Source organism: Quercus robur, chromosome 12 (assembly GCF_932294415.1).
Source record: "Quercus robur chromosome 12, dhQueRobu3.1, whole genome shotgun sequence".
NCBI lineage: Eukaryota > Viridiplantae > Streptophyta > Magnoliopsida > Fagales > Fagaceae > Quercus > Quercus robur.
In genome coordinates, this window is record NC_065545.1 from 13,196,468 (window position 1) to 13,338,090 (window position 141,623).

Genomic DNA, 141,623 nt, shown 5'->3' on the forward strand with positions numbered 1-141,623 from the left:
CTGACCGACACCTCTCCTTCCTCGGTAAATTGGAACTGGTCTATTTGTTCCTCTAAGGATGAATGTGAAGAACCAGCCTCCTCCTCCGGGATAATCACTGGGGGAAAGGCACGTTGGGGAGGCAGCTGAATAGGGGGTAAGTCTGTTGCAGCGAGGAACCCTGGTATGGATACGTCAATGCGTGCCAATCTTGGACTGCCAGCCCTTATAGCTTGGCCGGCGTCTACCAAGGATCGAGTGAGGGGAACGTAGTCCAAAATCAAAGGAGCCGACCGTAGTTGTCCGTCCTCGCTTACGAAAATCTCAGACCTCAGGAGGTAATTTAGAGCCGGGACGTTGACCAAGCTCAGCCGAGGGGATGTTCGCTCCTTGTCTGCAAAGGCCGTTAAAGGGTTTACGTTAGTCCGAGGAGGCATGCAACCAAACCAACAAGTTTAAAATAAAAAGAAAAAAGGGGGGAGGGGAGCTCAAAACTAAGGTCCTCCCCACGGAATCTAGTTCTATGACACCCCACCTGGCGTTCCCGCCCTAGTCGGACAGTGAAGGCCGTCATGCCATGGTCTGGAGACGATCAAATGGTCGTCCTTTAAGCCTTTGCTGGACTTGGGAAGGCAGGATATCAACCTCACTTCGTCAGTCCTGGACTTTAGGTAGTATGAGTCGCCGAGCTTATGGCATTCATAAAGATGAACCACGTCGTGCCATGAAAGGCCGAGGTTCATCTAGTCATTTAAGGCGTCGGCACACCCCAGGATCTGGAACAGGTTCGCGGTGCATTGGTGGGGGGCCAATCTATGACCACGTAGGTAGTCCCTAGTTATTCTCCCCATTGGAATCGTCATTCCTCCTTCCACGAAGGCTATCATCGGAATTACGACTTCCCATGTTCTCCTCTTGAACAAAATTTCCTCCTGATGGCAATACTCTAAACCTACCTCTGGTGGAATACGATACTTCGCCCTGAAGCCCGCTATACCGACCGGAGAGTCTACCATTTTTTCAAGCCTACCCATCCCCTCTAATCCTAGACAACGTGAAGGCAGTTTTTCTAATGAAGAATAACGAAGAAGAAGCGCGCACTTACGGGTAAGAAACTCGGCGGAGTCTTCAAGAGAATGGCGGCGAAGGTAAGAACGGGCTGAAGGAGAAGGCTCTGAGACGTTCTGGATACTGGAGTGTTCGTCAAAAGTGAGGAATGAACGCCTTCAAAACCTTATATACTCAAAGGGAGTTGGACAGACATACTCCCGTCTAGAGCAAATGAAACGTTGTCCACCGTTGATCCGGTCTCCAACCGTTGGATTGAAAGAGCGTAAAACCCCAAAAAGCTGCAATTACTTTCCCCTGGGTCATTAAACGCCTTCAGCATTAATGAGGCGCGTGAGAGCGCGCCCCCACACGTGTGAAGTAGGAATCCATAACGAACTGTCCAGTAGGCATCAAAATCCCATCTTTCCTCCTCGGACCAAGAACAAAAAGCCGGAATTTTGAGGGGCTATTGTGGGGGTAAAATTCACCAGTCAACGTTGGGCCATGGTACTCGTACTAAGCCCAACCATAATAGGAAGCGAAGACACGGGCAGAAGACCCCCCAGCCCAATCATGTTGGGCCGGGCTTGCTTAAGGGGCGTCCGAGGAGGAGTACCTCCTCAAACGCACCAAATGGGAGTCCGATTCACACCCTTTACATGGTGAAAGGTCTTCCAAAATCAAGGAAAAATGCAGGACGTTCAGGGGGCAACCACAACTGCCGCATTAAATGCAAGGAAGCTACTTTTTCAGCCGCATTAATGTGGAAAGGACAGGAGAACAGAATTATCTTGGCCAGTGCAACTCACAGAAAAGAAGGAAGATGTCCTATGGGACAGGCACTCAAGTAGAGGCCCAGATGATTAACAAGTGTAGGGTCATTATCGTTCGAAGGATGCTATATAAGAGAAGAAAATCCCCATGGCCAGGGGATCAGAGAAAGAGGAGGGAAAAAGGAGAAGAAAGAGAGAAAGAGAAAGGAATTCTGTAAACAAAGCATAAGATACCGCCCCACGAACTGTTATCCCAGGAAGCTTAATGGAATATCCCCACATTCAAATGGTTGCATGGCTTGCTTATAACTACGTTCACTCTGTCAAGATCTAGTTCTGTGACCTACTCTCTATAAATTCATTGTTAAGGGTCTTTTGGGCCAGAATCGCTTGCCTGCTGGGCCTGGGCCCCAAAAACCGCCCTTACACCTTGAATAATACTTTTTTTTTTAAAAAAGTTTACAAACTTACATCTTCTTCATTTTAAATAAAACTTTAAACTTGATAATCTCTTTTTTTGGTAAACCATGGAAATTTCATTAAACTTAGGAATTAACAAGTCTGTTACAGCACATATTCGCTTTATCATAGGCTAATAACCTATCCACCACAGGCAATGGGCACAAAAACACAGTAAAGGAAGACAAAGAAGTCGCTCCCAACTTTGCCAATGCATCAGCGCATTGATTAGCTTCTCGGTAGGCATGAACAATCTGTTTATTGGGTATTTCCCTCAGCAGGTTCCCGGATAATAGCATGAATCTCCTGCTCAGTTGTTGCCAGAATGTCCACATGCACCGCATTCGAACATTAATTTGCGGTGCATGTGGACATTCTACATTCAGGAGTAGAAATTATGGTTTCTAAAAATTAGAATAATTCTGAAAAAATTAGATGCTGAACCAGTCAGTGATTTACCAAAAAATAAATTTAGGGGGAATTTATATAAATAATATATTTAAAAAAAAATGTTTTGTAAAGTAATATTATATAAAATTTATTTATAAAATAGCTTTTTTGTAAATTGGTTTCTTGGCAAATGAGTTTAGAGGTTGATCTTGTTGGAAATTTTGTATGTCCAAGTAGATTGTAATACAAGTTTGATTTCACTTTGGTAGTGGAAAAATGATGTTTAATTCTAATTTTTTATGTGGAAAGTGTTACTACCCCTTTAAGTGAGGTAGAGTGAAATAAACAATAGAAAACAAGTGAAAAAAAGGGAGTTTTTTGGCTGAATATTGCAAAAAGTCATGTTTATTTTGTGATATGGGTACTGTTCAAAATTATTTGGGAAATTGAGGAAAGATAGTGAATTTCGGCAATGATGTTGCCGAAATTCTAACAAAAGTATGAAAGGGAAAAGATAAGTGATGTGATGGGAGGAGGGAGAAAAAAATTGAATTTCGGTAATCTCATTACTGAAATTTTTGCTACCCGATACTCTGCCGGCTAGGTGAAGTGCTCGAAGTGCTAGGTGGAGTGCTCGAAAGGGAAACCAATTATGGCAACCAAGTTCCTGAAATTGCAGGGGAGTGAGGAGAGAGAATATAAGAATTGTGGCAACCAAGTTGTCGAAAACTTGGGGAGAAATTTAATAGTAATTTAGGCAAAGAAGTTGCTGAAAATGAGGGGGAAAAAAAAGAAGATTTAGGCCGAAAATTGAAGGAAAAAAAATAAATAAAATTATGGCAATTGATTTATGGCAATGGAATTGCCGAAATAGGAGGAAAAAAAATATTAGCAATTGATTTGTGGCAATGTTGTTGCCGAAATGGAAGGAAAAAAAAATTTGTGGCAATGGAATTGCCAAAATGGGAGGAAAATAAAAAGAATTATGGCAATGGAGTTGCCGAAAATTGGAAGAGAGAGAGAGAATTGTCCGGATAAAAAAAAATATTTGGAGGAGTCAATCACCTCACCTCTTCCTCCTGATTCTTATTCTCCAAGTACTTCGGAATATATTCTTTAATCATTCCCAATAAAACCTAAGCTACTGATATGAATCTATGTCATGGATTCTTTTTTGTCTTTTCATTTCTCTCCTCGTTATAAAAGGCAGGCACCATCACTAAAGCATTGCATCTCATACATTTTTCATATTGCTTCACTTACCTCCGATTGTTCAGTACTATATTACTCTTCTGCTTTACTTCAGTGTGCACAACTAAGGATTGTAAGTTTTGGGTTAATATGAGTTTTTTTGCTTTGCTTATAAACTTACAGTTCTAGAAATTAACAGATTTATTATTATTGTATAAATATATGCTTTGTAAATATTAGAAGCTAATACATTGTAAAATATTATGTATTGTTGTAGTTAATAATGTTTGTATGACTATGACTATGATTATGATTATGATTATTGTTGTTGTTGTTGTTTTTATTCGAATTTTAAATTAATGAATTTTTTATGGTTAGGACTACAAGCATTCTTAGTTATATTTGAAATTTACCACAATAAATTGTAATAGTCACCATGCATGAATTTGATTATTTTGTAGTTGATAACTTATAATCAGCCTATGACTTAGGTGCTTCTCAAAAAAAAAAAAAAAAAAAATATATATATTGTGCTTTTATGCTAGGAATACTTTATTTTCACTCATTGCAAAATATTGCCTTGTATAGCAAATCTCAAGTAACTTGTTGATATCATTATAAATACAATATTTTGAACTTTTTTAAGGGTCAAACTGATTCACATAAACTTTTCATTACCGAAATTCTTGCTGCCCAATACTCTGCCCGCTAGGTGAAGTGCCTGAAGTGATAGGTGGAGTGCTTGAAAGGGAAACCAATTGTGGCAACCAAGTTGTCGAAATTGCAGGAGAGTGAGGAGAGAGAAAATAAGAATTGTGGCAACCAAGTTGCCAAAAATGGGAGGGAAAAAAAAAAGAAAAAAAAGAGAATTGTGGCAATGGCTATATTTTGCTAATTAGATACACACACTGATCTCACAATGGCTAGACCATTTCTCTTCTGCGCCTTTCTCTCTATTCTTACACTAGAAGTTAGCCTGGTCATGGGTGCTCCCACCAACTGCGGACCAATTCAAGCCATTGATACTGATTGGATTGAATTTGCTCAGAACCTTGAATTCCTAGAAGCTGATTTTTTCTTGTATGGTGCACTTGGTCGAGGACTTGACAGTTTCGCTCCATCTTTTGCTAAGGGTGGTCCGCCTCCCATTGGTGCCAGGAAGGCCATTCTTGACCCTCTTGCTGCTCCGATCATCGAGGAATTTGGTTATCAAGAAATTGGCCATCTTAGGTACTAAAAAATAATAATACACTCATGTTTATAATTGGAATTTCTTCACTCCCTCTTGTTGTAATTGTTCCATAGTAAAGAAATTGCTCCATATATTGCCTAATCTCATTGATGCTCTCTAAACATAACTTTTCTGGGCTATTATTAGCACAACAGGTGGAATTCCAAGGCCTCAGTTGGATCTCAGCACTCAGAATTTCGCAAATTTTATCGACCAAGCTCTTGATTTTTCTTCACTTTTGAGATGTATAATTCATTATGAAATTTTTGTATTCAAGTTTTGTTAGCATCTCATTTTCAATTGACAATATGAATAATTACTTAATCTTTCATGCAACATAGTCAATCTTAGGTCGGATCGAATTTTGGAGGGGGAGACGAAGCACTCAACCCGTTGTTGCCAGGTTTTAGAAGGGAATACCTATTGGCAACCATTGTAGGCATAGGATTAGTTGTGGGTTGGCTTGAGTTCGGTCAGTTGTGTGGGTCCTTAGACAACCCTAGTTAGGCTGGAGAGATTTAAACCCAAAATGTTTTCATTATAAACATCTAGAGGTACCAACCATTTGAATCACAAAACCCTTAGTAAGAAATTTTGAGATTTGATATAATAATTGATGAGATAAAAAAGTTAAAAAGATAATAAAAAATATTTATCCAATCAAGTTTTCATCTCACATTGTGGTAATTGCATGGTGCAATACCTCCACCAAATCCAAGTCACTACTTGGCAAGAGATTTACCACAAATGATAAAATTTAGGCACATTACTTTAGGTCTTATTCATTAGGTTCTCTTCTTAAAATTTAGTCATATAACTAATTAATTAAAAAATAAACTTTCATTTAAAGAGAAAAAATCAACATAACAGAATCTTAATAGGTAAACTTAAGGAACAACACCTAAATATTGTACCTAACTCTTATCCTACCACAAAAATTGAAGTGTCAAGGATGAATGGTGAATTCCAATTATATGAAAAATTGAAAATTTTATTTCTAAATTAATTATAAAATTTATTAATTTACTAAATATGTTTTAAACAATGGACACGGATTTCCTCCAAACCTGTTTGGAGGAAATCCTACATACAGGGGCAGGTGTCACTTAAAAAAGGAGACACCTCAGCTTGGAGTCATGTGCAACGCACATGACCCATTTAGCTATGGAATGGCTGTTAACCCTAACAGTGTTAGCCTCTTTCTTCTCAAACACACGTTCAGCCTCTTTCTTCTTCTCAAACACACCCACACAACCTCACGCCTCTCTCTCACAGCCTCAACCTTTGTTTTCTGAGCAAACTCAGACTGGCAAGAGAATCCGGTACAGCTATCCAGTACAGCCCTTCTCTCTCTCTCCTCAAACTCCTCAAACCCGTGTCTCAACCTGAGGTTTTGAGGTTCTGACCGGCGAGAGCTTGTGAGGCGGAATGGACGGCGGCTATATGCAGCAACAGCCGCCGATCTCACCGGACCAACTGGACAGCCCTCCTCTTCACCTGCTTCCCCCTTCGCTGATTCCAACCCATTTAGTTTCTCACTCATCTAATGCCGCTCCCATAAATTTGCCGCCAAGGACCACCGCTCCCACTGCTCCTACCACTCCATCGTGTCTCAGCATTCTCCCTGACAATGAGAAATGCAGTTATTCTCAATTTGTTCAGGTCTGATTTTCTTTTTTTTTTTTAAAACATTGTTTTTTTAAAGATTATTATTTCCTCAAATTGGTTTCTCAAATTACATTATATTTGAATTTTGAATATTTATCCTTATGACTATGGACATAGCTGAGTTCTATAGTTTAATAGCTTATGAATTTGTTGGTTTTGAATGGATATTTATTGTTGGTGGCAAGGATTTATATACTACTTATTTTTTGGAAATTTTTTTAGTATAATTTCTGTTGAATAGGATGTTTAGGTATTTTGAGTTTTGAATATTGTTGTTGTTGTTGATCTTGACTGTTTATAAGACTATAAGCAACTATGGTAGGTTTATTAAAAAAATTGAATATTATTTTTCATATTGAATATTCTTAACACTATTGCTTTTTTTTGGTTTTTGAATTTAGGAAGAAGCACAAGTAAAACCTATTGATGGTAGTCCAAACACTCCCAGTAAACACAATATGGAAATTAAGGCACCGATGATTGGAATGAAATTTGATTGTGATGATAGTGCATATGAGTTTTACAAACAATATGCTCATAGAATGGGCTTCAGTGTAAGGAAACAGTATGTTAGGCGAGGAAGTGCTGGACATGTTAAGAGGAGAACATTTTGTTGTTCAAAAGAAGGTGAACGAGCTATTGACAAACGTCGTGAACAGGTATCTTTTCATCACCCAATTTCACAAATTGGTTGTTTAGCACAAATGACTTGTCAACTTCAAAAGGATGGTATGTTAGAAGTTGTTTCTTTTCATGAACAACATAATCATGAGTTTGCTCCTTCTCCAATGAAACACATGTTAAGATCAAATAGGAAAATTACACTTGCCCAACAAGCTTTTGCGGATGATGCAGAAAAATCTGGGGTATCAATAAAACAAACCATAGATTTGTTGAGCATGCAAGTTGGTGGTTATGAAAATCTTGGGTTTTTGAATGTTGACTATAAAAATCATGTAAATTCCAAGAGGAGAGAGGCTTTAAAGAGAGGAGATGGTCGTGCTGTAATGGATCACTTTAGAAAGATGCAATTAGAAGATCCATCTTATTTTTATTCTATACAACTTGATGATGATAATCAAATTTTGAATATTTTTTGGGCTGATTCTAGATCTATAGTTGATTATGGATACTTTGGGGATGTTGTATGTTTTGACACCACTTATCGAACAAATTCATATGGTCGACCCTTTGCTCCATTTATTGGGGTTAATCATCATAAACAATCAATTGTTTTTGGTGCAGCTTTACTTTATGATGAAACTATAATGTCATTCAAGTGGTTGTTTGAAACTTTTTTGAGTGCAATGTCAGGAAAACAACCAAAAACTATATTTACAGATCAATCTGCTGCAATGGCTAATGCAATAGAAGATGTGTTTCCTGAATCAAATCACCGTCTATGTGTGTGGCATATTTATCAGAATGCTGCTAAGCGTCTACATCATATATTTAATTCATCAAACCAATTTCGAAATGATTTTAGTAATTGTGTGTATGATTTTGAAGATGAAAATGAATGGATGGTTGCTTGGAATGACATGCTTGAGACATATGATCTAACTGATAATCCATGGTTGCGTGAAATGTTTGATGTGAAAGAGAAATGGTGTATGGTATACGGTAGACATATGTTCACTGCTGATATGAAAAGCACTCAACGCAGTGAGTCAATGAATAGTGTGCTAAAGAAATACTTGAAACGAAAACATGGTCTTTTGCAATTTTTTGGACATTACTCTAGAGTATTGTTTGATAAGCGAAGTCAAGAACTACAAGCAAAGTCCAAAATGAGACAAACAACACCAGTTTTACTATTTGATTTTGAGATGTTGAGACATGCTGCAAAGTTGTACACTCCAGAAATATTTAAAATGTTTCAAGATGAATATGTGAAGATTGTGGATTGTACTATTTACAAGGCTAGTAAATCTGATTCTATCACAGAATACAGAGTGAAATATCGAAACAAAACTCAAGAGCATTTAGTCAAATATGAAGCCTCAACAACGACAGTCCAATGCAGTTGCATGAAGTTTAGTTTTTTGGGAATTCTATGTTCCCATGCTTTGAAAGTTCTTGACAAGAAAAATGTTAAGAGAATTCCACCTCATTATGTATTGAAAAGATGGACACAAGATGCAAAGGCTGGTTCTATCAAGGACTATCGTGGCATTGATGTTAAAGGTAGTGCTCGAGAGTCAGTGGGAAAGCGTCTTTCTCACTTGAGTCACAAATGCCTTCAAATTAACACATTTGCAGCAGAGAGAGAGATGATGTATGAACATGTTGATAAATGTTTTGACAAATTATTGCAGGATTTGCAAGAAATGAGAATTAAATGTTGTTTGTCCTCTATGGAGGGTGAGATCCATGGTGAAGTTGCTCCCAAGAATGTTTCACAAGATGACGGTGGATTTGAGTCACATGTGGACATTTCTCAAGGCATATGTGGGATCAAAACAAAACCTACTGTAGGTCGTCCAAGAGGAAGGTTGAAAAGTTCATTAGAAAGGACAAAAAAAAATCTCAAAGTAAGAAGGATCAATCCAAAAAGACTTGTGGAGCAAGACAATTTCAATCATGTGGTGGCCTAAATAGAGTAAGTTCATTTACATTCCATTATAGAACATGAATTTGTAGGTTCATAAATTTGTTTTATGTAACAATTATTTTTTCTTCCCACATAGGTTGATTCCTCAGTTAATATTAATTCTTACAAAGAACATAGTAATGTTGAACAACCATCACAATTAGTAGATAACATAACTCAGGTATGATGCTACTACTTACATATTTTTTCTAATATCCTATTAAACAATTACTAATATTAAAAAGTGACACATAAATTTATTTAAATGTCATATACAGGAATCTTTCAGTTGTAGTAATTTGGTTGGACAAGACAATGTTGTTGGGTTCAATGGTTTGAATCAGGTATACTTATAAATTTTGTCTAATATCCTACTACCCAGTTACTTTCATTAGTATAGAAAATGAAATATTGATTTGTTTAAATGCTATATGTAGGAATTTTTTGATTGTGAATTTTTGGTCGGACAAGATCATATTGGGTTATATGGCTTGAATCAGGTGTGTATACTCGTTATGAATTTTGCTACAACTTAAACTTATATTTTCCTTTTAATTATTTTTTCCATACACTTATTTTATCTTCGGTTGTATATTTGGCAGGCTTCAGTAGATCCTGATATTGACAACCTTTGAAAAACACCATATTGGCTATTTTCGTTGTGTTTTGCACAGTTTTTGGACAATATATTGGCTGTTATATAACATCTAGTGGACAGAACTTTGACAGTATTTTTTGGACAGCACATTTGACTTCGACAGATTTTTGGAAAGCATATCTGACAATTTGGATAGATTTTTTGGACAGCACAATTTAGACAGATTTTTTGGACATCACAATTTGGACGTATGCAATGGGAAAGCTCATTTTTATATTTTTGTATCTATGTATTTGCATATTTGAACAAGACAGCTTTAAATGAATGCAATAGAATGATATGGATGGAAATTTAAATTCAAGAACTTTAAATTTAGCAATAGATTTGTTGAGCTTTTCTTTTTATTTAGCTCTCTTTAAGATTGGTTGGCTGGATGAAACATGCAAAAGTTTGCAACATGGTTGGCTGGATGAAACAAATATCTCCAAGTATCTTTATAATTGACTTATGCAGAAGTTTGCAATGAAACATGCAGGTTCAGTCTTGAAAGAATAAGAACTTATAGTGTGTTCTCTTTTTTTTTTTTTTTTTTTTTTTTTTTTTTCTTTGTCCTCTTTTGTATATACCATTTGATGGCTGGATGCAATTGAAATCATTTTAGAGTCTGAGCCAAAAAAGGATCTTTGGTAACGTTGGGTCTTGGATGCTCATATATCTGTAAGGCAGGACACATCACACATTGATTGATATGGTACCCATTAGTGCTATTAGTACTGTATGTTAAAAGCAATGTGTAGTAATGGCCAAATTGACAGCCTCTATATAAAACTCAGGGCCTGAGATTCCCTTCTATTTGGATAATCTTGCAATTACATGACACCAATTGGTTCAATTTTCATAAAAGAAAATAAAAAAATGGAGGATGTGGTTACGTGGGACATCACCTACAAATTCAATAAGAGGGCTGATTTGATTCTCTTTTGCTGGAGTACTTTAAGAGAAAAAAAAAAAATAGAGTAAGTTTGGGTCCAAAAAGGCTCATTGTTTGTTTAAAAAGGCTCATTTGCCTCACAATAATAACATAACATAGCTTGAAAAATACATGATCAATAACACTTTCCATTCATTACATCACCAAAGAAAATTTGCTGAAAAACATCAATGCTACCATGCACTTGTACACAAATCACCAACTAAGTGCCACTGGTTACGCAAAAGAGGAAAAAAAAGCCAATTTTTACAAAATAATAATAATAATAATAATAATAACAATAACTGAGGGAAGCCAAGGCTACAATTTCCAATCAATTTTCTGCACTTAAGCTTTTAGTTTCACCTCATCTGCAAGTCATGGTATACTTTACAAATTTTTCTGCTTCACTCTCAAAGTGCGGCTCATTGGCTGCTCCAACTACTACCATCACATAAATTTTGTCAAATGCAGGACCCAATGAAAAGACGGGAGCATATTCCAGCCACTCATCAATCTGAGAAGAAGCAACAGCAGGATTAGAATGAAGTAAAACATTAACAGAAAACAACTTAAAAAAAAATTCCAAAGAAAATAACCTGGCCAGATTCATATGCATTCTGTCCATAGAAATTGGGAAGGCTAGCAACACGAGCAATATAGCGAAGAAGCAAATATGTTCCATGTAATTTATGCCTACAATGCAGAGGTTGAGTTTGAGTACTGTAGAATCTCTAAAATCTCTCACAGTGATTACATTACATATGGATAAAAGACAGCATCTTTGGGTTTTAACTTGAGAACCCATAAAAGGGGTACACTGATTGAATAAAGAACATAGATAGATGGAAGTGGAATCCCTATAAGTCGTGGAAGCAGCAGAAATATATAATTACATCAAAGACAAAAGAGAGAAACAAAACCCAATACATCAATTCAATTTAAGACCCATATAAGTAAAAATAAAAACAGATACACAAAATCTAAGCTTTAGGAAGAAAAAACAAATCTTTATCAAAAAAGAAGAAGAATGAATACCCATTAGAGAAGAGAAGCGTGGGAGCAGAGTTAGGAGGTAGGGAAGTGAAGCATCACAAGATCGGCGGCTGCTGCTGTCCGGTGAGATCAGTGAGGAGGTAGGGGCTGTCCAGTTGTCCGGTGAGATCGGCGGCTGCTACACGTGGCCGCCGTCGATTTCGCATCACAAGATCTCGCCGGCCTGAGTTTCTCAGAAAACAAAGGTGGAGGAGATGAGAGAGAGGCGTGAGGCTGGGCTCTGTGTGTTTAAGAAGAGAAGTTGAGACGTGGGTTTGAGGAGTTCGAGGAGAGAGAGAGAGAGAGAGAAGGGCTGTACCGGATTCTCTTGCCAATCTGAGTTTGCTCAGAAAACGAAGGTTGAGGTTGTGAGAGAGAGGCGTGAGGCTGTGTGGGTGTGTTTGAGAAGAAGAAAGAGGTTGAACGTGTGTTTGAGAAGAAAGAGGCTAACGCTGTTAGGGTTAACAGCCATTCCACAACTAAATGGGTCATGTGCGTTGCACATGACTCCAAGCTGAGGTGTCTCCTTTTTTAAGTGACACCTGCCCCTGTATGTAGGATTTCCTCCAAACATGTTTGGAGGAAATCCGTGTCCTTAAACAATTATATATATATATATAAACCAAACAATTATATTATTTATTAAAACTCAAAAGTCCCCCATAAATAAAAAATCAGTGGCACAAAATTTTGTCCCCGTTTCCCTTTCTCTTCACTTTCTCCCCTCTCTTTTCTCTTCAGTCTTTCGCGGCTTCTGCGTCTTCGTGAGCCTCTCTCTCTCTCTCTGACTTAAAATTTAATTTTCAACAATTTTTTTTAAAGCTCTTTTTTCTTTTATGGGTTTGAAAAGCAAGATAGCTCATCACTCTGTTTTGCTTTAAGTGCAAGTACTTTTCTTTAATGGTGAACAGAATTTGTTGACTAAAGCCTCTGTTTGGTTCGTGAGAAAATTTGGCACAAGAAAGCTGAGTTGGTGGCTGAGTTCCCAACTCCAATTTAAAGTCCAAGCTATCTAATCAGTTGGACAAAGATGTCGGATCACAAGGCCAATATTATCGACGGCAAAGCCATCGCTCAAACCATCCGCAATGAAATCGCTTCTGAAGTCCCCTATCTCTCAAACAAACACGGCAAGGTATGTATCTAATTTTGAATACAAGCCCATATCCAATTCATATATATGTGTTCAACTGGGCTTTGAAATTTCTCATTTTTGTCTATCAAATTAGGATGTGTGAAATGCCTTATTTCCTTATGGGGGCTAGTTGGATTCGTGGGACAAGCAAACAGGTCCTAAAGGTTCTGATTTGCAAAACCCAGATTGACATTTCTTTTATAAATCATGTATTGAGAGAGTTGAGGGTGTTTGAGGAACCAGTTCAATCTGGTTCTAAACCAATCTTAAACTAGCTTTAATTTGCATGTTAATCTGCTTATGGAAACATGTGTACTTGGAAACAACGATGACAAATTAAGAACTGAGTTATATTTTTTATTTTACAAAATTTGACCCAAAAAAAAAAAAAAAAAAGATTAAACCTTTTGTACTATTCATGGTTGGCCCAGTTCTATGGTTTGTTAGATACTCCTTAATGTTGTACTAGGATGAGGTTCTGTTGTTGTGGTGTAGTGTTTAACGAGAAATTGTAAACTGGGATTTTTGTGCCCTTCTTACTTGGACCGGTTAGGTCCCGGGGCTGGCTGTAGTGATCGTGGGCAACAGGAAGGATTCTCAAAGCTATGTGAGTATGAAGAGAAAGGCATGTGCCGAAGTTGGGATCAAGTCTTTTGACATAGACCTTCCAGAGCAAGTTTCTGAAGCTGATTTGGTTGCTAAGGTTCATGAGTTAAATGCAAATCCTGATGTACATGGTTGGTCAGTTTTTTAATGTATGTATACATGATTTGATGTATGATGATGTTGTGCTTTATGAAATAGTTTCATTGATTTATGATTTGTTTTGTTCAAGTTAAAATTATGAATCATTGAATTAGAGTCTATTGTATTTGACTGAATTTTTTATTTATTTGGACACCCTTTGTGATGATAACATACTAATACACAAACCAAGCAGAGAAAACCCATGTGATCTTCTCTGCCATAGATTTTTTTTTTTTTTTTTAATTGCTTCCAAAAAAAAATTGCAGTAAATCATAAAAATAAGTTTCTGTATTTGAAACTAAAAATATTGTAAAAATGAAATTTATCTGTGTTTCAATATGGTATTGAAGCATACTAAAAATGATTGAGTTTTAAGTTATTAGTTGGTTAGTTCTTAGTTTCCTACAACCCAAGACTGCAATAGGTGTTTCAACCAAACAACTATAAAACCAATTATGGATTGAATATTATGTATGCGTGCCTCTTGATTTGTTAAATCTGCATGTTTATCCTAGAACCCTGGTTTGTTACATTGACAGGCATATTGGTTCAACTTCCATTGCCGAAGCATATAAATGAAGAGAGAGTTCTGACTGAAATCAGCATTGAGAAGGATGTGGATGGCTTTCATCCACTAAACATTGGCAAGCTTGCAATGAAAGGCTGAGAACCCTTGTTCCATCCTTGCACCCCCAAGGCAATGTACTGAATCTTGAAAATAATACATATGTATATTTCAAAACTTAACTTTTTTCAGTATCTTCTATGAAATAAGCAACTCTTGTTTTTCAGGAATTATTCATATGAATATTAACTGAGAAAATCCTCAATGTAGTAAGTTTGGCTTTAATTTTTATGCAGGGGTGTCTTGAACTTCTGTCACGAAGTGGTATAACTATAAAGGGGAAAAGGTAGTCGTGGTGGGTCGAAGTAACATTGTTGGATTGCCAGTTTCACTACTGCTTCTGAAAGCAGATGCTACAGTTACCATAGTCCATTCACATTCTCAAGATCCCGAAAGAATAATTCGTGATGCAGACATCATTATTGCAGCGGCAGGGCAGGCAATGATGGTAACTAGAGAAAGTTTATAGATCTGTTTTTCTTGATATATAATAAATTCATCCCATTTATGTGCTTGCATCATATATGACTCTTTTCTGGCTTCCTTTGAAATGAGATCAATATCATAAAATTGAATATCCAATTTTCCAAATTTAAGCTTGTTTATCTACTCTAACCATCATTTAATCTACTATTTTAAAGAAACATGAAGGGAATTTGAACTGGAGGTTCTATGGATAAGAGATTGTCAAAATGAATAAATCAGGATCAGCTTTTAGAAAAATGAAAATATAAATTACAAATTCTTTTTGTAGAATCAGCCTCTTCAAGAAAAATGGAGTTAAGACTCTACCAATCACCTCTTTGCTCTCCCAAGCCCTGCAAAAGTGGAAGCTTTATGCACTAGATACAATTTTTCCAAACAACCCCACCCCCCCCCCCCCCCCCCCCCCCAAAAAGACCCCCACCCCTCTTGTGGGGACATTGCTTTGTACATTAGTTGTAAGTTGTAACACTATGGCTTTGTCTCATCTATATCTTAAAGAATTAACAAAGATGCCATATGAGTACATCATAATGGCTTAAATCAATTTGCCTGTGGAACACAGTTTTTGATTTGTAGCAGTTCCTTGTATAGACTCTGACTGATTGTTTAATCAAACCTGGTGGGAGATGTTCTTTGATTTTATTTATTTACTTAATTTTCAGGTCAAAGGCAGTTGGATCAAACCAGGTGCTGCAGTTATTGATGTTGGCACAAATGCAATCGATGACCCAAGTAAGAAGTCAGGCTATAGGCTAGTTGGAGATGTTGATTTCCAGGAAGCATGTAAGGTAGCCGGATGGATAACTCCTGTTCCAGGTGGTGTGGGTCCAATGACTGTTGCAATGCTATTGAAGAATACTTTGGAAGGTGCTAAGCGTGTAATTGAACATTAAATTCATGTCTTTGTTCACTTTCATAATAAGATGTTTATGTCACAATCCATCATCGAATGTTGCTTCTTTGCTTGTATGAATTGTATATGATGACAATGTTTTGTAAGTGCCAATGAAGCAATGAGTACGGCTAAGAAGACAAATTTATTTTAATTTTGTTTTATTTGATCTTCAAAGCAAATGTATTTTTACTATTGGTTTATTGGAATTTAGTTTAATTTTTTGTTGAGTCCATAGTCTTTAGGACAAAACATGTGTCATGTAAATGTTTTGGTGTCTAGTTGATGTCCAAGACTTGTGCCCATAACTACTCAAGAAGAATTGGACTGGGATTCTCAACACATAGTCGATCATTCGAGAGCTCAACACATATTATCTCAACACATATATTGCTTAAGTCGATTGATTATCGTGACCCAATTCTAGGGTTTCATGACCCCAAAGCCAAGGTATAAAGAAAATTGACTTTAGGATGGCTGTGTTTTGTACACCTAGGATTAGGATGATTGAGTTCTCTCATAGCATCATTTTTTAATCTTCAATAAGTAGTTTTTTACATAAAATTTTACGTAACTTAAATAGATTGATAACAACCATCATTAACACTACTTTTGACATAGAATTTGCCAATCTAAATCTGAATAGTAATTTGTTTTCTATTATGCTCATGGGAGGGGAAAAAAATTACACTCAGTTAATGCTCTTTTTATCTTATTACTTACTGGTGGGCAATTCACATCAATACATCATGACTTGTGTCATGTCATGAATCGCATACAAGGATGCATGTATATGCATGAAAGTTTGATGGAGTCTAATATTGATTAGTGATGAATGAGTAATTATTAGATACTTCCGAAATATAGTTACATGATGCTCCATTCTTTCACATTCATGATAAATTCTGCTAATTAAATTTATGGTAGCGTTCACCATAAATGTAAAAAAATGAAACACCATGTCACTATACTCCGAGAGTACCTAATAATTTTCCGTGACAAAAATGTTGCAAATCTATCACTCCTAAACACATTTTTCCCATTAAGTTGGTCTTTTGGGTTTGAGAAATTTATAACTTCTATTAATATCCAACAACCTTGATGTGAACTTCCATCGACCATGAAGTGAACTTAAGAATTTGTTCTATTAATTTCATGCTACACCTATGTAGGCTCTCTCTCTCTCTCTCAACTTTATGCATATATAAAAGCTGGTGGCAATTGCTAATGCATGTACTCAAAATCAGCTATTTTGCTAAAGTGCAAATACATGACTTATCCATCTTTCTTCTATGTCTTTCTCCTTTTTCTTACTTTTGAACTCAGACTACTCATGGGTGAGCCTGACTGTGAATCAATTCAAGCTTATGAGGCTGATCGGATTCAATTTTCACTAAACCTAGAACTGTTGAAAGCTGAGTTTTTCTTGAATGGTGCAGTTGGTCAAGGGCTCAACACCATTGATCCATCTTTAGCCCAACGTGGTCCACCTCGCATTGGCATTAAGAAGGCCAATCTTGACCCTGTTATTGATCATATAATTAAGGAATTCAGTTTCCAAGTATTCGATAATATCAGGTCCTAAAAAAGATACTAGAGTTGAAAAAAGAAATAGAATTTGAATCCCATCATAGATCGTCTTTTACAAAAACTATGACAGATAATTGGTATATAAATAATAATTCAAAAGACGTTGTAGATAAGAATTTATAGATGTTAAAAGCAACTGACAAAAGAGTTGACGAAGAAACTGACCCAATTAAAGAAAGAGTAACACGTATAGAAGATAAGATAAAAGATCTCATAAAAGAAAGAAGTACTATAGAAAATGACAGACTAAAAGAAATGGTGGAAAAGCAAAACAATAAAGAAGTTTTTAGTTCAGTACAAATTATATGTAAAAATCTAAACATAGAAAGACAAAAGAGCCTAATAGAGACAAGTAAGAAAGAATCTCTACATGGGAAGTTAATAGATAATAATAGTTTAACAAGTTCAAAAGTAACTGACAGAGATATAACTATAACTTATAAAGATAAAGAAAAAGGAATAATAAGGAAAGGTAGACATAGTAAAAGGAATAATAAGAAAATCAACAAACCAATTCAAAAGATGGAACTCTACGTAAAGGATGGGATATAGGAAATGACATAGTAAAACAAAGAAACATGACAAAGAAAGAGAAAAAAAGATGATAGTCTAGAAAAGACAAATAATAGTCTTAGAAATAATGATGATAGCTCAAAAGAAAGACAATATAATGAAATAATACGTAGGAAGTTAGATACAAAAGAGATAGAAAGAGATAGTCCCAGAATTAACTAAAAAAATTAGAATTTTAAATACACCAACACTACAAAAAAAATGCCTATTAGAGACCAAGAATTTTTTATGGACCCAAAAAGCCCTCTCAAAAAATCTTATTTGTGATGGCAAAATAAAGCCCTCGCAAATACTTGGTAAAATGTGAAATATTTGTGACCAACAAAAAAAGCTGTCGCAATTATGTGTTATAACCGTCACAAATACTAATATTTTGGAGGGAAATTTTCCCTCCATATTATTTGCGAGGGACAATTAAAAATCTACCGCAAAAAGTGTATTATTTGTGACGGTTAAAAGAAACCGTCACTAATACTAAATTATTTGCGAGGGCTAGGATTGACCTTCACAAATAATCATTAAAATGTCAAAATTTTTGGAGGGAGATGTTCCCGCCAAATTATTTCCAAGGGACAATAAAAATCCCTTGCAAAAAGTTTATTTTTTATGTGGGTTAAAAATATGCCCTTACTAATACTAAATTATTTGCGAAGGCCACGATTGACTTTCGCAAAAAATCATTAAAATATTTATTTTTTTTGGAGATAAAAGTTATTCTAAAATTCAAAGAAAAATAAAAAGAAAAGCATAAACATATAGCACTTTGTATTCTTTAGATGAACCTTTTGTTTACAGTCTAAAAAAAAATCTTTTATATACATCCTATATAAGGAAGGTCTGTCCTTATTTTTTAAACAATTGTACCCATAAAAAAAATGATAGCACTTTCAACTTCAAAATGGTAGCCTAAAATTCAAGAATTTTAGCCTTTTGTACTCTCTCTCTCTCTCTCAAAAGTGAATAAAAGTGACTTACCATTAAAATAATGCATAAAAGATGAGTTCATAGATCAAATGGTAAATTACATCCGATTGGCATGAAAATTAGCATGTATGTTAAGAACATATAGAGCATGTAATCTAACGGTTGAATTTCAAAATATGAATTCAATAATAAGTTATTGGGTAGTGTAACATTTTTTAGAATTACGTCAGATGTAACTTGAACCTAAACCTATATTTCTCAATTCGATGTGAATTTTGAAAAATCTACCGTTAGATTACATTATCTTCGTATATTTTTCATGCTTACAAAATTTCAAGATGATCAAAGATCAATAGTCATGTCATCAATCAATTATCTATATACAAGTTTTAGTAGTTTAAAATAATACATAAAGATCAGTCTATAGATTAAATGGTAAATTATATCCAATTGACATGAAAATTGACATGCATGTTAAGAACATATAGAGCATGTAATCCAACGGTTGGATTTTCAAAATATAAATTCAATAATAAACTATTGGGTAGTGTAACATTTTTTAGAATTATGTCAAGTGTAACTTGAACTCAAACCTATATTCTTAATTCGATGTGAATTTTGACAAATCTACTGTTAGATTACATTATCTTCATATATTTTTCATGCTTACAAAATTTCAAAACTGATCAAAGATTAATAGTCATGTCAATAATCAATTGTCTAGATTCAAGTTTTAGTAGTTTAAAATAATGCATAAAATATGAGTTCTATATCAAATGGTAAATTACATCTGATTGGAATGAATATTGACATGCATGTTAAGAACATATAAAACATGTAAACGAATGGTTGGATTTTCAAAATATGAATTCAATAATAAGTTATTGGGTAATGTAACAATTTTTAGAGTTACAACATGTGTAACTCGAACCCAGCTCTGTATTTCTTAATTCGATGTGAATTTTGACAAATCTACCATTAGATTACATTATCTTCATATATTTTTCATGCTTATAAAATTTCAAGGTGATCAAATATTAATTGTCATGTTATCAATCAATTTTTTAAATTTAAGTATTTGTAATTTAAAATAATGCATAAAAGATAAGTTTATAAATCAAATGGTACATTCGATTAGCATGAAAATTGGCATACATGTTAGGAACATATAGAGCGTGTAACCCAATGGTTGGATTTTCAAAATATGAATTCAATAATAAGTTATTGGATGGTGTAACATTTTTTAGAATTACGTTAGGTGTAATTTGAACCAAAACTTATATTTTTTAATTCGATGTGAATTTTGAAAAATCTATCGTTAGATTACATTATCTTAGTACATTTTACATGCTTACAAAATTTCAAGATGATCAAAGATTAATAGTCATGTCATCAATTAATTTTCTAGATTCAAGTTTTAGTAATTTAAAATAATGCATAAAGTATGAGTTTATAGATCAAATGGAAAATTACATCCGATTGGCATGAAAATTGGCATGCACGTTAGGACCATAAAGAACATGTAATCCAATGGTTGGATTTTCAAAATATGAATTCAATAATAAGTTATTGAATGATGTAACATTTTTTAGAATTACATCAGGTGTAATTTGAACTCAACCCTATATTTCTTAATTTGATGTAAATTTTGACAAATTTACAGTTAGATTACATTATCTTCTTATATTTTTCATGCTTACAAAATTTCATGGTGATCAAATATCAATAGTGATGTTATCAATCTATTGTCTAGATTCAAGTTTTAATAGTTCAAAATAATGCATAAAGATGAGTTTATAGATCAAATGTTAAATTACATCCGATTGGCATGAAAATTGACATGCATGTTAAGAACTTATAAAACATGTAATCCAATGGTTGGATTTTCAAAATATGAATTCAATAATAAGTTATTGGGTGGTGTAGCATTTTTTTAGAATTATGTCAAGTGTAACTTGAACTCAAACTTATATTTTTTAATTCGATGTGAATTTTGACAAATCTACCGTTAGATTACATTATCTTCGTATATTTTTCTTGCTTATAAAATTTCAAAGGTGATCAAAGATTAATAGTCATGTCAATAATCAATTGTCTAGATTCAAGTTTTAGCAGTTTAAAATAATATATAAAAGATGAGTTTATAGATTAAATGGTAAATTACATCCGATTGGAATGAAAATTGGCATGCATGTTAAGAACATATAGAACATGTAATCGAATAGTTGGATTTTCAAAATATGAATTCAATAATAAGTTATTGGGTAATGTAACAATTTTTAGAGTTACAACACATGTAACTTGAACCCAGCTCTGTATTTCTTAATTCAATGTGAATTTTGACAAATCTACCATTAGATTACATTATCTTCATATATTTTTCATACTTATAAAATTTCAAGGTGATCAAATATTAATTGTCATGTCATCAATCAATTGTTTAAATTTAAGTATTTGTAATTTAAAATAATGCATAAAAGATAAGTTTATAAATCAAATGGTAAATTACATTCGATTGACATGAAAATTGGCCTGCATATTAGGAACATATAGAGCATGTAATCCAGCGGTTAGATTTTCAAAATATGAATTCAATAATAAATTATTGGATGGTATAACATTTTTTAGAATTACGTTAGGTATAACTTGAACCCAAACTTATATTTCTTAATTCGATGTGAATTTTGAAAAATCTATCGTTAGATTACATTATCTTAGTATATTTTTCATGTTTACAAAATTTTAAGGTGATCAAAGATCAATAGTGATGTCATCAATCTATTGTCTAGATTCAAGTTTTAGTAGTTTAAAATAATGCATAAAAGATGAGTTCATAGATCAAATGGTAAATTACATCCGATTGGTATAAAAATTGGCATGCATGTTAAGAACTTATAGAACATGTAATCCAACGGTTGGATTTTCAAAATATGAATTCAATAATAAGTTATTGGGTGGTGTAACATTTTTTAGAATTACGTCAGGTGTAACTTAAATCCAAACCTATATTTCTTAATTTGATGTGAATTTTGACAAATTTACCGTTAGATTATATTATCTTCATATATTTTTCATGCTTACAAAATTTTCAGGTGATCAAAGATTTATAACCATGTCATCAATCAATTGTCTAGATTTCAATTTTAGTAGTTTAAAATAATGCATAAAAAATGAGTTCATAAATCAAATGGTAAATTATATCTGATTGGCATGCATGTTAAGAACATATAGAATATATAATCCAATAGTAGGATTTTCAAAATATAAATTCAATAATAAATTATTGGGTGATCAGTGATGTAACATTTTTTAGAGTTGCAAAACGTGTAACTTGACATGTTTATTTTATTAATTAATCTATGTGTTGCATAGACATGTTTCATAAAACGTCGCTAGATGCTTCCCTCCAAATTTTTTATTGCCGCACAAAATTTCGCTCTATTCTTCATTTCCCACCTTTTTTTTCCCGCCAAAGCTTTTTTCTCTAATTTTTTGGGTAAATTGCAAATTACACCCCTGAAGTTTGGGGTTGACTTGATTTTACACCCCAAAGTTTCAAAAACTTGATTTTACACCCTGAAGTTTGGTTCCATTAGTAATTCACCTCCCACGGTTAAGTTTTGCTGTTAAGTGACACATCATCGTGCTGATGTGTTCTATTTTTGCCAAATAAGCATCAAAACTACGTGTTTCAGCTATGATCAAGAGAAGAGCTGGCAGTGGCACAAATCAAAACTATACGTCGTTTTAGCCTAAAGTTAAAACAGAACCACAAACCCAGCTCTTCTGCTCTGCAACTTCTATCGTGAGTCAGTCCGTCGAAGGCTTCTCTTTAGCTCAGTAAGCCCACACGGCCAGGCCTCCCCTAACCACGAACCCAGCTCCTCCACTGGTGAGCCCATCAACCCAACCAGATGAGGTCGAATGCGGTTGCCACGGCTCCAGCCACAGTGACGGCCAAAGCAATGGTTATTAGTTATCTTCGACTGGAAGGATTTTTATTTTTATTTTCGAAGCCATATTTGTGAATTGATTGTTAAATTAGTTGCATTATATCATTTTATTATTTATGTATGTTGATTGGATGAATTCTATCGAATTTCCACCATAAACACATAATTTCAATAGAGAAGCAAGTTGCACAGTGAATTTAAATCATACACATATAGACAGTTCCAGCAACAAATCAATCACCCAAACCAAAACTTCTGCGGGGCTGGCTCCAAAGCTTAAAGTCAAGAACTAAAGACAGAATTACATCATTGGCTAAGTGTGTAGACAAAAAATACATCATAATGGCTCAAATCATTTGCCTGTGGATAAAACAAAGTTTTTGATTTGTAACAGTTCCTTGTATAGATTCTGCTTGCTTGTTGGCCCTGCTGCGAGAAATGTTTTAATTTTAGTTATAAAATTATTCAACTAATTTTTAGGTCAAAGGCAGTTGGATCAAATTATCAAAACCTAGTGGTGCAATTATTGATGATTGATGTTGGCACAAATGGTATCAATGAGCTAAGTAGCTGGATGGATATATAGCTCCTGTTGTGGGTGGTGTGGACTCAATGACTGTTGCTATATATGCTACTGAGGAAAGGAATACTTTGGATGGTGCAAATTGAGCATTAAATCCGTGTCTTTATTCACTTGTATAATAAGATGCGTGCCGTTTTGAAATGCATTTTATTCAATGAATATTTTTCGTTCCTGCTACAATCATTCATTGTATTTGCTTTTACTTGTATGCATTATATGCTTTTAAAAAGACAATTGCTTCTAAATTAATCAAATCACCAGGAAGGATATGGGCCAATTAATATTGATTGAGAAGGCTGAGCCTTATCGTGAGGTACATTTCATAGACACGTATAGTAACTTCTACATATTTAGCAATGACGTTGGCGAAATATTATACACTCATCAGATCTCTTTACATGACCCAGCATCTGTCTATATAAGCAGCTGGTAGTAATATATTGCTTCACTCATGCAAGGATAGAGATCACGTAAAAATGGCTAGTGCTTTCTTTTTCATTGCCTTTGTCTTTCTTATTACTTTGAAACTCAGCCCTGTCAATGGTGCTCCCAATTGTGGACCAATTGTAGCCGATGATACTGATCGGATTCAGTTTGCTCTTAACCTTGAATTCCTTGAAGCAGAGTTTTTCTTAAATGGTGCACTTGGTCATGGACTTGACAGCATAGAGCCATCTTATGCTCAGGGCGGTCCACCTCCAATTGGTGCTACCAAGGCCAATCTTGACCCTCTAGTTCGTCAGATCTTTGAGGAATTTGGTTATCAAGAAGTTGGTCATCTCAGGTCCTAAAAGAAATATTATAATTCAATTACACTTATACTTCCAAGTTTTCAATTATTATGTTTTGTATGTGTATATTATGCTATGTATAAGCATTGCATTTTTTTAGTTCATTGCTTTAGTCCAACTTAATTTTCTGAAAAATAAAAATTTTCCTACAATAAAAGGCTATCCCCACCTGTAATTGTGGAGTATTTTTGTTCACTAATATGATTGTCATTCTTCTTGTTGTTATTTGATTTGGTGACTATTATTAGTAGAGTGTATATGCACGGAAGATTATTAATGTTTAATAAATGGTCTTTAACAATGATTTTTCAGGGCTATTATTACAAGAGTAGGTGGAATTCCCAGGCCGCTGTTGGATCTCAGCCCTCAGAATTTTGCTAAAATATTTGATGAAGCAGCTGGTTTCAAATTGAGCCCTCCATTTGACCCTTACTTGAACACAGTGAACTATCTCTTAGCAACCTATGTTATCCCTTATGTAGGACTAGTGGGTTATGTTGGCACCATTCCAAACCTTTCCAAAAAAAGTTCTCTAAGTGTAAGAATCTCATCACTCCCTCCATGGATCCATTTTCTTCAAATATATATATATATATATATCAACTATAGGTATTTAAAATATTGTTAGAATATTTACATTATTAGGATATTCTCATAAATAAGTAGATCATGATTTAGTAGAATCAAGGTCAACTCAATACAATTTGATTCATAATGCGATAATTTTAAATTGAATTTATTCAATAATTAAATATCAATTAATAATATTTATTTAACTTTCTATGTTTTAATTTTTTTTTTCTTTTAAATCTTCTTACTTTTTGAGATGTAAAATTATTAATTAAGTTTCTATATTCAAGTTTTATTAGCATCCCTTTTACAATTCATAATAGTTAATTCACTTCATCAATACACTCGTATCAATTTTCTTTTGGTGAAACAAATTGGAAGTTGCAGTTGAGTAGGATTTCTATTTGCCCAATATTTTGAGAGCCTTTTTAGAGGTAAGAAAAAGAATACAAGACCCACATTTTTTTTAATTTAATTATCATCCTAATTCCTACAGCTTACTTTTTGTACAATTGTGAAACCTTCTTTTTCCAATATCAGACCATCGGAACCTTTTATAATTCTTTGAGGAATAGTGAGCCTTAGGTGTAGCCCTAAAGCTGGCACTAAGTAGAACACTATGAACAACTGTAGTTTTATATTTTTCATGGATTATTGTGGTGCTAAACTTGGGCATGTATTGAATTTTTCATAATACACAATTCATAACAATAAATATGTAGCTATTTGGGATTTTCCATCATGGATCAAGGTTGTCAAACTGAATCATATTAATTTTAGTTTAATTTATTGATTCCACACTTTCTTTCTTTAATTATGTATTTTATTTTCTTCTATATTATTATTTTTAGTTGGTTGCATCGCTTTTAGGCGTGGAGGCTGGACAAGATGCAGTGATACGAACATTACTCTATGAGAGAGCCGAAGAAAAGGTGTTGCCATATGACATAACTGTGGCACAGTTCACAGACTATATCTCTCGTCTTAGGAACAATTTGGCCATGTGTGGTATCAAAGATGAAGGCATTATAGTACCTCCATACCTTGGTGCAGAGAATCGTACGGACAGCAACATACTCTCAGCTAATACAGATTCTGTTTCATATGCTAGGACACCACCTGAGATCTTAAGGATAGTGTATGGAACTGGAAATGAACACGTACCAGGTGGGTTTTATCCTCATGGTGGAGGTGGTAACATTGCAAGGAGCTTTCTCAAGAAAGCTTGATTATTTGGAGACTTTATTTGTATTAATATATATTTTGGTGCATTGAAGTCAAACATGGTTGTTAAATTGTTACGTCTATTTATGGAGTGGATAATGACTGTTTTTTAAAATAATTCAAAGATGAATGTCAAAATTAGGTGTACATGTATTTGAATTTCAACTGTATTAAATTTCTATCAAAATCCTATAAATGAATCGTACATTCTATCAAAATCCTATAAATGAAACGTCAAAACATGTACGTACATGGGAATATGTGCCAATATGCCATGTCGAAGTTGCCTCATTGCTTGTTACCTGTCTGCTCCTTTTGATCCTAAAAACCTGTATATATTAGAGCATCTCAAAGAGAAGAGATAAACACAAAATTCTTTCTATTGTAGAGAGTAAACCTATAAAATAGGTTTTCAATGGGCTCTCTATATCCGGAATTTTTTTTGGCTCATGAATAGTAGCTCATCAAGTCTAATGGGCTACTATTCATTTTTCAAATGTTTTTTTTTTTCTATTATAATAATCAGGTATTGAATAAAAAAATGTTGGAAGATGTGTAGTTGTTAAAAAAAGAATAAATAATGCATGAAGAAATAATATTTAAATAAGATAGAGATTGGGATAGAGAATCTGTTAGAAAACGTATTTGAAAAAATGAGTAGCTAAAAGGTAAAAGTCACTGTTCATTCTCCAAACAGTACAAAAAATTGTCTAATCTGTTGGAGATGCTCTTACTAGGATAATTACTGCTGCACATGGAATGAGAGAGAGAGAGAGAGAATAGTTTTACACTTAAAGCGTTCATTTTAATGTTAAGTAACTTTTCCATATAAAACTATAAGAAAAGGTCCCAAAAAAAAAATTCTAACAAAAGGTTCTTTTTCTTCTCAAAACGCAATTAAGTTATGTGCCTAATTTTTCCTAAAAAAAAAAAAAAGTTATGTGCCTTATATCTCCTCCAAAAAAAAAAAAAAAAAAAAAATTTATGTGCCTAATAATAACATGTTCACAATTTCAATCAAAATTGAGAAAAAGGCTAGTGGAAGCTTTTTATTGAACCAAATTCTAAAATTAAGATTATAATTATTAAAAACAAATATTCAAGAACAAAATAATAATACACTCATGTTTATAATTGGAATTTCTTCACTCCCTCTTGTTGTAATTGTTCCATAGTAAAGAAAGTGCTCCATATATTGCCTAATCTCATTGATGCTCTCTAAACATAACTTTTCTGGGTTATTTTTAGCGCAACAGGTGGAATTCCAAGTCCTCAGTTGGATCTCAACGCTCAGAATTTCGCAAATTTTATCGACCAAGCTCTTAATTTTACTTCACTTTTGAGATGCATAATTCATTATGAAATTTTTGTATTCAAGTTTTGTTAGCATCTCATTTTCAATTGAGAATATGAATAATTACTTAATCTTTCATGCAACATAATCAATCTTAAGTCGGATCGAATTTTGGAGGGGGAGACTAAGCACTCAACCCGTTGTTGCTAGGTTTTAGAAGGGAATACCTATTGGCAACCATTGTAGGCATAGGATTAGTTGTGGGTTGGCTTGAGTTTGGTCAGTTGGGCAGGTCCTTAGACAACCCTAGTTAGGCTGGAGAGATTTAAACCCAACATGTTTTCATTATAAACATCTAGAGATACCAACCATTTGAATCACAAAACTCTTAGTAAGAAATTTTGACATTTGATATAATAATTGATGAGATAAAAAAGTTAAAAAGATAATAAAAAATGTTTATCCAATCAAGTTTTCATCTCACATTGTGGTAATTGCATAGTGCAATACCCCCACCAAATCCAAGTCACTACTTGACAAGAGATTTACCACAAATGGTAAAATTTAGGTACAGTACTTTAGGTCTTGTTCATCAGGTTCTCCTCTTAAAATTTAGTTATATGACTAATTAATTAAAAATTAAACTTTCATTCAATGAGAAAAAAATCCATGTAACAGAATATTAATAAGTAAACCTAAGGGACAACACCTAAGTATTGTACATAAGTAACATAACTCTTACCCTACTGCAAAAATTGAAGTGTCAATGATGAATGGTGAATTCCGATTATATGAAAAATTGAAAAATTTTATTTCTAAAAATTTTATAATTAATTTAGAAATAAAATTTATTAATTTACTAAATATGTTTTAAACAATTATATATATATATATATATAAACCAAACAATTATATTATTTATTAAAACTCAAAAGTCCCCCATAAATAAAAAATCAGTGGCACAAAATTTTGTCCCTGTTTCCCTTTCTCTTCTGTCTTTCGCGGCTTCTGCGTCTTCGTGAGCCTCTCTCTCTCTCTGACTTCAAATTTAATTTTCAACAATTTTTTTTAAAGCTCTTTTTTTTTTATAAAAAAAAAAAAAAAAAAAAAAAATTTATGGGTTTGAAAAGCAAGATAGCTCATCACTCTGTTTTGCTTTAAGTGCAAGTACTTTTCTTTAATGGTGAACAGAATTTGTTGACTAAAGCCTCTGTTTGGTTCGTGAGAAAATTTGGCACAAGAAAGCTGAGTTGGTGGCTGAGTTCCCAACTCCAATTTAAAGTCCAAGCTATCTAATCAGTTGGACAAAGATGTCGGATCACAAGGCCAATATTATCGACGGCAAAGCCATCGCTCAAACCATCCGCAATGAAATCGCCTCTGAAGTCCACTATCTCTCAAACAAACACGGCAAGGTATGTGTTCAACTCGGCTTTGAAATTTCTCATTCTTGTTATCAAATTAGGATGTGTGAAATGCCTTATTTCCTAGTGGGGGCTTAGTTGGATTCGTGGGACAAGCAAACAGGTCCTAAAGGTTCTGATTTGCAAAACCCGGATTTAAAAAAAAAAAAAAAAAAACTATAAATCCGAAACAATATTATTAGTTGGGCAACTTTCCAAACTATTTGCATTCCTAGCAATTCGAGTCTGTTAGACTCGATTTTGCCATTTGAAAGTACACTTGGTTTCCAACAGACTCGAATTGCTAGGAATTGCTAGAAACAAAAATAGTTTGAAACGTTGCCTTACTAATAAAATAGCCTTACTAATAAAATAGTTTGCAGGATTTAGTTATTTTTTAAAAAAATCCGCAAAACCCAGATTGGCATTTCTTTTATAAATCATGTATTGAGAGAGTTGAGGGTGTTTGAGGAACCAGTTCAATCTGGTTCTAAACCTATCTTAAACTAGCTTTAATTTGCATGTTAATCTGCTTATGGAAATATGTGTAGTTGGAAACAAAGATGACAAATTAAGAACTGGGTTATATTTTTTATTTTACAAAATTTGACCCAAAAAAAAAGATTAAACCTTTTGTACTATTAATTGTTGCCCCAGTTTTATGGTTTGTTAGATACTCCTTAATGTTGTACTAGGATGAGGTTCTGTTGTTGTGGTGTAGTGTTTAACGAGAAATTGTAAACTGGGATTTTTGTGCCCTTCTTACTTGAACCGGTTAGGTCCCGGGGCTGGCTGTAGTGATCGTGGGCAACAGGAAGGATTCTCAAAGCTATGTGAGTATGAAGAGAAAGGCATGTGCCGAAGTTGGGTTTAAGTCATTTGACATAGACCTTCCAGAGCAAGTTTCTGCAGCTGATTTGGTCGCTAAGGTTCATGAGTTAAATGCAAATCCTGATGTACATGGTTGGTCAGTTTTTTAATGTATATATACATGATTTGATGTATGCTGATGTTGTGCTTTATGAAATAGTTTCATTGATTTATGATTTGTTTTGTTCAAGTTAAAATTATGAATCGTTGAATTAGAGTCTATTGTATTTGGCTGAATTTTTTTTTTTTTTATTTGGACACCTTTTGTGATGATAACATACTAATACACAAACCAAGGAGAGAAAACCCATGTGATCTTCTCTGCCATAGTTTTTTTTTTTTTTTTTTTAATTGCTTCCAAAAAAAAATTGCAGTAAATCATAAAAATAAGTTTCTGTATTTGAAACTAAAAATATTGTAAAAATGAAATTTATCTATGTGTTTCAATAAGGTATTGAATTATACTAAAATGATTGAGTTTTAAGTTATTAGTTGGTAAGTTCTTAGTTTCCTACAACCCAAGACTGCAATAGGTGTTTAAACCAAACAACTATAAAACCAATTACTGATTGAATATTACGTATGTGTGCCTCTTGATTTGTTAAATCTGCATGTTTATCCTAGAACCCTGGTTTGTTAAATTGACAGGCATATTGGTTCAACTTCCATTGCCGAAGCATATAAATGAAGAGAGAGTTCTGACTGAAATCAGCATTGAGAAGGATGTAGATGGCTTTCATCCACTAAACATTGGCAAGCTTGCAATGAAAGGCAGAGAACCCTTGTTCCATCCTTGCACCCCCAAGGCAATGTACTGAATCTTGAAAATAATACATATGTATATTTCAAACTTAACTTTTTTCACTATCTTCCATGAAATAAGCAACTCTTGTTTTTCAGGAACTATTCATATGAATATTAATTGAGAAAATCCTCAATATAGTAAGTATTGGCTTTAATTTTATGCAGGGGTGTCTTGAACTTCTGTCACGAAGTGGTATAACTATAAAGGGGAAAAAGGTAGTCGTGGTGGGTCGAAGTAACATTGTTGGACTGCCAGTTTCACTGCTGCTTCTGAAAGCAGATGCTACAGTTACCATAGTCCATTCACATTCTCAAGATCCTGAAAGAATAATTCGTGAAGCAGACATCATTATTGCAGCAGCAGGGAAGGCAATGATGGTAACTAGAGAAAGTTTATAGATCTGTTTTTCTTGGTATATAATAAATTCATCCCATTTATTTGCTTGCATCATATATGACTCTTTTCTGGCTTCCTTTGAAATGAGATCAGTATCATAAAATTGAATATCCAATTTTCCAAATTTAAGCTTGTTCATGTACTCTAACCATCATTTAATCTACTATTTTAAAGAAACATGAAGGGAATTTGAACTGGAGGTTGTATGGATAAGAGATTGTCAAAATGAATAAATCAGGACCAGCTTTTAGAAAAATGAAACTATAAATTACAAATCCTTCTTGTAGAATCAGCCTCTTCTAGAAAATATGGAGTTAAGACTCTACCAATCACCTCTCTGCTCTCCCAAGCCCCGCAAAAGTGGAAGCTTTATGCACTAGATACAATTTTTCCAACCCCCCTCCTGTGGGGACATTGCTTTGTACATTAGTTGTAACACCATGGCTTTGTCTCATCTATATCTTAAAGAATTAACAAAGATGCCATATGAGTACATCATAATGGCTTAAATCAATTTGCCTGTGGAACACAGTTTTTTATTTGTAGCAGTTCCTTGTATAGACTCTGACTGATTGTTTAATCAAACCTTCTTCAATGTTCTTTGATTTTATTTTTTTATGAATTTATTTACTTAATTTTCAGGTCAAAGGCAGTTGGATCAAACCGGGTGCTGCAGTTATTGATGTTGGCACAAATGCAATCGATGACCCGAGTAAGAAGTCAGGGTATAGGCTAGTTGGAGATGTTGATTTCCAGGAAGCATGTAAGGTAGCCGGATGGATAACTCCTGTTCCAGGTGGTGTGGGTCCAATGACTGTTGCAATGCTATTGAAGAATACTTTGGAAGGTGCTAAGCGTGTAATTGAACCTTAAATCCATGTCTTTGCTCACTTTCATAATAAGATGTCTATGTCACAATCCATCATCGAATTTTGCTTCTTTGCTTGTATGAATTGTATATGATGACAATGTTTTGTAAGTGCCAATGAAGCAATGAGTACGGCTAAGATGACAAATTTATTTTAATTTTGTTTTATTTGATCTTCAAAGCAAATGTATTTTTACTATTGGTTTATTGGAATTTAGTTTAATTTTTTGTTGAGTCCATAGTCTTAGGACAAAACATGTGTCATGTAAGTGTTTTGGTGTCTAGTTGATGTCCAAGACTTGTGCCCATAACTACTCAAGAAGAATTGGACTGGGATTCTCAACACATAGTCGATCATTCGAGAGCTCAACAAATATTATCTCAACACATATATTGCTTAAGTCGATTGATTGAGAATCGTGACCCAATCAGCCGTCCAATCTTCTAGGGTTTCATGAGCCCAAAGCCAAGGTATAAAATAAACATATTGGGTGTGAAAATTGACTTTAGGATGGCTGTGTTTTGTACACCTAGGATTAGGATAATTGAGTTCTCTCATAGCATCGTTTTTTAAACTTCAATAAGTAGTTTTTTACATAAAATTTTACGTAACTTAAATAGATTGATAACAACCCTCATTAACACTAGTTTTGACATATAATTTGCCAATCTAAATCTGAATAGTAATTTGTTTTCTATCATGCTCATGGGTGGGGGAAAAAATTACACTCAATTAATGCTCTTTTTATCTTATTAATTATTAGTGGGCAACTCACATCAATACATCATGACTTGTGTCACGTCATGAATCACATACAAGGATGCATGTATATATATGCATGGAAGTTTGATGGAGTCTAATATTGATTAGTGATGGATGAGTAAATATTAGATACTTTCAAAATATAGTTACATGATGCTCCATTTTCTCACATTTATGATAAATTTTACTAATTAAATTTATGGTAGCGTCCATCATAAATGTGAAAGAATGAAACATCATGTCACTATATTCTGAGAATACCTAATAATTTTCCGTGACAAAAATGTTGCAAATCTATTACTCTTAAGCACTTTTTTCCCATTAAGTTGGTCTTTTGGGTTTGAGAAATTTATAACTTCTATTAATATCCAACAGCCTTGATGTGAACTTCCATCGACCATGAAGTGAACTTATCAATTTGCTCTATTAATTTCATGCTACACCTATGTAGGCTCTCTCTCTCTCTCTCTCTCTCAACTTTATGCATATATAAAAGCTAGTGGCAATTGCTAAAATGCATGTACTCAAAATCAGCTATTTTGCTAAAGTGCAAATACATGACTTATCCATCTTTCTTCTATGTCTTTCTCCTTTTTCTTACTTTTGAACTCAGACTACTCATGGGTGAGCCCGACTGTGAATCAATTCCAGCTCCAGCTAATGAGGCTGATCGGATTCAATTTGCACTAAACCTAGAACTGTTGAAAGCTGAGTTTTTCTTGAATGGTGCAGTTGGTCAAGGGCTCAACACCATTGATCCATCTTTAGCCCAACGTGGTCCACCTCGCATTGGCACTAAGAAGGCGAATCTTGACCCTGTTGTTGATCATATAATTAAGGAATTCAGTTTCCAAGCAGTCGATAATATCAGGTCCTAATTCCTAAAAAAGATACTAGAGTTATGATTTTATATAATTGAATTTTATAATCGTTAACTATGGTTTTATACTCAAATATGAAATATTTCATATAATATCACAATTTTATACTAGATATCCACATTTTACACATGATAAAAAATAATGTGAACATGATGTAATTTTATCTCAGATATCCACATTTTACACATAATAAAAAATAGTGTGAACATGATGTGAAATAGTATGAACATTATTGAATGAGCAACAATCAAAACCCTTTTTGAAGGGCAAATCATTTAAGTGATTGTTTATAGTTAGCCCCATGTGCTTGTTGTTTTTGTAAGTAGATGGAGGAGTTTAGCATATATAAGGCACACGAGTGGCTCATCAATTTTGTACTATACACGATACATATAGTACTTCTTTTGTAATATGCATGGTTGACTGCCACTACAGTATAGCACTTACAAGTTTAAATCATTAACAATAGAGTGGTGTTTATTATACACAAATTATTTTAAACAGTTTTATACACGTCCTTAAAAACAACTGAAATCATATCCCGGAAGTCTTAATGATAATTTGTGCGCTCTCTCTGACTATATAATTTTCCCCGCAGGGCCATCAAAGCAATAGTAGGTGGATTTCCAAAGGCCTCCAATGGATCTCAGCTCACAGAATTTTGCAAAAATATTTCGAAAAAGCAGCTAGATTCCCACTGATCCTCCGTTTGACCCGTACTTAAACTCAATCAACTATCTCCTAGCTTCTTATTTGATCCCTCATGTAGGACTATTGAATTTTGTTGGAAACAGTTCAAACGTCACAAGCTCTATGCGTGTAAGAATTACCTCAGCATCCATTCCAAAAAGTTGATAATAATCACCTATTTACTATTCACAAATGTCTTTTCGATCTCTCACTCTCTCTTCCTATTTCTATCTGTTTGTGGAGGTGGGCGCGTCACTCCTAGATGCGGAAATTACAGCTGATACCTGTAAAAACCTCTATTAGCTCACTCCCTCTCATGCATCCATTTTAAATGAAGATGAGAAGAATATATATAATTACTAATAAATATAAGATTTTATATATATATATATAATATTAAATCAACTACGGATCTGTTTGGATACCGCTTATTTTGCTGAAAACTAAAAACTTATTGCTAAAAATACTGTAGCAAAATATTTTTTATTGTTAAAAATATTGTTCATGCGTTTTTTATCACTTGACTGGTCCATGAACAGTATCATGGGACTAGCCAAAAAAAGGCAAATGCACGCAAACACAGAAATGCTGCTATGCAAACGCACACTACAAATTTTATTATAGAAAAAGATTTATAAATTGGCATGGTAATGAATATGCATGATTTTTGTCATTTTAACACAATAAATAAATGTTTTATTTACTAGGGTGATACTAAAAATACTATAAAATTTCACGTCATTATGTAATAAAATTTGTATTAGCTTTAATAATGTCACTAAGTTACAAGGTTTTTGACAATTTAAAAGGTTATACAGTAATATTTGTAGTATCTCTAACATGACTCTAAATATAACCGTAAATTTATTTATTTTGGTTGGTGTAGGTCATTGGAGGAGCAATTGATGCAATTAATGATAATTGAGCAATTAATGATAAGTGAGACGCATGGAGAGTGTGCGGTTATACAAACACAACTCTATGAGAAAGCCAATAAAAAGGTGCTACCATATAACATGACAGTGGCCGAGTTCACTGACCGTATCTCTAAGCTTAGGAACATGTTATCCAAGAGAGGTACCAATGATGAAGGCATAATTGTACCTATATTTCCTGGTGCGTACAACCAAGTAAATACAAACATCATACCAGTAAACCATACTTGGAGTCTACCTGAGATTTTAAGGATACTTTATAGGACTGGTAGTCAGCACATTCCTGCTGGCTTTTTCCCTAGAGGTGGAGGTGGAAATATTGCAAAGTGCTGTCTTAACAAAGCTTAATTAGCTAGATAGTTCTTAGCTATAAAACTGAGAAGATTTGAATAACTTAATTTGGTTCATACATGAACCTATTAGTTTGGCTGCCAGCTATAAGAGTGAGAAGCAATAAATAGCATCCGATTCACCTATTATGCAATGGATTATGCATTGAATACCAAATTATTGCATCAGTATAAATCTATTGGATGTGTTATGACTCACATGAAAGCCTCGCAGAACAGAATTGAAAACTATCTTAATTTGTCATAAAACTTACATATAGTGGCCATGCTCATTTTAATTTATAGGACCTAAATTGACCTTTGTGGGGTAAATGTCCAATCAGACACACAGCCCAAGAAGACCAAACCCAAACTTCTGTGGGGCTAGCTCCAAAGCTTAAAGACAAGAACTAAAGACAGAATTACATCATCGGCTAAGTGTGTGGACAAAAAATTTATCATAATGGCTCAAATCAATTTGCCTGTGGATAAAACACAGTTTTTGATTTGTAACAGTTCCTTCTATAGATTCTGCTTGCTTGTTGGCCCTGCTGCGAGAAATATTTTAATTTTAGTTATAAAATTATTCACCTAATTTTTTAGGTCAAAGGCAGTTGGATCTAATTATCAAAACCTAGTGGTGCAATTATTGATGATTGATGTTGGCACAAATGGTATCAATGAGCCAAGTAGCTGGATGGATATATAGCTCCTGTTCTGAGTGGTGTGGGCTCAATGACTGTTGCTATATATGCTACTGAGGAATACTTTGGATGGTGCAAATTGAGCATTAAATCCGTGTCTTTATTCACTTTTATAATAAGATGCGTGCTGTTTTGAAATGCATTTTATTCAATGAATATTTTTCTTTCCTGCTGCAATCATTCATTGTATTTGCTTTTGCTTGTATGCATTATATGCTTTTAAAAAGACAATTGCTTCTAAAATCAAATCACCAGGAAGGATATGAGCATCAATGCGCTCATTAGAGTGGGATTTAGGGGAACTCAAACCCAAAACCAAAGTTTTGTTGGCCTAAGGCCTGGTTACTAAACCACGACCCATGTTGGTGTCGATGCAATATTCAATTATTGGTTAATTACTTATATTTAATTGATAGCTTAACTTAAAATTTGAGATCTAAATTATTACCTAGGTTGTTGTTAGGTAATTTCTCAATAAATAATACTGAAGTGTATCATCAAAATAATATTTTTACTTGGACATTTTTCACTACGTTTGGCTTAACTAATCATTACAATATGCCTACACACCTAAAGATCATAACATAGTTATTCTATCGTCTTTGCTCCAAAAAAATAAAAAATAAAAAATCATAACATAGTTATGAATATCATTATCATCAAATATCTACGACTATAAGATCGATATGACCATTGCTTGTAAACGTTGAGTTTTATTTTTAACAAGTTCATTGCTATCATTTCAAACATTTATAAATTATAGCAAAGCTCCAAATCTGTTTGTTGGGTTAAATCGATAGAATTACTTGTATAGGAAGCCAATATTGATTGAGAAGGTAGCTGGGCCTTAACGTGAGGCAACTTCTACATATTTAGAAATAAAGTTGGCGAAATATTATTATTATACACTCATCAGATCTCTTACATGACCCAGTACCTGTGTCTATATAAGCAGCTGGTTAAAATATAATGATTCACTCATGCAAGTATAGGGATTACGTAAGAATATCCAGTGTTTTCTTTTTCATTGCCTTTATCTTTTTTATTACATTGAAACTCAACCATGTCAATGGTGCTCCCAACTGTGGACCAATTGTAGCCAATGATACTGATCGGATTCAATTTGCTCTTAACCTTGAATTCCTTGAAGCAGAGTTTTTCTTAAATAGTGCACTTGGTCATGGACTTGACAGCATAGATTCATCTTATGCTCAGGGCGGTCCACCTCCAATTGGTGCCAAGAAGGCCAATCTTGACCCTCTAGTTCGGCAGATCATTGAGGAATTTGGTTATCAAGAAGTTGGTCATCTCAGGTCTTAAAAGTAATATTATGATTAAATTACACTTATACTTCCAAGTTTACAATTATTATGTTTTGTATATACGTATGTTTTGCTATGTCTAAGCATTTCATTTTTTTACTCCATATATATTGCCTAATCTCATTGACAATGATGCTCTCTAAACATAACTTTTCAGGGCTATTATTACCGCAACAGGTGGAATTCCAAGGCCTCAGTTGGATCTCAGAGCTCAGACTTTCGCAAACATTTTTAACCAAGCTTTTGGTTTCAAATTGACCCCTCCATTTGACCCTTATCTTAACACAATCAATTACTTGTTAGCAAGCAATTTCATCCCTTACGTAGGGCTTGAGGGTTATGTTGGCACCATTCCAGAGCTTAAAAGCAGTTATCTTCGAAGGGTAAGAACCCGCAATTTCTTCCCACAAATCTAATTACTCTTTTACATATAAATGTATATATGTACTAATTAAGAAGCGAATGCTCTAAAATCTCTTAATCTCCGTATTAGATTAGATATCTTGAGAATTGAGATCACTCTTGCATGCATGTGATATAATTTTTTTTTTTTCAAAACTTCTTTTGATTTTAAATATATATTTAACCATCTTGATAGTCGTTATTTATTTTGAAAAGTTAAAATAGAACATAAAATACCTCTTCAAGTAAATAAAATATACTTTAAATATATATTAATATTATTGTATCCCATATCTGTTTTGGTAGTTGCTTGCTGGGCTTCTAGGAGTGGAGGCTGGACAAGATGCAGTTCTAAGAGCATTACTCTATGAGAGAGCCAACGAAAAAGTGATGCCCTATGACATAACTGTGGCCGAGTTCACTAACCGTACTGCTGAGCTTAAAAATATTAGCAATGTGTGGTATCAAAGATGAAGGCTGATGAGAATAAAATAAGTGAAGGACAAGGTTGACAGGACACGTTTTGCCGTCAGCATTTCTAAAAGAGCTGACAGCGATTTGGTGTGAAGGAACTCCACTTTGCCGTCAGCGTTTCTAAAAAGCTGACGGCGATATGGTGTGAACGAACTCCACGTAGAGTACCATAAAGCTGGACATCCTGAAGCTGACGGTGCTAAATCTGACGGAACAACATAGACTGACGGCATCAATCATTGAACGCTTGATCACCACGTTTGCGTGTATAAGTAAATAACTTGCTCCCCACGCTTCATGAAACCTAAGGACTCCTATATGGAAAGAATCCCGCAAAATACGCCCAAGGAGACTCCTATAAGGAAAAGACTTCTACTCCAAAGAAAAGGAGGCAAGCCCTATTACTATAAAAACCATGCTCCCTCACAAATCAAGGTACGCATAATTGACCCTCTCTAGCACTCTAGAGTAGTGAGAATAATTCTGACTTGACCTTCAGAGGGTGTTTGGCCGATACCACACCGGTACTCTCTGCTAGGTCCTTTCTTTTCATTGTGCAGGTGCCATTTGTAGTACGCGAGGACTGTGCGGCTTACTGATGGTATTTTCAGCATCATCAAAGGCATAATTGTACCTCTACCCCTTGGTGCAAAGAATCGTACAAACAGTAACATTCTTTCAGCTAATACAAATTCCCTTTCATACAGGACAGAACTGCCTTAGGGCTGAGGGGGGCCATGGCCCCCCGGCCTTTGAAAAAAATTCTTACAGTATATATATTTACACAAAAAATTTACATTAAGGTCTAAAATTTATATTCTTGGCCCCCCTCCCCCAAAAAATTGACAAGATGACCCATAAATCTCAAAAATAGATAACAAGAAAAATCTTTTTTAAAAAAAACACATATTCAGATAATAAGAAAAATCTTTGGACAAATCATAAATCTGGTCTAAGCAAAAACAATAACAACAAATCAATTACAGATCCTAACAAAACAAATGACAAAAACCCAATAACTTTTACATAATTTCTCCCTCTCATTTGAGAGCTCTATGCCTCTCTCAAATGATTTTACCTCATAGACACAGAGACAACTCTTATATTGTTGATCTCTCCATCCACACACCAGTTAATCACCAACAACTTGGATCAGTTGGTGTCTTTAACTCAACCAGTGGAAAAAATTTATCTATTTTTTGAATGGTAGTTTTTTTTTTTTTTTTAATGTTTTATTAACTTTGGGACACACTTAGCATGCATGCATAAGTGGTAATACATGTGTGAAACAACAACAATCTATTGTTTTGTGCCTTACATAAACTGCCACCAAAGTATGTGTGAGATTAGTCTATTGGTAATAAATTTTGTGACTTAACTAAATTAATGAAATGACGGGAAAAGCTTTATTATTTACTTAGTTAAAGACTCAAAGTTACCCATTATCATGTGATTGTTTAATAGATCTCTTTTAATTTTTTGTTTTACTATTTTTTCAAACTTGCAATTTTTGAAAGCAAAAATTCTCAACCTTACCAAGACACCAATAATTGTCTTACCCTTTTTTACGCTGAATATTAATGCATGATATTATTAACCATTATTTTAGCTGTTTTATTAATATAATGCTTGACATAGATTTGAAATTTTAACTATAGTTTTTTTTGTATTTTTTTAAGAATCTTTTAACTATATATATAGCATTATGAAGCTATTAGTTATAGAATTATGTGAAAAGAGTACATAATTTTTTTTTTAATTTATAATGTCAATAGAATAAAGAATCGGACTAATCTTGGTCAGACCTTAAAAATATTAAGACATACCAATTGACTTACAAAACTCTTGATTATAAATTGTCATTTGTGATTTTTTTTTTCAAAATAAAAAATACAAATAATTAAAAAATTAATGCTAATAATGCATTGTTGTCAACCTCTAGTATTGATATTTCAATTTTTAAAAATCTTTGAACAAAGAACTTCGACCCTTTTAAGTTTGAATCATGATTTCGTTCCTAATAAACTGCTTTTAATATTTGGTAGAAAAATGGTTCTTTTATCACACATGAGCCTCCCACTTAGTCATAACTCCATGTCATTTGATTGTGAATAGCAAATTGTGACCAAATATTTTGTGGCTAGCTAGCCCCCCAAGTTTCCTAGCAAAAGACTTTTTCTTTGTTATTGACTTACTGCCACGTTGGGTTAAGACTTATAAGCCTTATTGCTCATGGTACGGTACAATTCCTTTGACTTGCTTTTTTGTGCTCACTATTTACTTCTTGATCAGCTTTCCTCTAATTTCTATTTTCTTCTTTCTTGATCAAAGTAACATCCCCATCATTTTCATTAATAAAGATCATGAAAGTACAATATTTGAATATTGAACTACGTGATTTTGATTTTCATGAATGGTATGCTACAATGTTTGAATATTTCACTCATGACTTGGCTTGAGTCGCGAATGACTTGTGAAATCCAGCCTGTCAAATACTCTTCAAATTCCAGCATATACTTCTCGTATGACTTGTTTCGTGAGTTGGCACTTGTGAGCTAGTCGTGAAATTCTCATTTTTACAGAATCTTCACCAAACTCCCACACACAACCCTTATATTAAATTCCACAAAAATACAGGGAAATAATTGAACATAATTACAATCAAATTTGACACAGAATTAAAGCCAACAAAAAACATAGTTGTAAATCACAATTTGCGAAACTCTTGATTATAAATTGTCATTTGTGATTTTTTTTTTCAAAATAAAAAATACAAATAATTAAAAAATTAATGCTAATAATGCATTGTTCTCAACCTCTAGTATTGATATTTCAATTATTTCTAAAGTGTATCATCTAAATAATATTTTTACTTGGAGACTTTTCGCTACGTTTGGCTTATCTAATCATGACAATATGCCTACACACCTAAAAGTCATAACATAATTATGAATATCATTATCATCAACTATCTACGACTATAAGATAGATATGACCATTTGCTTGAGTTTTGCTTTTAACAACTTCATTGCTGTCAATTTCAAACATTTTATAATTTTAGCAAATTAAAGCTCCAAAGATTCCATTTGTTGGGTTAAAATTGTTGAATCGATCGAATTACTTGTATAACAAGCCAATTAGTATTGATTGAGAAGGCTGAGCCTTATCGTGAGGTACATTTCATAGACACGTATAGTAACTTCTACATATTTAGCAATGACGTTGGCGAAATATTATAAACTCATCAGATAGACATGACCCAGTATATGTCTATATAAGCAGCTGGTAGTAATATAATGCTTCACTCATGCAAGTATAGAGATCACGTAAAAATGGCCAGTGCTTTCTTTTTCATTGCCTTTGTCTTTCTTATTACATTGAAACTCAGCCCTGTCAATGGTGCTCCCAATTGTGGACCAATTGTAGCTGATGATACTGATCAGATTCAGTTTGCTCTTAACCTTGAATTCCTTGAAGCGGAGTTTTTCTTAAATGGTGCACTTGGTCATGGACTTGACAGCATAGAGCCATCTTATGCTCAGGGCGGTCCACCTCCAATTGGTGCTACCAAGGCCAATCTTGACCCTCTAGTTCGTCAGATCTTTGAGGAATTTGCTTATCAAGAAGTTGGTCATCTCAGGTCCTAAAAGGAATATTATAATTCAATTACACTTATACTTCCAAGTTTACAATTATTATGTTTTGTATGTGTATATTATGCTATGTATAAGCATTGCATTTTTTTAGTTCATTGCTTTAGTCCAACTTAATTTTCTGAAAAATAAAAATTTTCCTACAATAAAAGGGTATCCCCACCTGTAATTATGGAGTATTTTTGTTCGCTAATATGATTGTCATTCTTCTTGTTGTTATTTGATTTGGTGACTATTATTAGTTGAGTGTATATGCAGGGAAGATTATTAATGTTTAATAAATGGTCTTTAACAATGATTTTTCAGGGCTATTATTACAAGAGTAGGTGGAATTCCCAGGCCGCTGTTGGATCTCAGCCCTCAGAATTTTGCTAAAATATTTGATGAAGCAGCTGGTTTCAAATTGAACCCTCCATTTGACCCTTACTTGAACACAGTGAACTATCTCTTAGCAACCTATGTTATCCCTTATGTAGGACTAGTGGGTTATGTTGGCACCATTCCAAACCTTTCCAAAAAAAGTTCTCTAAGTGTAAGAATCTCATCACTCCCTCCATGGATCCATTTTCTTCAAATATATAAAATATATATATATATATATATATATATCAACTATAGGTATTTAAATATTGTTAGAATATTTACATTATTAGGATATTCTCATAAATAAGTAGATCATGATTTAGTAGAATCAAGGTCGACTTAATACAATTTGATTCATAATGCGATAATTTTAAATTGAATTTTTTCAATAATTAAATATCAATTAATAATATTTATTTAACTTTCTATGTTTTAATTTATTTTTTCTTTTAAATCTTCTTACTTTTTGAGATGTAAAATTACTAATTAAGTTTTTATATTCAAGTTTTATTAGCATCCCTTTTACAATTCATAATAGTTAATTCACTTCATCATTACACTCGTATCAATTTTCTTTTGGTGAAACAAATTAGAAGTTGCAGTTGAGTAGGATTTCTATTTGCCCAATATTTTGAGGGCCTCTTTAGAGGTAAGAAAAAGAATTCAAGACACATTTTTTTATAAAAAAAAAAAATTAATTATCATCCTACAACTTACTTTTTGTACAATTGTGAAACCTTCTTTTTCTAATATCAGACCATCGGAACCTTTTATAATTTTTTGAGGTATAGTGAGCCTTAGGTGTAGCCCTAAAGCTGGCACTAAGTAGAATACTATGAACTACTGTAGTTTTATATTTTTCATGGATTATTGTGGTGCTAAACTTGGGCATGTATTGAATTTTTCATAATACACAATTCATAACAATAAATATGTAGCTATTTGGGATTTTCCATCATGGATCTAGGTTGTCAAACTAAATCATATTAATTTTAGTTTATTGATTCCACACTTTCTTTCTTTAATTATGCATTTTATTTTCTTCTATATTATTATTTTTAGTTGGTTGCATCGCTTTTGGGCGTGGAGGCTGGACAAGATGCAGTGATACGAACATTACTCTATGAGAGAGCCGAAGAAAAGGTGTTGCCATATGACATAACTGTGGCACAGTTCACAGGCTATATCTCTCGTCTTAGGAACAATTTGGCCATGTGTGGTATCAAAGATGAAGGCATTATAGTACCTCTATACCTTGGTGCAGAGAATCTTACGGACAGCAACATACTCTCAGCTAATACAGATTCTGTTTCATATGCTAGGACACCACCTGAGATCTTAAGGATAGTGTATGGAACTGGAAATGAACACGTACCAGGTGGGTTTTATCCTCATGGTGGAGGTGGTAACATTGCAAGGAGCTTTCTCAAGAAAGCTTGATTATTTGGAGACTTTTATTTGTATTAATATTTATATTTTGGTGCATTGAAGTCAAACATGGTTGTTAAATTGTTACGTCTATTTATGGAGTGGTTAATGACTGTGTTTTTTAAAATAATTCAAAGATTGTCAAAATTAGGTGTACATTTGTTTGAATTTCAACTATATTTAATTTCTGTCAAAATCTTATAAATGATCCGTCAAAACATGCATGTACATGAGAATATGTGCCAATATGCCATGTCAGAGTTGTGCCAATATGCCATGTCGAAGTTGCCTCATTGCTTGTTACCTACCTACTCTTTTTGATCCTAAAAACCTGTATGTATTAGCGCATCTCCAATAGAAGAGCTAAACATAAAATCTTTTCTACTGTAGAGAGTAAACCTATAAAATAGGTTTTCAATGGACTCTCTATACTCGGAATTTTTTTTGGCTCATGAACAGTAGCCCATCAGACTTGATGGGCTACTGTTCATTTTTTTTTTTTTTCTATTATAATAATCAGATATTGAATAAAAAAATGTTGGAAGATGTGTAGTTGTTAAAAAAAGAATAAATAATGAATGAAGAAATAATATTTAAATGAGATAGAGATTGGGATAAAGAATTTGTTGGAAAGTGTATTTAAAAAAGTGGGTAGCTAAAAGGTAAAAGTCACTGTTCATTCTCCAAACAGTACAAAAATATGCCTAATCTGTTGGAGATGCTCTTACTAGGATAATTACTGCTGCACATGGAATTATAGAGAGAGGGAGAGAGAGAGAATAGTTTTACACTTAAAGCTTTCATTTTAATGTTAAGTAACTTTTCCATATAAAACTATAAGAAAAGGTCCCAAAAAAAAAATCCTAACAAAAGGTTCTTTTTCTTCTCAAAACGCAATTAAGTTATGTGCCTAATTTTTCCTCAAAAAAAAAAGAAGTTATGTGCCTAATATCTCCTCAAAAAAAAAAAAAAAATTATGTGCCTAATAATAACATGTTCACAATTTCAACCAAATTTGAGAAAAAGGCTAGTGGAAGCTTTTTATTGAACCAAATTCTAAAATTAAGATTATAATTATTAAAAACAAATATTCAAGAACAAAATAGATACTCAGTCCAAATTTTGAGGTGCAAAAATTAAAAAACATAGTATAATGTTTTTATTTTTATTTTTTTGCTAACAATAATTAACCGAAGAAAATGTATAATGTTTGCTTGTTAATGTTAACAGTATAATGCTAGATTATAAGGCAAAAATGGCCCATTACCATCAATTTTCAAAATAATTTGCCCAGAAACACTGTTTCCAAACTATATAGCAATGTACCACTTTTTTGGGTACTCGAGCTTGGTGAGCTCGAGTACCATGTTTTTTTAATCCACTGTCGCCCCATATTCAAGGAGCCCTATAGTGGCGTTTTTAAGCCCTATAGTGACGTTTTCGGACCCTATAGCGGCGTTTTCCTGCAAAAAATTTTTATAAGTCCCCATAACAGGTTCAAGGGGCCCTATAGTGGTGTTTTTAAGCCCTATAGTGACGTTTTTGGGCCCTATAGCGGCGTTTTACTGCAAAATTTTTTTATAAGTCCCCATAACAGGTTCAAGGGGCCCTATAGTGGCGTTTTTTGGCTCGAAAACGTCACTATAGGGCTTAAAAACGCCACTATAGGTCTCCTTGAATATGGGGCGATAGTGGATTAAAAAAACATGGTACTCGAGCTTGACAAGCTCGAGTACCTAAAAAAGTGGTATATTGCTATATAGTTTGGAAACAGTGTTTCTGGGCAAATTATTTTGAAAATTGATGGTAATGGGCCATTTTTGCCCGTTAGCTAACTGACCTTGGGCGAGTGACCCTGCTCAACTATCTTTGGGATCTGAATATATCCAAAGGTGCAAAACCAACCCAAGCCCAAAATTGATATTATTCTGATGGGTAATAAAGAAAACTAAAACCCATTAGCTTGATGCCAAAAGCCCAGCTGCTAAGAGTATTGCCACACTTTGCAAAAGGCTCTCGACAAGTTACAGTAAATATTTTAGGCGTTGCCATCTTGGTTAATCTGATACAGCATGGTCAGCAACCTTATCCAAAATACTTAGCCCAAAAAATAGATAAACAACCTTATCCAAAAAAAATCTTTGCTCCAAAGTATGTGACTGAGAGAAAGAGCACTCAAAACTTTTTAGCTTTTTTTTCCTAATGAAATAATGGGACTACTTTACATGCCTCTCGCCCTCCACATTCCTGTCTTCTCCATGAACTTAGGCTTTCATCATTTGCCAACAGACTTTGAAGCTCTTAATTCTCATCGAGAAATTGGCTCTCCAATGCCTTTATGTGACCAAACATAGCTAGATTCAGAGAATGGGACCTAGAGTGTTCTCTTATTTGATCTAATTTTGTTTAGCTTTAATATAATGATGACTAATACAATGATAGATTACCTACTATGCAATTCTCTTTGCAACGAATCCACCTTTATTATAATGCTATGGTACTTATGATGAAATTTCAACTTTAGAGAACAAAATATATATGTAAAAAAATGATATGACATCAAGGTCCATTTGATGATTTATTAGTGATAATGTACCCATCATGTAGAGCATGCATTTTCTATTTGAGCTGTTATTTAATAGCTTTCTGCTTTCTCCTTTTGCCTTCTCTATGGCCCATTGAACTATTTGAGAAGTGGATACTAAAGTACATTGCAATCTGTGTGGTGGGGGAAGAGAGAGCTTAAAGAGGGGGGACCCGGACCACACAGCTGAAGAGAACAAGATTCGAATCCATCCTCTTCATAGAGCTATAGTAATGAAAGATATTCAGCCTGTCTTTGCAGATTTTACTTTCTCCACATTTGATTTTTGTAAGCATGCTACTTGATATGCTATATTGCTCACAATCTAGATACATTCAAAGACAATTAATCAGGACTTAAACACATATTCATTGCAACTTTGAGAAATTAGTCATTATTATAAATAGTTTGAAAGCATACGGGAACCGATCTTTTCAACAACAAACATTGAGATAAGACTGTCTATCAATTATATTTCTCAAATTCCATAAAAGCAAAAATTGTGTACACTAGATACAATTCTTTTAATAAATTTGGAAGCATTGGGCTAGAGATTTGTAAGAAAATAGAGGATTATATATTCAGTTTTTCCACATTGCAAGTCAAACTGCCATATAACTTGAATGGTTATTGCTCATGGTAGTGCTTGCTACTAGAGCAAGTTACAAAATATTAACAGCCTAAGAACCATAGAACAAAACCCAAAAAGTAGAGAGAATGGTGGAGAGGAAGAGATATTCTATTTTTCATGAGTTTCACAAATAAAGGAAGTTACACCCTTTTGTAACCCACTTAAATATAACTTATATTAGATGGGGGAGTTAACCCCCCCCCCCCCCCCCTCCCCCCATTAAATTTGACCAGCCAAAGGTCATGCCTACTAATAGGTGACCTAATTGTCCAAAATTCCAACAAAATTCAATTCTTTACTACCACAAAATCAATATTTTAGTAAGTTCATAGGACTTTCCTTAATTTTTAAAATGTATTAGTGTGTCTTTCCCCATACCTAAAATCAACTAAATGTATCCCTTGACTATTTCAAATTAGTAATTATCTAATCATCTAGATACAGTCAAAGATAGTCAATCAGAACTTAAATACAAATTCATCGCAACTTTAAGAAATTAGTCATTATAATTAGTTTGAAAACATTTGGGAATCGATCTTTTCGACAACAAACACTAAGGTAAGATTGTCTATCAATCACATTTCTCAAATTCCATAAAAGAAAAAATGTTGTGCGCTAAATGCAATTCTTTTAATAAATTTGAATGCATTGGGCTAGAGATTTGTAAAAAAATAGAGAATCATATACTTGGTTTTTCCACGTTGTAAGTCATGCCGCCATAACCTGAACGGTTGTTGCTTATGGCGATGCTTGCTACTATAGAGCAAGTCACAAAATATCCATAGTCTAAGAACCATAGGACAAAACCCAAAAACTAGAAAAAATACTGGAGAGGAAAAGATATTCTATTTTTCATGAGTTTCACAAATGAAGGAGGTTACACCCTTTGTAACTCACTTAAATGTAAATATGTAACTTATATTACATGAGAGTTAATCCCATTAAATGTGGCTAGCCAAAGGTGATGTCCACTATTGGATGACCTAATTGTCCAAATTCTAACAAAATTCAATTCTTTACTACCACAAACCAATATTTTAGTAAGTTCATAGGATTTTCCTTAACTTTTAAAATGCATTATCGTGTCTTTTCCTATATCTAAAATCAACTAAATGTATTTCCTGACTATTTCAAATTAGTGATTGTCTAATAATTCGATAGTTGAAAATTAGAGAATTTAAATTTTAAATGTCTCTATTGAAAGCATCACAAAGAGGCAACCACTTGAGTTATAAAACCCTTGACAAATAATTAACTATTTGCTCAACCAAAATGTTACTAATTACTATCTTATAAATATGAAGTTTTGAGAACCCTTAATTTTTTAAGTTATTCTTCCTCATTCTGGGTAAATGGACAGAGCCAGCATCGACACAAAGCCTTTATAATATGACATTGTTTCTACATCATCAAGGGAACTGTCTTTTCGAGCTCACACAAAATATCGGCCATTTTTACAAGGAGGGAATTCCATGCGCATGCTGGGGCACGCTTGAACATGGTGCCGGGGGCAATAACAACCACACTTTATGATTAGGTGCATGACTGCACAAATTTCAAAACAGGTGGTGGGGCATATTTCAAGATTTCAAAGCTTGTGAAAACTAACAATAATTCAAACATATGTTTACACAGCGGCCATTGCTGATTGGACTGTCCCAAAGAAAGTGGCGTATAATTCAGAAATATCATATAATATAGTATCAAATACAAGATCAAGAAGTTGACATCCTGTTGAAAAATCTGGTGCACGTACATAAAATATTGCTACAGAATGTACTATGTACCAACCATATTGGTCATGATGCAAGCTAATTATGCAGTCAATGTTCACGTGTATGCAGTATTCAATATTATAATAACGCTGTCTCTATGAAATGGTTAAGGCGATAAGATGCAACCAAAGTCTTTCGGTAAAGTGCTGTTATTATTCGATATTCGTAAAGGTAATCATACTCATATATATACTTGAGGCATATTCGATCTAACTCTACCTTTGCATTTCTTTCTAATGACATCAACTCAAGTTAGTGCTTTCACTCATGGCTATGGAAAGAGACTCATGCTATGTGAAACAAGATCCTCTCAATTTTAAATGATGTGTTATTATATATATAATTTTGAAAGTATAATTTTTTTTCCCACTTTTGCTAACAAGGGTGTCTAGACTCCAAAGTTTTTCGAACATTATAATCATTTCTTTTCTTTCCCTGCATGTTGTATGAAGTTTCCTTCTCTCACACATACCAAGTAATTATAAGGATCAATTCCTTGAAAGTTTGGAACATAAGATCTTATGAATCTTATGAGGCCCTGAAAATCACTAAGATAAATTATAATATTTAATTTAAAACATAATTTAAAAAGAAAATATATATATATATATATGCATAATTCAATTATTGGAAAATAAAAAAAGGGGAATTTAAAATACATCTATTTGAAATAGAAAAAATAATTTCCAGGACATTGAAAGGTAACTATTTTTCCCATCCACCTTTTCCCAAATGTGATCATCTTCCAATATCTCGTTAGTATTACGAGTTTGTCAACCCTATTTGGACTTTGAGCTCATGCCTATGCTCTTATTGTGCCAAAAAAGAAGACATGATGTAATTTTTAGTGATGAGATGCTTTCTCACTATGTTACCTTTACTAATGTGACAATTATAAGTCATATGGTGCCTCTTATGATGGGAGATGAAGGCATGTCCTTTTATTTTTTTTTTTTGTCTCTTGGCCTGAAAGTCATAGTTTTTTCTTCTTTTATTTATTTATTTATTTATAAGGGCTGAAAAGTTATGGCTTTTATGGTACTGAAAGGAAAAAGTTTCTCTCCAAATTAGTTTGAATAGAACTCTTCAAACTTCATCTATTTCTTTTTATTATATGTAAATTTTGAAAATTTAACCATTGAATTGATTTTTTTTTTTTTTTATTATATCCTCTATGCTTGCAAAATTTCAAAAAGATCAATACCTATGTCATCAATCAATTGTTTAAATTTCAAATTTTTGTGTTTTAAAATTATGCATAAAAATAAGTTTGTTGATTGAATAGTAAATAACATTCGATTTGAACGAAGTTTAATATGCATTTTAAAAACATAAAAAACATATAATCTAATTGTTAGATTTTCAAAATTCACATTCAATAAAAAAAATATAAGAGTTTGAAGGATTTTTCTCTAAATTAGTTCGTATTGAGGTATGCAAAATTGTGCACCTAATTCTGATTTCTAATTTCTATTTCACACTACATTGTTTCTAATAACATAACTAGTAGTCAAAAATATTATGTTTAGTTCAATATTACGGATTATTTCTTTCCATTAAAAAAAAAATTAAAGGGTGATGACTGATAATGTTTTGCTTTAAATTGATTTAGAACTATCTCTTCTAACTTACTAAGACATAAGACTATCAACGTATATTATTGGGTAGTGTTAACGGACACTGCAAAGTGCCCGTTAAAAAACAACTTTTATGTCAATAAAGTCAAATTTTTGATCAATTTTATATGGTGTAGAGTTAATAAAGCCAACTTTCATCAATTTATATCAATTTTTTATTAAATAGACCCCATAATAAATCATCTTTAACAGACATCTGACCGTGCCTATTAACATTTCCCTATATTATTTAAATAAGCCACATAATTTTAAAAAAAAATTATCATGTAATTAAAATTTCACATAAATAATATCTTCAGTTATGGCATATTGAGTTATAGGATGATAACTCCAAACCTACATGGAGGTAAATGTTTTTCAGGAATATATACATATTAATGGCTCCATTTAGATCCAAAACCATGTGGTGAGAAAAATAGAACGAGGGAAATGTGCACCCATTTTTGGGGGGTGCTTTTGCTTTGTCTTGTCAGACTATGAGACATGTTGAGTAATGACACAGCAGGTTATCCTGTTTCCCATGTTGCATAACAGCTGGCAACTTCAACTTCAACTCCATTGCTCGACACATGCATGCATCAGTCAGCTTTTAGCTGCGGCATTTATCCACACCAAACTCTATCATTTCCCCTTCGGTCCATGTGAATATGTTCATCTATTATTCTATGCATTTAATTTTATTTTATTCCTCAAAAAATAAAAAAAAAATTCTATTATTCTATGCAATGACACAAATATCTCAAGGTTTTCTTTCCTCTACTGCGAGTTATTCATTTACCTTATTAGCAATTGTGGCGTGAAATTTTAGTTTAGAAGCAAACTAAGAATTACTATACTTACGCCTAAGAAACTCATACTAGTTGTTCCTCTCTAATTATTTTTTTATTTTCCAAGAAAACACCAATATCCAAACATTCTTTTTTTTTTTTCCCTCTTTAATATGAAATGATGAACTAATACAAGTTCTCCAAAAACGCATATTATTCATTAAAAAAGAACGCATGTTAAATCATTCTACATGCGAAGGTAGTGACACCAACAATTTTATGATGCACCCCCTTTAAACTTCAAAATACAATTAGGAGGACTACAAAGAAATAAGGGAAAATTATTAGCCAACAAAGTCATGATTCTTCTATGGCAAATCATTCTAATTAAACCCCGCACTTTGGAAGAAATTATAAGATTTATATGGTGGACAAGTGATATGGTCTACCATTCCACTAAAAAACTTCCACTTGTTTAAAATTGTTAATTAGAAATTTTTTTTAAACAGAAATTAATCACTGACTTAGCAATTTTAAACAAGCAGAAGTTTTTTAGTGGAATGGTGAACAAGTGACATGATCTACCAGAGGACTCTATAATTTCTCCCACTTTGGATCCCGAGGACTAAAAAAAGAAGCTTTCACATGAGAATTAAGCAACTCAAGAGCCGCTATAGACTTGATGCACCTTGGTGTTTTATATTGGTTGATCGAGGCCCCTTGATTGATGAACAAGTCCATCAACTCCTCAAACGTACCTAGCTCCACCACTCGAATCTCAAGGGGCCCTATAGACTTATCAAACGTACGACATCTTCTGTATATGTAATCGAGCTCTTCTTCCACAGCAATGCAACATTCTTGAAGCACCTTGTCATCGAGTGCAATATTGGCCAAGTGATCTGCCTTTGATGATCCATGAAATCGAATTTCCCAATACAATACATAATGTCCAGGCATAGTTGATGCATCCGCATAGCTAGTGTACTCCACGAGTAGAGCACTGTAAGGTTCTAGCAATTTCTTGGCCACAGTTATGCTCTTATGCAAATCCTCTTCGTTGGTTTTGTCATTGTCAATGCTGAGAAGGACATTTCTCCTACATATGAATCGAAATTGTGGGGCTCGATTGTGAAAGCCGCTCACTTGTAGCACGTCACCAATACGATAACGATAGAGTCCTAATAAGACATGTACAAAAAGCTTAGCATTAATGACAATACGACACTAGTGATCTCCACTGATGTATATATTAGTGCATACATAGCATTATTGGTATGAGAAAAAAGTTTTGGTTAAGAATCTATTTCTCTCTCTCTCTCTCTCTCTCTCTCTCTCTCTCTCTCTCTCTTTGTTATTGTATTGAAAAGGACTTTCATTTCAAGGGTAACAAACAAAAGAATATTTTTCAACTTTAAAATGAAAGTAAGAAAAAACAACACATAGAATAAGATATACAATTTTTATTTGAAAAATCAAATGCATTTGTAAGTAAAGACTCACCAGCAAAGGTAGTGACCACCAATTCATAATAACAGCCAAGCCTAACTTGTACCAGGTCAACAAGCTTATCATTGGGTACTTCATCTTCTTCACCTACGTTCATCAACATTGTCCCATTCTCTCCCAAGGGAATAAATTCAAAATAACCCATATTGGGCATGAGGGTAAATGCTGCATCAGAAGGGTCACATAAGGGTTTCAAGTTGACCCCAAAGAAACATTCTGATGAGGCATACATGGGTGACACCAATGGCAATTTCCCATCACTATAATACTCTAAGGCAGGTATATATTGTGCCATAGAGCCAGTGACCACAGCCTCAATGTACTTAGCCCTTGGCCAAAGTTGGCACAAAATTCCCTTCCATGGTACACGGCTACATATGTCCTCAATCTCATTAGCAAGACATGGGTTTGGTGATGAAAGCAAGGTAGACATACATGAAAGGCATTCAAGGTCTGTGATCAAGGGGTCTAGCTGGCCAGTGCGGATATCATTGCACAAACGAACCCAGTTGTGTTCAAGGAATGTGATGGCTCTGAGGAAAGCTGAGGCAAACACAGCTCCTAGCCTTAGGACTTGGTGGCGGTGGATTAGACCTGCTAGCATTTGACAATACATGCTTTGGCTACTATCTTTGCACAAAATGGCCTGGTCTGGGCTTGTGTAGTCATTGAAAGGGTCTTTTGCTCTGCACTTGAAGTGCTTGCTCTTGTAGTAGCTGGTGAGCACAGGTCTAGCTGGTAAACCACAAGGAGTGGACATTTCTGCCTTGATAAAGTAGAGGTACATGGCCTTGCCCTCGTCAAGACCAGGTACATACCTGGAATTAGAATGTCAATAACACATGCTTAATTAATTTGAACCAAGAAATATTCTTGTATAGCTAAAGAGACATTAGTTGTGTTTGTGTTATAACTAAAAAAAAAACTTTAAATACAATCAAATTCAATGCAAGCTTTTGTGATTAATGTTTTATGATATGCAACGTGTTACTATGCACCAGCTAGAGAATACATGATTTTAAATGATAAATGATAAATCTAAGTCATAACGTAAATTGGAATAAAGATAGAATTATCTAACCGATTCATGATTGGCATGATGAGGTTGTATAAAAATGTTCTCCTATCAAGATCTTCTGCAATGGAAGGCATCAACTTTGGCTCTCCAGCTGAAGTCCCTGAACTGCAAGTACCATGACACCAATTATTAATTTCCTCACAAAAAAATTTACTATATGAAGATAACCCACAAAAAAAGAAGAAGAGGAAAATAGAATCAAAGAGAGAGAGAGACCTGGATAGCATTTCTGTTATAGGGTGACCAGTAATGAGAGAGGAGTCTTCACCGTTGACAATTCTTTGGATATAAGGGCGAATGCCCTTGTAAGTAATGACAGGGACATTTCGCTTGAACTCTAATATATTTTTTGAACCTTCCATATACTTAAAAAGATACTCAGTTTCACAATTTCGAGTTAAGACCTCTGTCAAGATGCTCTTTTGTACTTCATCAGCCTTCTCTGTAAGTCTCTCAATTTCCTTTAATGCCTCCTCACCTTTGTACTCCAATTTCTTCCCATCCATGCTATCAGATGAAGGCACTTTGAGTTTCAATGTTCTTCTCATGGACAAGTTTTAGAAGCCAAAGGGTTTATATAATGAGTTTGGCTAAGTAAAATGTCTCTCTTTGCCACCTCATATATGGACCCTCGCAAGCTTTTCTTGATTTGAAATCCATCCTTCACCATGCGAAGTAAAAACTGTGAAATTGATTTGTATACAATTACTGGGGAATATATGTCTTTATTTTATCCAAACAACTTAACCACTATATTACAGCATCAGGATTTTCAGGGTAACTTTTTTCTTGCGTACATAATACAGACAAGAGCACTCTAATGTGACATGCATTATATATAAAGATTATTGTCTTATTTGAATAATGTAATGTATGTGAATACAATGTGATTGCTTCCAATTAAGCTATTGATATCAAAACTACATTCACTACACCAAATTAGACATAATATCACATCTAAAAATTAAAAGTCATTGTAATAGTAACTTAAAAGTAGTAAATTATTACATTAATAGTAATTAATTGCAATAATTTATAAATTTCAGCTATAATAGAGGTTTTAATATTAAATTGAATTTAGAAAATTTTTTGCAATAACTTAAATTGAAGAAATCGTTGTAATAACTTGATACCAATTATTTTTCGATATATTACAATAGAAATTTCAAAGGGACGATTTATTGCAACAAATATAACACTGCAATAATTAAATATCAATTATTTTATAATCTATTACAATGACAAACATGAAACTGCAATGAATATATTATTACAATGATCTAATGCCAATTATTTTACACTCTATTGTAATAAAAAATATGAAACAATCATCTTCTTTTTTTATAAGTAATAAAGATGTATATTCAAAAAAAAAAAAAAAAACTACCTCATGCAGAAAAACATAAGGTAGAGAAAAAAATTACAGAAAAAGATGATAAAAAACAAAAAGAAAAGATACTAATTACAAAGAATGGAGTTAAGGAACATAGGGAGAAAGTCACTAGAGGTGAGTCCCCTAACCCTAGACCAATAAAAAAGGGAGCCACTAAATGAAGCCAATAATTGATCATTGGAACTTTCCATGTTCTCAAACAATCATATTGATAATTGTTTCATTTTTCAATATGAAATAATCATCTATTACAATGAAGATACCATTACAATAATTTGACCCAAATTATTTTTGTCAATTCTTTGTAATCTGTTGCAATAAAATTCGTGAAATAATAATATATTGCTACATGATATTCGAAGTAGTAAATTGTTTATTACAACAGTAAATATATTATTACATCAAAATTATCATTAAAATATTTAAGGTTTATTGCAACGAAATTTTTTTATAGCACAAATCTATTACCTCAAAATTTATTGCAACACTTCACATTTTTGTTATAATAAACATTTTTTGTTGTGATTATTGACACATTAAATGAAGGTTGCACCCAAAAAAGAAAAGAAAAAAGTAACCCTTTTTTTATCCAAACAAACTTTAAAACTACGTTATAGCATCAGGATTTTTAGGGTAATTTTTTTTTCTTGTATAATACACAAGAGAAGTACTCTAAGGCGACGTGCATTTAAAAATTATTGTCTTATTTGAATAATGTAAATTGTAATAGGAAGAGGGGTCTGTAATGAAACATTATTGTAAAATTACAAAGTACGAACCATGAAACTTTATACATATACCATTTGGTATTGATTCGATAGAGTGCACAAGTAGAATTATTGTCTTACACAAGAGAAGTACTCTTAAGGCGACGTGCATTTAAAAATTATTGTCTTATTTGAATAATGTAAATTGTAATAGGAAGAGGGGTCTGTAATGAAACATTATTGTAAAATTACAAAGTACAAACCATGAAACTTTATACATGTACCATTTGGAATTGATTCGATAGAGTGCACAAGTAGAATTATATCATTTTTTTTTTCTAAATTTGATAGAATTTTGGACAATGTGTGTCAAATAGCCATAGGTATATATATATACACACTAGTGGACAATATTGAGATTGAAAGTATCATTAATTATCCACATAATAGAGGTTTTTGCTCCCTCTTTATCTCAGTGTGATAACAAAAACAAACCAAGAAAAACGAGCAGATAAAATCAAATCTTATTCTACTATCTGTTCCCTCTCTCAAAACAGAATGTGACATGTAACACACGCAGAGAAACCCTACTTACATTCCTTTCAATAGCAAAGTAGCTTGTGCTTTACAAGCTGTACTGTGCACGCTACAAAGAACATCTAGAACACACAAAGCCAAAAATTTGCAGTCACAAGAGGTCATTCAATGTCCCCAATAACATAAAGTTATTCCCAAATACCATATTTATGGAACTAGATGGACTTACAAGGAATTTCATTTCCTTAATTATGTTGAATTCTATATGCATGGCTCAAGTGTATACTGCCGACTGCCTATCTCAGCAATATCCTTACCTATAATGCATTAAAATCAAATACGGTAATACAAGTCTACAATGCCATAATCGACATCTTTGCCATTCAGATGAGGTTGGTGCTCGTTGCATCTCTTTCAATCCTTTTGTACAATATTATTTCAAGCATGTGAGAGTTAGCTTTATACGTTGTATCAATACGGAAGCTGTCCTCTTCGCCACGAGCCATATGACAACTCAAGCAAGACAATAGCACTAGTGTAATGGAATTTCTCTTGCCATTCTTGGGAAGCTTGTGATAATGGAAGAGAAAGTTAAAATTACTACTGGACCTCATTTTTTCTCTATGACTAGGTGGAGCAGCACATCGCGTGCTATCACTCACATCATGTTGTCCGCCAATATCTCTATGGAAGTATTCACCTTATTACCAAATTTTCTATGAACTTATATACCAACATTAATTAGAATCACATCGACCCCTTATGTACAAACAGCTTATTAGAGGTTTGGACATAAGTAAATAACTCTCTTCTTTGAATTTAATCAATTTTATTGTCACCATAATAGTATAGACAACAACTTCTTCAGCAAAAAGAAGATGATATATATCATATAAAGCTTGAAAATAAATGGTAATTAAGAGCAATATTTGGCAAACCTTTCGAGAATATATCATGTGTGTGATATCTTTTTATGAAACGGGAATCATTCTCAGTGTATAGCATATTAAGGTGGGTATGGGTTACATATATGGGGCCTAGTGAAAGTCATTATCTTTATAGAAAATTTTTCACATTGAAATATTGTGGTCTGATATCCAACTATCCCCTCATGGCACTTTAAAGGGTTCTATATAGTTTTAAAGACCATATCCTTTTCTCTGATGAAATAAAGCCACACAAAATATTGACATGAAGAGCACTAACAACTAGCTATCACACTAGTGAGACAAAAAAAAGGACTAGGAGAAAAGCTTCCTATAGAGAATAATGCAAGGGCGAGAGTATTTCTTTCGAGCAGCATATAATGGAGGCCAACTTTTGGAAAGTGAAAAGGATAGGGTATGTCAAAATGAGACGTACAACCAACTTTAACATGAAAAGTAGTCTTTTTTTTATAGAAGTCCGGGTGTAATGACGTGTATATTTCCTGAATAAGTATAGCATATTGAGTATGCATATAGCTAGGCCATATAGCATAGCTGACACATTAACACACTTTCATCACTTCATTTCATGTCACATAGTGAGACATGCAATTTTGTTCGGTTGTTCCTAACCTAGCTAGCTTTGATGCTTTAGCTTCACTTTTATTGAGATATATTTGCGTTGTGTTAATGGAATCCATTCTTTATGTCTATTCTCGAGTACGGATACACATTTACTTCGCAGCTTTTAATTGAGTATACTCATGAATGAAGCAGATATCAAAACTAAAGTATGAGACAACTTTTGAATGGAGTTTATCTTGGATAATATGTACTAACAGATTGACAATGTATCATTGGAGATAATGTAAACAGATTCTATATATATAATTAATTTAATAATAATTAGTCTAGTAAAACCATGTTTTTTTAAACTATTTTCACAATTAATATGATTTGTTCTAAAAGTATAGTTATTTTTCTTAACAAGTAATGTCAAAAATGAATGAAGATAAAAGTAATGCTGTTCAATCTCAACAAAAAAAAAAATGTCAAATTATTGTGAAAAATATTGCATCCTTAGTATTACTCTTTCATATAATGACATGTAATACGGTTGAACTAAAAGAGAGTTTTTTATGGATTACAAAAAATTAAGTGTTGTAAAAATTCAAAACCGTTGTTCTGGTCTGCAATCTACATAGCCAAATAACACAATCACGTACCGAAAGTACATGTAGTATGAACTACTTCTACACAAAGTAATCAACGATAAGCAGGAATCTAAATTTTCTGATCACGCAAGCGCACACGTCATTGAGAAATGATTTCAGCATGTCGGTAATAAGAAATCACGTAAATGTATAGAATATTATTATTGCAAATATATATTTTCTTTGAAAATTATTATTGCATATATGTATAATTGCAATAGGAACTTTTTTGTGCTTTTGCTATGTATATTCTTGAAGACTCTTTAACTTATTACTAACATTTCAGTACTCAAAACAATGAGCTTTCTTGAGTAATATATGCATGGTTGAAACTTGAAAGAGGATCAGTACTGGGGAACATCTATCATCTATGAAGTCCCAAATCACAAAAAGCAAAGGCCGGCCATAAAGATTTTTCAATGAATTGGTCCAATTGGATATGTACAACCATGAGAACCATTCCGAAGCATTAATTTCAGTGACTTATATGTGAAAGCGAAACCACTCAAATAATATGACATAACAAGTAGTAAAGTTAAGTCAGGAAGAGCTAGCAGAAAAATAACTTGAAGCCTAGAACGAAGCTTGATTATATTTATATCAACGAACAAGGGTCCTATTTTTTAAGAAAAATTTATAATCATATAATGAAACTTTTAGGGTTTTGGCAAAATAAAAAATAAAAAAGCTGCCTCCCATCACAATATATTATTACACAGGTTGAGGTTAAATTATATTGGTATTTTGGCCATGTTACTGCACCCAATTATGTTTATCTCCATTGAATTACATTATCTCTTTATTATATCATTCATGCATACAATAATATCAAGATGATTAAAGATTAATAACTATCTCAATTATAAATATTAACTTTTCTGTATTTTAAAGTTAAATGAAAATTGGTTTTGCCCCCTTCCATCTCTACCAAACCCCATCCTTGCACTCCCAAACACTCTATAAAAGGGAGAGCATCAATTTAAGGCAAACCAAAAACAACAGGAGTTAAAACTATAGACAACTAAGAGTATAACAGCTGAAATTTGTCGCTAGACACTTTTCTCTTCATCTCTATTCCTTAAGAATTTTCACTTTCTATACCTCATAAGACCTACCTCACCCACTTAGAATCATAGAATTCCTCACTAACACTACCACTTCTTAAGCATGTATTGATGAGAAGAACAGTTGCTTAATTGACATACAAATGCACACAATTAATTGGACACTTTTTCTCTCCTTTCAACTACATTGAATATTGAGTTTTCCCTCTTTTACCTTATAATTATTATGGAATAACTCCTTTGTATTATTGTTTCTCTATTTAATTTTCTTTTTTAATACAAGATAGAAATTTTACTTTATCATAATCTTAATATATATGTGAATAAGGTTCCATCCTCAAGACTTGAATCTCAACCTTTACCCATGTCTCACACCCCGACCCTTGCATGAATTTACTATTAGAAGATGAGATGCAATAGCTATCAAAAAAATTTTGAGTTATTTACTGCTGTATTTTTATTGTACTGATTAGTTGCTAAATAAGTCATATATGTTGATTTGCAGTTAAGATTCTTCTGCGCTGACTAATTATTGCAAGTGGTTATTTTAGGCCAATTTAAAATTTAGGTTAAGGGCCTTGTCGAGAGTAACTCTATCCCAATTTGGGCCTTATGCTGGTTCTTTATTTTGAAGTAAGAAACACATTGGAAGCCCTTGATTCCTTTACTTGGGCCAACATTGAGTTCTGGGCTAAACTCCAAAATCTGTTCCAACACAACAACTCCCCCCAACAATGGTTCACCAAGTATAACCATGATCGTGATGTTTCAATTGAGGACATTTTAACTAGCATAATATATTGATTTTAGAGAACTTTCTTTTTCCTTTTTTTTTGGGATATTATGATTATAAAGTTTGTTCAAAATTTGTGGGTCAAACTTGGGTTCACCCATGTTTATAAGTTATAACTTAGTTTAGTATCATAAGATTAAAAATTTTAAAATAAATAAACAAATAGATATCCGGCATATGTGTATATTTGAGTTTGTCTTGACTAATTTATCAATATTAAGATTCAACTCTCTAGGCAACAAAATTTTTTTTCCACCATGAGTAGGTGTTATAAAATGAAAAATACTTTACTAACTAAATTGGGTGACACCTACATATTATTTTGTTCTATCTCTAAATATATTTGAAACCATGGATATTAAGAGAGAGGAGAAGCTATCGTTTTGGTTCCCACACACACACAGAGAGAGAGAGAGAGAGAGAGAGAGAGAGAGAGAGAGAGAGAGAGAGAGAGAGAGAGAGAGAGAGAGAGAGAGGATGTGTATGGGTTGGGTTCGGAGCATTTTGATTATTTTCAACCCAAACTAACCTATGTAGGTTGAGAAAATTTTAATCCAACCCAACTAAATGGTAGTTTAAAAACCAACCCAACATGTAAGAATCGAATTGGATTGCATTGTCGAGCCTAAATTAAAATTTTGGATTTTCATTCAAATATTTAAGCCTATTGTTTAATAAATAATACAAGTTAAACAATTGGGTGTAATATTACAATTTCATAAAAGCAAAGTTTCAAAATAATCAAACTAACAAACTTAAAATACATATATTTTTTGTGGGTGAGTTAACCCAAACTGATAAAAATTTCTTGTCGTCATACAAATAAACTGAGTTCAAATCCCACTTACAACATAAACTAATTGGTGTTTTGACTGATGAAAAAGAGTAATCATTATAAAGTAAACTTGACCTAAATTAAAAAAATAAAACCCAACAGCCCATGAAAAAAATCAATCTGAGATGTAAGATTGAGTCAAGTTGGGTTGGACCAAGTTCGTTGGATTGTTAGAATGAAAGTGACACCCTAAGTAGGAAGGTGAAGATCCCTCCACAAATAGGTTAATTGCTTTGGTATCTGAAACGACTTCAACAGTGTGCTTGATAACTGTTGAAACGACATGCCATTTATAAGAACGAGATCTGAACCGTCACTTCATACAGCTACGCACAAACTCACGGCCCAGATTTTATCTGCAGGAGATAAGGGCCCCACTGCGAAAGTTGTTCGGATAGATTGGCAACGGTAATCTGTGACTGTACCCTTCTCTCTCTCTCTCTCTCTCTCTCTCTCTCAATGGCTGTGGCTACCCTTGCTCTTCACAGTCAATTGCTCAGCTTCTCAAACTCAAAAACAAGACCAAGACAAAAACTATGGCTTCCACACAAACCAAACCTTTTGAATTCTCAAACAAGAACCCATTTTTATTCCATTTCATGCTCTTCTTCTTCTACTTCAGAGTCCCCAGAAGCCAATGTAGAGACTGCTGAGTTCTATGTCAACTCGGGTCTCCAGCTCTTCTCCAAAGGACGGGTATGTCAACCAGTTTTCTTCTTTATTGTTTTTGCGAAATGGGTATGTTGGATTTTGCTGATTTATGTACAATTTATTTTTTGTTAATCATAGTCTGCCAAACTGCAACCTGGGCTCTGATTTTGATGACAAATTTTCTTATGGGATCTGTAGTGTTTCAATTATTTAGCTTGAATTGTGTTTCTCACACTTGAAAAGTTTGAGACTTTGAATTGGAGAGACGAGAGAAGGAGTGACTTTAGTTTTGCCCTTTGTTGGGAGCTTAAAATTTTGTTTTTGATATGTTTTTTGAGAATTATGTTTGTGAAAGAATCCAAATTTTGGTGCCATGTGATTGACTTTGAATTTTTGTGTTTCTGTTAATCTTTACATGGATTTTGTGTTATTAGTTTTATAAATAATTAAACACTTCCTGAGTTCCTGTATTCTCTTATGATATATTGAACAATTTAATGCAATGCACAAAATATTTCTACTGTTTAGGGTTGCTACAATAATCCTTTCACTGTTTTTTCATATATAAAATTATAGGAGATTTTTTCCCATTTCTTATATAATTGACTCACGCTATATTTTCAACTGGAAATATGGAGAATCATAGCACCTCTATTTTCCAACCTAAGCAATGATAAGCATCTAATTGTATCCATTTTATAAATTGATCTTTTGTTGTCCTGCCACCTCTATATCATCATTCTCCTGTTACCACTGCTCAATTTTTGGGAGTGATTCTTCCACCTATGGATTTTTATCTGACATAGAGATTAAAAGTTTAAATGCTCTGCTAAGTAAACGTTTTGAATGCTTTTTTAGATACTTGTTGACGCAGGACAACCAGAACAAAATTGAAATAACGGAAAAATAAAAGATATGACCTAGGAGTCAGCACCTAGGCCTTGCTTGGAGTCAGCACCAAGCGGGGAAATCACTAGGAGTCAGCACCTAGGGTAGACCTGGAGTCAGCACCAAACCAAAGAAAGACCAAACGGCCATTGTTTTCATTCATCAAAATATCAACTGTCTCCTCAAGGAGTACAATAGGTTGCTTATAAAGGATTACTAAACCCTAGTTCTAATTGGCTAGGAAACCCTAATTGCCTTATTACAAAAATACCCTTGCTGGCTAGGAAACCCTAATTGCCTTATTACAAAAATAACCTTACTTCTAAATTAAAATACTAAAAGCCCAATAAACTACTAGGACCTAAAACATAAAAATACAATTGACTTGCAAACATAAATAATATTAAATAATTATTCTCTTTCATCTCCCGCATCATTCTCCTCTGGTTGGAGAAAACTCGACCTCGAGTTTTAAAGCATTGAAGGATTAAGATGCTGACAAACAACACTTGCTTCAAGTTTGAAATCACCTTAGGGAGCATAGGGAAAAGAAAAACCTTGAATTCCACCGCATCAAACTCATTTGGAATAACAAAATCAATGTGTGGAATCAGTATAATCTCTTCTTGAACCTTATGAGTCATAGGAAGCACTTTGGTTTCAACCTCTTCGACTTCACCAAGATGTAGATCTTCAAGGACTGTGGAGGGTTGATTAGAAGCACATTCAACAACTTCAACTTTCACATCATGTGCACCCTCTAACATAATACTCTCTTTAGGCGCCATCTTTTCACCTTGCTGTTCTTCAATAGATTCATTTCCTTGCACGCTTGTTAAAGCAACACTTGTCGAAGCATGTACGTCTATGTCAACATTAGGCTTTGGTGTTGCTGGAGGATTCTCCATGACCAAGATATCACCATCAATGTTCTCTTCTATGGGGGTAGTAATAAGTTCATTATGATCAATTATCTTTGGTTTCCCAATTGAATCGGGTTGAGTCTTCATTTGCTTCATCTGAGCAGTCCTGTCTTGAATCTCTTTCATGAGCTTTACAGTTAATTCCGTTACTTTCCTGGTAGATAATTCCTTGGTAGATTGTTCAAAAGTGCACTGAGGACATGATATGGGATGAGGATGAGGAGTCATCGCATTTGCTTCAACTTGAAAAGTACCACACTGAGATCGGGGTAGATACTTAGCTCGATAGTATGGTGACAAATACTCATCACAAAGCCTTTCTTTCATATCTTCCCACACAGTAATGGCAGGTTCATAATCCATATAACGGAAACGTTCAAGATTCTCCCAAAACCTCTGTGCTTTACCTATTAACTTCGACTTGGCATACCTAACCTTTATGTTATCTGCAAAATTTGCCCGCTCAAAGAATTGCTCCATCCCATTCATCCAGTTGATAAAATCTCGTGGATAAGCTTCATAACCATCAAAATAAGGTGCTTCTAATATTTCCATGATTCTCTAAAATAGTGCGTCAAAAAATAGTTTGGAGCTGGAACAAGAACCTGGGCTGCTGTGATGTTCTCTGGACAGGTAGTGCTGGAACTGGGCTTGGACTGGTCTGTCACAGGCCTGGACTCTGCTTGGTTTTTTTTTTTTTTTTTTTTTTTTTTGCAAAATAATAAAATACACTGCTGGACTTAAGGAACTACAGACTTAAAGAAAGCAAACAATAGACTTAAAAAGAACGCAAACCACTAGGAGTCAGCACCTGAATCGTAGAGGAGTGGCGGCGCGATGTCTTGGGTCTTGGCATCGGTGGTGGTCAACGTCCTCAGCGGCGGTAGTTGAAGGTGAAGATGTTTTCGGCAGCGGTGGCTGATGGGTCAGCGGCGGCTAAGTGCTGGTCTGTGGGTTTCGGCGGCTGGTGGGTCAATCTCAACGGTGGTGAGTCGAGGTTGCCGATGGGTCTTGACGTGGTTTTTTTTCTCTCTTTGTGGTTGCAAGGGATTTGGAAACTTGATTGTGGGTTCTGGACTAGAGGTTTCTGGTTGGCTTCAAAATCTGGTTTTTTTTTTTTTTTTTTTTTTTTTTTTTTGGGTGATATTTTCTGGCTCTTTCCTGCGGTGGTGATGCTTCAACAGATCGGTGTTTGCTCTGATACCAAAACTGACGCAGGACAACCAGAACAAAATTGAAATAACGGAAAAATAAAAGATATGACCTAGGAGTCAACACCTAGGCCTTGCTTGGAGTCAGCACCAAGCGGGGAAACCACTAGGAGTCAGCACCTAGGGTAGACCTGGAGTCAGCACCAGACCAAAGAAAGACCAAACGGCCATTGTTTTCATTCATCAAAATATCAATTGTCTCCTCAAGGAGTACAATAGGTTGCTTATAAAGGATTACTAAACCCTAGTTCTAATTGGCTAGGAAACCCTAATTGCCTTATTACAAAAATACCCTTGCTAGCTAGGAAACCCTAATTGCCTTATTACAAAAATAACCTTACTTCTAAATTAAAATACTAAAAGCCCAATAAACTACTAGGACCTAAAACATAAAAATACAATTGACTTGCAAACATAAATAATATTAAATAATAATTCTCTTTCATCTCCCGCATCACTTGTGCTCATATCATAGTTAATTACTTGCCTAAACAATATTTCCTTCTTTAGTATAACTTAATAGATGTTCAAGCTACATGTATCAAGAGGCTGTATTGTCCAAAAAAAAAAATTCCCTACAGGACTAGTAACAACATGCCTTTGCATGATGTATTCTTTGCTTTTGTACATTAAGTACGTATATTTGTCGTTATGACTATCTCTTTGTAGTGGAGAGTTAGTCAGTTAACTCTTTATGCAATTATGTAAATGAATTTAATTTTGCACCCATGGCAATGGATTTCAGGTAAAAGATGCTCTCGTCCAGTTTGAAACAGCACTTAATTTGGATCCTAACCCACTGGAGGCCCAAGCTGCACTTTATAACAAAGCTTGCTGTCATGCCTACCGGTGAAATTTCATTTTTGTTTTCTTTTAGTCTCAACATTATTCAACTATGTTGAAGTTGCTTCTAAGGGGTTAAATGAATGGTCACTAGTGATCTCTAGTTCAAATGGCACATCCCCCTCACACAAGAATGGAGGGAGGGAGAGGTCATTGGTTCAAAACCCACTGCTGAATGTGTAACTTACCAATTAAAAGAAAGAAAAAAAAGGTGAAACAGATGATCAGCATAATTTAAATGAAATAATATGAACTATAGCTAAAGACGTTAGGTTTAATGCTTCCTTGGAGTTACTTCCACAGAAGCCATATAGTGTAGCTTGTCTATCAGACTCCAAAGTAAGAATCTTCTTTCAAAGGAAGGCCTTGATTTAGTCACAGGTACTTGCATATGGTTATTAATCAATCACATTGATCATATTCAGTTTTCTCAATTTCCATGTATTCTTCTTAAAAAGAAATTACCAAGATAAAAAGCTACTAAAAGGTTTTGGTTTGTATCTTTCTATGAGGTTAATGTTTTAAAACTCAATTTTAAATATATTACACATTGCTTAGCAAAGCTGATGGATCCTTTTTTTTTTTTTTGGGAAGAGGGGAAGGAAAAAAAGCTGCTGATTGTCTACGAACTGCATTGAGAGAGTATAACCTCAAATTTGGTACAATTCTGAATGATCCTGACTTGGCCTCCTTCAGAGCTTTGCCTGAATTCAAGGAATTGCAAGAAGAGGTTTTTTCGATGAACTTTGGCTACTTTATTTCTACTGCCCCCCCCCCCCCCCCCCTCCTTTCTCTTGCACACAATGAGAGCATTTCTAGCCAGCTTTAACCGTACATGTGTCTGTGCTTAGTGTTGTATAATTTGTTCATAGCCGGCCCCAAGCTCAGAAATAAGGAGGGTTGCAGTAGGTTGAAGGTTAACATAAAATTTAGTCACTTTATTATGAATGGATTCAGTACAAATTTCTTTTGGAAAAACTAGACTGTTGAGGATCTATACAGCCAACCCCAAATTTTAGGACTAAGGCATGGTTGTTGTATGCATACTCAGTTTTTCCTAACCACCTAAAAGTAGGAAGTGAGAATTTCTTGAATGGATTTTACCAATGATTGAACCCTCGCCATAATTCTTCCATCTATGGATTCAAATTCTTAGACATTATATCACTAATTATTTTTTATATTTACAGGCTAGGCTGGGTGGGGAAGATATAGGCTACGGTTTTCGAAGAGATCTCAAACTCATTAGTGAAGTCCAAGCACCATTCCGGGGGGTTAGGAGATTCTTTTATGTGGCATTTTCTGCAGCCGCCGGAATATCATTGTTCTTTACTATTCCCAGGATATTTCGTGCAATTAAAGGTGGTGATGATGCCCCTGATTTATGGGAAACTGCTGGAAATGCTGCCATTAATATCGGAGGTAAACATTAAGCCTTTACCTTCATACAAAGAGATTGATATTTGATTGAGATATGTGTGTGTGTGTGTGTGTGTACACGTGTGTATTGTCTTTGGTGAGTTAACCCAGGATATTTTGTTTAGAATAGTCATTAGTGCATTAGTATGATTGTTGAGCAAATATGTTACAACTTGCTTCTTAAAATGACTAAGCTTTTGAATCAGCATTCTACAGGTATCATTGTTCTTGTGGCATTGTTTCTCTGGGACAACAAGAAAGAGGAGGAACAACTTGCACAGATATCCCGAGATGAAACTCTATCAAGGTTGCCTTTGCGCCTTTCCACTAATCGAGTTGTTGAACTCGTGCAGCTGCGAGACACTGTTAGGCCAGTTAGTATCAACACCTAATTTTGCTCATTTTGTTCATATCAAAATATTGGTTGCATTTTGCTTCACCTCCACTTTTAAACAAAGAAAGAACTTTTATGTGATATAAAAATTGAACAGTTTCAGTTTTTGTCTGAAAATATCTTTTATTTTGTATTTTCATTAATATATTGTCATACTTTCCAGAGTGATATCATTGCAACATAAACTAATAGGTTTGTTTCAAATTAGTACTATTGTGTCATAGCTATAAATGTTGGTTTCTCAATATTTTAAAGCATCTCATGTGCTTGGAATATATAAGCTCAAGCCAAAAAGCCACTTGTTTCATTCCAAATTTTTAGCATAGCCTACTCATTAATTGATAGTTAACTGTTCTTTAACTTGTAGAAAGTTTTTTTAAAATACAAAAACAAAGTTGATGAAGAGCTCCGAATTAGTGTGTTCTATAGCTTGTCTACAAGCACTGGCGATAGGACAATAAGAAATATATGTATATATATATCTCTTAAGTAGGACAATAAGAAAGTTATCCTGGAACAAGTAGTTGAATGGACTGATTTTCATGCACCCAATGGAAATGAAGGCATAAAAAAGTTAAAATCCAATCCAAGTTGAGAGTTAGGAAATTCACTAGAAGATGTTATTTAGATTGAATGAATGCAAATAAGGGATGCTTATTGAATCAAGAAAATATAGAAAGAAGACATATAATTGAACTCAGCCTAAAAGTACAGTATAGAGCACACTGCACATGTAACTCCAACAGAAAAGAATCAAGGAATGACCACACGAGAGAGGATATAAAATCCTCTTTCTTGCCTTTGTTTTTGTCAATTTCTTCACCTAAGCCAGTTAGCACCAATTCTTAATGTTGCTCAAATTGTTCATGTCAAAATTTGTGTGCACTATTCTAAATTATTATTTATACACCAGTGTCATCAAAGTATTTCCTGAAATGTTGGTTGCATCTTGCTTCACATCTACTTGTTAAGTGAGGAACAAAAATTTATGCAATATACACATTGAACAATTTCAATTTTCTGAAAATCCATTATTCTGTATATTCATGAATATTTTGTCTTACTTCCCAAAGTGGTATCATTGCAACAAAAACTAATAGGTTACATGTAAATTAAGCCTGCATGTCATTGTATGATCACGCATGTTGGAAGCACCTAGACTATTTCTGCCAGTGATATTTATTTTACATTCTTTCCACTTTTCCAAACTTTCTGATGAATTAACATCAAATGAGGCATATAGGCAGCAAGTCATACATGTGGAGAAAATAAAAGGAATAAGTAGATGTGCTCAAAAATTGCAAAACCTAGTGGGCTTTTCCATTAAAAGATTTCATCTAATACTTGCAACTAGAGTTTCATGTTTGTCCATCTCTTTATGTTCTATTGCTTTCCCTCTCTTTTTTTGTTTATATATTTTTATTATTATTATTTTTTCTTGCATTGAATAGATTCTTAGTGTATCTGTTAAGCATAATTTAAATATATGCTAATGTAACTCATATATATGTGTGCTTCCTTTTCTTTTCTGTGTCTATGCTGTTTATGTCTGAAAATGTCAATGTTGTAAGGGTTGGATATAGGTTATTTTAGCAGGGGAAAAAGAGGCTGTTTCTTTGGCTATCCAGACGGCAGAGAGGTTCCGGACTGATCTCCTTAGACGAGGTGTTCTTTTAGTCCCTGTAATCTGGGGTCAAGGTACGGCACCACAAGTTGAGAAGAAAGGTTTTGGTGTCCCTCGAAAGGCAGCCGATGCTCTTCCTTCTATTGGGGTAAGATGCAAAGGCTCATATATAAAATTTCTGGCTGCAAGCATCCTTAAAATATTTTGTTCCTTAGTTCTCATATCATCTGTCATGTGTATAGTTATGTTTATTTAATGTCTTACAAAAATAAATGTAAAGTGTAGGTTAGATAATGGGCTGTAGAACCATGCATATTTCAAGCTTGCTTTCACATATTAAATTTTTGTTCTGTTCTTGACATTACATCTAATGGCACTATGGTAGGAAGATTTCGAGAAACGGGCTCAGTCTATAACTACAAGATCAAAGTTGAAAGCTGAAATTCGATTTAAGGCTGAGGTTGTATCGCCTGCAGAATGGGAAAGGTCACCTGCCACTCTATCTTGTCTGCATGCTTGTTTTGCCATCATTTAATGTTCCAAATGACAACAATTCTGTGCATTTCTTCATATAAGAGAAAAGAATGCTTCTCGATAATTTGTATGTTTATATTTAAGAAGTTTTTCTTTTTTAGCTTTTCCTAGGAGGCCAGTGAACATCCTTAAATGTTGTATTGCATCTACCATTGATCATATAAGCTAAAAATAAGCATAACTTATGCATTTTTTTTCCCATCTAATGATTTTAATATATATAGACTGATGAATTTTTCAAAACTAGTCTAGGTGGATAAGGGATCAGCAGAAGTCTGAAGGAGTTACTCCTGGTGAGGACGTCTACATTATACTGCGCCTAGATGGTCGGGTCCGAAGATCAGGGAAGGTAAGTACTTTGGGAGGAAAAATTTTGTTGCTTATCCCTGGATGGAACTTGACCCGATTTTAAGTGCCGTCCGTTTTTGGCTATAAATAAATTTTCACAAATAAACTGCCCAAGGCTAATTATTCTAGACGCTTCTTTACAATAATTATGATGGAGAAAATTCCAATTAAGATACCCATAAGTGAGGCTTATTTAGGTCGTGTTATAAATGCCCTAGCGAAACCTATTGATGGTCAAGGTGAAATTTACTTCATTTTCTATTAGAACGCTCAGTGGGTATCAACGTGGAAATTGGAACTTAGTAAGTGTTGGAGTAGCTAAAAACTTGTATGTTTTGGTAGCTGAGAGCCTGAGAGGCAGTAAAACATTGAAATTTTGAAATTCAACAAAACATCGTAAGCTAGGTTTTGAATTCCTTTTTTTTTTTTTTCTTTTGTGGCGGGGGGGTGGTGGGCGGGGTGGTACCCAGCTTTAGCATTTGATTTTCTCAAACTGATGATTAAGTTCATGTTGCATGCACCTCTAATATCGATAAGTGGGACAGGCATTCCAGACTAATATGCCTTAGAAATTTTTTGAAATATAAGTATTCTTTGAAGATTTTCAAAGACCAGTATAAATTTAAGGATACCTTTTTCTCATAGTCTGATGTTCTCAGTTCTGAATTGTCTTTTCAGGGCATGCCTGACTGGCAACAAATATTGCAGGAGCTGCCACCATTGGAGGCAATACTAAGCAAGCTAGAAAGATAGGAAGAGTTTCTTGCATCATCTGAGTCTTACATAACAGAATTTTGAGCCAAGACACATGCTATTTTTTACTCTATAATTGTTATGATAATTTCCATCCCATCCTTGATGATACCACATGAGACCATTTCTATTGTATAATTTTCTACACCCAGGAACCTATAGTTGGTCCTTTGACACTGCTCAAAAATCTTTTACATTCTTTCATTTGTCCTAAACATTAATGTATTATAACTTTTCATAGCAATTTTTGAAAAAGGAGAAGTAGATATTGGTATTTGGAAGTGATATGTGGTCCATCTCTAGGGTTGATTAAAAAATGGCATACTTGAGCTATGGATCTTGTTGGTTCCATATATATATATTTTTTCCTTTAACATCATCATGTCCAACACCGTCACGCTGTTCCTCTTCCCCATGTTTGGATTCTCAAAGAATTTCTTATTTTGGGATTGAATATTTTTGTTTTGAAATAATTTACTCCACAATATATTGATTAAAAAATATGATCTCCAAGTGTTGGTTTTCGAGAAAAGCTTGCTGCTTGTAACCTCTAGGTTCTTGGGGTGTGAATAATATGGATTAATCTCGTTAAACAGTCCTCCTGACACTCCCCTGGAGACAAAATTATATTTTCTCACAAGCATACTAAGTTAGTTATATAAAAAGCCGAGGAATTGAATATCGTGTAATTCAATTTTTATACTTCTTTGTTAGTGAACCTTCTGCATAGTATTCATTGACTTTTGCTGATTTTGTTACAAAAGATACTTTCTTCTTGACTTGAATATAAACTTATTCACCAAGAGTCTTGCAAGTTGTAGCTCAATTAGTTGCTGCCTTTTGATGTTTACAACGGAGACATCTTGTGTTCAAACCTCCCTTATCTCATCTATTTAAACTTATTTAAATAGTTAAACTTATCCAAATAGTTAAATTGGTCTAATTCTATTGACACCTAATAGTTTTAAAAATGGACTGGTTGTTCAACAAGAAAAAAGTAAGCCGTCCTTGTTCATGAATCTTGCTTCACAATGAGTACCAATTTGACCACCTACTTTTCATCCCAAAATAGTTCTTCCAAACTGCTATCTGATCTTAAGATAGTCAAGAAAGTAAACGATAGATGTTTAGAACTTAGGTAAAAAAGAACATGGACATCCAGAATTGGGAGGGCCTAGAATAGATTGAGATGCAACTTTAAGGCACTTGCTTCTAAATCTATTGTCACAAGCCTACCGCTTCAATTTGCTCACCATTGACCAAGGTTATAAGACAAAATAATTCACAACTTATAGATCGTAATTGGTACATCATTTTTATATGGTCCATTGATGATACCACTTTTATTATATATCATAATTTATTACTCAAAAAAAAAAAAACAATTATGAAATTTTCTATATCACTAGGATTATTGTTCATAAATTCATTGATTACAAACTTTTTTTTAATATCAAACTTGCACTCTCTTTCAATTTTATTGCATTTGCATGAATCAAATTTATGAACCATTTGTATAGGCTTCAATTATTTGTTTAATAGCATTATAGAAAGACTTGAGAAATGGCATGATGCTTCCAGAAGCCGGTGCTGCATTCAAGGTTTTCAGATTCAACGTGTGATCGTGTGAACACGTTTTGACATATAAATATATATATATATATATATATATATTACTGTGCTTTAACTTTAAGTGACTCTAATTTTTTATAAAAAAGTTTTTATAGTACTCGTTGCAGCAGATATTGAGTTATGAAAAATTATTAGGTATTCCTGAAGTACCATAAATATGTACTCTCCCCTCTCACATAAATGGTAGGTCTCATTATGAATTTAATTAGTAGGACCTACCATTCACGTGAGAGGAAAGAGTACACATTTATGATACTCTAGAAGTATACAATAATTTCCCCTGAGTTATTGACTATTGAGCTTGAAACCAATTCAATTTAAGAGTATTCTATGAAGGGTCTGACTCGGTTTGGTGGTATTTTTCTGATTAAAAAAAAATAAAAAACTCGGTTTGATGGTAAGGATTGCGTAATCAATAAAAATTGCACCTATTTTTTTAATTAATGCGAAAACCGTAAATGCATTGAATTAAAGCTAATCAATCTATTATATGTAATAGTCAATATCATTTTCTTGGTAGGTTTTGAAGAGGCCTGGCATTCAAAGATCCAGCTTTCTTTACATCAATCTTAACAAGTTTGAACTCTTAGAAGAATCATATTAAAATTGATTATGAGCATTGTAGAAGAAATAAACACCCATGTCACCTTCTTTTTTTTTTCCTTCAATTCTTTTTATTATTATTATACGTTGGTTAGTTATTATTAATTGGGTCATGTTAAATGATGTCCTTAGGACAATTGTTAATAATCTATAATAGGAAAGTTTTGACACCATTTTCATAGGAAATATAAAAAGCTATCAACAACATTTATTATTTTATCACTCTCCCAATAAAATTTTTCTAAAAATAGCTAATAAACCAATGCCTTAAGGGTATCGGTTAACATTTTCCTTATTTTTAATATTAGAGTATTATTTAAACAAAACAAAACAAAAAAAAAACCTAGGACAGCCATGCAGCTGAGGGTGGTTGAATGGTTCATAGCATACCTGCTAATCCTTGAGTAGTCAACTAATGCCTCTTGAGTCTTCTTATAAATTAAGCCACTATCATCCACTTAATTACAGAACTACCATTTCATTATTGTTAATTAAGTAAACTTATGTGAGTGGGTGATATGAGAATCAAAAGGGGACCTGAAAATTTCTTGAACTCTCAATTGATTCATTTATTTTGTAATTAAATAGACATATTCCATCTTACATTAAACCAGGAAATAATTATTTTGTACAATTGTGCTATCTTTCATTTAATATTATATTACAATGGTTGATAATAATGTATTATAATTTTTCTTGCCAATATTGGCTAATTCCATTTAGACAATCAAGCAATATTTTCACAACAAAATTATGGTTAAAAATGTTACTTTTTTATTTAGCCTTGTCTATTTCCTTGATAAATTTTCAAGAAGGTTCTTAATGACACTTACATGAAAACGTAAGAATGATATTTATACCCAAAAAAAAAAACAAAGAAAAAAAAATTATTATATACAAATATTATTCAATTCCAAATTATATAACTTATTAATAGAGAAACATTGGGATGGAACCCTAGATATATAACCACCACAAGGGTGAAATGTTCAGAACATCAAAAGTTCATTGACCTCAAAAGTATATAATTAGAATTAAGAAGGAACAATAAAGAAATCAACTGTCTCATTTTTTGTATTCTAATTTTTTTTTAGAAATATTTTAATCACTTTGTGTTCGACCAATTGTAATATGTCATGTATTTAAGTAAAGTATAAAGTAAAACACCTAAAATGGGACGAATGATTTTTATTCTTAAGAATTTAGAATAAAAACATAAACATCATTATTAATCACTAATTAATTACACAAGCATGGCATTTTCGTAAATGTCCACAAATGCAATGCCATTCTTTGAGAACCAACTCTACTTAACAACAAATTGCCACCCGCTCTTGTCCCAAGTATCATACTTGTTATATAGAAGTGTTAACAAATCACAATAGAGAAAGATAGTCAGAATAGCCAAAAGAGAATAAAAACAAGAGCAACATCTAGCTACAACAACAACAACAATGGCTAACTCAACCTCTTTTATCATGGCCTTCTACATGTTACTGATCACAACCCTGATGATGATCTACTCCACCAACGCAAGCTTGGACCACAGCTTGAGCTGGGTGCCAAGGAAACCCTCAAACCACTGCCAAGGTTCCATTGCTGAGTGCATGGCCGATGGCAATGAATTTGACATGGACTCTGAGATCAACAGGCGCATCTTGGCAACCACTCAGTACATAAGCTATTCAGCACTGCAAAGGAACACTGTGCCATGCTCTCTAAGAGGTGCCTCCTACTACAACTGCAAGGCTGGTGCTCAGGCTAACCCCTATAGCCGTGGTTGCAGTGCCATCACTCAATGCCGTAGTTGAAGCTTTTGTTTGTTTGTTTGTTTTTGTTCTTTAATTTTCTGCAGGTTTGGTTTCTACTTATTTGTAATATAAGGTTGTAATAAAATGGAGGATTTAGTTAGAAGGGTTCTAGTTCCTCTCTGTTATTGTAGGGTGTCATATTCATGTCTCATAAGTTTTACTTTTTAACAGAACTATATAGAAGGATGATTATATATTACTGTAACTTTATGTTCTTTCACTCTTTTCATTTATTAGTTTCATATATACTTTGATTCACTTAATTTTAAAAAAAAAAATTATTGTGATTTATTTGAAAATTTTTAACTTTGCCCTGTTCTTTCAAAATCAGCTCTCAAGTTCCATTTGACTGCCAAGAAAGATGGAGAATCAAATAAACACAGGAAATCTTTCAGGAATCAACTGGTTTAAGATCCCAAGTCTTAATTTCTTTGCCTACGACTTTCAGATAATAGGCTAATCCAAACTATATGTATGTACAAGGAACTCAGCCTAAGTAAGCAGGTGATGATACATCTTTTTACTAGATATTTTGATGATGGTCATGGATCCATGAGTTTTCCGAAGCAAGAAACTTGAGCTGAACAGCAAAATTTAAATTTTCAGTATGGCGAAAATTTTGATTTTAAAGGTTCAAGATTTCTTATAAATTTGCCACCAGAAAATAAAGAGAATTCAACGGGTTCAGGAATATCATAACTGTTTGCGTGTGCGTGTGCGTGTGTTTTTGTTTACTTTTTACAATTTGACTTCATTTAAATACGATAACAGAAGCATGCATTATTTAATATAAAATATTAGATGTGCCTTAACTCATGCTCTTAGAAGTTAATTCAGTTGCTATCAGAGAGAAGTTGCTTTCTACAAAAGAAGAGGGTTTGTTACTGGGTGCTTTGGTGGTAAAAGAAGCAAGGCTTGAATTGAACGGCCCTAATTGGCACATCATGGTGTTTTCCAAATAAGACATTCAAGGTTGAAATTGCCCTGCTATCAAATTATCAGAGAGAGAGAGAGAGTTTGGATTGAACCGGTTTCAGCATCCAAGGGGAAGCAAACCAATCAGCAAACACTTTAGCTAGGTATGCTCAGAATATTAATAAATGTGTAGCTTGTATAGAGGACCTTCCTGAATTCCTACCGGAACAATTGAAAAATAATGTAGCTCGAGTGTTTTAATGGGAATGGAAGTCATCTGATTTTCAAAAAATAAAAAAGTTGAACACTCCAGCTTACAAAAATCCTAAAATTTATAATTCCCTACGGCCAGTCCCTGAATGTGCTTTTCACCTTCGAACACAACTATTGTCAAAAGCTGAGCAGACACACTTGAGATGGAATTTGAGCCGGGTATATTTGAAACTTGAAAACTTATAAAGCCAAGTTGGGTAATGTTGAGGAACAGAGCCACTTTCACTGCATGATCGATAAAAATATAATAATAATAATTGAAACAGATATTCATATTCATAACTTCCCTATTAATGTCAAACGACCAACACATTTCAATGTGAGAGAAAATAACTACTCCCGGCACTGTATTTCTGAAAGAAAAACAGCATTACATTAACTACAAAAACACATGAGGCACTAAATAATATTCCATAACAGCAGCGTTTTCATTCTCCAGAGTCCAGACTAATCGCAGACAAAGAAAGTGGGCATCAAACCAAACTCATCACTCCATGTAAAACATGCACAGCATTAACACTATGCGGAACCTTCCTCTTTCTTCACATCATCTAACTGTGGCTTGGTTGGGGGAACCGGAGATGGAGAGCTCTCCACGCCCATCTCTGCTCGTAGATCATTGATGCTTTGCTCCAATTCATTTATGCGGCCTCCCATCTCATCAAGTGAGTAGTAGTTAAGGAGACATAAAACCTCATCTTTTACCAGTTTTGCAGAAAAGCGATTAAGTACAATAACATCATACACAACAAATTTCCAAATGTATTTAAATCTGTTGCTTTAGCAAACTGGTAGACAAAACCAGGAACAGAGAGAGACAGGTTCCAACTTATTCTCCCTGTCAAGCTTCCTGCTTTAGGTGGCAGGGTGGGTCCTTTTTTTTTTTTTTTAATAAAATAAATATCCATGCATGTGTGGTCCAAGAGCATCATCTGCGTGAGAGTGAAGGTTTACTTACACTAATCCCTAGTTCCCTACTGATTATTCTTCACATATGACCTGTTCATATATCAAATATCCAGAATATGAATGGCCAGAAATCAGGGGCAGAACTAAGTTCAAGCTTTGGAGACCATCAAACTCCCCCCCACCCCCCTTTTTTTCCCATTCTGGTTTATTGGTAAGGTAACACACATCTAATAGATATTGAACCTATGACATAACATCACCCTCCATCTCATTCTTATAAGATGAGGAGGTGCCATTTGAGCTCATTGTTGAAATGCTTCCCCACATTCAGTGAACCTACTTCTCATATTGCAACCCAAGCTTAAATCACACACAATCCCCTCCCTAACCCCCCACCCCCACCCCTTTTTTTTCTTTTAGCTTTTTCACCCAATGCTAAATTCCCAGCTCTGACCCTGAGCCAATAATGAATTGTTTAAAGTAGAAATGATAGGCTACTTTCCTTTACATAAGATTCCTATATGAGAACCAATAACCATTAAATTTAGTCTCACAGCAGATTTAAATACATTAGGGAACTTAGTTCATTTGTAGTGTTCCTAGCCTAGAGAAGTTATTCACCATCAAGTTAACAAATGCAGCTTATCAACAACAAAAAAAAGTTAACAAATACGGTCAAGAATATTCTTTGTAACAATCGAGTCGGACATTTGTTGGAACCTTGTTTGCTGCAAACAAAATTTTGTTAGTTACAGCAAGACATTAGCTAAACATAAGCTCTATATTGTAACTTACCATCTGCTGCAGAAGATTTTGCACCTGAAAAGTTAATTAAAAAGGCATATCAATAACTCCTTAACAAGAAAAATACAAAAAAACAATGACAACAGTGAATTAAGAAATTCCTCATCTGTGCACAATCTACACCAATATTTATCTAATTATCATTGACATGCAAATGAATCACCATAGATTTAAGAAGCAAACACTCAAAACCATCAGTAATAACTAAGAACTTAATAGGTTCAACCTCAAAGAATATGCACGGCCAAACAATTTTATACAATTCAAATAGCTCAGACATCCGACTTCATCAGTCACACAACTAATAAGCAAAAAAAATTCATTTTGATCCATTCTTAAGGCCTGATAGAGTCCTTGGGCATCAAAAAGCAAGTAAGAACTAAAATGACAGCATTTATTTTTTGGGCAAATTATGAATTAACTCCCATCTGGAAACCATCACTAAACCTTCTAGTAGTTTGGAGAAAAATGAAATTGTCATATTTTCCATCCTAATTGATGGACTCTAGCAAATGATGAACAGAAGCCTAAAATCTAGTATTAAACACCATTTACAGCCAAAAAGACATGCAGCCAATTTTGCAAACACTTCACATCCAAGATACTTAAATCTGTGTTTTCATCTCACACACACGCATCACATGTAAGAATCCATAAATCACAACAACAAAGCGTTGGTTCCAAAACGACAGGGTCAAACAGTTATTTGATCCTAACATGTGAAAAAAACTAATTGGGTTTGTTCACATTCGTTCTTCTCTGTCATTCTATTCTATCTAAAATTCAATAAGCACACTATACTATATATAATACGACAGATTTAGTAACCATTTGCATTATTCAGAGAATGTAGAGGAACTTACAAAAACAGTCATATCAGCAGTGCTTTGCTTAGGATCTTCCCCATCATGTCCATCCTGCCCCAAAAAAAAAAAAAACCCTATATGAATGAAACAGAATCATCTCCTTCACAAAAGCTTCGAACTAAACACACATGACCCAAAACAAAATTCAACCCATCACCAATTTCTTCAAGCACTTGCATAGAGATTAATCCAAAACCAATAATAAATAATAATTTTAAAAAAAAAAAATTCCAAGATTTCAAAGCATGTCCCCTAACATATAATGGGAAAATTGCACATACACAACTACATTACACACACGAATTAGCCCTAAATTCTGAGTTTTTTTTTTTTCGGTGTGTGTGTGTTGTGTAGTAGTGAAAATTGTTTGTTCGTGGAGAATAGATCTAAATGCTTTGGTGAAATCACATTTTGGTACAAAATAATAGTGTTGAAATTCTTGAAACCCTAACTATACCTAAATACACCAAAAAAAATTAACATACAGAAATGACAGAGTGAAATCAAGAAGAAAAAAAGAAGGGCATATCATTTTTTTTTTTTTTTTTTGGTTCGGAGGTGAAGCTGTGTGGGTGCGTGGTCCGTACAGTAGCTACAATTCAATTCGAAATTTGAAAGCGCAGTGTTGGGAGTGGGAGAGAGATTTTTTTTTCTAAATAACAATAAATATTAAAAATTTTAGTTAGTTGTCACGTTGCAAAAGAATGTTAAAAACTAGCATCTCGAGTATTTAAAACTCGAGTTCCAATATAAAACTCGAGTTTTTTAGTGTTGATTTGCATGTGGTGGTAGCTGAGGTGGAGGAAAAGTCCACATAGAACTCGAGTTTTTAAAACTCGATTTCCTGTGTGGAACTCGAGTTTTAAAGACTCGAGTTCCATAAAGAGATTTCACACCCCAAAACAGAAACATGAAGAACACCAGAACAGAAAAACACTGGAACAGAAACACACAGAAACGTGAGGAACACTCTGGAACACAAAGGAATAACCAACAAATCAGGAGAAACACGAAGGGACAACAAATCTGAACAACAAATCAGAAATTCCAAATCAGAAACGACGGAGGCAGTGGCGGCGAAGCTCTGTTGTGTTCTTCTTCATCGTGTTCTTCCGTCCCAAGAGCGACGAAGGCAGGGGCGGCGAAGCTCCGTTGTGTTCTTCTTCATCCTATTCTTTCGTGGGTTCCTGTTCTTCATCGTCAGATCACTGCGTTCTTTAGGTCTCTTCGTCTCTGTTCTTGCTCTGTTCTTGCTGCGTTCTTCAGGTTTTGTGTTTGATCAAGTCCAACAAAAATCGAGTTTGTAAGACTCAGTTTTTGTTTTTTAGAACTCGAGTCTTATAGACTCGAGATCTATGTGGCACTTCAAGCCCATTCAGCAATTCACATCAACTGCAAAGCGAGTTTCTAAAACTCGAGATGCTAGTTTTCTTAAATCTTTCAAACGTTGCCTAACTTACTACATACAACCCCCTCACACCGTTACTCTGCAAATTCCCTCGTGGGAGAGAAGAATGAAAAATGGGAGTGGGATGTGTGTGCGTGCGCTCATTCTCAAATTGGTCCCCCTTCTTTTGCTACAATTACATCAAATGCCATTCCTTCTGAATAGTTTTTTTTTTTTTTTTTTTTTTTGGATCAGGAATAGTAATTAAATTAGAGCATTTGCATCAAACATTTACAAAATAGAAAAAAAAATGCTTCACTTTTACACATTTAATTTAACTGAAGTTAAAAATGTGTAAATTTATAAAGTTGCTACAGTTATTGTGTAAATTTATATCGATATTATTCATTTTGCATATAATTTTTTATTGTTTCTTTACGTATCTCGAGATTAAAAGAAGGGAGTAAATGATGGTTATTGTTTGTAAAGAAAAAAAAAACATTTTAAAAAATTATGAAAATTTGATATTTTAATGTTATGTAGTGTAAAATAAAAAATCTAATGTAAAATATTAGTAAATATATAAAATAGAAAAATTAAGTTTTTATGCTGAAATAGATGAAATTTTTTGCACGAACTGATGTTAATGCTCTTACACATACCTCCTGTAGAATAACCCTCATTTTGAGTTTTGAGAAAATTAAAAAATTAGATTTTTCCGATAATAATAGAAGCATAATATTCTAAATTTTGAAAAAAAAAAAAAAAAAAACTGTTAACCAAACCCTAATTACGGTTTGGTGACAAACAAATAATATTTCACCTAAAAATATTTCTAATAATGGTTAGGTCTGATTGAGGGAATCTTATCAAAATTTGGGATAAGTTTGATTTTGTAAAATTAACCCTTTATGTGGCTTAGGATTAATTTTATTTTAGACTAAAATAAAAATTATACCCCTAAAATTTGGAGTAATTTTGATTTTTCCCTTTAAAATTTCAAAATTTTGATATGTTCCCTTAACATCAGATATCAACTAAATTTGCTCCATTCTATGCATGAATATTACATTAGACAGTAAAACTACTAACTTGTTATAGAAAATCCTCCCAACTCTCGATCCAACCTCAACTTCCCATGCTAATAGGTACTCCAATTTCACACCCAAAAAAAAAAAAAAAAAAAGATTACTACGACAAATAGGTGTCATATATGAAGGATATGAATTAAAAGCAGGCAAGTCAAAACATCAATTTGTCAACTACCAATCTTGAAGGAGCTTCTTACATCACATTGTTCTTGAGGACCAATGGCCAAATCAATAACATGAACAACTTACAAGTTACTAGTAATTCCTCAGGGTATTGGTTAACAATTTAGTTAAAGAAAGTTTTTATGGAAAAAATAATAATAATAATAATAATAATAATAATAATTAATGTTTTGACAACTTTTTTCATTCCCCATAAAATAAATTGTTAATCAATACTCTAAAGACACTTGTTATCATTTCCCTATATAATTACAATCATACAAAGAAAATGTGTACATCACAAAGCTTCCCTTCTTGTTAAGCATTAGACCTTAATTCAAAACACAACTTTAGAAGCTCCTCGTATTAAAATCATTAGAACTTTCATTGATCTCTTTTCCTTTTATTTTTTTGAAGGGCTTCTTTGAACATCAATAAGTTTAACTAATATAAGTACATAGTAAATACTAAAACTCCATGGTCATTTTTGTCTTTTTAGCCTTAGCACTTTTTTTTTTTTTTTTTTTTGGTAAACAACGAATTATATTAAAAGCTAAGAACCAAATACATCAGGGGTAGCATTACATAATCTAAGCCAATACATTCCCATAGAATCAGCCAACAAAAAGGGGATAACACAGGGGGGGGGGGGGGAAGCAAAATGGGAATTAAAATCTGTCACTGCAGATCCCATACGCGCAAGAGCATCAACACAAAAATTAGCCTCTCTAAACACATGAGACAGCTTCGCTTGAGGCAGCTGCAGCAACAGTTCCCTACAATCATCAATAAGACCAGAAAGGTCCCCATTAGAACTGATATTGCTAGCCAGTACGGAAATTGCTGCAGATGCATGAAGCTCAATTTCTACAGCTTGAATATGCGCATTAACACAAAGATGAAGGCCCTCTCTTAAGGCCCAAAGTTCAGCAACGATACTTGAGGTAGTGTTTATGGACATTGCAAAGCCATTAATCCAACACCCATTACTATCTCTAATTACTCCACCACAGCCAGCCAGACCGTTAGCTCCCACCAATGAACCATCAGTGTTCAATTTGTGCCATCCAATTGGTGGTTTACTCCAACGAACCTCCTTCTCAATTGTACCCCTCTCTATGCCTGGATCAACTACACAATAAATAAATTCTCTGACCTGCATCTCAACAATTTTAAGGAGGTTTGGATTTGCATCTTTCTGTTTGAAGGCTTTGTTATTTCGTTAAAGCCACAGTTGCCAAATTCCAAAAAGAAAGAAAGAGCTCCAAATGTAGTCTTTCCCTACTGTCATGAGCTTGGATTTGGCGTTCAAACGTATCCAAGTATCCAAGTCCTCCCTAAACGAAGGCTCAAGGGAGAGAGGGCACCCGGACATCCTCCAAAACCTTTTAGCAATCGGACAGTCCCTTAGGACATGAATTATGGTCTCCTCAGTAGCAGGGCAGAAATCACACCCACCCAGACCTTCAATACCTCTCTGGGTGAGGATACTCTTCACGGGCAGACCATGGTGAAAGCATTTCCACAAGAAAATATGGATTTTTGGGAGGGTTTTGAGTTTCCAAAGCCATTTTCCATTAAACTCAGGCTCCACAAAATCTTCTCCAACCGCAATCAAATAGGCATTTTTTAGCCTTAGCACTTTTTCATTACTTAACCAAATTTGAAGCCATATAGGCATATATATTTATATGAGGTAATCCACTCAGATAATTGAAACTTTGAAAGCAATGCTAGGAGCGCCATGGTGTTCAAATTTCAAATCTTTTGGCCTTAAAAATAAAAAGTAGTGAATGATACGGGAACAGTAAAGGGGACTGGGCCTATTAAAGAATAAAAAATAAATAAAGGGGACTGGGGAGAGATGACTATAAGGCAAAGTGGACCCTGAAGAGAGTCAAAATGCCCATTGTTTATCGGTAAGAATAATAATACATAAACCCAGCCCATATGAAAGCCTCAACTTTAGCCCCAAAGAGAAAGAATTAAAAGCAAAAACCTTCATCATAAATACTAAAAAATTCAACCAAAACAACAACAAAAAACAACCAACTCAGAGTAATAATGTCACTCCAAGCTAAGTACTTCATAATTCATAATGTAACAAATAACTAGAAATAGATCAATAATAATCCCAATCTAGTCTTCTATATACCAAGCATCCTAAGACTTTCCATCCAAGAGAGTATAACTTGAAAATGAAAGGACCCTCAACCATTCCAAAATCATTTTTAACAAGTTTACCATACGGGACCTGTGCTTTATAGGTTTTTTTTTTAACTAGTAGACTCCACCAAGGTTCAGTCCTTAAGCAAATCTAAATCCAACTATGTAAACTTGCTATACACACCCCTAAGTGAGCAAATAATATAATCTACGTCAAGAAACACAAGGATGGGATTCAGAGTAAAATGTAGGGAAAGTGAAGCATAAACAATTTCATAAAAATTTGTTGAAATATATAAAATAAAATAGCAAACTTTCTTGCAACCTAAAAAATGGTATTTAGCATTCATAGTATAGATGGCTGATTGAACATTCTTCAATCTTAGAACAAGAAACCAGTTACGGCCAGAAAAGAAAACTCAACCTGCTGTTTTACAGTCATGGAAAAATTGTGTAAGAGTTTAAAGACAATCAAAATTCAGCTAAGGGGGGTATAAATCTACTTTTCCTTTCGTTTCTCTTTGTGTGCTTTATGGTCCACATAAGGATATTCAGATGGGGCAGACCATAGACCCCATAGTATAACAAGATGGAGACAGAGAAGCAGTGCAGATGAATAAGCATTTGAAGGATAGATATTCCAGCAAATTTCAACCCCTATAAACAAAAATATACTGCACAACGCAAAGATGGACAATAAGTGAATATGATTGAAGAAATAATCAATAAATAACTATAGCAGTAAGGCATGGATTATGTGAGCAACCTACCGTAGCAATGTGGGAAAGGGAGTTCGCCACAATAGGTAAGGTAAACTATAGAAATACCTGCAGCAGACACATAAAATGGGAGTTGAGACTTTTTCGCTTCTAATAAAATGATATATTTCGACTATCAATAGTTAATTTTATGAACACTATATTTTAAAACCATAATTGTAAACCATGATATCAGTATGCACTAATTATATGGGCTTTTACTCAGACTTATCCTAGCAGTTTCAACACAAAAGTGAAAGTGTATAGAATTATAGATTACTTCCTCCATTAAATGAAAGGCTAAACAAACCTCAGTAAAATCTAAAAAAGAAGGCAGACAGCTACTGCTTCAAGTGGCAAGAGAGGCAGCTCAGCAAGGAAGAAATTAAATTGTCAAGGTTGGCTTCATTATCAGTAGACAAAAGGTTAAAAGGCACTAGTGATTCTGAACCAGCCTAGATTTCCAATTCTTTGGGAAATTGGTCGAGATAGATGACAGCACCTTTTAACTATTTTCTTTTTCCCAGAGAGAGCAACCTCCTCTTAGGGCCTCACATCCTAAAAACATACTTTCATTGATAAAAGTGTTAGTCTATAAATGAAAAACCTCATCTTAATGCAAGGATAGATGTGGAATGCAAGGTTCCTGTTTTCAGTGCAACTGACTTGAAGCAAGTGTTCTATGCTATAATTCTGATCCTTGAGCACTTTAAAACTGGAGGTCGAATTTTCTCCAAATAGGGCAGGATGATGCAAGTATAGGTCCTAGTAGTTTTCTCAAAAAGAAAACTATTTTAATTTAGTCTTATTTTATTTTACAAGTCGAGGTCCTATTAGTTTATTAGGTTATTAATATTATAATTTCTATAAGGAAGGTTATTTTTGTAATAAGGCAATTAGGGTTTCCTACACCAATTAGAATTAGGGCTTAGTGTTCCTTTATAAGCAAATTATTGTACTCCTATCAAAGGGAAACTATTTTGATGAATTAAGTTTTTGTTGAATTTGTCTCTATAGTTTGGTGCTGACTCCAACCAACCCTAGGTGCTAACTTCAAGCAGTTTTTCATCATTTGGTGTTGACTCCTAGGTTCTGTCTTTCTTTTTCCTGTTTTTAATTTTCCTTTTGAATTGTTCTGGTTTGTCCAGCATCATGCTGCCTGATAAGACAGTAATAATTTGGACCTTTGCTTAATACTTAGGATGAGGACCTCTGGGGGAGGTTTTATCCAAAGGGAGTGATGCTAGGTAATTTTATAACAGAGGATCTCAAAGAAGCTTGTTGAACAGAAATTAAAATAGTAACCTCTACATGGTATAAAGCTACATGTACAGAAGACATTTATATAAAAACAGGTTATTGATAGAAAGGGTTTCCCCAGAAATCAGTCAACTTCATATCTCTTGACTTCTCCATCCTATACAGAAAGATTTTGAGGGCCCATTAACAACTCACATGTCCTGACAGTGGCACCACAAACCAATCTTGGCAAATTTAAATGGATACACACCAGCAGCATCGATATCCTAAAACATAGTATAGATTATGACTTCCCTTCAACACGGCCCCTTACTCAAATAAGCATATATTATTTAACGATGGAAAAAATTATGCAAAGAAATGCAGACGAAGAAAGACCAGATGTTCAATGGGAAAAAATAATAATAATAATAATAATCTTGATATTGTAAAAACTAAACATAATAGCCATAAAAGGGGAGATGACCACTTGGTCAAATAGATGGTTCACAGCCCAGATAAGAAGCATCCACCCATTCAAGAGTAATGGAGGGACCAAGCAAATTAGTCTAGAGTTGGATATGAGAAAATTCCACAACCTATATCATGTCAGAATCAAAGAATATAAACAAAATCATTCACACAAAGCTTCATAATCATTTACCCTCTAATTTGAGATTACAACTTGATATATCTTGCTATAAAAAACAAATTAGATAAAAGTTAAGCAACTGCTTCAGCAACTAGCACTGCTGCTCAGCTACCAAATCAATGATATATAGAAAAGGTTTTCCTCCAGCAAAACTTACCATGAGTAGAACTGATAATGCAATGAACGGGCACATACAATGCCAATGAAGTTCCCAACAAACATAGTTGTCACAATATCTGATCCAATCAGGAAGAAATTTAGTATCCAATTGGAGGAAAAGAAGAAAGAGAGAAGAAAAGGGCAATGGGTTAGTGTCTGGGCAACAGAGATCAACATACAGAGACTGAAATCTAATATAAAGAGAGAATAATCAAAGATACAGAGTCAGACATCCTCCTAGATTCATTTGGGAGCATCCACCACTTACGTTCTTTATTGAGTATCTTGAAGGATGAACCGCTACTGTCAGACTTCTTCAAAGAGACAAATCTAGAATGCAAAAAGTTGAGAAGCCCCCCTTCATGCCTACAATCAATCATTAACCAAACACAATAATCCAGATGCCAATCTTCTATTGGGGGAAAAAAAACCCGCCTACATATTACTACTGCTTGACAAGAGGGTGTTCAGAACCTCAGATTTATAACTTCTCACTGAACTTTTACTACGTTGAAAGAAACAAAGTTTTTCCACAAATTTCATATCCACATCATCGTTGCAACTTCCAATTTATTACTTGAAATGGAAAATGTAAGCCCATGTACTTACTTGCACCATCTATAGTGAGTGAAAGCTGCAAGTAGTACAAGATGAGCAATCAGCAAAGAGACTGCAAGTTCCTTTGAAACAAAAAGTGGTTCAGGAATGAACTTGAAGTTAACAGACCTGGAAAATTGAGGGCAGGTTATTCTTCAACAGAATGACAAATTTATCTTTGCTAATTCAAATAACAACTATAACAACAAAAATAGAATACTGGTCATGTAATCATAATGTTACATCAAAACAATGCTAATAAAAACCATGTTACAATGTAGGACAATTTCACTTCAAAAGGACTTCAGCAAATAGACCACTAGGCATGGTATCTACCCTTTTTTGATGCACTACAACTCATCCAGTTACTAATTCGATATGTATTGTATTATGATTCAGAATTCTTAGATTGAATAATTGTCACACTGGCCCATGATCCTTGAGAGTGTATCTGGTACCAACTTCAATAAAATTGACCTCTACTGGGCCCTAGAATGATTTCTAACAGCCTATTTGGGGCACAGATATATTCAAATACACAAAAGTATGAAAATAGACTTTCTTCATATATATATATACATATAACAACAAATTTATTTTCCTTTGTCCATTTATTGCAGAACAAGCTAATAAGTTTGCATGGAGAAAAGTTGTCAGGAATCTGAAACACATGAAGTCAAAATCAAAGTACCAAAAGTGGATGAAGACACGCCCAAGATTGAAGGCTCTGGATATGTAAGCAATTGGATGTGATATGAGAAAAGGTAGCCCCAACAGGATCTGTAGAACCATTCACCAAGTAGGTGCAACAAATGAACACTGTACACAATGCCCTCTCTTATAACATAATGATAGTTGAACTCCAACTCACCTATGCACATTGGAAAAATAATCAAAAGAATAACACAAAACTTCCAGATTTAAAAGACTTGTATCCTCTGCAAAGAATTTAACATGAAAAAAATAATAAAGCATTTCTTATTAATCAAAGAAAAAATTCAAGCCTATGCTGACAACCCTAAGAATGAAGAAGACAGAGCAAGCACCTGCACCAATGCTGCACCAGCTAAAGCTGATATCACCCCAATAATATCCATACCCTATACAAGAAGTGTTTCAGGAACAAAAATCGTTACTTGAGCAAATTTAATGAAGAATTGAGAATAAAATTGAATAAATATACTCAAACAGAGATTAACATACTTTTAGCATGAGAAGAAATAGAGATGGAGCGTATAGTAGCACATTCATCTTTATTGAAACGGCACCACTGTAGAGATAAAAAAGATATCATCAACCAATTTCTTTTACCATTAAAAATATATATATATATATATATATATATACAAATATAAAAGGAAGAACAGAAGTGCAGTAAGAAAGCCAAGATGCTACCTGAATATGATCAACCCTAGATGCCACCTTTGGTAAAGAAGTGAAGCCATTGCAGCATGAAGGAGCGTCGTAGCAAAACAGTCATTAAAGAGACGGAGCACAAAAATAGAGTGCATTCTTTTTGACAGACAAAGCAAGCTAAGAGCCCACCATGGAAGCTACAACACATTTCAAGAACGGAAGCTTATTAAAGCATGGATAGAAGGAGAAAGGAGAGAGGAAGAAGCCCAGATTGAGACAAAGTTAAGAGATATGTAAACAGTAGAGGATAATTCTAAAGACTATACTTCTTAGAAAATTTACTTTCTCGTTAATTCCCAGAGAACACTTTCAATATAATATATAACATGGTCTTAAATTAAGTGAAATCGGTTTCAAAATTCACATATCAGACACTTGACTCTATTTCAAAGTTAATGTTGCGCACATATCATCAAAGATCAAGGCCAGTGGAGCAACCACATGACACATTAGTTGATCTTGAAAATCTACTAACTTTCTAAGTGGCAGCAATAGCAATATCCAGGGTCTAAACTTATAAATGCTGACAGCTATAACACCTCAGTAACAGAATATTAGTAGATTTACTGCTGAAGGTGGATAAAGCTCATGATGCAATTTGATCGTATCATTGGATCCACCTAGGAAGCCTTAAACTAAATGTCAACAAAGATAAAGAAAGAAATTCAGGAAAACAAAAAACAAAAAAATAAATGCCCAATTCAGTGAACAAAGCAACTTTCGTATCAACAGTGGAAATAAGCACATGTTCATGCATAGGCTCAAGCAGAACACAAACTTTACCACTGCTCTGACTGAGCATCACTGCCCATACTGACATGCAAACAGACCACTAGAAGCCAATTCAAGTCAAGAATAATAAAGTTCACCACACACATCTATGCAGAACCATCAACATGAAAGCCAAAAAATGATTAACAGAAGATAAAATAGAAACTGAGTTTAGGCTTCATAGCAGCAGTGCCTGAAGAAACCTGAGAATCTCATCGACATTGAATTACTTGGTCATCCTATAAAAGCATCATTGAGGACAAAGGAGGAAGAATCTAATTATCCCGAAAGCTTTACCAGTACAAGCGTCATGCTAAATCAACCTAGGAGGAGAGCAGGTAAGCTTAAGGTCCATGGCAATGTCCTGACAAAAGACTACCTATCCTGCAATTAAAAGGTTGCCTGTATCTATGCATGCAAGATACTCTCATATACTAAACCAAGGACATGTTCCACAAAAACTTTAGTCTTTAGACATCTAAAGGATTTCTGGAAAATCTGTGAAAAACCAGAAGTATGGAAGGACTTTAAAATTCTCTCACTTTCTTTCCATGCTCCAGAATCTCCATTCAATGGCCTAATAAAAGCAAGAACACTGCTAACAATCGACTAGGCTTAAATGAAGTCAATCATATTTTTCTCTACAGTGCACTTCTTGTATTTCTTCAGTGCCTCTTAACTCCATTTAGATCTCTCACCCTTTCACTCCCAGTCCATCTCCCTTCTAATTTGCAGATGTAATGAATACCCAGTAAGTACACAGCTAGGGCTCATGATACTACCTAGAACTTAATATCCTAGACCAGAAATGTTGCCAGTTCTAGCGAATTGATAGCCCAATCAGCAAAGCGTATAGTTGGTGTCAACTCATACTAGCCTTATAATACATTCACTAGTTTGACAATGAATATGAGATCTAACTACTGAATCTTTCAATAATACTCCACAAATCAACTAAGATGTACCACATGTTTATGTAAAAATACTACCATGCACACATCAGTGACATACACATCTCTTAAAGCCAATACTAGCAATTTATCTTCAACAAACTAAAGCACATTTCATACCGCATCAGTCTTCATGTAGATAAATAATACGATTCCCAGATTTATGATGTACAAAAGGCCGAACAAAATCTGCACCAACAAACCAGAAAATAAACCATGAGGCAATCTGGAATCATGTATTAGTGTAAGCATATATAGAGTTCAGTAGTCAACAATAAAAGGGTATTGGCTTACAGCTACATAATACAACCAAAATAACTCCCCTTAACTTCAGTGTCCATGGAAATCCACAATGCATGACCATTCATTTTAATTTAGTATACATCAGCACTAGTCGTTTGTGCCAACTGAACCAACTAGGCAGTCAACATTCATTCAATGAAGCAAATACCAATAACTTGTTCCCAATTCAATATCACAAACAATGACTTGTTCCACTAAGATAATTACAACCAAGTTAAATCAAAATAATCTTATAACTAAACCCATCAATCATATATACTAGTTATTTATCAAATTTTATAAGAAACCCCCCCAAAAAAAATAGAAACATGAGTGAAGTAAATTACCTGAGCTGGATAGACCTCTCCTCCTGTAACATACTGAATTGCAGAATAAACATAAAGAAAGCCAGCTGGATAGACCAAAGGCCCAGTGTCCCCTTTCAAGTTACTGTAATCTCTTTCTCCTCCAACAAACCCACTTACCTGTTTCACAATTATCAGACCAAATTGCACCAACCCATTTATCTAAACTAAAAACTACACCAACCCAGATAGCAAAAACACTTAATAAACTCATTTGGCAGCTTAGAGAATCCAAAGACAAAGAAAACAAACTGAAAATTCAACCCAACATTTTCCTTTTTTTTTTTTTTTTATCTCTCTTTATTTAAACCAATTCAAACTAATATATGTAAAAAATAGAAAATTTAATATAGAATATTCATTTATTTCATTCAAAGAATAAGACTTTTTTGTTTCATTTTCTTTATAAACACATACCTGAGACATGTAAGCGTCCCAGTCAATCTTCGTATCTGAAAACCAAAATGATCACATTGTAAACAAAACGACGTCGTTTTAAAACATAGCCCAAACAACAAACAGAGACAAACTTATTCAAAAATAAATGGAATTTACAAGGGACATAGGCGATGATGAGAGCGACGAGGATGGCATCGGCGAAAATCAAAGCGAGAGCGAAGGGTACTTTTGGGTTTCTAAAAATTTCGGAGGTCAGATCCGAGGTTTTGGGTTTGGGTTTTGCAGCACGAGGTGGTGCTGATCGGAGCGCCATGGTGGCTGTTGACCTTTGACCGATCTCAGTTGTGAGTCTGGTTCGTTCGTTGTAATCAAAGAGCAAACAATGTCGTAAGAAGTCATACGGCGTCGTTTTTCCTTTTGGTAGGGCTTCGAATTGGGGTAGAGTTTGGATTCAATTTCAAGCCCAAAATCTTAATTAGTTTAGGGCTTTTGATATCCGGGCCTAGGTCTTATTTGGAAAGCCCTTTATCGTCAAATAAAGTATTAAGTTCAAGATGCAAAAAAAAAAAAAAAAAAAGTATTAAGTTCAAATTCTAAAGACAATTATTGATGTATTTGATCTTATGATTAAAAACAATTTTTAAACAAAATTTTAAGTAAATTTTTTTTTTTTTTTGGATTAAACATAAGAGTACATTATTAGGGTGTTGTCTTTTTATCCATTTATAAGATCTAACGGCACTTAGAAGGGACAAAACTTCTTACATCTCCAAAAACATCACAAAACTTTTGAGAAAGCCTTAAGTATTAGAGAAAAATAAAAACATCATAGAATTAGGAGCAAAAGAGGAAATAATTAATAAGGCCTTACCAACATATTGTATTCATTATTATATAATAATCACCATTGCGTTACGTTAAAACATGTGTGGCAAATGAATTCTAGACTAGGGTGTAGGGATAAATATTAAGAATTTAAGACCTAAAACACTAACATTATTTTCTAACCGATTTATCTATTCTCACTTCTCAGTATATAATTATGGTCTTGATGAAGTAAGGAAAAACTAGTAATATTTGAAGAAGTACAATAAAATATTGCTCTGCATTTGGAATCAACTAGTGTTGGTATTGTTAGAAATAGTATTGGTATTGTATATATAAAGGGGCAACGATCTCAAAACCATAAGAATATATATTTGTGTATAGATAGAGGAACTAACCCCTGAATCCTTGCATGGCTATCTTACTGATGATGTAGTACATGAAAACAATCAATTAAATTTATCCATTTTCCCCTTTTTTTATATAAAAAATAATAATAATAATAATAATAATAATAATAATAATAATAATAATAACCTCAAAAATCCATTTCATTTGAATGATCACATATTCATAATAATTTTCAGAATATCCAAATCCTTAAACATGCAAGTGCAATACAATTTATTAAAAAATAAATAAAAAGTACTATATATTAAAGACAGCGACCATAGTGTGATCATAATATCATATACCAATACCTAATCAATTAACGTGTGAAAGTTCTCCTTTTTCTCATGTAAGCTGGTGAACCCCACTACAAAAAAAGCTGCTATCCCAACTGTGCGCACCAAAGACAGGGTTACTGGGTTGAACCCCACTTGGGCTCATAACTTATTTGTATGGTGGGTTTAGGTATCTTACTTTGGGTCGTTCTAGATTTTGAGATTCAATAAGATCACTTTTCTCTCTTTCTCTGTGTTTCTTTTTCTTAGACTCTCTTTCTCTCTCTCTTTCTCTCCTCAAAATTCCATCCCCCATCCAGTCTTTAGCTCCTCCTATTTATAGCCAACTATTAGTGGGGGGATTATCATTACTTTTAAGCTAGTGCAATGAGAGGTCCAATGTTGTTAATCGTAAGTGGGTGTTTAGGTGTGAGTGGTTTTGGAAATGGTTCCCAGTGTAGCAAATGTGCTCGGCGGCGAAGTTTCCCAAGGCACTGCCGGGCACACACAAGGTAGTGTGACTGAACATCCGCATATTGTTCGGGGACGTCTTGCTAAGCAATATGCGAGCTGGAATCGGCAATCTGCTTCTTCGGCATTTGAACAACACCCAGCTTGGCCTCATGGCTTTTGTGGGCTTGGGCCGAGATCCCGAGCAGAGTAAAGGTTGGGTCCCTGGGCCATACTATTGATCCATGGCCCAAGGCCCAAATGGACTTGGATATGAGGGGGCCGTACATTAGCCCCCCCTTGATTTGTTCTCGGCTTTTGAGGACGAATCAAGGAGCCAGAGGGGCAGTATTTGACCGAGAAACTCAACGGGTGTGCTTTGGGCGGTTACAAAGATCCATTAATGCGTTTCTCAAAAGGCGCGTTGCGTCTAACCTTCTGGTTCAGCCGCCATTATTACTTGTCGGTTCACAAACCGAGGCGCGCGTGTCGATTGCCCTGGGTATCTCTAAGGTCTCTCCTTTTGCTTCATTATTGCTAATTAACACTTATTGTTGCTCATTAGCCGATGCTCACTTTCCCTGGTTCCTATAATAGTCCATCTCAATTCATTTTCTCACTTTTTCATTCATCATCCTCTGAAATTTCTCTTGGCCGAGCATTCACCTGTGTACTTGTTCACAAACCCAAAATCCTCCTCTCCCTTAGAGCCAAAAGTAAGTCTCTTTCCCCTTTCCTCTGCTTTAATTTTTTTTCTCCAAGCTATTTCTGATTCTTAGTCTTTAAGATGGGTTTTGCTTATCTTTTGAATGTCGGGGTGCCCTTAGCCACTTTTAGGCAAAACTATAGCGTTCTTGATGATGTGAAGGTGATGTATTGCCATGAAAGTGAAATCGCTCTCCACAGAAGGGCAAGCACTGCCTTTTTCCCGTTGATGTCCATTCTAGAGGGTGGGGTTAGGTTTCCTATAAACCCTCTTTTGATTAATGCCCTTAGATACTATGGATTGTGTTCCGATCAACTTCCCCCCAATTTTTACCAGGTAGTGAGTTGTGTGAGTAGGTTAAATCAAACATTTGGTTTGCAATTAGATCATCATGACATAAACTACATGTACAGCCTGTGTGGAAAGAAGAAATCCAATTACTATTTAAAGGTTAGAGACATGAGGGTACGGCTAATTGCATGCCTACCGGACTCTAATAGGAATTCTACCGGGGAATACGTTCGGGTGCGCGGCAATTGGTTTGCCGATGGTATCCCTCCCCCTTTATCACGACGTGAAGGGGGTTCGTTCTAATCTTTAATTTGTTTTATCCCTTCTGTTCATAGCTATTTTATTTACCCTAACTCTGACTCACTATCTTTTGCTGCAAACGGTTCGATGTTTACCCAAGATATTAGAACAGTTCACGTACGAGACCTGAACTTTGTACTCAGGTACGAGATTTTTGTTCATCGGGATGGGCAGCTCCGGGCGTCCCATCTCATTCTTAATGTGGACTCCATGTACTCCACTTGGCAACCCTTCGGCCAAGCTCTCATTATGGACAGCCCTCTCCTCTCCTATATAGACGTTCGACATACGAACTTCCCACCCCCAAATTTTACCGTAGGTGAAGCTGGGGATATCGGCCCGCGATATACCTGCTCGGATGAGCTCGCACCTATAAGGGACGAATCAGCCGAAGAAGCATCTCAATATCTCCGGGAACGTGCTCACGAGGCCGTCCAACGCGAAGTTGTACCTGTAGAGCCAGAGGCTCCTGCTCAGGAAGCCGAACAAGAAGCTGTAGAATCCAGTGACTCCTCTAGGACGCACTCTATCCTTGAAGAGATGGTGACCCACAAGACTTTAACAGTTAGCCATTTTATCCCCGACGCAAGTTAGACCGTGTAGCAACAGCCGTCCCAGGGACATGGCCCAGCTTCTCCTGCTCATCCTCCACCTCCTCCTCCTTCCGAACGAACTCGTAAAAGACAACGGGTCGCTGAATTAACCTCCACCAGCTCGGGAGATGCTTAGATCCAAACTCCCCCCCAACCGTCGAAGGGTGTTACTATTCGGGAGCCCCCGGCCTAGGTGTGGCTTCCTCCTCCCGACCAGCACAGTTGTGGCAGCCCACCTTCGAGCTGGATGACACGCCTCTCCCAGCTAGTCCTAGCATACGGGCGTGGGAGAAAGGAGAAGGGGGCCGCGTTGCCCAAAGCTTGGTGCACGGTCTCCTTCTGCCCGAGGACGTAAGCGCCTTTGCAGATGGGACTGATGAGTCCATGGGGAGGAGACTTCATTGGCACACTATCGCGGTAACCTTTCTTTCCTTGTATACTTGTCTTTTACACACATTCTCGTTATTGCCATATATGTTGTTTCTTTAAATTGTCGTGCATGATTAATGTCGTCTCAACAGGCCGCTCAGCTAGTTCATATCCTGAACAAGAGGGTGAAGGATCTTTCTGAGGAGGTTGACCAGTAAAAGGCCGGTAGGGAGGAGGCTGTCAAAACAGCTAAGGAGAAAACAAAAATTGCTGATGCCGTCGAGAAGAGAGCCGCTGCCATAGAAAAATCCCGAGCGTCGGCTGAGAAAAGGTAGGCGGAGCTAGTATCGAAACAAAATGAAACAGACTTGAAGCTGGCCAAAGCAGCGAGCCTAAACGTCACCTTATCTAAGGAAGTAGCTGATTTACGAGCGGCCCTGGAAGCTTGTGAGAATAAATGGTATGACGAAGTATTTGTTGATGCGGAGAAGGGCGTGGAACCGGTTGTAATGCAAGCTCGGCAGCTATCTTTTCAAGAAGGCTAGATGGCTACCCTACACGCCTTAGGAGTGCCTGAGGACTCCCCTCTAAGGGATCCTAGCCGGATTCCCTTTCCGGACTCTTCCCCAGCTATGCAGAACCCGGTGGGACCTACTGATGAGGAGGAGACAGACAATTTAAGGGAGTTAGTGGAGCAGATTAATGCTCATGTGGAACTGATCGGGATAGAAGCCACCAGCAACCCCCCCACTGACGGCCCTTCCGGTGAAAATGTTCACCCCCAACCTTCTGCATCTAAGCATCAGTCTACCGAGATAGCATCCGAGACGTAGCCTGTGGATCTTACCGTTTAATTGCCGAACCTATTTTACATCATTTCTCATTTGCTTTACTTAAGTAACTTTTATTTTGAGTTGGTTTGCCTACGTCGCCGGGCTGTGGCAACTAAACAGTTATTTAATTTCTAGGTTTTTACTAAACAGTTATTTAATTTCTAGGTTTAAACTTAATGTCATCGGGTTTTGGTGACGAAGTAATTGATTTTTCATGTTTGATTTTGACAAAGGCTTATTTGTCGACCAATTGCCTTAATTGTATTTATGATTATCCAGCTATATTCTAATCTCTTTGTAATACTTCTACTTTTCCGTGCATGTATGTTTTCCTAATGAACAGGGCATGTTTGCGCCCTAGAATATTTTTTGAATAAGGTTTTCACTTGCTCGGTGATAGGGATCTAACCGAGAAGCAGGCTTCAGCCCTTAGAATATTTTTTGAATAAGGTTTCTATCTGCTCGATGATAGGGATCGAACCAAGAAGCAGGCTTCAGTCCTTAGAATGTTTTTTGAATAAGGTTTCCACCTGCTCGGTGATAGGGATCGAATCGAGAAACAGACTTCTGTCCTTAGAATTTTTTTTTTGAATAAGATTTTCACCTGCTCAGTGAAAGGGATCGAACCGAGAAGCAGGCTTCCGTCCTAAGAATATTTTTTTTTTGAATAAGATTTCCACCTGCTCGGCAATAGGGATCGAACCGAGAAGCAGGCTTCTGTCCTTAGATTTTTTTTTTTTAATAAGGTTTCCACCTGCTCGGTGATAGGGATCGAATCGAGAAACAGGCTTCTGTCCTTAAAATATATATTTTTTTAATAAGATTTGCATCTGCTCGGTGATAGGAATCGAACCGAGAAGCAGGCTTCTATCCTTAGAATATATATATATATATATATTTTAATAAGGTTTCCACCTGCTCAGTGATAGGGATCAAACCGAGAAGCAGGCTTCTGTCCTTAGAATATTACTGACTGCTTGAATCTCCTCACCTTCCTTCGTGTTTAACGACCGGATGTGCTAAATAAATAGAGTTGATTGAGCCTGCACAAACAAGTTACATTGTTATCATATTAGTTAGTACAAGGTACATTTTTCCGTGTATGGACGATCATTGATAAAACTTCTTGAGATTATAAAAATTCCATGGTCGAGGCAGCGGTATCTCGTCCATGTGTTCTAGATAATACACTCCTACGCCTGCAATGGCTGTAACTCTGTACGGTCCTTCCCAAGTCTGGGCCAGCTTCTCAACATTTGTATCTCGCATGCTTCCTACGGCTTTCCTCAGTACCAGATCTTCGACACTGAATTCCCTCACCCTTATATCTTGGTTATAGTGTTGGGCAAGCTTTTGCTGATATTCGGCTAGTCGTATAGTCGTTGTATCCCGATATTCTTCAAGTAAATCAAGACGCTCTACCAGCAAACTGTCATTCTGGGATATGTTGAATTCTGAAACTCACGCGCTACACAAATTGACCTCGGTTGGTATCACGGCTTCCGCCCCATACGTGGGAGAGAATGGGGTCTCCCCCGTAGACCTCCGAGGAGTTATCCGGTATGCCCAAAAAACATTGGGTAGTTCCTCAGCCCAGTTACCCTCTGCACCTTCCAGCCTCCTCTTCAGGTCATTCACAATTACCTTGTTCACGGCCTCAGCCTGGCCATTACTTTGGGGATACGCTGGAGAGGAATATTTGTTCTTGATGCCGAGGTTGCTGCAGAATTCACGAAAAGCTCGGCTGTCGAATTGCAGTCCATTATCCGATATAAGGGAGTCTGGCACCCCAAATCTGGTGATTATATTCTTTCATACGAATTTCTTCACATCTACGTCCCGAATATTAGCCAGAGCTTTCGCCTCCGCCCATTTGGTAAAGTAATCGACAGCCACCAAAACGAATCTTCGATTGCCCGTTGCTCGGGGAAATGGGCCGAGGATATCCAGCCCCCATTATGCGAAGGGCCAAGGGCTGCTGATCAGGTTCAAATGGCCTGCTGGTTGATGAATCAGGGGGACATGTTTCTGACATTGCTTACACTTGCGAACATATTCCGCGGTGTCCTTCTACATTTGAGGCCATCAGAATCCCTGAGTTATTGCTCAGTGTGCCAATGATCATCCTCCCACATGGTTGCTGCACACCCCTTCATGCAGTTCGGCCAAGAGTTAGCCCACTTTTTTTGGGTGCAGGCATAAAAGGTATGGTCCCCCGAAGGACCTGCGATAGAGCTTCCGGTCTTTCGACAACCAATACCGAGCAGCTACCCTGCGGATCTTGTTGGCCTCCTTCTCATCATCCGGGATTCGATCCTCGGCTAAAAAGTCAATGATGGGATTCATCCAGCATGGTCCAAGTGTTGCGATTGCTGCGACTTCAACCCTTGCAGCCCCCGCATCTCCTGCCACCTTAATTCTAGGTTCTGGGACAAGCTCTACTTTGATTAGTCTAGAATTTCCTCGGCTGTTGATGATGCCAGCGTAACGAGGGAGTCGGCATGTCTGTTCTTCGCCCGAGCCACTTGGATCACCTTCACCGTACAAAAGTTACTCATAGCCTGCTTTGCCAACTCTAAGTATGCTTTCATCCAGGGATCTCGAGCCTCAAAACTTCCCTGCACCTGATTAACTATCAGCCATGAATCCAAATAAATTTCCACGTCCTGGGTTTCCAATCTTAAGACTGCCCTCAATCCGGCAAGCAAAGTTTCATATTCTGCCTCGTTGTTGGAGGCATTAAACCCTAACCTGAATGAATGCTCCAACAATATACCTTCCGGAGTAATTATAATGATCCCAGCTCCGGCCCCTTTGGCGCTAGAAGCACCGTCCACATGCACCTTCCACAAACGATGCTCCAACTGACAGACCATTCCCCTTGGTTCTTAGGAGAGAATTCCGCCACAAAATCAGCTAATACCTGCCCTTTTATTGAACTTCTCGGCTTATACCTTACATCGAATGCCCCGAGCCGTGTCCCCCACTTACCTATCCACCTCGTGAAGTTAGATCTTTTTAATAATGACTGTAGGGGGTATTCGGTCAACACATACACAGTATGAGCTTGAAAATACTGAGGCAACTTCCTGGTGGCATGTACTAAGGCCAACACCAATTTTTCTAAAGGTAAATATATGGTCTCTGCGTCGACTAGGGTCTTGCTGATATAATACACGAGTTGTTGTACTCCCTGGTCTCTTAAAAGTACGGCACTTACAGCATGGTCGCATACTGAGAGGTACATAAACAGCTCCTTTCTGGGCTCTGGTGCTGTCAGTATCGATGCTTGCGTCAAGTATTCCTTGAGATCCTGGAAAGCCTTTTCATATTCATCATCCCACTGAAATCCCTTCCACTTCTTTAAAAACTGATAAAATGGACGGTAGCGATCTGAAAATTTTGAGATGAATCGGTTAAGACGGCTAATGTCCCAGTCAACACCTGTACTTCTTTCGGATTGCTCGGCGACCTGAGACGCTTCACAGCCTCAATCTAGTCGGGATTAACTTCTATCCCGCGGCTGGTGATTAAGTATCCCAAAAATTTGCCAGCCCCCACTCCAAAGGCACATTTTTCTGCGTTAAGCCACAACCTATGTTTCTGCAATATCTCAAACACCCCCTAAAGATCCTTTACATGTCGCGCTTCTTGCTTGCTCTTTACCACCATGTCGTCAATATACACTTCAGCCGTATGCCCAATTTTGTCCCGAAACATCCTTGTCATAATCCGCTGATATGTCGCCCCAGCATTCTTTAGCCCAAAGGGCATCACGGTGTAATGATAATTAGCGTTGGGAGATATGAATGCCGTCTTCTCCTGGTCTTTGGCGGTTAGAGCGATCTGATGGTACCCTTGAAAGGCATCCAAGAAACTCATCCTCGAGTGCCCGTAAGTGGCGTCCACCAATTGATCAATTTTTGGCATAGGAAACGGGTCATTTAGGCATGCTCGGTTTAAATCCGTGAAATCTACACAGACCCTCCATTTTTCGTTCTTCTTCCTGATAACCACGGTATTTACCAGCGACTTCGGGAAAAAGATCTCCTTTATCGCTCCGGCCTCCTTCAGCCTCTTAACCTCCTGCCTTATCCCCTCAACATGGTCTTTGGCTGATCTCCTCGGCTTCTGCTTCTTCGAGGGATATGAAGGGTCTACATTAAACTTGTGAACGATAAACCCGGGATCAACCCCGGGAACTTCATAGGGGCTCCAAGCGAAGACATCTATGTTTTGAGTCAGAAACAACAACATTTGCACTCTACCCTCATCTTTCATACTTGCTCCAACCTGAAAATACTTATTAGTATCCGGTAATATCTTTACCTTTATTAACTCCTCAGCGCAGCCAGCCTCCATTCCTTCTCAGGGCTCCTATGATTGCTATAAAGGGACCTTTCGGGATGGATCTTCCCGCCTAACCTACTCCTATTCGGACTGTCCTTTCCCCTAGTCTTTCACTAGTTGTTCGGTTGTTTCTCCTTGATTGACTTGATTCCCCCGCTTCCAATTAACTACTGCAATAAGGCACTGTCTTGCCACTTGCTGGTCTTCCCTTATCACGGCAATACCCTGCTCGGTTGGGAACTTGATCTTTATATGCAGGGTAGATGGGACAGCCCCCATTGAATGGATCCACGGTCTTCCCAAAATCGCCGTATACAGGAAAATGAAGTTACTATTGTAAATGTTACTACCACCTCATTCCCCCCCATAATTACGATAAGTGAAATTTGCCCTTCAGGAATTACTACCTTACCGTCGAACCCAACCAAGGGCGAAGTGTGCTTCACAAGGTCCTCCTTCTTCAGTCAGAGCCCCCTGAATAGATCCAGGTACATTACATCGGCCCCGCTTCCTTGGTCTACCATTACCCTTTTTACCAAGAAGCCACTTATCTGAGCCGTGACCACTAATGCATCATTATGTAGTTGGATTGTTCCCTCCAAATCGTCATTGTCGAATGCGATAGGCTTCCGTGCAAACTTCATTTTCTTTTCCAGCGGCTGTACGTCCAAGCGACTCTCTACTGGTACTACAGTTAGCACCCCTTTCCTTCTTCCTGCAATAAGCCCCTCCATGGCAACATGGATAACTTCAATCACCCCTACAGGGGGTGGAAGAGGATTCCCCCTTTGTCGAGTATCTTGCCCCGCAACTCTGTCCCCCGAGTCCAGCACAAATTCCTTTAAATGCCCAGCTTGGACCAATTGCCCGAGGTGATCTTTCAACACCCGGCACTGTTCAGTAGTGTGACCTTTGTCCCGGTGATAGGTGCAGTACAAATTCTGATTCCTCCTAGATGGGTCCCCTTCCATCTTTTTCGGCCATCGAAAATACGGCTCGTGTTTGATCCGGTCAAGAATCCTGTGTACCGATTCCTTAAATGTCACATGTACTTCTCCCATATGTGTTACCGGTTCTTGAATCGTCAAGCCCCCCCGAGATCTGAACGAAAAACCACTTTGCCGAGGATGATTCATCATCGGTGCTTTGCCTTTACTTTGCAGCCGGTCATCCTCTAGTCGTTTATATTCCTCAATGCGTCTCATAAGCTGCCTCATGCCTTCGGGAGGCTTCTTAGTCAATGACTCCCATAGTTCGAAGTCCTCGGGCAACCCCATCCTAAAAGTGCTTGCTGCGACCCTTTCATTATCCCCGCCTATCTCATTGTATAGTTCCCAGTACCAGTTGGCATAACTACAGAAGGTCTCTCCTGCCCTCATTTTCATGGACAAAAGTGCATCTACCGGCTGTGGTACTCGACTGCAGGTCACAAACCGAACGCCAAACTCTTGAATTAGCTCAGAAAAACTATGTATGGATCCCTTCCGTAGCCCGTTAAACTACCTCAAAGCAGTAGGTCCTAGACTCGAAGGAAACACCTTCCACATCAGCGCATCGTTATGAGTATGCAGAGACATCATCTGAATATAATGACTGACGTGCTTTACTGGGTCAGTTTTCCCATCATAGCAATTGAACGGTGGGCAGGTAAACCTGCTCGACATTTCGGCCCGTTCGATATCGTCTGAAAACGGTGATCGAGCCACTTTTCACAAAGCGCGACTCATAGCATCCATGGCAACATTACGAGGCCGCCTTTCCTTTGGGGAGACTGAATTCCTGACTTGATTCTCCCGAGAACATAAGCGATCTCGGTGTTGCCCTGACTCTCGGGAAAGTGACCGGTTCTAATATCTTCGAGATCCTCGCGAATGTGAACGGTCTCAATACTGACGGGATTCCTAGGAATGTGAACGACTTCGCCATTGCCGAGATCCGGACTGATTATACCCCGCCCTATATCTATTTCCCCCGTTGTCGACCTCCCTTTCTTGGTCATCTCTGTCTCTTCTCCAACGCCTGCCCCTTACCTCCAACTCCAAGCCCCTGACTAGTCTGCGCAGTCGTTCAGGCTCTTCATCTCTCTCCTCCCTCTGCCTATGTCCCGTAGCACCAGAGACTGTCCGTTGGGTTTGGTACGCTCCTTCTCCCGTGCCAAACATTTCTTCTTGTCGACCGTGCTCCCTATCTTCTCATTCCTTTTGTCTACGCTCTCGCCAACTAGATCCCTGAGAAGATCTTATGGATCCACTTTCTGCGTGACTCCCTGAATGCCTTTCAAACATTTTTCCCGAACTCGAGTTCCTTTAGAACCACAGCATTGTAGGAGAGCCCCACGGTGGGCGCCAATTGTGCGCACCAAAGACAGGGTTACTGGGCTAAACCCCACTTGGGCTCATAACTTATTTGTATGGTGGGTTTGGTATCCTACTTTGGGTCGTTCTAGATTTTGAGACTCAATGAAATCACTTTTCTCTCTTTCTCTGTGTTTATTTTTCTTATCGTAAGTGGGTGTTTAGGTGTGAGTGGCTTTGGAAATGATTCTCAGTGCAGCAAATGTGCTTAGCAGCGAAGTTTCCCAAGGCACTGCCGGGCACACACAAGGCGGTGTGACCGAACATCCGCATATTGTTCGGGGACGTCTTGCCGAGCAATGTGCGAGCTGGAATCGGCAGTCTGCTTCTCCGACATTTGAACAACACCCAGCTTGGCCTCGTGGCTTTTGTGGGCTTGGGCCGAGATCCCAAGCATAGCAGAGGTTAGATCCCTAGACCACACTATTGATCCATGGCCCAAGGCCCAAATGGACTTGGATGTGGGGGGTCGTACACCAATGTTTTCAAAACCTCTGGGATAGTCCCAAAAAGTGCTAGGATAGGGTCAAAATTCCTATCTTGGTGTTTTTTTTCCTAGCGTTTTAAACCGCCACGCTTTGAATATCGGTATAGGATCGTCGGACCTGTACCAGCGCTTTTCAAAAGCGTTGGGAAAGGCATACACCTTATACCAGCGCTTTTGAAAGCGCTGGCATAGGTTGTACCTATTCTAACGTTCTCAAAAGCGCTGGTATAGCTCTTGAATCAATATAATTTAAAAGGACCTATGCCAACGCTTTCAAAAGCGCTAATATAAGTCTTTTTTTTTTTAATTTTTTTAGCACCTATAATGTACCTAAAATACATATTTTCCAATATCTATTTTATAGCAACTGTAATGAACTACAATTCATATTTTCCAATAGCAAATACCATACCACATTAAACCAAGAAACTAAATATATTTAATTACACCATATCAATAATTACATCCCAAATGTCTATAATTTTATACACAAAATAATACGTCCCAAGTGTCTAGAATGTTTTGAACAAAATAATACATTCTAAACAACTATGTGCAATGTCCTACACAAAAGAATACATTCTAACTATATAGAATGTCCTGTACAAAAGAATACATTCTAATTGTCTAGAATGTTATAATAAAGTTTCCAACTATGATGTGTACATATATATCAAAGTTTGAAACTTTATTATAAATATCAAAATATCATAATAACTACTCCAAAATAGGTGCACAAAGTATTGCCTACTATATATCATCAAATGATAAGTGCTGAGCATCAGGAGACTAGATATCCACTACAGAATCACCATCACCATTACCATCACCATCCTACGAATTAAGATACACACAATGTATTAGTGTACTAAACAACAGAGTTAGTAGCTGAATGACACAATATCACTAGTATTACTACCAAGTGCCACATTAGCAATTAAAACACACTCAAAATGACTGATTTCAGTTAAGCATATCAATTGGGTATTAGTCTCAATAAATTTCTCAAAAAGTGATTAGTAAGCAATTTATGCAAAAGATTCAATAAGTGATTACTTACAAATAACCTCAAAACAACCATCAATACAAAGAAAAGGAAAATGTTTTCCAAGCTCCCAGTCACAAAACCACAATACAGTTAATAACTAAAATAAGTTAAAATGATGATTTAATAAACAACATAAAAAAATATTTACAAAAAAATACTTATAGGGTGACTTTAAATTTAAGATAACTTCTAAAAACCCATAAATTTATCTTATTTTATTAATAAGCCTGAGTCTAAACTCTAAACAAGCTTAATTTCATTTTTGGAATGAATGAGTTTAACTCACTTTGCTGCTTGCGATAATTCAGGGACAAATAATTTTGTTTTTCCTCTATTTGAGGTGGTTGTAATAATCAACGCTGTAAGACCACTTGAATGATCAGTTGATTACTTAGCTGTTAAACCTTTTTTAATTTTTTTATTTATTTTATACTTATAAACATGGGGTAATTACAAGAAAGTTTTGTTTTTGAATGATTTAAAGTGTCGGTTAAAAGACTTAAACTTGGGACATTAGATCATATGAACCTAAAAATTACTAGATTAACTCAATGGATAACTTAGTTGTTCCTATCTGCTACACATAGATATTTTCTCTTTACAAGTTCTTGTCAAATTCTGGGCCACTACTTGGGCATATTGTCCTCTCTCTGATTACTCATTTACTTACAACCTTGGTATATTCCTACACCTCGTTACAACTCTTGATTCTCATCTTCAATCACACTACTAATCAGTCCAGAAAGTCATAACACATCAAGCAAAATAGACCTGACCTGACATGACACCCTCCCACTAATAAATAAATAAACACTAATACAATCTAAATTAGACAGTAAAAGAAGTAATTATAATGATAAACAAAAAGAATCTTTATTACTATTATTTTTTGGTAAAATAATTAAAAAGAATCTTTATTTGGATAGAGCAGGTGACCAACAATATTTAGCAAACTGAAAAAGTTCTCCAAAGACATGGCCAACCAATTAACCCATTTCACAGCAAAATTCATCAGATCAAAACTCACCAATCACCTACACACACAGACACACACAAAAAAGCATCATATACTATCCAATAACCCATTAACTTCATAAATTATCCATAGACCATTTCCAAACAAAATTTCATCTGATTATTTTGCATCACAGAAACTTAATGACAACTCACCAATTACCATACAAACATGAACAAAAATGCACGTACTTTGTATTCAAACTTCTTACCATAGACATACTAGGAAACGATGGGCACAGTGAAGTCAACATCTTCCGCATTAACCTCATTTCAGCATCATAATGAGCGCATTTCTCCTTCATTGCTTCTACTTGAGTGGACAACTCAATAACCCTTTGGTCGGTTGCAATAGATGTTGGAGGTGGCGTACTGTCATCCATTGACCTCGCACGATTGCCAGAGGGGGTTGGACCAAAGCCTACCCCTCTAACACGGCCACCTCTCTCTGCACCAATGACCTGTCCAAATGCATCATCGGGTTGCCAAAGTATGCCAGCCTCAATGTCGTTTACCCGCAACTGTGACCCCTCTGTCATAAGTTGTTTCATCTTTGTCTAGTAATCACAAATAAACAAAACAATATATTAGCAACAAGGGCAATAATACACATGCCAACATGAGTAATATGCTTTTTTATATATATAAAAGTTAGGTTGGAGTTATTATAAAAGAAAAAAAAAGTTGGGTTAAAGTTATACCATGCGTACTTAGAATTCAAACCATATATATTGTGTCCTTAAGAGTTTCCATCAAATATCTAAGCATATCAGAAATTAAACCAACATGTGAAGAACTACAATGTTTTGAATCTAGAAGTTTCCTAGTTCATATACAAACACATTTAAGAAACAGTTGTATAAACCCATAGACTTCATAGATTCATTTTGTTATTGTTCATAAGTTTTGTAATTCTTTTAGGTTACAAAAGTGTTCATCATTGTGAGCTTGCGTAACCGTTTTACAAGCATAGCTTGAGATACCTAAACTCCACCCCAATCTGCTTGTAAATTAGGCTTGCATGGGGAGGATTATAAACAGGTAAAGTTCAAATAACACAATATTTGCCAAGACAAAATTCACAATAACATTGAAGATGGACCAGAGTTGTCTAGTTTGATTCCTCAAACAAATCAGTATGAAAATCTGTTCAAATTACCACAACATTTTATTTCAGATATCACAAGATATTATATACCTAAACAATGGCGCAATTATAAAGTAATCTTTTCCCTAGATGAACCTATGTCATGTGCCCTTGCTATGCATTGCAATGTTAGAACTGTGCTCATTAATCATATAATCTCAAAACGACTAAATCTTACCGTCTTATTGCTCCAAAATTAGCACTATTAAAATATGTCAAAACAACACTATCCCAAAACATACAACCCTATCCTAAAACCAAAAATTTTTATATGTTTGGGGAATTTTTGGATATTTTCATTGGGTTTTTAGATGTTACAGATGTCATCCTCACTGATGTAATTAAATAAACTATAGGTGTGTACACTCAAATGCATAGGAAAACTACTAGTATAATTACTAGTTGGACCCTATCATGCAAACCACTAACACATTCGACAACCTTCTTAGTTCTTTGAAATGGCCTCGAGAATATTCACAAAAATATCTACTGAAGACCTTTTGTATAAGGACACTCAATGTTTTTGACATCCCACTTAAGCTTTTCCTTTCAAGCATTAATGTCTTTACAGATTAGGTTCAAGTAGAGGTAAATCAGTATCGGAAAAAGAAGTTGGTGTTAAGTTGGACCACCTTGAACTTGTTGCTTTTACTTGCACATAAGTAATCATTGAAATTAAACTAAAAGTAATAAAGCAAATTATGACTGAGAGCGCTTTGTCCAACACAACCAAGCAAATTCAAACAAACAGCAATATTTATAAAGGGGGATTAACAGACAGAAAAGTCATTATCATAGAAATGAAACTCATTATCAACCTTAAAGCCCCTTTTCACCATAATATCTAGAAATAATGAAGTATCAAGGCATCATATTATAAGTTTCAACAAAGTTAAACATGTGACTCTAAGCTTATTAAGCTTAGTAAGGCACTTCCCAAATCCAACAACATTAAATTATTGCCTCCAGTCTTCAAGATTGCTTACTGTAATCATTAAACTTTAAGTCAAAATTGCAGGACAAACTACATTTCCAATCCTAAAAAAATAATATAGCCGCACCATAAAACTATTCAAACATTGGGGACTAAGTCAAGAAATATTCACCATGAAAATGAAAACCTGCAATCTTAATCATAAAAAAGTAAAGTTAGGTAAAGTATTCAAACCTGTGACCCTCTTTGCAATCTTAATCATAAAAGAGTATAGGATCTTTTAATAATAAAAATAATAATGTTATAAACAAAAGTTTCCTAATATTGTACGACTCTAATCTAATCTAATCTAATAATGCCAACAACCTAATCAAGGACAAGGTTGGGCAATGAGAAACCAGTCTCCCCTTTAATTGAAGTCCTTACCATGTGACGTTAATCAAAGAACTTCTTTCCAACTCAAAATACAATACATTCAAATTACTAATATAATTTGTTACAAACTTACAATGTTCACTCCCGCAGTGGCATTCACAGTAGCATCATCATAGTGAGAATACGCCACTTCATACATCTCACCTTTCTCTAGTTGTCTGCCTTTCTTTTTTGCTTACAACATGGTCAGTACATTCGGCATATTAAAGCGAGGCTGTCGATTCGATGGCGTCGAATCACATTTATTCCTATTTTAGAACGAAAAATAATATAAGCTTTGTTATTTTAAGCATGTTATTAATATATATAATATTGTTCTTACAATGCTTTATGCGGTTTGGGCCATGCTTCTATATCCGAAAGTGTGCAGCTTCGTTTACTTCCTACGCCGCTCTTTGTTATCTTTTGACAGCTCCTACAAACATTTCAAGAAAGTCACTACCAATTACATTAACAAGCTAATATATAATACTCTTAAGCATGGAACCTATAAAAGCAAAACATCTATACCACTGTAACTATTACTACCTTAAAATCTTCAGAGAACTAGTATTCCACCAAGCCATGAAATTGAGTGTCATCAACCTCCAGCAATGATAGCTGAAATAATTCTTCCTTAGTTGTGCCCGGGTTGCAATACTTCTCCTTCAACTCTGATTTGTGGCCCCTCCACAACTTCCCAATCCGTGAGAGTGCCCATTTCCCTTGCTTGGCAAGTGGGATGCAGGCTGTAGGAATTACCTATTGTGCCTACCATGTGTAAAGTTGAATTAACTTTAAAATGTCACATTTTTAACATAATAGCAAACTAACATAAAGCTTTAAACAAGTAATAAAGAGTGAAGAATTTGAAAGAGAGAGAATTTGATACCAAAATGTTGTAGTTTTGAAAGAGAGATAGAACCTATTCTTGTAATTTGCAAAAGAAAATAATATAAGACATTTCAAATACTCAATAAGCCCAAATGAAGCACATACCTACAAATACATATATACAAATGGAGTTGGTACTCTGGTTCTATCAAAGATCCAATACACCATTATCAAGCCATAAGTCACACAATTTTCCACAAGCAATGACATTCATTATTAAAAAAATGGAATCACATAAATTCTTGCAAATTTGGACCATCCATATTTCCTAGACAATTTGACACTTGAACAAAATCATAATGCACTATTGAAATAAGAGTTCATATGCTTAATTGGCTATATTATAGTATAAAGTATGAACAAAAGTTTTGCAAAGTCAATGTACCTAGCAACAAAACAAACTCTACATAAGATTTATCAATTGAGATTAACATTAATTTGTAAGTATTACGCCCCGAACCCAACTATAAAGATAAGCACGTGACAACTGCCGCACACTTATATAGTAAGCACCTACAAGTGTGTAAGGCCTTCTTAGCAACTAAAAATTTATTCTCAAAAATTAAATCAAATAAAACCAAAATACCTCAACAATTTCTTTATGAAATAGATCTCCAATAATTTAATAGGAACAAAATCCAAACCTCATGTACATAATACTAATTGGCCAAAAAATATAAAACTATTAGAAAACCATCCAATCCAAAAATCTCTAAGTTTCTTTTCCTGCTCACAACACAACATCAAAACTCCCAAGACTTGCTATTCTTCACAATCTGAAACTGGATGGGAAAAATGGGTGAGTTGAAAACTCAATAAGTAACCAAAATCCTAATAAGTGCTATCAAACAATAAATCTGTAAAGTAATAAGATGTAATATGAGTTTTCAAAAGTTATAATATACTATGGGTTTTCAAAAATAACTAAAGAAGTTTCATAGTCTTAAAATAATAAGTTGCAAATAGATCACATACTTTAATCTTATAAATATATACCATAGATGGTTTAGAAAGCATTCAGTTTTCCAGATATCAAAAGTTATAACTTACAATAGGTTCTGAAAATACATAACCAGTTTAAGTGACTCAAAATAGTTAAATACTCAAACATTTCCAAAATCACATATGTAGTTTTAAGGACTCAAAATGGTTCAAATACTTAAACGTAATTTATATTCTTAACAATCTTATGACTATGGTCACGCTATATCCCCGTGACTGCGTATCAAAGTACCAATGAATAATCCCCATTGGTTGGGTATCAAAATACCAATGAATAACCCTCATTGGTTTGGGTATCGAAGTACTAATGCATAACCCATATTGGTTTGGGTATCAGAATACCAATGAATAACCCCCATTGGCTGGGTATCAGAGTACCAATAAATAACCCACATTGGTTTGGGTATCAGAATACCAATGAATAACCCACATTGGTTGGGTATCAGAATCAATTCATAGTCAGATTGTTCATAATCATATAAATGAAATCATAGTTTCTAACAAAAATATATCTTATTCAGGCATGTATATAAAAATCATATACTCAGTATTAAAATATATTTGTAATAATCCTTTACTTGAAATCAATAATACAATAGAAATAAAAATTCTATGTATCAAAGTTAAACATAGTCAAATTGTCTAAAATCATATATATCAAATCATAGTTCAAACAAAAACATGTCTCATTCAAATACATATATATAAAACTATATATTCAGTACTCAATATATTTGTGATAATTCTTTATTCTTTACTTTAAATCAATGTAGCTAAAACAATTAAATAAAATTGTAACAATTATAAACAAATTTCAGTTGTTAAAATACAGTAGTATAAGCAAAATAACACCAATTAGGATAAAGTTACTTACCTCCAAAAGCTATTTCAAAAGAAACTTTTCTTTAACAGTTCCTCTTAAATCTTTAGATATTACCTAGAACAAATTTCAAATATTCTTACTCAATAATCAAATAATTTAAGAAAGAATTATAATGGTACCCAGCCAGATAAAGAGACTACTAAAAATATCCAATAATTATCCATTGTTATCTCACACCAAAATTCCTCCTATCCATAATATTTTTCTTTGTATATATATATATATATATATTTTTTTTAATTACTGGTTAGACCTCATTGACTTTTCTATTCACTTCTACCAAGATCAATAAACAAATAATAATAATAAGCAGAAGAAAGAAAGAAGTTGAGCTTTGCTTTGTTAATGTTTTCTCGTTGATTTGTTTTTGTTACACACGTGACTCTATGTCAAATCTCCACATGCCTAGACTACTAGGCTTCTGATTTTCCCCCAATACCACTTCGGTTCTGCAATATACCCTAAGAAGTCCACATCAGGTACTATTTATCAAAGAAAACCGTGGAGAAACCTGACCATTAAGCCCAAAAGTTTATAGCCTCTATCTTCGCATAACTCAATAAAACTCAAAAAAAAAGATTAAATCTCATCACCTAGAAAAATCTGCAGGCACATCGTTCAGTTTACCCAAAAAATAAAACTAAACTTTGTTTGTATTATTCAAACTCTTGGATATTTAAATAGTTTCACTATTGACCACAATACTCACATAAAAGAAATACTCTAATTCTAAATAAAACTTAGATTTGACAAGAAGGAAATTCTTAAGCTCTTACCTCAATTGTGCAGTCAAACATTCTCTACTTGAGTAATTTGAGTAGTCTCCTCTCTCCAAAATATCTCCCCATGTACGTTGACATTATAAGTTTATATATATTGCTAGGGTTTCAACTTTATTTTCTAAAAACTCCCTTATAATTATAAATTATAAAAATTGACCCCACAAAAGATTTACTTAATTACCCATCCTTTTATTTATTTATTTTTTTTTTTCCGGGTATTACAATAAGATTTATATAGTATAATTTATTTGTATCTCTTCAAACATAAATATATGATATCCCCTTCTAAGTATATTTTTAACTCTTAACGAACTGGATACAAAAACTAGATATTAAATTGAAGCTGTGGTAATGATTATATGAAGTAAAACGACAACCTGTAATATTAAAGTAGAAGTTAACTTTTGAAGAGTCCGGCATGTCAAATCTGAAACTTAATATGTAAAGAAAACCCAAGTACCCAAATGGCAAGAAAAACTTTTGGGCTACAATTCATTTTCATTGTAAAGAAAAAACTGTTGATCTGCAATAATTAAACTTGAATAACTTACAAGTTCAAAGATATACTTCTGTTGTACTAACTTATCCACAATAAAAGCAGCAGCTGGGAATATTGGCAATTTAAGACTACAATAAAAGAAATATAAACAATAAAAGATAAGCTACTAAACATGCAAGTATAAAAAAATCATAGTGATCCATAAACCATCATTGTCCCACACCACTGGAGGTGTGGAATCTAAAAATGCAAACTATTTCTGAAGGCAGTTAACAGTGCACAAACATGAGGTCACTATTTTATACAATTAAGATAAAATTAAGATCCACATCATCGCAGTAGAGTACATGCACTTGATCAACTATACAGATGTATATATAGGTGATACTATATGATTGCTGCCATGGTTACAATCATAAGTGTATATCGGCCTTTGATTCCTATCCTTAGATTCAAATCTCGCAACTATTATAAGCCTAGGAGAGGTTGAACTTGAGAGCAAAATCTGGATGGTGAAGCAGGTCTAGGTTGCAAGGTTTGCCAAATAATATTTAAAAATGTATTATTAAGCAAAATAGGTCTATTCATTTTTTTTTTCTTATGCAATCCAGTACATCAATCTGGTACATCTTTTTCCACCCACTCATCTCCCTCGTCTAATACCCTCAATAACCAACTTCCTAATCGTCCCAAGCCAGCTGTGTAACAACCTTGCCAGCTAAGCCCTCCAACATATCCTAACTATATTAACTTACTCTAATGCAAAACAAGTTTGATGTAGATACATCACCAATACAAGTGTAGCTATTTTAGAGTATACAATGCCAGCTAGGCAATTACAACAACATCTATAGCACAATCTCATTGTACACTTTAGCAGCACTGACACATGCACACCTCATTAGCTACGCATGCATGCCCTATCAGCAACACACGCACCCCTCATCAGCAACTCATGCACACCCCTCAGCACCACACATATGCAATACCACATGCATGGCTCATCAGCCCCATACGCACTTATCAGCACCCCACACATGCAGCATTATACACATACCTTCACACTCCTAACATTATGACTTTTTGTGTGTGTGTGTGTGTGTGTGTGTGTGTGTGTATCTATTACTGTTACATTGAAGCAAATTAACACAATGCAGTGATTTATACATCCAAAATTCAAGAAAAAAGAAACTACTATAGGGTTTGATGAGACCTTACATGTTGTGGGCACTTGAATTTTTTCATATTTAAGACCTGAAGCTTTTCCTTTGCACACTGTATGTGGTAGAGTCCTTGACAACCACGAACAGAGCATAACACCCCCTCCTTAGGGTAGATATAATTATGACAAACAAGACATTCGATCTGAAAATGGATGACAACAAGAGAGGAACAAAATGGGTAAGTATCAAATGACAAGAATGCATTACGAAACATCATGTTAGAGCCACAATTCTCACTAAAAATCACTAACAAGTCCATGAACAAAAAGCAGGAAAATACGCCTTTCAAACAAGTTCATTAAGTTGAAACCCTTTTGATAAAACATATGATGTAATACAATTAGTTAGTAAGGCACAAATTTAAACTGCAAAGAGTATAGCATAGCATTTTTTTTTTATATAGGTATATAATGTAAATGCCATGTGCTGTGTAATTTGAGTCATTTGACTAACTTTGGAATCAGGGAAAAAAACTGGTCTCAAATTAAGCCTGAAAGTTCAAAAACGTGTACAAAAACACTTTTGAACGTTTAGACCCCCAAAAACCAATTTAATCAACACAGCAATATGTTAAACAACTAGTGTGCGGAAACTTAGCATATGCTATAACATGGAATTGATTAAACAACTATCTAAGCCACAACAAAATAAACCACAGCAGATAATGTAAAGGCAGAGATAGAGAGGAAGGAAGATGCAAACACAGCGATAACACCAGATATGTTATCGAAGAGGAAACCGAAGACCTCGGCGAAAAACCTCTCCGCCGCCCTCCAAGCGGTAATCAATCCACTAGAAAATACAGTTGGGATACAAGGACAGCAATAGACCCTCCAAGCCTAATCTACCCAATGCACCTAAGCCCTCCAAGCTTCTTGCTCCAACGAGGTTGCGCCGAACCTTTTTCTTTTCTAGCTTTCCGGATTCCGCTACTACACCGTAGCATCAACCAATAAAGATTGGCTCCTTCCTAACTGCTTCCCAGAACTCCAAACGTCTGTCTCACAGAGATGATAATGGTGAGAACCAGGTTTGGTATAATGGCCTCTCAAGGATTTGACAATGGAGAGGAAGAGAGGGAGGGATTTTGATGAAACTCTAAGGTAGAGATTGTGGGTGAAACAATCTGGTTTTTCTTTAGGGTTTCTCTCTCAAAATTCTCTCTGGAAGCTCTCTTTCAATCGTGGGTTAAAAGGGTATTTATACTGAAGAGGAGTGGAATGCGAAACGTCAGGTTTTTCCAAAACAGGGGTGGCTCGCGGCTTGACCTCGCGGCTTGACTAAGTCGCGAGTTCCAGTCGCGAGTTAACCGTATGGCCAGTTGTCCTGTTTTGTCCTGTAGTGCTCCAGCTAGCATGACTGTTCATCTTCCAGCATGCTTGGCACGTGTGCATCTTCTGGCGGGTTGAAGCCGCGAGTCCAGCCGCGAGTCCCAGCCGCGACACTCTGTTTTCTTGCACACTCTTGAGCAATCTTCACACTATCTCACTCACTACCCTTACAACAATCCCACCTAAATACAGGGTTACTAAATGCTGAATTACAAGCAAATTTGGCACGGAATAAAGCCAATTAGATGGTTGAATAAATTCAACCTTACAATCTCCCCCTTTGGCTATTCCGTGACAAAACCCTAAAACAGACTCTAGACTTAACATGTGAGTTGGGAATAGTTGATCAAAACTCACTCACACCTAATTCTAGAAGCTGTGAAGCACTTGAATCATATGAACATAAACTCCTGAAACACAACAATACACCATAATCATTGTAAGCAGAAAATTATAAATGCATATGAAACAGGCAATATGAGATCAAGCATAAGATGGAGTTAATGAACAAACCATGGCTTGATCAACCAAGTGAACACCACAAAGTAGTGATCACAGTGTTCATTCACACTTGGAATGAACACAAGGACATACAAGTTAACAAGCACAAGGCAAGACACTTGTATGTTCAACACTCAACCAATGCATAGCACACAAGGCATTTGCATCTAGGAACAATCCTACAAGGGCACAAGAGTGACAGTACATAAACCACAATGCAGAGCATTTAGATTAAAGTACTGATTTCAACATAGCATAAAGGCTGCACTTAAGCATGGTACATACCACAAGGCCTACAAACTATGCATAAAACCATAAGCCTAAAAGCTTACATAAGCATATGGGTACAAACCAACAAATACCTGAATAACAGTTTTATAAAACATAATATATCAACTTAAAGAGAAGAAGGAAACAAAAAAAAATAAAGACACTCCCCCTTAGATAGTGACACTCCCCCTTAGGAGCTGCTTTTCTGCTTCAATTATCAATGAACTTTCTCCCCCTTTTTGACATGGAATGGCCAAAGGGTCACTTGTCATGCTGAGTTGTGAAGCTGTCAAGTGTAGCAGCCAAGACATCAATCTGGTCTTGCATGGCTCTCATCCTGTCAGAATGCTCAGTCTGGACTGCCCTGATCCCATCAAGCCTTTCCAGAATGATCTGGAAAGCATCTGGAGGTATGTCTGCAGAGGTTGAAGCTCTGTGTCTTTTGCCACTTCTCCTAGGTGTTGAAGTTGATGCAAGTCCAGTTGCTTCTGCTTCAGTCTCCATTGGAGCAGCCTCTCCTTCATCACCTTCATCTTCTTCTCCTGGAAGCCTAACACTTATCCTTTTGCAGGTAAGCTTGTTGATTGCAGAGGGTGTAGACATGGGACTGATGTCTTGAGGGATTGGAACTCCTTTACTCCTAAAAATCCTCATAAGCAAACTTGGAAAGATCAATTTAGGCCTAGAGGTTGTTCTGGTCTCATCCACAATGGTGTCATAAATGTGGGAACTTATGTCTATGAAGTTCTTTTCCTTGAGATCCATCAGAAAGACTGCTCTAGCACAGTTGATTGTAGTCAATTTCCTAATGGGATAGAGATTAAACATCATGATTATGGTAAGGCACCTCATGTCCACTGGAAAGGCAGTGGTATTCAAACATTTTCCTTCTCTCTGCCCACCTATCCTTTGTTGAATTGTTTCAATAGACACACTCCTATCCTTGTAATTGATGAATTCTTCATCATCTAATCCTTCAAGTCCTAAAGCATCATCTATGACATGAGCATCTAAGACAAACTCTTTACCCCTCACCCAGCAGCTCAATTCATTGTCCTTTATCACAGCATTTGAGTAGAATTCCCTAATTAAGGGTTCACACACAACAGGGAAACCACCCAAAAGCTTTTCCCATCCTCTTCCTTCAAAACAACTGGGAATAAAAGTTTGCCTTAAATCTTCCAAATCCACAAATCTCTCTTGAATGATTCCTGCATTCAAGAAGTTATCCTTGTATCTCTCAAAATGATGAACTGACCTAAACAATCTAGGATCCATCTTAAGTCTTTTGTCAGCCCTTTTAGCAGTAGATTTCTTCTTCTGGGGTGAAGGAGCCATCTGTGAACAATCAGAAAAGGCCACAACAACATATAACAATATATGTGCATAACCAGTCAGTACCATGTAGTTAACAGAGAGAGATATCAACCAAACAAGTGAGCTTCAAACACTTAAACAGCAAGCAATTTAGTTCAAACATATGGATAAACCAAGCCTAGGATAGGAAACACATGAACAACATGGTGAAGCTATCCTGAAGGCAAATAAATGACATTGAGGCAGATTATGGAAAATGATATGACATACACACAATATATTGAGCCTAACAGAATCTTCCCACAGATTAACAATCTAAGACATGCAAATCTAGCAAAGGAAAACTCACAACCTCAAACAGAACCAAGAGTAACATCAACAGCTCAAAGTTCAGATTGAAATGAAAGGAATACTTAGCTAAGCACAAGAGCAATAGGAATAAGACTATCATTAACACAACCTATATCAACAACATCCACAAGCAAAGCAAGAACAAAGAGCAGAGACCGAATCACAAACCCATTTCCAAAAAAAAACACAATCAAATGCGAAAAATCAAGGGTAAAAGCACAGAATCAAGTAGAAAAGAGTGAAAATCAGAAAACCCATACCTGTATCTTGACGATTTTGGGCTGTAAGAGTGCAACACAAGAGATTGGAAAAGGGAGCACGGAGTGTTTGGGAGGAAGAGTGTTTAGAGAGAAGATGAACAATCACAAAAATTCGAGGGAAAAACTGAAAAAGTTTAAAAACTGCACCTGTTTCTGCAAAACACGCGATTTTCGCGACTGGATTAAGTCGCCACACAGTCGTCAGCTCAAGCCGCCAAAGCACATAAGAACCAAATTTTGAAAAATTTTTCTAAGTGTTTTTCGCGACTGGAAGGTCTACCCGCGAGTGAGTCGCGAGCTGAGCCGCGAAAATCTCTGAGTGAATCTCGCGACTGGACCTTCCACTCGCGAACAAGTCGCCAAAACTGACCAGCGAAGATGCGACTGAGGCTCGCGACTTGACATACCCGCGACTGAGCCGCCAAAACAGGGCAAAACTGTATTTTTGAAATTTTCAGATTTTTCCAGCAAAATACTTTCCAAAAACACCTAAAACACTCAAAAATCTTTTTGTGCTTGAATTAACAAAGATTGAGCATGTGAAAACACATTTTATCAAGTACAATCACACAAATGAATATGGCATTTATCAAACATAAACTTGTGTGTTGTGTGTGGATATCAACAATGAAATAGTCCTTTGTCTAATGTGAAGCTTCAATGATCAATTCAACCAAGGCATACACAATTAGCACTAGATCATGTGACCAATCTCAATTATAGAAATATGAATATATGACTTCCCACACAACTTGATAACATAACTTGGAGCCTTTCATTTGACTCCACTTTCAGCCATAACATTTGATCTTTTGAGGCAATCATCTCTCATTGTGAGAGGTATAGACAACATTTTTCTTTTAAGAACAGGCCTTTGGCCTTTTTGAAAGAAATTTCACTTTTGATATAAGGTCGCTTACCCTTTTTCCTAGTCAAATACTAGAATGTGCGACAGGCTTTTGCAGCTCAATATCTCTTTTCATTTGGAGATTTACATTTAGTGAGCTCTTTTTAGCAAAAAAAATAAAAAATGGGAAGAGATATAGACACAAGTCTATGCATGTTTCAAGATCAACATAACCATTCACTAATCATTCATGACAAGCTTGAAGATCTATTTACAACAATCACATAGATTTCAAGATTTTTCCCATAGTGATATGAGTGCATGAAAACAAGCAATGCTCGAAAATGCACAAAGCCATTAGCACAAAGGTACAAGGCAAAACGAGTTTTTAAGACAAAACTCAACAAAGTTAATCAAGCTTTTTGATTTTCAAATTTTTTTTATGTAATTTTTGGATTTTTGACTCAAGAAACAAAAAGATTGATAAAACACAATTAAGAGATATTCACAAGAAGACAAACAAACAAACGAAATCAAAACCAACAAGCATACCAAACAAACATAGTCACAAAGCATAGGAAGTATTAATGCATGGACATGTTGTAATGCTTATCCATGAGTACCCCTTTTCACCCACACGACACTTGCGTTTGGGGTGATTTCCTTAGAGGATTGGGTACGGGAGTTAGGGCTTTCAAACCTTCGTGAGAAGCTTTCCAAGCAGTTGGTGAATGCACCAATCATCTTCATCACGTTCACCATTCCGGGATCTCCATGTTACTCTCTAGGTTGATCACCTGCCCAAGTTCTCCTATCAACTCTTGGTCCTCCTGACCTTTGAGGAGTTGCACTGTTCATTGCCCTCAGCTTTTGGCAATTTGGTCGAGTGTGCCCTTGAAGTCCGCAATAATGGCACACATACATTCCTCTAGGACCTCTTTGTGGTCGTGGACGTGACTTGGCACGAGACTCGGACCTGCCCATAGACTGATTCCGATGATTCAGCATCCGTTGGTCCACCACATTCTTCTTTTTCTCCACCTCGAGGTTCACACTAGTAGAGTCAGCTACAACTGGATCTTTGGACTTCACAAACTTCACTTCTTTAGTGACATTTCCAGTTGAGCTACTTCCTCCGGTATATCCCAGTCTGGATTTGTCTGAGAAGCTCTTTTGAGATGATATAACATCATCAAGCTTCTTGGTGGTGACCCTCTCTATTTTTGCATTTGCTTGAACAACCTCATTCTCAAGGAATCTCACTTTAGTGTAGGCTTCGGACAGCTCACCATTAAGAGTTTCAATCTCGCATTTGGCCTCCCTATACCGGATTAGGAGACTTTTGTAGTCCTCCTCAGCCTTCTTCATCTTTCTCACAGCAGCCTTGGCTACCCTTGTGTATTCACCTGATTTCTCCAAAAGTGAGTTGTAATTTTCTTGAAGAGTTGCTGTGCTTTCTTCTTCTTCAGCTTCAGATTCTTCAGCAATTCCTAGTGAGTCATCCTCACTATGTTCTCCAAGGTCTTGAACAAGCAAATTCAATTCATCCGAAGACTCAACATGAGCAATAGTCATGAAAGCTGAGTAGTTCCCTTCTCCATCACAGCTCTCTTCAGATTCTGAGTCGGACGAGTCTGAATCACTCAAGGTCGTGGCATACACCTTGCCTTTTGATTTCAAATAGTTAGGACATTCCTTCTTGAAGTGTCCATGCCCGTTGCATTCAAAACAAGTAACACCTTGTGTGGATTGGGATTCTTTTCCATCTTTCCTTTGGAAATCCCTCTTCTCCCTTCCAGAATTTTGGAATTTTCTCTTATCATCAAATTTTCCATTGTTTTTGAATTTCAAAAACTTCTTGAAATTTTTAACAAGATAGGCTACATCCTTGTCAACCATATTTTCTCCTGACGAGCCTTGATCTTCCACCTTCTCATTAACGGTCTTTAGAGCAATGGATTTACCCTTCCGTTGATTTGGCAGCGACATTTCATAGGTCTGTAGAGAACCAACCAGCTCCTGCACCTTGATGTCATCAAGATCCTTGCTCTCTTCAATAGCAGTCACTTTGGCACGGAAGCTTTCCGGCAATGATCGAAGGATCTTCCTTACAATCTTAGAGTCCTCCATCTTCTCCCCCAAGTTAAACTTACTGACGACCACTTCATTCAACTTCCCATAGAAAGAGTCGAAAGACTCATCCTCACTCATCTTGAGCTCCTCAAACCGAGTGGTCAGCATTTGTAACTTGGTATCTTTCACCTTCTTCGTGCCTTCATAAGTTGTTTCCAGAATCTCCCATGCATCTTTGGCAATAGTAATGTGAGAAATCCTATGAAATTCATCTGGAGACACACCACAGAAAATAGCATTTAGTGCTTTACTGTTAGCATTAGATGCAGTAAGTGCTGCCTTATCCCATGTGGATTTGGCTGCTTCAGGTTTGGTCCAACCCATCTCAACAGCATCCCACACGGATTCATCAATAGAGCATAAAAAGGCTCTCATACGAACCTTCCAAAATGCATAATTACTTCCATCAAAATATGGAGGTGCATTAAGGGATTGAGACCTATCCATCTCAAAAAGAAAGGGAGTCAAGGATCACACAATGGTAATGAAACCAAACAGATGTGTTCCCGCTCTGATACCAATTGAAAGTTCAAAAACGTGTACAAAAACACTTTTGAACGTTTAGACCCCCAAAAACCAATTTAATCAACACAGCAATATGTTAAACAACTAGTGTGCGGAAACTTAGCATATGCTATAACATGGAATTGATTAAACAACTATCTAAGCCACAACAAAATAAACCACAGCAGATAATGTAAAGGCAGAGATAGAGAGGAAGGAAGATGCAAACACAGCGATAACACCAGATATGTTATCGAAGAGGAAACCGAAGACCTCGGCGAAAAACCTCTCCGCCGCCTTCCAAGCGGTAATCAATCCACTAGAAAATACAGTTGGGATACAAGGACAGCAATAGACCCTCCAAGCCTAATCTACCCAATGCACCTAAGCCCTCCAAGCTTCTTGCTCCAACGAGGTTGCGCCGAACCTTTTTCTTTTCTAGCTTTCCGGATTCCGCTACTACACCGTAGCATCAACCAATAAAGATTGGCTCCTTCCTAACTGCTTCCCAGAACTCCAAACGTCTGTCTCACAGAGATGATAATGGTGAAAACCAGGTTTGGTATAATGGCCTCTCAAGGATTTGACAATGGAGAGGAAGAGAGGGAGGGATTTTGATGAGACTCTAAGGTAGAGATTGTGGGTGAAACAATCTGGTTTTTCTTTAGGGTTTCTCTCTCAAAATTCTCTTTGGAAACTCTCTTTCAATCGTGGGTTAAAAGGGTATTTATACTGAAGAGGAGTGGAATGCGAAACGTCAGGTTTTTCCAAAACAGGGGTGGCTCGCGGCTTGACCTCGCGGCTTGACTAAGTCGCGAGTTCCAGTCGCGAGTTAACCGTATGGCCAGTTGTCTTGTTTTGTCCTGTAGTGCTCCAGCTAGCATGATTGTTCATCTTCCAGCATGCTTGGCACGTGTGCATCTTCTGGCGGGTTGAAGCCGCGAGTCCAGCCGCGAGTCCCAGCCGCGACACTCTGTTTTCTTGCACACTCTTGAGCAATCTTCACACTATCTCACTCACTACCCTTACAACAATCCCACCTAAATACAGGGTTACTAAATGCTGAATTACAAGCAAATTTGGCACGGAATAAAGCCAATTAGATGGTTGAATAAATTTAACCTTACAAAGCCATCCCTACTCAAACTCACAAAATCCTTATCCTAACCAGAAACGCAATAGTGCATCACTAAAACCTCAAATGATAGAAATGAAAAAATTGGACTTCAAAACTCAACAACAACAGAAACCCCATCTCCAATCACATGTTGAAAGCAACAGTACATAAGTTAAAGTGGTTTCTAATGATGATTAAAAAACAAAGTAACTATTACCCACATCAGAAACAAGTTCAGAACACGATTGGCCATGCATTTAGAACCATAACAATAAGTCAACCTCAATTTAGCTATTTCTTTAGAAAAGTACAAACCCCATTTACAATCTCACCTGCAAAGCAATAGTACATATGCTAAAAATCATTTCTGTTTTATGGTAATGAAAGATATAAGCGGCCCACATTATAAAACATCAAAAATAAGATTAAAAACTACAACTTTAAGAACCAAATATCATCATTTCACATACAACAACAAAGGATACACAATCTATAATCCCCAATTCAAACTACTACTAGAAAAACAAAATAAAAAATAAACCCACATAACTTCTTATACTCTAGTGCATAACTAAAATGCAAACACACGACACAGTTCATCTAAATCTAAATCTAACACCACTAAATAAACCCTCGCTAATTGTATACAACAAAAGTTTCTTCTATATAAGAAAATTCTAAATTCTAACAGAGTGGTTCATTTCAAAGATCAATGACATTTCTGAAAAGATCAATATTAAAAAGCATGGCAAATAAACTTCAAAGTTTTTCAGTTGGGTTTTGATAGTGTTATTTATGATTTTTATTTCCTTCAAACGTCTTTAAAATTAGAGCTTATTGACAACAACAACAAAAAAATTACAACCACAATATCAGCCAACCAAAACAAAAGCTAATTCGTAAAGCAAATTATTTCCAAGCTATAAAAACTTGAGTTCCAAATTCCACACCTTGACAAAAAAGGAATATTAATCTCTCCAAACAGAACCCACATAAACCCCCATTAGGACATAATTTTGATATCTGTAAACAAGCCAAACAAACTGATTAGGTTTGGGTATAAACAATCCCACAAAGCCAAAGAAGAAAACCAGTATCTAAACTTAAATTGAAGAGCTAAAAATGCTCCATCACAACAAAAAACACAATCAATAATATTATGTAATATATTTTTAAAAAAAAATCAAATATTGGGGAACCTTGGACTTGGATTGAATTGCTCCTCCACATACAATACCAAATTGGCATTTGAAACCACCATTGCCAGTTGCTATTACCAAATTCGCATACTCATAAAAAAATGCATCTTAAATCCTTAACCTAGGATTTTTTATGCAAGAATTTTAAAAATTCTATCATGAACAAGGTGTTTTGCTCTATAGTTGTTTGTGAATCCCTTTTTCTGTTCTTCTGAGTGTAAGGGTTGCTGGTGTATCTTTGGGCCTACAGCTCATTGCAGTTGGTGAGTTTTTGGGTTGTATGTTGTGTAAATGAGCTATTTGTGTCTTGTTTATGTCTAATAACAATTCTCATTCATAAAATAATACTAATAATAATAAAAGAAGAAGAAGAAGAAGAAGAAGAAAAAACTGGAAATTTTATGGATGCAAACAGACAATACCATTTATTAAAAATGTAACTAGTCATCTAAGCAGCATCATTTACACAGAGTATTGAGTTTTCAAAATCATACCCCCCAGCTCCGATTACAACCTAACCAACCAAAATCCCACACAAAAATTTCAAATTTCAAAACCCCAAAACAAAAAAACCAAAAAAAAAAAAACAAAAAAACAAAAAATCCCACAATCCCAATATGAAAAATAAAATTTCACCTTCCGAAAATCCCTCAATTGCGGCAAGTCGAAGATTGGCCACACCTTGTCAAAATCCTAAAAATCCCCAAAAAAACCAAATTACAGAAATAGGGAAAAAAAAGGGTAGAATGGGGTACTTTGGAGGATTGAATGGGTCCACGGTGAGAAAAGAGAATGAAGTAAAGAAGCTGTTCGCCCAATTTAGGGTTTGAGTGAGGCAATGAAGGTGGGTAAGCCGGCGGTGGGCTGGGCAGGCCGAGTAGCGAGGGAGTGAGAGGGACAGAGTTTGAGAATTTTGACTAAGTGTTTGATTTCAGTGAGAGAGTAAATGAGAGACCCTAATTTTTGACCTAGTGTGCAAACCCATAATTTTTTGTGGGAACCCAAAGAGTTTTAGAGGGAATTTAGTATATTTTTATTGTAACAAAATTTTGACCTATTATAGCGGATTTAAAGCCGCTGCAATAGAGAAAGAGCAGGCTAAGGTTTATTATGACGAGAATATGACTTGTTGGGGCGAAACTCAAGCCTGCCGTAATATCTCTTTATGGATTTTTTTTAATAAAATAATATTTAATACTTCAAATTAATAAAATATAATTTAATAATTAAAAAAATATAATTTAATCATACAAATTAACTATAGGGAATTTAACCCGAAATTCCCAACCTGTGAGAAACAAAAATAGAGAAAAACACACGCCAAAGGAAAACAATCACACGCACAAGACAATATTTACATGGTTCGGCAATTTGCCTACGTCCATGGAGTTGCAGGGATTTCACTATTATCAGGGGAAAAAAAAAAACAAAGTGTGGCTACAGTTTTTTCACACTCTCTCAAGATGACAACAATAACAAAACCCTAATCACCAAAAACGATTTCTATATCCTGTGCATAGGATTTACATCAGGGGTATTTTGGAATAGGTGTACCCTATTCCAGCACTTCAAAAAGCACAGGGATAGGATCACTCCATAATGGTAAGGGTTGGAAAGATTCTAAGGAAAAAATCTCAAGGGAGAATGCTTTCAAAAAAGAAAATGGTCATAGGACAGTCTTCCCCATTTACAATAGGAAAATCAGTAATAGGGATCTTACTATCTTCAGGTACGTGGGAGATTTCATAAAAAAGAACTGTTTACCAAAGGCCTAACAGGACTGGCATAACAGTCCATTGGTAATGGTGGTCTGGGATGCAAAAAGCTGTCTTGTATCTCTCTTCTGGATGGATTCCTAATTGCCAAAATCCTGCTTTAAGGTCAAACTTTGAGAATACTTTTGCATTTGAAAGATGCTGAAAGAGAGCACTCTTGTTTGGCAAGGGAAATTTATCATCTGTAAGAAAATGGTTAAGATCCTGATAATTGATTATCAATCTGAGTTTTTCTCGGACTTGCTCAGAATGTTTGTTGACATAGAAAGCTTCACATGCCCATAGAGAGGTTGTAGGTTCAATAAGGCCTTCTAAAAGGAGGGTAGTTACTTCTTACTTTAAAAGGGTTTAGGTGGAATTGAATATGTAATGGCAGGAAAAATTCCACTTGGTTTAAAAGGGTTATAGTTAGGATGTATTATGGCTAATGGTTGGAGGTTTTGATAAGGAGAAATTGGTGAAAATGGAGAGGTCACCGGTATAGGCAAGTCTTTGTATAATGATTGTCGAGGTTGACTTATTCACCCACTACAGATTCAAAGCATTTATTCACTCTCGATAATGTTCCGACCATCTGAGATTAGGTATTTGATGAAGAAGATCAAATCCTATGAGAAGATCTCTACCTGTGAGAGGGGATCTGTGATTTACAGTTGCCACAATACGTGGATCCTCTATATCAATCACATCAGAACATTGGATTTGATAATCAAGTAGAACACTAAGGAGTTTGCTCTCAAAATTCTTAAAGAACCTTGTTTTCCATTGTTACCTTGTGGACGTTTAAGCTTGTGTTGGCGTTGTAGTCCTATTAGGCCTTTGGTAAACAGTTTTTTCTAAAAGAAACTGTCATAGCAAGTTCATCTTCAGAAGTCACCGATACCACTAAACCTGCCTTTGATCTTTCCCTTCGTAAATCCATTGCAAATAGGTTAGATTATTTGTATGAAATCTCCCACGTACTTGAAGATAGTAAGATCTCTATTACTGATTTTCTTATTGTAAATCCTTATACTGTATTCGATAAACCCCATAAGGGAAATCAGTAACCCTATCCTAGCGCTTTCGGGCTTCCTATACCAACGTTTTTGAAAAACGCCGCTATAGACCTCCTATTCCAGCGATTTGTAAAGCACCGGTTTTGAGCCGCCGTAATAAGATTTCCTATACTAACGTTTTCAAAAAGCGCTGGTACAAGCTTATCTATTACGGCGGTTTGTAAAAACGCTGGGAAAAAAATGTTGGGACAGGACGGTTTTTTTGTAGTCACCCACTTGCTATTGAACAAAACCTAAAACTAAAAGTCCAATCAGTAATTGAAGAAATACCTATGCTTTACACGTGTATATATATATATATATATATATATGATACATCTAACTCCATTTATTAATGTCCTTTATTATCCGATCACTGCCACCTATGCTAACATACATACGATTACTAAATTATCATTATGAGACAAGTAAAATGTCCCACACAGTTCTAATCTGCAGGGCTTTCAAAATCAAATAACAAAATGGCGAATGAATTTGGATGTATATACTATATACTATATAGAGCAATGCAACGCAGCAAAACTTGATTGCGCCATTTTTATGTCTCTTAATTTGCTGCATCAAAACTGAACACATACACTCAGCCATGCACACCCACGTGTGGCATTTCTGTCCACTTCTTATCACCTCCTAGCTACTCCCACATGTCACTCACTTGTAATATTTTCCACCGAGAAAAACACGGTCTTATCTATATATATTACCTCACCTACAATTCCTCCCAAGACACATGTATATACCTTTCTTCCTTGTATAGACGCTCACGCATTCATGGCTTCCCGGAACAATAACCTTGATACCACAAACACTGCTTCCATGGCTTCCCAAACCCTCAAACATCGTTCTAGGGATGATCCCAACATCATCACCACCACCCGCAACAACAAGAGCACTAAAAACAGACGTGAAAACAACATGGCCATGGCCAAACGTGGCCTTAGGTCACTTGCCATAACAGTTTCAATCCCACTTTCTCTTACCCTTTTGACCATTTACCTCACCTCCACTCACAGCTACGTTATGGTATCGAAGCCCTCTTGGTTCCCACCCTTGTGGGCCATACATATCACAAGCTTGGCTTCGAGTTTCTTGTTGGGTCTTTCAGCTTGGCTTGTATGGGCTGTAGGTGGGTTTCATCAGAAACCAACGGCTTTGTCTCTTTATTTGGCCCAGCTCGGGTTGAGTTTGGTTTGGCATCCGATTGTTCTTGGATCCGGGGCTAGTTGGGTCGGGTTGGCGGTGTGTTTGGCTACATTTGGGGCTTTGGTTGGATGTTTTCGGATCTGTAAGGAGGTGAATCCGACTGCTGGTGATATAATTGCACCTTGTTTAGCTTGGACTGCGTTTTTGGCTATAGTAAATCTTACACTTATTTTTCTTTGAAGTTCTGTAGGGTTTCTTTTTTTTTTTTTTTTTTTTTTGGTTCTCTATAAAGTATAAATAAGAGTATATACTTTGATGTTATTATCTTTCTTGTGTTTTTAGGTATAGTATATAGTTTTTTGTAAACATTTAATAATAGGTTACTCTCTCTTTTTATTCCTGAATATTAATAGGTTACAACTGGTTGCATGGTTTACGTTGCTATGTATTGTGTGTGTTGAAAAGGAAGATAATAAATAAAGATCAAAGTTGTTTCGATGTTCTGAAGTTAAACTTTGGTTTTAGCTAACTATGGTTCCTATCCTATGATATATATATATATATATATATACACGTAACATATTCAATCAACCAACCAGCCGATTAAAGTAATTTCATCCATTTGGAGGTGAAATTAGCATCAAATCTCGAAATGGGATCCCAATTGAGAAAAAGATTTTATATAAACTTAAGCTAAAGACCCTTGCAAGATTGCCACAAGCCACAGCACAACTCAGCACCTACAGCTGCACATATATATCACACCCCTTCACTTGCAAGGCCATCCTTAAGCCTTCAAGAGGTTAACACACACACATATATATTCAATGATTTTTATTTTTTATTTTTCAATCTCAATACTCATGTTTTGATCTTGGATTAATCTATTTTGGATCATCCCAACACAAGTGTTTATATGCCCAAATCAAAACACCAGCAAAATAAAACAGATGAGAAGTAATTGGCAGCGACATGACACATTGGAATATAATCTAATAAATAATGATAACAAAGGATGTTGATATCGACCGAAATAATAATAAAAATGTGTAAAAAATATAATAAGTGAAAATTTTGAAGTAGGAAAAAAGGTAATGCAAGCATATAACATTAGTTTTCATCAAGTGAAAATTGGATTGCCATATAAGTTTTTAGGAAATATAAGGTAAGAGGGTTAGTATGCATTTCAATACGTCATGTTCAAGTGATTGATTAATAATTTCACTAAAAATACTAATTGATTAATAATGATTTACTTAACTATGTAGCGATTTATGGACTGAAAAGTGGATTTTTTTTTTTTTTTTTTAAGTCATAGGTTAAGGAAATGAGGATAAAATATGTGACTTTTATTTCTTGAATTATTAGTGTCAGTTCGTGTTTTGATCTTGGATTGATCTAGCTGGGTCATCCCAAGACAAACGTTTAAGAAGTCCAGCTTGAAGAAATACAAGCTAAAGTAAAAAAGAAAGAGTAACACATGGTTTAAAGTTTTTAATATTATCCTCTTTTCTTAGGATAAATATTATGTAATAAGTCATAGACGAAAGAATAATGATAATGTAACATTGGCTGGGTTAATGCAGAAATTAGATGGTCATACGGTTTTTTAAGAAGGGTTGTTGACGTCCTTAGCTTAAGGTATTAATTTGTTAATAAACTATTTTTTAAAGAAACCATTTGGAAACATTTTAATACCACTTTTCATGGGAAAAAAAAAATGAAAAGTTGTAAAAAAAAGTGAGTTACTTTTTTTTTTTCAAAAAATAGTTCCTAAATTAATGCACTTATCGTATTCGTTAACTTTTTTTAAAATATATATATATATATTTCTTTTAAAAAATAAAGATTTAAAATGAAAAGTTGTAAAAAAAAGTGAACTACTTTTTTTTTTCAAAAAATAGTTCCTAAGCTAATGCACTTATGGTATTTGTTAACCTTTTTTTCCTTTTAAAATGTATTTAAAAATAAAAATAAAAGTTGAAACCGTTAACTCTTGTTTTATTTTTAAATATTTTTCCTTTCAAAAAATAAAAGTTTAAAGGTTAAGGGGGATAAGGGTTACTGCTTTCAATATATTTTGGGTGTAAATAATACTAAGATTTACTTCTTTTTATCGAGAGTAAATACAAAGTGTCCAGGAATTAGGAAATGCATTCAGTGGAATACAACCTAAAGAAGAGGAAGATAAAGCCCAACTATCCAGCAAATGTGACATGGACACAATGAAGGAAGACCTGGTCAAGCAAAGTAGTACCAATGAAGTACAAAATGCCACTTGTTGATTAGTGAGCAACTTTTGGTAAAACCAGCTTTTAATGGCTGGTCCTAATCTCAAATCAACTCAAGCCTCTAATACCTCCAACGCCACCAAAAATAAGGAAACTTCGCCTCACGTTCATTCTTTGTGACAGTTTTTTTGCATTTGCACCTTCTCTCTCTTCCTCCTCATTTGGCAGCACATATTGTAAGGATGAAAAACCATCATCATAAACTTCTATACAGCAAGGAACCAAAAACCACCATGTTACACTATTCATGCATTTGCATTCATTGCTGAACTTTTTGATAGAACCCCATTTTGCAAAACTGTACAATTTGTTAAGAAGAGCAAAAAAAACTCAGCCAAGATGAACGACTTGTTCTCGAGCTCATTCAAGAAATACACAGACCTGAAGCAGCAGGTTTTTCTGGATGACATGGAAGCTGGCAAAGAGAGTGTCAACCTTGATAGGTTCTTTGGAGATGTAGAGAATGTCAAGGAAGACATGAGGCAAGTTGAGAAGCTGTATAAGCAATTGCAAGAAGCCAATGAAGAATGCAAAACTGTCCACAATGCTAAAACAATGAAGGACCTTCGAGCCCGGATGGACGCAAATGTTGGTCAAGTCCTCAAACGGGTTAAAGTTGTAAAGGGAAAGCTTGAAGGCTTAGAACGTTCCAATGCAGCTAATAGGAACCTTCCTGGTTGTGGTCCAGGTTCTTCTGCAGATAGAACAAGGACCTCAGTGGTTAGTGGCTTGGGAAAGAAACTCAAGGACATGATGGATGATTTTCAAGGATTAAGAACCAGAATGACAGCTGAGTATAAAGAAACAGTGGAAAGAAGGTATTTCACAATCACAGGAGAGAAGGCAAATGAAGAAACTATTGAGAATTTAATATCAAGTGGGGAAGGTGAAAGTTTTCTGCAGAAGGCAATTCAGGAACAAGGGAGAGGTCAAATATTGGATACCATATCAGAAATTCAAGAAAGACATGATGCAGTGAAGGAGATAGAGAAGAACTTGATTGAGCTTCATCAGGTATTTTTGGACATGGCTGCTCTGGTGGAGGCACAGGGTCATCAACTCAATGACATAGAGAGTCATGTAGCGCATGCTAATTCGTTTGTGAGACGAGGCACTGAGCAGCTTCAGGAGGCCAGGGTGCAACAGAAGAGCTCTCGGAAGTGGACAGTCATAGCCATTGTTGGTGGTGCAGTGCTCATGTTTATCATCCTATTTCCACTCTTAAAAACTGTTATGCCTAAAAAGTGATAGGAAGAAGGCAAAAGTAAATATTTTCTTCACACACACACAGCATGTATTATGATTTTCATTCATCAGGAGAGAAGAAACAAAGAAGTTAGTTCTTACCACAAACCATGAAACGGTTTGGTTCCTTTCTGCATGTATAGAGATTTTTTAGTGTCTCAGGACTAATTTTCTGACATAGAGAGAACCAGAATTGGAATTGGGAGACATGGGAAACTCCTTGACTTTCAGGTATATATCTCTCAAATGAATTTCCGATTCAGATCTAACAGAATAGCATACATGAAACTCTTCTGCAAACCCCACCTCGTAATGGCTATTTTGCATTTAATTTGTTTACATCAATTACCATAGCAAGGGAAATGGCGATGTATTATATTATATTTAAAATTGGGAAGGCATTGTAACTGCAACTTGATACCCATTTTATAACGAAATTGCATTCAATCAGTTTTTCCTCTCCTCTTTGGTCATTTTTTTATGTCTGTGTACAGAAATCATGATAACAGTGTAAAGTGTAAAGAGCTGTGTACTCAAATATCGTGATATGAGGGTAGAAAGTTCCCATTATTGCATAGAAATTTTGAACCAATTATGTTGTTAATGAACCATTAACCTACCCTGCTTCCACCAAAACAAGGAAAAAGGGAAATCCTAAACAAACAAAGATTAAAGCCCCCAAAAAAAAACAAATAAGGGGGACTGGTCCAACTCATTCACCATACATTCTCAAGCTCCAGTCTTCTTAGGAATCACCTGTCCGCAATAACTCATTCTTATGGGGGCTGTAGACTCATCCAACACATACAGATTAGTGTGGCACCGAAACTTACCTGCATGGAACCTATTACCCTCTTCACACTTTAAAATATTTCGCATCCGCTCCTCAACAATTTATGGTAGTCTTCCCCCTTCAAACTCATCCGCACACATCAAAGGACGGCTACTGCCAACAAAATCGTCGAAACAAGCTCAAAACACAGATTAGGCTTGAAAGAGAGAGATGTTGGGCTTCCAATGGTAACAGCAGCCATTGTTGACATGACAGAGACATAGGAAGGTGTGCGTGTGTGTGTCTATATTCATGCAAGGGCGTCGCAAATGGGAGAACCACAATGCAACAACGAAGGTGGTGCGGTGGTGGCAAGCGCTATTAACTGTGAGGAGCTACAACATTACTATGAAACTATCATTGTTTAATGAAGGTAAAAGAATCTCTAGCTAAGCCAACCATCAAGAGTACCCAAGCTCAAGATACTCCTGTGTCTAATTGGGCAAGTGTGAAACTTTCTTATCAATGATCTACATAACTAGCGACATGGGATAAAACGCAATACATTATACTCTGAATCACCAAACTTCCTAGTCCACCAAAGGCCATCTTCGCATGTTTAGTTTTGCAATGATCATGGTGAAAATATTGTGAAGCTCTGGAAGTTCTGTAAAAAAATACTGCAAAAATAAAACGTACAACATTTGGAATAGATTCAAATTAAGGATCTCAGAAGTTTTTGTATAAGTCAGATTTGTCACTACACTCTTCAACATTCTAAATTGTATATTATTCTCAAGTCAAACCACATTTAAAGTACAAGTCCAAATAATCAAGAAGAATGAGAACTGCTCAAAAACAATAGAGCAGATGTATTTTGCAGCTCTAATGTGATGATTAACATGCTACTCAACCTTGCAGAGCTTCCTCAGTGTTACCGAGATTCTCCTCTTCTGATTTAGCTCCTGCCCTTCCCATATTTGAAGCCCTGGCTTGCGATTTATTTCATGTTTCCAACAGTAACGCGCTTCTTCAGACATGAGAACTAGAGATCCTGGTGTCAGATAAACAGGGATCTTTGTCATGGGTGGATCCATTTTGACGTCACAATCTGTTCGGTCAACTTGGGTGAAATGCATCACACATGATGACTCTAAGGAGACAATGGCAATTCCATCTTCAAAGCGCATAAGATCAACATGTGCACTGATACCCTGCACATACATGCTGAAATTGTCATCTCAATTTTATATTTGCATTGTGTGTGTGAGTGTGTTTATGAGCTGTGGTTCCCAACTGATTGTATTGTCCCATACACTAGTAACAGATAGTAACTAACAAGAAACAGTCTTTTGAACTACAAAATGAACAAAGAGCCAAAAGAAAATATAAACTGAAGAATGTTATACTACCCAAAGATGCAGAAACATTTTCTTTAATTAGTAATTACACACGCACACAATGGGTCTCAAACCCATTATCTCACCCTTCACCTTACTCTTACAATAGGAGGATGTGTCATTTGAATTAGAGATCGTTAACAACATTTTCATAACTATTCCAACCTTGTGTTACTATGATCAGACAAGTAATACACTGCACAATTCTAAATTGCATTAAGATGAAACTTATCTGCAGGGATTCATAAGAAATGGAGATATATTATTGATGTCTTAGTTGGGAACCTACAAAATGCCATGGAATTTTAAATGTATGCTGCAACCAAACTTGATTGCAGCATTTTCTTTCTCTTTGCTGCATCAAAATTGAATAAACCAAATGTATAAAACCAATATTCTCCATTGGTGATCTTTGCATGTTTCTTTTTTGGTTTCATTAAATTATTTATTACCTAATACCTATAAAATAATAAAATTAAAAACGCTGGATACACCAGACTACCAACATGACAAATGCTAAGGCTGCATTTTGATTTAAATTTTGAAGAAAACCTTTTTCCACACCCTTGCTGGGATTCAAATTCCAAACTAAGCAAAAGAGGGGGAGAGAGAACTAAAGTATCATTTTATATGTAAATTAATAACAAGCATTTTGAAGGTTCTACTGAAACAATGCTGACTTTTATTCGTATATTAATATATATTTGAGATTAGGAATCTTCATTAAATCAAATTCACGTGATTCTGGTTATACTCCCCTTAAAAACAAAAACAAAACAGAACAGAAAGACCAACAACAAATACAACCATCAAAGCAAATTCTAGAAAATCCCATGGCACAAGGGGTGAAATTGAACACAGTAAAAAAATATAAACAGATAAGCTCAAGGTACCAACTCGCTAAGTTCAACAACTTCATGAATACTAACTCTGTACAGCATGGCCTACATAGAAGAAGTCACATCGCACCTCACCTGGTTGGTATACATTTACAATGAGTTGGTCAAAGAGTGGCTCTCTCCGCAATAAATCTGATGGAAATGGACAGGCTTCTTTAGCTTCATCATAAGTTCCCAAGTCCACAGGATCAGAAGCAGGATCACATAAAAGCACCAGCTCGCGGATAGAGTTTGAAATTTCACTTGACCAAGCTGGAAGATCTCCAAACCTCATAGCCTGTGGAGAAAGGAATCGATAAGCTTATCTGAAACAACCTAAAGGCACAAGTTTGACATGCAATTGTCTTCATGACTGTAATTATGATCCCCAGTTTGCAAACAAAATTCTACAAGAAACCATAATCAAAATTCTTCATCATCTATATATATAGAGAGAGAGAAAGAGAGAGAGAGATGAAGAATATATATATATATATATATATATTCTTCATCATCTATCTTATTTCTTTCTTTTCCTTTTGCCTTTTCTTTTTCACTAATAAGTAAGCAAATATGCCAAGAGAGCACAAAGTGATGCAACTCAAGTACACAAGAAATTTCCAAGAAAGACAACACTTAAGAGGAAGAAAAACAAAAGGACCAAAAAATCCTTCGAATGGAAGAAAGATTATAAGATCTTGAAATAGAAGTAAGGAGACTAGGAAAGGGACAAGATTAATAAACTTTGTCCAAACACATAAAAACAAGCACAAGGTAACTCCTCCCTTGCAGGGTTTTAGCTTGTCTCCTTGCATTGCCAGATCAACATCCTCTTCATCCATCTCAATGTTTTCCATTTAATTTTAGTAACTTAAGAAACATTAAGAGAGGCAAGACTACACAATAAAGATGAATTCATAATGAAAATTCCAGGCAAGCTCAAAATTTATACAATGAAGAAATCTAAGAAAAACCATAACATAAACATCACAACACGTTATTCAAAAAAGTCCAAGTTGTGTGCTCTGTTGCTAGTGAACCAATCTGCCTTCAAATATCAAACGCTAGAAACCATTACAAGGTGCAAACAGTAGATACGTCAAACACGTCTAACGATAACATATCCTCAAGAACCACCAAACTAATTCCTAGCGTTCTAGATTAAATTTGTTGAGTACTCTCGCTCAATTAGTGAAAGAGTAAACAACTACCCCATCAACTTTAAAAGGAATTTATCACCCTTAAAGAATACCCACATATAGTTTGTGATTTTTTTTTTTTTTAATGACATGGAACCTCACCAAGGTAGGGCCTTTCAGACCCATTCTTGGGGAGTAAACCACGAATAGTTTGCAATATTCCTAACACCCAAAATGTCCAATGGATCAAACTCCTACAGGTAACTATCTTAGGCATTTGATTCAAGAGTGAAAGAACAATAATCAACCAACTTGGCAAGACAACATATGACATGAAGTGTAAGCGGAGTTGTACTTCTCAGCCAGGTCCCCAACATACTTTTACACATTCTACACTACAAGAATTGAAATATCAAATGTATGATAATTACAAACTGGGCAATCCTAAAATTATAATAATAATAATAATAATCCCATGAGAGACTTTGGACATATTAAAAACATTGTACCCTGTCACAGCATTTCCAGTAGCCTAATTCAAGGTTAAGGAAAATAACAACCTGAAATTTAAGAAAATTTAAATGGTGGGAGCTATTGCAAATTACCATAGGAACTATCATAGGATCTGCTAGATGATCTCATTTTAACATTAACATTAAGATATAGTACGGACCTGGTTGTGTGAGGGTTCAGTGAACCATCCTTCTGCAAGTGCAAACACACACGTTAACAATAGTGTGTCAATGTGGGTGAGACCCAGTTGAGCAAAAACGTAGTACATAGCAAGAGTGAAACGCACGCACCGTTTAGAATAGCGGAGACGAGGGAAGATTGTTGTCGAGGAGAGAGGAAGTCTCTGCACAACCAAAGACCTTTGATCTCTTTGATTTGTTCCCAACTCGGGTTTTGATGATCTTCTTCTTCCTCCAATTCCAATTGAGGTTGTTGTGTTTGTTGTTCGTTGTCGTCGCTGTCCGATGAATCGCCGAACACTTCTTTGAAAAGTGCCTTGTTGTTGTTGTGATCATCCATTTCAATTTGATTAAAAATGATTCTGACAAGGCTGAGAGAGAGAGAGAGAGAGAGAGAGAGCGATAAGAGTCAAAGAGTGGAGGAGGAAATCGTATCGTTGAAACGACGTCGTTTCCTTTATCATTTTTTTCCAGTTCATTTCGTTTTTAGATAGTTTTATAGAAAATGTATTTTGATAAATGGCTATTTTTTTTAAAACATCATTACTAAAATAAATAGAGCGTAAATAAATAAAGCTTCATTGTCTTTTCAATTCATGTCGTTTGCCATCTAAGTGCATCATTAATTTCTGCTGTTTATCTTCCACAGTCCTTTTCTTCGAGGTTTCAATGTTTGACTTGAATAATGAGCTCAAATTTTCTTCTTCTTTTTTTCCAATATATTTATTTATCATCATATATTATTTTACATCTAAATAGAATTATTTAAGAAAAAAAATCTTATCCCATACCTATGTGTATTTGGCATTGGCATGTAAGAGCATTAGCATTGGAGAATGCTAATACCATATATAAGGGAAATTTGGAATTTTAAGCCCCAAAACCATCTGCATTAGAGAATGCTAAATAGCAGTATTGTTAAAAAATAATAATATTTTATCTGACTCTCTCTCCTCTGTCTTTCATCTCTCATCTCTATCTCTCATCTTTGTCTCTCCATCGCCGAACCCAGCACCATATCACGCCATCCGCAACAGCCACCCGCAAACCAGCACCACAGAGCACAGCCACTCTATCGCTGAACCCAAAACCCGCAACCTAGCACCACAAAGCACAGCCACTCCATCACCGAACCCAGCACCCGCAACCCAGCACCATATCATGCCATCCGCACGGCGAAACCAACATGGCGATCCACGACCCACAAATTCGCGATCCACGACCCATGATCCATAACCGGAGTAGTGCAAGTACGAGCTCGTCATGAAGCGAATGAAGTTTTGGGTTTTATTGAAGCCGAGTTGTGAAATTTAGGATTTTTTGTTTGTGGGTTTTGTTGATTGATGCGTTTTTGGTTGATCTATGAAGTTTTGGGTGTTTGAGTTGATGGTTATTGTTGGACTATTTCACCACCTCGCCGGAAATGAAGACTCCGGCGGAAGTTATAGATGGAAAAGAGCTGAAAATGAGAAAGAGGAGAGAGATGGGAGAGAAAAGATATAATTTTGATATATATAATTTTATTTTTTAAATATATTATTTTAATGAGTAAAAGAGGAAAATAGAAGTTTGAGATGTGGAGGTATTGTAAAATAGGATGGTATAATGATAAAGTGAGTTTTTAGAATGGTAAAATAGAGTAACATTAGCATTTTCCAATGCTAATGCTCTAAGTTATATCTAAGGATGGCAATTTTCCCCGCCCTTCCTCGCTCTTCCCCGCTTTGCCCCACGCGGGTTTTCCCCGGCTTGCAAAGGTGGTGGGGCGGGGATGGGACAATATTTTAGCTCCGCACCACGGGACGAGATGGAGATAGGTTTAAACTTTTTAGCCCCACTCCGCCCCGCCCCGTCCCGTATTACTAAGGGTTATAATTGTAAATTTTTCATACCTTAAAACCCTACTATTTAAACAAACATATTAATATTAGCTTATTTTATTCTACCCAATGTGATTCTCTGCCTTTATTTTGTTATGTGTTATACTATAAGATTTTTTTTTTTTTTTTTTTAATGATTGTCTTGTTAAACACTTAGATATATTATTTAATTTTTTCTAAAAATTGATTTGATAGGATAAATTCAGTTGTAATTTCAAATATATTTTTATTAATGAAATATGTTTCATTAAAAAAATTGTACTAATTGTAGGCCAAATTAACAAAAAGTAGAGTTTTATGGGGACGGGATGGGGCAGGGCGAGGATGGGTTTAAACTTTCTAGACCCACCCCGCCCCACCCCTCCCCGTCTCCACCCCGCTCCGCATTGCTAAGGGTTATAATTGTAAAATTTTTATACCCTAAAACTCTACTATTTAAACAAACATATCAATATTAGCTTATTTTATTCTACCTAATGTGGTTCTCTGCCTTTATTTTGTTATGTGTTATACTATGAGATATATATATATATATATATATTTTTTTTTTTTAATGATTGTCTTGTTAAACACTTAGATATATTATTCAATTTTTTCTAAAAATTGATTTGATTTGATAGGATAAATTTAGTTGTAATTTCAAGTATATTTTTATTAATGAAATATGTTTCATTAAAATAAATTGTATTAGTTGTAGGGCAAATTAACAAAAAGTAAAGGTTTACATGGTGGGGCAGGGTTTCGCGGGACCCCAAGGGATGAGGATGGGGTGAGAAAGTTTTTCCCGTCATGCAGGGCGGGATGGGGATGGGGTAAGACAAAACCATGCGGGGCGGGGACGAAGACCCCATCCTTCAGCCCCACCCCACCCCACCCCATTGCCATCCCTAGTTATATCTTGCACAACTTGGATCCAATATTGGATTTTCATGTTTTGGAAGTAGTGAATATGAGAAGCCCACCTATGTTTTTTTTATTAAAATTTTTTAAGTAATCATTGAGTCATTAACAAGTGGAGAAGGAATCAAAACTATTTTAAATCTCCTCATTTATGTTGTTGTAATAATTAACAAAATATCTAATTTAACTCTCATTTACGTTTTTGTAACAACAAATATCTTATTTAACTCTCATTTATGTTTTTGTAATAACAAAATATCTTATACCAATTTGTTATAGAATAAAAAAGACAAAATATTTGTTTTTTAGTGAAACAAAATAAGAAATTGTGAGCAACATTTTTTTTTTTTTTTGAGAAAGTTGTGAGCAACATAAAGCACACACTTTAGCAACAAGAACAATTAATCAAACTTTAGCGGTCAATTAAGACAGCAAATTTAACATAATCTAATACACTGTGTGTCCACGCCTTCAAATAATGCTAAAAATAAAAAATTCACTATTAAAAACCAATTGGTATCTTAGTAAAGTTTCTGATGGTTGAATAAGAGATCTAGAGTTATATCCTCGCCTACACTAAAAACCGATTAGTATCTCGATTTGATGATAAAAAACTATCATTATAAGTAGACTTCATCAATTGAAACTATTTAAAACAAGAGTCTGAATTTGATAAGGACAAGGTGTAAAACCTTTGTTTTACACCCTCCAATCATAACATGCCACATAATCTTTACACAACTTTTCACAATTTGAAGAATAGGACTGACCACACACAATCATTCATCTTAGTAAGAACCCTCTAATAAATAAATAAATTCCATACTCCTTCCCTTGGAATCGAAGAATCACCAATGACCAAACCTTCACCTGCCAATTTGACGACCACCGAAGACGTTGCCGGAGTTTGAAAATGAAATATTTTTTTAGGTCCCCTACACTTGGCTTTGTGTGTGGCGGTGCTGAAGCACTTGCTTTTGACCATTTTGTTGCTGCATTTTGTTCATTCTTACTGTGTGAGATCTCAAGCCAAAACCCGTCAAATATGTTTTTGAATTTTGGTAAAAAATTTCATTTTTTTTTTGGTTACCAACACTTAACTTTGTGTTTGACGGTGCCCAAGCTCTTGTATTTGGCCTTCTTTTTTTTTTGTGTGTGTGTGTTGGGTCCTCTTCAATCTTCCACTGTGCAAGCTCTCAATGATATCAGCCTCTTTGATGGTGTCTCTTAATCCAGTGAGGTTTGTAGTGGGAGACTGAGGAGGGAGATAAGATTTTAGGGACTCTTTTTTACATTGGTCTGAAAACGTGAAATAGGGATTTTTTCTTTTTAAGATGTTATTTTTTTGAGTGGATTTTTAAGATGTTATTAGGTGTATTATGATGTATTGATTTTACAGTGAGTCTTAAGTAAAATGCTTATGTAGCATGTTCTTATTAGTTGGTATGAACCAAGGGATTTACATCCCGTTCTTATCGAATTTATTCTCTTAAAACAAATACAAAAATTAAAAACAATCTCAAACCCTATACACCCATTAGTACTATCAAAACAACAAAATAAACATAATCTTAGCTAACACACGTAATGATATTTTACTATCAAAAGAGCTACCAATTTTTTTTTTAACTCTCTAAAATGAACTTGGATGTTTAACACATGAATTTCACTCTATTTAATAAGCATATACACTTGACACCACTTTTACACTAATACACATAATCCTTATATTTAAGAACCAGATTACAATCCAATCTTTTGACTTACAAGTTCCTCACATTTATTTTATATTGTCCAAACTATATAAAAAATAAAAACTGAATTTATATTGTAATGAACCATTGTTTGTCGAATAATGCTATTGTAAGAACCAAGTACAAGAACTCTGGGCCTTAGATCCCTTGGGCTCACAATTTATTTGTAGTGGGTTTGAGGATTTCCTACAATGGGTCGTTCTCGGCAGAGAGACTCAAAGCAACATTCAGTTGAAAAGCTCTCTCCTTGACTATTTTCTCTCCATTTGTCTGAACCCCTTCTTCTCCCAACTTTCTTCTATTTATAGCCAATGTTAGTGGGGAAACCATGATTATGTTCATCGTTAGTGCTATTGAAGGTCCAGTATTATCTGGTTAAAGTGGCTGTTTTAGGTGAGAGGGCGGTGCAGCATTTATGATCTTGGAACTTGGCTCCATTTTCACCGATTGTGTTCGGCGACTCACGTTCCCGTGCATATCATGACCTTCCCGGGTATTGACTCACGCGCTATACCGGGAAATGTTAACCGGTCAACCCCGAGAGCCTGATAACCAAAACTTGTTTTTGGCCCTAAGGCAGTTTTAAGAAGGGCATAAGGTAACGGGAACTATCTGCCGGGCCTGCGCCCAAGGCTGGTATGGGCTTGGGCCCGGGGCCTAGATGGGTCTGGGCCCAAGGCCTGTATGGGCTTTGGGAGCTCGGTGCCGTACAGCTATAAATACAAATTTTTTCACAATAATAAAGCCGATAATGAAACTATAAATTACCAAAGTTTTTGTTAAATAGAGAGTGTTTAAACTTGAACCAAAGCCTATTTCTTTATCTCTTATACTCCTTAGCTTTTATAGCTGTCACGTCATCACATGAATTTTTTTTTTTTTTTTTTTTTTTTTATATATTTGACCATTGTTTGCCTTCAACGTTTCCAATTGCACTATTGGAATACAGAAAAATCAGAAAGTGCAGGCAGCCGATTTTTCAAAAGTAATAAAATTGCCGCGATGATGCGAAAAATTGATGGGTGCACACAACACAAGACACAAGACACAAAACCAAACCTCGATTGTAGTGCCACATTGCCTTCTGTGCCATGCAGAGACAATATATATCTTCCTCGACACGTACCGACGACAGTGCCACCTGACATGTCCACTTGTCCACATCCCCACACATCCTCATCACTCATCACCCACCGTCCACGTGTCCTCTCGCCCTTCCGCGCTTCACATTGGCCGGTTTTGATTTCCAAAGTCGAAGCAGCCACGTGACAAACACCTCACACCGTAGCCGTTCGATTCCCCCAAGGAAATCGACTTGGATCCCTATTAAAAGGGAATCGTTGCAACGCTTGGTCTTCACCGTTTTTGTATTGTGCTATTTCAAAAGATTCTCTCTCTCTCTCTCTCTCTCTCTCTCTCTCTCAAGGCTCTCTCATTCTAGGGTTTCGTACTTTCTAGAAGAAATCGCATTAGCATTTTTTCCAAAAAATGGCAGACTCTTCAGAACACAAACAGCCATCAGAGACTTCGGTACGATCACTCATCAGTGATTCATTCTTGGCTCGTTGCTTTATTTTCTTTACAGCCAAACAGAAAATATACGTTGAAAATTTTTAGTAAAATATTATATTGTAATGTGATTTTTGATTTGGATATTGAAGGTTGAAGAAAATAAGAAAGGGCTGAAGTATCTGGATTTCGTACAAGTGGCGGCGATCTACATCGTGGTATGCTTCTCGAGTCTCTACGAGTACGCGAAAGAGAACGCCGGTCCGCTTAAACCGGGGGTTCAGACCGTCGAAGACACCGTCAGAACCGTTATCGGACCGGTCTACGACAAGTTCCACGACGTTCCCTTCGAGCTCCTCAAGTTCGTCGATCGCAAGGTACGCCCTAAATCCTAATCACCACACTATTTACGATTTTAACACCCTGTTTTAATGCCTGT

General features: G+C 35.4%; 16 protein-coding genes, 1 long non-coding RNA gene and 2 pseudogenes across 27 annotated transcripts in view; 12 read left to right on the forward strand and 7 right to left on the reverse strand.

The window, feature by feature from the left end:
- Positions 1–6,141: 6,141 nt before the first annotated feature.
- LOC126710118 (protein FAR1-RELATED SEQUENCE 5-like) lies at positions 6,142–10,106 on the forward strand. Of its 2 annotated transcripts, XR_007649579.1 has the most exons (6): positions 6,142–6,735; positions 7,143–9,343; positions 9,432–9,515; positions 9,613–9,678; positions 9,772–9,834; positions 9,937–10,106. XR_007649579.1 is itself a non-coding variant. In XM_050410494.1 (3 exons), exons 1-3 carry the CDS (start codon positions 6,502–6,504, stop codon positions 9,080–9,082), a joined length of 2,043 nt encoding a protein of 680 aa, XP_050266451.1. In that variant the 5' UTR covers positions 6,142–6,501; the 3' UTR covers positions 9,083–9,219. The 2 variants fall into 2 exon arrangements, 1 of the variants encoding a protein (XP_050266451.1); XM_050410494.1 differs by lacking the exons at positions 9,432–9,515; positions 9,613–9,678; positions 9,772–9,834; positions 9,937–10,106 and having other exon boundaries at positions 7,143–8,928; positions 9,060–9,219.
- Positions 10,107–11,031: 925 nt separating this feature from the next.
- Positions 11,032–12,467, reverse strand: LOC126709869 (uncharacterized). Of its 2 annotated transcripts, none has more exons than XR_007649497.1 (3): positions 11,941–12,459; positions 11,502–11,598; positions 11,032–11,419 (listed from the first exon to the last, which is right to left on the reverse strand). XR_007649497.1 is itself a non-coding variant. In XM_050410234.1 (3 exons), exons 1-3 carry the CDS (start codon positions 12,102–12,104, stop codon positions 11,270–11,272), a joined length of 354 nt encoding a protein of 117 aa, XP_050266191.1. In that variant the 5' UTR covers positions 12,105–12,467; the 3' UTR covers positions 11,032–11,269. The 2 variants fall into 2 exon arrangements, 1 of the variants encoding a protein (XP_050266191.1); XM_050410234.1 differs by having other exon boundaries at positions 11,998–12,467.
- Positions 12,468–12,596: 129 nt separating this feature from the next.
- Positions 12,597–15,976, forward strand: LOC126710441 (bifunctional protein FolD 2-like; annotated as a pseudogene).
- On the forward strand, positions 12,597–31,894 carry LOC126710440 (bifunctional protein FolD 2-like). Of its 3 annotated transcripts, none has more exons than XM_050410896.1 (6): positions 12,597–12,701; positions 28,516–28,739; positions 29,507–29,690; positions 30,246–30,403; positions 30,567–30,779; positions 31,441–31,894. In XM_050410896.1, exons 2-6 carry the CDS (start codon positions 28,635–28,637, stop codon positions 31,669–31,671), a joined length of 891 nt encoding a protein of 296 aa, XP_050266853.1. In that variant the 5' UTR covers positions 12,597–12,701; positions 28,516–28,634; the 3' UTR covers positions 31,672–31,894. The 3 variants fall into 3 exon arrangements, with proteins under 3 accessions (XP_050266853.1, XP_050266855.1, XP_050266854.1); XM_050410898.1 differs by lacking the exon at positions 12,597–12,701 and adding an exon at positions 28,263–28,342 and having other exon boundaries at positions 28,516–28,743; XM_050410897.1 differs by lacking the exon at positions 12,597–12,701 and adding an exon at positions 28,263–28,342.
- LOC126710439 (desiccation-related protein PCC13-62-like) lies at positions 23,830–26,177 on the forward strand. The gene is made up of 3 exons (XM_050410894.1): positions 23,830–24,229; positions 24,549–24,774; positions 25,658–26,177. Exons 1-3 carry the CDS (start codon positions 23,922–23,924, stop codon positions 26,033–26,035), a joined length of 912 nt encoding a protein of 303 aa, XP_050266851.1. The 5' UTR covers positions 23,830–23,921; the 3' UTR covers positions 26,036–26,177.
- A 1,155-nt stretch (positions 31,895–33,049) lies between the features above and the next one.
- Positions 33,050–35,283, forward strand: LOC126708151 (desiccation-related protein PCC13-62-like). Its single transcript, XM_050407961.1, has 2 exons — positions 33,050–33,300; positions 34,887–35,283. The coding sequence occupies exons 1-2, from the start codon at positions 33,050–33,052 to the stop codon at positions 35,281–35,283; spliced, it is 648 nt and encodes a 215-aa protein (XP_050263918.1).
- A 1,654-nt stretch (positions 35,284–36,937) lies between these two features.
- LOC126708152 (desiccation-related protein PCC13-62-like) lies at positions 36,938–38,889 on the forward strand (annotated as a pseudogene).
- A 2,519-nt stretch (positions 38,890–41,408) lies between these two features.
- On the forward strand, positions 41,409–43,766 carry LOC126710438 (desiccation-related protein PCC13-62-like). Its single transcript, XM_050410893.1, has 3 exons — positions 41,409–41,806; positions 42,126–42,351; positions 43,245–43,766. Exons 1-3 carry the CDS (start codon positions 41,463–41,465, stop codon positions 43,620–43,622), a joined length of 948 nt encoding a protein of 315 aa, XP_050266850.1. The 5' UTR covers positions 41,409–41,462; the 3' UTR covers positions 43,623–43,766.
- Positions 43,767–51,200: 7,434 nt separating this feature from the next.
- LOC126709890 (putative indole-3-acetic acid-amido synthetase GH3.9) lies at positions 51,201–54,214 on the reverse strand. Its single transcript, XM_050410254.1, has 4 exons — positions 53,808–54,214; positions 53,595–53,696; positions 52,508–53,331; positions 51,201–52,185 (listed from the first exon to the last, which is right to left on the reverse strand). Exons 1-4 carry the CDS (start codon positions 54,137–54,139, stop codon positions 51,599–51,601), a joined length of 1,845 nt encoding a protein of 614 aa, XP_050266211.1. The 5' UTR covers positions 54,140–54,214; the 3' UTR covers positions 51,201–51,598.
- Positions 54,215–61,449: 7,235 nt separating this feature from the next.
- Positions 61,450–70,933, forward strand: LOC126708280 (protein LOW PSII ACCUMULATION 1, chloroplastic). 6 transcript variants are annotated; one of them, XR_007649185.1, is made up of 9 exons: positions 61,450–61,756; positions 65,479–65,582; positions 66,171–66,306; positions 66,767–66,998; positions 67,212–67,369; positions 68,973–69,161; positions 69,403–69,499; positions 69,795–69,896; positions 70,574–70,688. XR_007649185.1 is itself a non-coding variant. In XM_050408080.1 (9 exons), exons 1-9 carry the CDS (start codon positions 61,520–61,522, stop codon positions 70,646–70,648), a joined length of 1,329 nt encoding a protein of 442 aa, XP_050264037.1. In that variant the 5' UTR covers positions 61,453–61,519; the 3' UTR covers positions 70,649–70,933. The 6 variants fall into 6 exon arrangements, 2 of the variants coding, with proteins under 2 accessions (XP_050264039.1, XP_050264037.1); XR_007649183.1 differs by having other exon boundaries at positions 61,451–61,756; positions 69,399–69,499; positions 70,574–70,933; XR_007649184.1 differs by having other exon boundaries at positions 61,451–61,756; positions 69,800–69,896; positions 70,574–70,933.
- Positions 62,734–64,311, reverse strand: LOC126708281 (uncharacterized). Its single transcript, XM_050408083.1, has 2 exons — positions 62,915–64,311; positions 62,734–62,871 (listed from the first exon to the last, which is right to left on the reverse strand). Exon 1 carries the CDS (start codon positions 64,075–64,077, stop codon positions 62,935–62,937), a length of 1,143 nt encoding a protein of 380 aa, XP_050264040.1. The 5' UTR covers positions 64,078–64,311; the 3' UTR covers positions 62,734–62,871; positions 62,915–62,934.
- LOC126708282 (uncharacterized) lies at positions 62,734–65,193 on the reverse strand. Its single transcript, XR_007649187.1, has 2 exons — positions 65,070–65,193; positions 62,734–62,914 (listed from the first exon to the last, which is right to left on the reverse strand). It is a non-coding gene; the product is annotated as an uncharacterized LOC126708282 (long non-coding RNA).
- A 3,295-nt stretch (positions 70,934–74,228) lies between the features above and the next one.
- LOC126709498 (rapid alkalinization factor-like) lies at positions 74,229–74,910 on the forward strand. Its single transcript, XM_050409753.1, has one exon. It carries the CDS (start codon positions 74,338–74,340, stop codon positions 74,692–74,694), a length of 357 nt encoding a protein of 118 aa, XP_050265710.1. The 5' UTR covers positions 74,229–74,337; the 3' UTR covers positions 74,695–74,910.
- A 1,226-nt stretch (positions 74,911–76,136) lies between these two features.
- On the reverse strand, positions 76,137–78,918 carry LOC126709499 (heat shock factor-binding protein-like). The gene is made up of 4 exons (XM_050409754.1): positions 78,459–78,918; positions 77,587–77,610; positions 77,477–77,519; positions 76,137–76,547 (listed from the first exon to the last, which is right to left on the reverse strand). The coding sequence occupies exons 1-4, from the start codon at positions 78,468–78,470 to the stop codon at positions 76,402–76,404; spliced, it is 225 nt and encodes a 74-aa protein (XP_050265711.1). The 5' UTR covers positions 78,471–78,918; the 3' UTR covers positions 76,137–76,401.
- A 4,620-nt stretch (positions 78,919–83,538) lies between these two features.
- LOC126709036 (dol-P-Man:Man(5)GlcNAc(2)-PP-Dol alpha-1,3-mannosyltransferase) lies at positions 83,539–91,266 on the reverse strand. The gene is made up of 13 exons (XM_050409104.1): positions 91,012–91,266; positions 90,874–90,908; positions 90,439–90,576; positions 89,930–89,998; positions 88,068–88,225; positions 87,876–87,942; positions 87,719–87,772; positions 87,364–87,452; positions 86,685–86,801; positions 86,344–86,441; positions 86,074–86,152; positions 84,038–84,094; positions 83,539–83,941 (listed from the first exon to the last, which is right to left on the reverse strand). The coding sequence occupies exons 1-13, from the start codon at positions 91,166–91,168 to the stop codon at positions 83,767–83,769; spliced, it is 1,293 nt and encodes a 430-aa protein (XP_050265061.1). The 5' UTR covers positions 91,169–91,266; the 3' UTR covers positions 83,539–83,766.
- A 35,021-nt stretch (positions 91,267–126,287) lies between these two features.
- LOC126709093 (translocator protein homolog) lies at positions 126,288–127,222 on the forward strand. Its single transcript, XM_050409182.1, has one exon. The coding sequence runs from the start codon at positions 126,353–126,355 to the stop codon at positions 126,962–126,964; it is 612 nt and encodes a 203-aa protein (XP_050265139.1). The 5' UTR covers positions 126,288–126,352; the 3' UTR covers positions 126,965–127,222.
- Positions 127,223–129,116: 1,894 nt separating this feature from the next.
- Positions 129,117–130,694, forward strand: LOC126709050 (syntaxin-124-like). The gene has a single exon (XM_050409129.1). The coding sequence runs from the start codon at positions 129,355–129,357 to the stop codon at positions 130,261–130,263; it is 909 nt and encodes a 302-aa protein (XP_050265086.1). The 5' UTR covers positions 129,117–129,354; the 3' UTR covers positions 130,264–130,694.
- A 1,019-nt stretch (positions 130,695–131,713) lies between these two features.
- On the reverse strand, positions 131,714–135,555 carry LOC126709572 (uncharacterized). Of its 2 annotated transcripts, none has more exons than XM_050409864.1 (4): positions 135,253–135,554; positions 135,123–135,154; positions 133,402–133,608; positions 131,714–132,246 (listed from the first exon to the last, which is right to left on the reverse strand). In XM_050409864.1, exons 1-4 carry the CDS (start codon positions 135,479–135,481, stop codon positions 131,938–131,940), a joined length of 777 nt encoding a protein of 258 aa, XP_050265821.1. In that variant the 5' UTR covers positions 135,482–135,554; the 3' UTR covers positions 131,714–131,937. The 2 variants fall into 2 exon arrangements, with proteins under 2 accessions (XP_050265821.1, XP_050265822.1); XM_050409865.1 differs by having other exon boundaries at positions 132,044–132,246; positions 133,407–133,608; positions 135,253–135,555.
- A 5,491-nt stretch (positions 135,556–141,046) lies between these two features.
- The window catches only part of LOC126709836 (stress-related protein), a 2,626-nt gene continuing 2,049 nt past the window's right edge, over positions 141,047–141,623 (forward strand). Inside the window, exons 1-2 of the mRNA XM_050410183.1 lie at positions 141,047–141,205; positions 141,337–141,561. Coding sequence (XP_050266140.1) covers positions 141,164–141,205; positions 141,337–141,561 — 267 coding nt within the window. The 5' untranslated portion in view covers positions 141,047–141,163. The remainder of the gene's footprint in view (positions 141,206–141,336; positions 141,562–141,623) is intronic.

Coding starts and splice junctions, on each gene's coding strand:
- LOC126709890 (XM_050410254.1), bottom strand. CDS start 54,139: ATGAGAAGAACATTGAAACTCAAAGTGCCTTCATCTGATAGCATGGAT. Junction 53,332..53,594: donor ATCATGCCAATCATGAATCG/GTTAGATAATTC, acceptor TTCTAATTCCAG/GTATGTACCTGGTCTTGACG. Junction 52,186..52,507: donor GGTGGTCACTACCTTTGCTG/GTGAGTCTTTAC, acceptor ATGTCTTATTAG/GACTCTATCGTTATCGTATT.
- LOC126709572 (XM_050409864.1), bottom strand. CDS start 135,481: ATGGATGATCACAACAACAACAAGGCACTTTTCAAAGAAGTGTTCGGC. Junction 135,155..135,252: donor CGTCTCCGCTATTCTAAACG/GTGCGTGCGTTT, acceptor TTGCACTTGCAG/AAGGATGGTTCACTGAACCC. Junction 133,609..135,122: donor CTGAACCCTCACACAACCAG/GTCCGTACTATA, acceptor CTTTCTCCACAG/GCTATGAGGTTTGGAGATCT.
- LOC126710439 (XM_050410894.1), top strand. CDS start 23,922: ATGGCTAGTGCTTTCTTTTTCATTGCCTTTGTCTTTCTTATTACTTTG. Junction 24,230..24,548: donor CAAGAAGTTGGTCATCTCAG/GTCCTAAAAGAA, acceptor ATGATTTTTCAG/GGCTATTATTACAAGAGTAG. Junction 24,775..25,657: donor CCAAAAAAAGTTCTCTAAGT/GTAAGAATCTCA, acceptor TATTATTTTTAG/TTGGTTGCATCGCTTTTAGG.
- LOC126709499 (XM_050409754.1), bottom strand. Junction 77,520..77,586: donor AAAATCTTCTGCAGCAGATG/GTAAGTTACAAT, acceptor TTTTGTTTGCAG/CAAACAAGGTTCCAACAAAT. Junction 76,548..77,476: donor CGACTCGATTGTTACAAAGA/ATATTCTTGACC, acceptor ACTACTACTCAC/TTGATGAGATGGGAGGCCGC.
- LOC126709869 (XM_050410234.1), bottom strand. CDS start 12,104: ATGCGAAATCGACGGCGGCCACGTGTAGCAGCCGCCGATCTCACCGGA. Junction 11,599..11,997: donor CAGCAGCAGCCGCCGATCTT/GTGATGCTTCAC, acceptor TCTGCATTGTAG/GCATAAATTACATGGAACAT. Junction 11,420..11,501: donor ATGCATATGAATCTGGCCAG/GTTATTTTCTTT, acceptor GCTTCTTCTCAG/ATTGATGAGTGGCTGGAATA.
- LOC126709050 (XM_050409129.1), top strand. CDS start 129,355: ATGAACGACTTGTTCTCGAGCTCATTCAAGAAATACACAGACCTGAAG.
- LOC126708151 (XM_050407961.1), top strand. CDS start 33,050: ATGGGTGAGCCCGACTGTGAATCAATTCCAGCTCCAGCTAATGAGGCT. Junction 33,301..34,886: donor CAAGCAGTCGATAATATCAG/GTCCTAATTCCT, acceptor TGGTTGGTGTAG/GTCATTGGAGGAGCAATTGA.
- LOC126708281 (XM_050408083.1), bottom strand. CDS start 64,077: ATGGAAATATTAGAAGCACCTTATTTTGATGGTTATGAAGCTTATCCA.
- LOC126710118 (XM_050410494.1), top strand. CDS start 6,502: ATGGACGGCGGCTATATGCAGCAACAGCCGCCGATCTCACCGGACCAA. Junction 6,736..7,142: donor GTTATTCTCAATTTGTTCAG/GTCTGATTTTCT, acceptor TTTTGAATTTAG/GAAGAAGCACAAGTAAAACC. Junction 8,929..9,059: donor TCGTGGCATTGATGTTAAAG/GTAGTGCTCGAG, acceptor AAATTATTGCAG/GATTTGCAAGAAATGAGAAT.
- LOC126709036 (XM_050409104.1), bottom strand. CDS start 91,168: ATGGCGCTCCGATCAGCACCACCTCGTGCTGCAAAACCCAAACCCAAA. Junction 89,999..90,438: donor GAGAGGTCTATCCAGCTCAG/GTAATTTACTTC, acceptor TTGTTGGTGCAG/ATTTTGTTCGGCCTTTTGTA. Junction 83,942..84,037: donor CCCTTTCCCACATTGCTACG/GTAGGTTGCTCA, acceptor TGCGTTGTGCAG/TATATTTTTGTTTATAGGGG.
- LOC126709093 (XM_050409182.1), top strand. CDS start 126,353: ATGGCTTCCCGGAACAATAACCTTGATACCACAAACACTGCTTCCATG.
- LOC126709498 (XM_050409753.1), top strand. CDS start 74,338: ATGGCTAACTCAACCTCTTTTATCATGGCCTTCTACATGTTACTGATC.
- LOC126710438 (XM_050410893.1), top strand. CDS start 41,463: ATGCTTCACTCATGCAAGTATAGAGATCACGTAAAAATGGCCAGTGCT. Junction 41,807..42,125: donor CAAGAAGTTGGTCATCTCAG/GTCCTAAAAGGA, acceptor ATGATTTTTCAG/GGCTATTATTACAAGAGTAG. Junction 42,352..43,244: donor CCAAAAAAAGTTCTCTAAGT/GTAAGAATCTCA, acceptor TATTATTTTTAG/TTGGTTGCATCGCTTTTGGG.
- LOC126710440 (XM_050410896.1), top strand. CDS start 28,635: ATGTCGGATCACAAGGCCAATATTATCGACGGCAAAGCCATCGCTCAA. Junction 30,404..30,566: donor TCCATCCTTGCACCCCCAAG/GCAATGTACTGA, acceptor AATTTTATGCAG/GGGTGTCTTGAACTTCTGTC. Junction 30,780..31,440: donor CAGCAGGGAAGGCAATGATG/GTAACTAGAGAA, acceptor CTTAATTTTCAG/GTCAAAGGCAGTTGGATCAA.
- LOC126708280 (XM_050408080.1), top strand. CDS start 61,520: ATGGCTGTGGCTACCCTTGCTCTTCACAGTCAATTGCTCAGCTTCTCA. Junction 65,583..66,170: donor GCTTGCTGTCATGCCTACCG/GTGAAATTTCAT, acceptor TTTTTTGGGAAG/AGGGGAAGGAAAAAAAGCTG. Junction 69,897..70,573: donor GGGTCCGAAGATCAGGGAAG/GTAAGTACTTTG, acceptor TTGTCTTTTCAG/GGCATGCCTGACTGGCAACA.